General features: G+C 39.7%; 2 protein-coding genes across 2 annotated transcripts; one reads left to right on the forward strand and one right to left on the reverse strand.

Moving 5' to 3' along the window:
- Nucleotides 1–1,828: 1,828 nt before the first annotated feature.
- Nucleotides 1,829–45,557, reverse strand: LOC133458368 (guanine nucleotide-binding protein G(q) subunit alpha-like). Its single transcript, XM_061738178.1, has 7 exons — nucleotides 44,396–45,557; nucleotides 21,649–21,833; nucleotides 19,878–20,032; nucleotides 16,020–16,148; nucleotides 10,648–10,777; nucleotides 6,706–6,859; nucleotides 1,829–6,346 (listed from the first exon to the last, which is right to left on the reverse strand). Exons 1-7 carry the CDS (start codon nucleotides 44,529–44,531, stop codon nucleotides 6,156–6,158), a joined length of 1,080 nt encoding a protein of 359 aa, XP_061594162.1. The 5' UTR covers nucleotides 44,532–45,557; the 3' UTR covers nucleotides 1,829–6,155.
- Nucleotides 45,558–56,902: 11,345 nt separating this feature from the next.
- LOC133458369 (guanine nucleotide-binding protein subunit alpha-11-like) lies at nucleotides 56,903–81,032 on the forward strand. The gene is made up of 8 exons (XM_061738179.1): nucleotides 56,903–57,203; nucleotides 59,245–59,412; nucleotides 67,187–67,371; nucleotides 67,752–67,906; nucleotides 71,534–71,662; nucleotides 72,533–72,662; nucleotides 74,799–74,952; nucleotides 78,572–81,032. Exons 2-8 carry the CDS (start codon nucleotides 59,262–59,264, stop codon nucleotides 78,775–78,777), a joined length of 1,110 nt encoding a protein of 369 aa, XP_061594163.1. The 5' UTR covers nucleotides 56,903–57,203; nucleotides 59,245–59,261; the 3' UTR covers nucleotides 78,778–81,032.
- The last annotated feature ends 63,147 nt before the right edge of the window (nucleotides 81,033–144,179 follow it).

Raw genomic sequence — 144,179 nt, forward strand, 5'->3', positions numbered from 1 at the left:
TTTGTTTGTGGTTTTTTGTTGCAGATTTCCAGTGCTTGACGTGTGTCTCCGTGTGTTCCTGCTTCCTGGATTGGCAGTGGATGTCGTCACCCCCCCCCCCCCCACCCTCTCCCCCCCCCCAAAAAAAAAAAAAAAAAAAAAAAAAAAAAAAACACTGGGTTTGTATGTGTATATTTATGTATGTGTACGCATATGTGTGCGTATATATATGTATATATTACATATAGTAATAATGCACATATATACACTTTTGGTTTCTACCGTCATGGTATCAATCAATAATATGTGTGCAGACAAGGTTAAAAAAAAAAAAAAAAAAAAAAAAAAAGAGAGTCATTATCCGTTAAGTCACATGTTAAAATGTCAAACTTCAGCAAGAATAAACACATTTACAGCCTGCTACAGTGACGGTGGATCAGGATGTGCTAACAGAACATGGATAACTATTAAACATGGAAATATGGCTGTAAATATGTTTATTTCTCCTACATTTTAACAGTAGTAGTCCTTGAAGATCGATTTAGTTTTCAGTGCAGGCCCTATATTCACATACATATATTTATATAGACACACACACACACACAAACATAAATATATATATATATATATATATATATATATATATATATATATATATATATACACACACACGTACCTATTAGGGGTGGGTATTGCAAAGGACGTCACAGTATGATACGATATCCAAATTTTGCGATATATTGTGATGTTATACATAGTTCACTGAAAACTCTTAAAGGCATTATGCATATTAAAACCCGAGTTCCATGTACATTAAATTATAGTAATAATTAATGGGTCAAACTGAGTAAAAAGAGATCCAATTCAAATTATCCATGCTGTTGTATTACAACTATAAAAACTAAAGTTACAACCTATTGCATGTTTTTCATATTAACACAATATGAAATCAACATAATCAACAATTGGGCATATATATATATATATATATATATATATATATATATATGCCCATTCTGAATTTTACCATAGCCATTTTACCAAGTAGTAATTGTTCATTTTTATATTTCTTTTTCCTTCCTTCCTACCCCTTTTCAGACATGTTAAACAGAATTCACATGTGGTGTGTATTGTTATGCATGCACCCATATGTACTGTATGTATGTATAGGTTTGCGCACATTAGGGATAGATTTATTTCATAAATGTATTTATTTTGTACATTCAGTTAAAATAGATTCATTTATATTAATGTATTTACAAGGGATTATATATGTTCAAAATGTGTGTGTATATCTGTATGTATATCTTAGTATATAGATACATAGATTCATACTAGTGTTAATGTTTTTATGCTCGATACAATGGTTTTGATATGTATGGAAGTTATCAATAAATGAAATAAATGTAATTTGTCATCGATGTGGCTTTACAACTGAAGTTCTTTCTCTGTAAATGTCACCCTGCATCATGAGCATTTCAATCAGTAAAGACTAAACCTGTTCCCATCTTTATTTGTAAGGAAAACAATCACTATCTCGACTGATCTCAACATCCGCATTCCCAGTAGCTGGTTAGGTGAACTCAACCAGTGTCATGTACATAGCCTGGCCAGTCCCACCCTTTCACTTTCTATGCATCCATCTTTAAATGTTGTTTTTACAAGTTTTGTGCCTTTATATTGCACATCTGTAGTGTATAGCTTCTGTATTGCATATCAAAAATCCAAATTACAAAAAGAAATACTCTTCAAACTGAAAGAAATGGGCCATGTGCAAAAGTTCAAAATCCTGCCAGTGTGATAGAAAAATGCTTTTACAACCCAGAGGAAATGTACAAGGACACAGAAGAAGAGTATAGGAACGTTTTTATTCCAATTCAAAACATTTAAAGGAGAAGGCTATGTAAAAATCATTTCATGTTTGAATGAGGTTCAGGCAACAGTGGTTGAAATGAAACATACAAAAAGAAGTATGGCTAAAATACTGTAAATCATAACCATTAGGACCCCTCTCTGGAGGGCGTTGCATGAATAGGTATCTCACCCACCCATTCCCTCCCTTTCCTGGCAATCATGCAATCAAAATGACACTTTAAAACAGCAGTTTATCATTAATCTTAAATACAGAATAAAATTGTCTTTTTTGTCAATTAATCCCATAGTTAGTGTTTCTTTTAAAAACAAGACCATACAACTCCATGGTCCTCTGATTTTTCACAACATTGGCACTTATCAAGAGTCTGGATTTACAAAGAAAGAAAGGGGATTGGCACACTCATTGTACAGAATTTACATTTGGTATACTTAAAAAAGAAAAAGAGTGAGAGAAATCAAACAAAAAAAACATTACTTTCAATTTGTACACCACTACACAAAGCTCAACTCTTTTCTTCTTTAAAAAAAAAAGGTCTGTCATCTTAAGTGTTCCTAAATACATGTGTAAAGATGTGTCAACCTTACAAATAATTAAAAAAAAAAAAAAAAAACAAGAACCAGAGATAGCTTTTAATAATCACTGCATGTCCATTCCTCTCACCAGGATGGATCTCAAGCTTAAGCAGTAGTGTACACACACCTCAGAGTACCAACAACACTTGAATGGATCGCTACATTGCAAGAACGCAAGCCCATTGCAGTGGTGCAGTTTCAGTGCCGCCGATCCACCAATCCAATCCACAGTCCAATTATATACATTTAGAAAAAAAGTGTGTGTGTGGGGGGGAGGGGGAAGGGGGTGAACATAGATGCGAGCATATTCATTCACCTCTTAACTTGTTGCTCCTACCATCAAAGTGATTTTGTAAATACATTGACAATGAGGCTTCTCCTGCAGTAAAATGAGCACGGGGTCAAGCTGGGACACCGCTGGGTCTTCACTGCTGGCAGACTATTTTTTTGCTCTGCACAGTGTTTTGTACTGGAAAGTTGTACAAACCTTTAAAATGCATTATATATGTAGTACAGAGCAAACACAGCAGAAATCAATGGAAAAGATTTAAAATCACTGACCCAGCTCTACTGATAGCTCTAATTACTGAAGGTGTAGCCGCGCGACTTATGTCGGCAGCTCTGTGTTAAGACAAGGTGTAAACCTATTGACGTATTGTCAGAAAGTGAAAACTGATGTCACTTGTTTTTTTAAAGAATCAACACCTGGACACCATTCACTGTTTAACTTGGCATACTCACAGAAGTCCACTCAAGTCAAATGGCCGGACCATCACTTTATCTTTAAGAAAATTCATTGTTTAGAGGCCACACAAATGTCAATAAGGTGGTAAGCCATAATTTGGCAGAACACGATGTGCTTCCTGAAAGCCAAGCGGATAATTTTACAACCACAGACATTACTGTGTCATTTCTGTAGTGCAGCACAACGTCATTTTCTTTTCTAAACAAAGCTCAAGTCTGTCAGTTTATTAACGTACACATGAAAATTCACAACTGTAGCATCCACAAAATTAACTTGCTAGCGAGTGTGAAAAGCATCATAAGGGACAAACTAAACGAAGAAGGCATTTAAATGTAAGCTGAAACACCAAAGATAAAACCCTTGACATAACAAGCTGGAAACATGATCACGGCCAAAAACAACTACTTGTTTAAGTCTAAACAAAACAAATCTGCAACATCTTCAGTGTCAAGTCACTCAAAAAATGTGGCATTCTGCAGAAATATGTCTCTCTCCTTCATCAAATGTTTCAGTATGCAGAGAGCGAAAACGTCATGGCTTTGTCAACAATGTGCACATCTGCAATATAAGCGTGCAGGTTGCACTTACTTTCCCTGGCTACGTGCAACTGAAATCAAGGCTGACCAATCCCCCAAAACTGAGCACATCATGCAGATCCCCTGCAGTGAATTTGAAATGTAAAATACAAATACAAAAGAAAAAGAGCTGCATGATGTGTACAGATCACCACCCAGATGTTTAACCTGACCGTGCCAGTACTTCCTTCTCTCATGACTCAGACCACAGCCAGTACCAAAGTCAAACACTACAGACGATGAGGCAAATGTGCACAAATTGGAAAATATAATCAAGCCAAGAAATTCATCAGAAGAGCAAGAGGGTGGTAGGGTGCAAAAGCTAGTGTCACTAAATGTGCAACGGCATCTTGGGAAGACCCTTTTCTTTGAACATTGGCCTTTCTTCTCATCTAAAAGGCAAAAACAAAATAGCTCACAAAGGAATGTCATGTTGGCCAATGTGGACTGCTGCATCCCCCCCACCTCCCTCAGTGAAACCTGCAGACATTACCCTGAACAGAATGTCGACGCAAACCCTACCCCCAAGTAATTGCACCTGTTGCTCTATGCCAACCAGAGTCCTTTCATTTCTACCGAAGCTGCTAGAAGTAGCCCTTGTGATGAAAGAGTTATGAAAACTTACCTGAATTACACTGTGAAGACAAAAATATCATTCACTCAACTCTCAGGTTAATGAAATATCTAAACAGCTGTCAGGCAAGAAGCACGATATGGGATTGGTAATGCATATCCTTAAAAACAAATGCAAGCATTCTTAAACATGTAATATTAAACCACCAAGTATTTTTGTCTGTTTTCATTTTCCTATTTGCATAAAGCACAAATCTGACACGGAAACAAATTTCCTTTGTCAAGTACATCAAAACAGAGCTGCAACAACTAAATATATGAAGTATCATTATAAAGATAGAACACTTGTCAATAAAATAGTTCTGATATTTTACAGCAGTATAAAATCTCCCATCTCAGAAGTTGGAAAAGTTGAGCTGAAATGAGGGCGGAGGTCTCATTTATTGGAACAACACATAGATCTGACTGATAAATTCAACATATAAAAAGACCTATTTTGCCTGCTATCTGACCATTTATCAAATGTTGGCTGATAATACGGTGAAATAAAAGCGACTGTAGAGAGAAGCTGTATGGATGATCACAACCAACTTTTGACTGAAGCTTAAAGTGGCAGCGCAAAAGCATTATTTCATCTACAGCGGGCTACTGCACGGTACTAATCTGGAATCAATCACACCTTGTGCACAGGAAAGTTATTGTCACCACCAAAGGGGGAGGGAAAAAAAATAAAATCACAGTACTATTACACGCGTGATTCAGACAACTGTCGACATATAGAAATGCCACATAAAGTGAGTAATTATGCCATCGACATCTGAATGATTCAACATTAATTTTCATTATTCAAATCTGAACCACTTCAAGGATGATACTGGCAACAGAACTGTATTTACAGAAGATACACAAGCAGATTTGATTTGGCAATGTGATACATTGTAGAGTATGAATACTGGTAGTGTTAACGCTTCAATTTTCTTCACAATGCATATTCACGTATTTAAATGAGGGCCAGTCTAAGAAACACCATGTGAAGTTGTCTTTACACTCCTTGAATAATCTTCTTCAATTCAGGTTTAACAGATCACAAATAGCAGCAATAATGTAACCGAGAAGTTAACCTTGCTGAAAGTATCCAAAGAGAAAACAGAACATTTAGTCATCCTTATGAGCTCTCTCTCTCTCTCTCTGTGTGTGGGCAGCATGAAAATTGTATTTACATTCTTTAGAGCTCCTGTGCTCCGATTTGTGGAAGGATTTGTTTTAGGGGAAAAAAAAAACATTGTACCTCACTGCACCTCATCACTGCCTGACGATATACTGTATATTTGTATGGTTACCCTCTGCAGATGAGTCCAGGGGTCTACAGCCTGGCCTCTGAACTGCATGCTGCGCTCTATAGCATGCACAGGTCACATAAGTATGGGAGACAGCCCTTTGTCCTTAAAAGCTTGCTCTTCCCAGAGAAGGCCCTCAAACACACAAAAACATGTGATAACATAGTGTAGAAGGGGGGAGGGGGGGGGCAAAAGCGGAGCACCAGATCCAAATAAAACCTCTGAAGAGAGAAGGACAAATGAGAGTTTTATATTTAAATGTGTTTCATGTTTTTATGTGTGGCTCTGCTTAGTAAATTATTCTTTACAAACCAACAAATAGAGGATCTGCTGGGAAAGAAAGGGCAGAAGATGGATAGTGTTGCTCTAGTAAAGTATGAAGCGATGCTCGTCTCTTTGAGCAGCAGTGTGTTTCATGCAGATGTTAAGTCTCTGGAAGTGAACTCTGCACTGTGTATGTGAGGAGGGGTGCTGCTGGTGTGTTGCCTGCTCTCTCCATCACACCAGGTTGTATTCTTTGAGGTTAAGCTGCAGGATTGTGTCTTTGACAGCTGCAAAGACGAAGCGGATGTTTTCCGTGTCGGTGGCGCACGTGAAATGTGAGTAGATTATCTTGTCACTGTCTGGGTTCAAGTCCACAAACATCTTCAGGATGAACTCCCGACCTGCCTGAGCATCCCGCTGTGGACCTGGACACAAAACCACAATTCCATTCTTTACGTTAATTCACATATGATTTATGGTCAGCACTTATCAGATTGTGTTTCAGGACAATGTTACCAGCGTTGGTTTCATTTATGTTTGTCCTCTAGTGCAGCATTACAACCACAAGGTGTCACTGTCAAGTAAAAATGCACCAAAAGGTGCCTTGTTCAAGTTTAAAAAAAAGGAGGGGGCAAAGTGAGGACACTTTTGAGTGCAGTCCCTGTCCCTGCTTGAACACTGTCCATCAAATTTGATTTTCACAAAAAGATAAATGACAATATCAATGGTTGCATCATAATTTATCATGATCAAGAATTAAAACAGAGGTCAAATGTAATCATACCGTCAAACTCTGGGAAATAGTCAACCAGGTGAGAGTACATGATCTTCTCCTCCAACAGGTCCTTCTTGTTGAGGAACAGGATTACAGAGGAGTTTTGGAACCAGGGATATGTTATGATGGTCCTGAATAGAGCTTTACTCTCCTCCATACGATTCTAACAAGGGAACATGGATAAGAAATGGATATATGAAGAAGAAGAAAAAACATATCCAGTTAATGATTACTCAAATTTAACCAACACTGATTGTGATTATTAAATAAAAGCTTTGTTTTTAATCTAACCAGAAAAAAATAAAACCTGGGAGATTTAAAATCTATAATGAAAGCATCCTAGCCTCGTCAGGCAGCAGCAGGACACACAGCTTACTCAAAACACACATTATGTTTGTATTACAACAAATCAGATGCACCAGAGTCGAGAGCCTAAAATACTGCTTCATAAATCCCGCTCACTGGGATTAAGCTTGTTTCAGGGGTGATCCCCATCACAGGAAGGCACATAGTTCTGTGGCCTTTTCTCCAAGTCAGTACAGGCTTTAGGGATGGTTTAAATGAATCAGTCTTGGGAGCAAAGACGATAACTTCCAGCGAGTGTCTGACTGATGTAGGTCTGGAGATAATGTAGAGGCAGACCACAACAAGTACACCAGTGTTTGAGCTTGCATAAAGACAGAGCACAAACCCAAGGTTTTAAAGGTTTATGACAAACCTTCTGTCTGATACACTGAATCCAAAACAAGAAATTTCTGTAAAGATTGTATGTATATTTGTATTTGCTTAAAAAAAGTTTTTATTTTAATTATTTTAATTTCTTTTTTTAAGAAAAAAGTGTGACAATAAGCAAAAAAATAAATTTCAATGTCAGAGAAGTTTACTGTTTACTCGTTTTATTTGATATTTTAACAACTAAAACTGTCGTAATTGAAAGCAGCCACTGAAGCTCTAAACTAAACAACCAAAAGCTGCTGTGAAATATCTTTTCCCTATCTCTTTACAGCTTACAGCCACAGTTCAGCAACTCCCTATATGTGAACCCATTGAGACCTGATGTATTTCTATGTTGTAAATATCTCATCAGGCTCTTCCTGGTCCATAGGGTTAAAGACCCTATCATCGCCACAGGATGTGGAGCCTGAACCCCTGTCCTGCTCAGCGAGACTCCACCCAGAGCAGAGCGAGAGCTGACAAAGTAAAAAGAGCATAGCCAGAGGGGATCAATGTGCAGCCCGATAAACTCTTGACCACAGAGCTGTACGGCAGATGTAGTGACTCAGTCAAACTGGCAACTGTGTCTGGTTTATGAAAGCTAGTCATATGACCAGGCAAGACAAAGACGTTTTTGTCTGAAGGAGCAGAGGGCATGCAGGGGCTGATCACATTAGCTTTATTAGTTATAATTCTTCTTGGATGGCCGAGGGAGCAACATGATGGATGACTTGCGTTCAGTTGGCATTAAGAGATTTACCAACAAATTAACAATTAAGGTGAGAAAATATGTGGGAAGTCTAGAACATTCGTTCCCAAAATTGGGTTTCTGTCCCCAAAGGGGGGGAACAAAGAACACCGGGGATATCCAAGATGATGCTTTCGTGTTGGACACAATAAAATGCTGCAAGCTATTTTCTTACACAGAGTTACATTAGCTATCACATGGAAAAGTGTTTGTACATTTAATGAAATTGTGGGAAATCCTTTTTTTCTTCCTTTGAAAGAATGCAGTTAAATTGCAGCCAGTTAAGCTGTTCAAACATTTGATGTACTTGGATTAAATGAACTACCAAACTGACATGTTCACTCTGTACAACAGCTATGTGCAAGCTCAGGGACCTAAAAAGTCATGAAGCACATAGATGATCTTCATGAATAAAGTGGTGTCTAGAGCTTCAGGGAGCCAAAGAAGAAAAACTAAATCCCAGTGAAGATGAGAGTCCAATAGCACTCTTATCAGCAGTGTTTTGCAGAGTTTAACCTGCTACGTGATCGAGATTTGCCAGGAAATCAAGTTTCGTTTTACGGACGTCTACAGGAACTTGTAAAACATGCATGTTGGATCTCTACTTTCAGGCCTCAGGGACACAGAATAGTACACTTATGACAATAATCAGATTCACTTTAAATTTGATTCAGTGCCAGAGAAATATTACCAAAAAAATTTAAATCACATGAAGCGTTTTTGGATAGTCAAAGAACACTATGGGCTCCGTGCTGATCAAACCTGTAGTTTCCTGCCAATCTCCCAGTCAACAAAAACTACATTCTTTAAGATGTTCTTACAAATAAAGCACGAGGTGAAAACAGGTGCAGACCATGAAGGTTTAGCCTTCAATATATACAACTTCTTTAAACGAAAAAAAAAATGGTATACTACATCCAAACACCTGCATAATTTTTGCTGTTATCTGCAGCCAAAGTTAGAGATTCAGCATACTGAACTTTTCAACATTACTCTGACTCCATAAGTCAGCAAGAGTTCCTCTAAGAAGATGCTAAAACAACATATAGGTCTATAAGAATATAACTTATTCAGCTGTTCTGCTTCCTCGTACCATAATGTAGTTAATAATTTCCCCCAAAAAAAAAAATTATAGAAAATTCAGGGAGAGACATTTGTGTTTTACTAACATAGGGAGACAAGAAAGGATAACAAATCCCTCATGTCCTCAGCACCCACACCCTGGGTGGGGTTGGCGAAAGGGCCTTTCTGTGTGGAGTTTGCATGTTCTCCCCGTGTTCCCTTGGGTAGCTAATGTGAGCTACCCTCACAAAAATATGCACACAGTCCTGGGCTACACATGCCCCCTCTGGCCAGCCGGGGCGCCCAAGCGGGTGGGGAGGATCTGGCAGGAATAACGTGATCCTTCCACGCGCTACGTCCGGCCAGAGAAGCCCCACCCTGTTGGGTGAAAAGAAGCGGCCTGCTCACTCCTCAGGTTAAGGAGGAGACCTGAGCTCAGTGCAGGGCCTCCCAGGGTTGGGAGAAGGTGAGCAGTGCCCAGGATTGACTTAGATAGGAGCACTGGGTGATAACAATGGGGAAAAATCTGGAGATAAAAATAATAAAAAAAATAAATTATATATATATATATATATATATATATATATATATATATATATATATATATATATATATATATATATAAATAATATACAATGTATATTAAAATAATAAAATATAAAATGAAACCCAGGCAAATTCTGGAGTCAATCCATTGCAGAAAAAGAAGCTGAAGATGACAAGCACATTAACAGGATGGCTTATAGAATTAGAAAAAAAACAGGGACTTCACACCTATTGGCTTACTATTACTATTGGCTTACTATTTTTGAAGCATCCATCCACAAAATCCACTAAAAGTAACTTTAGATCCCCGTCCTGGGCCTCTCTTGTGAAAACTGCGTATCATTCAGCAAAAGAGAAAACCAGTAAATCTTCGACAGTGTGGTTAAAGTGACTTAACCTCCTAGATAAGAGTTACAAAAGTTCCTTTGTGCTGCTTTAAGATGTGGCTCAAAATCTTTATGTTGAGGGATTCTCTGAGCATCTCTTCATTCTCTCCAAGCTGCTATGTAACAACATTGCAAATCATCAAATCTATGTTGCTCTGTTTTTATTTATACATCTTTCAGCAGATTCTCTACTATTCAAATTAAACGTTTGACTACTCCAGTTCTAATTCTAGTCTCTTCTTGTATCTATCCATTTTCTTCCCGACTTCTGCCAAATGCTTTCCCAAGATAGAAGTGTGCATTTGGGTTCCTATTGCTCTATTTTTCTAAATGTCTGTAACATTATACAAAATTACTAAATTATTGTGAAAAATGTTTACAGAATCTGAGCAACAAAAATCATAAAATACTGATAAAATTTCCAATAAAGGTAATCTTAATTTAGACTACACAGCTTCAAAATGTTCAAATAAAACTCCAGGAATCCCGTCTCACCTCGTTGTCCGACTCAACCAGGACTTGGTCGTACTCGCTGAGCGCCACCAGGAACATGATGGAGGTGACATTCTCAAAGCAGTGGATCCACTTCCTCCTCTCTGACCTCTGACCTCCCACATCCACCATCCTATTAGGAGTGCCATGTGATTAGATAGCGTTTACAGATAATCAGACAAAAGAAAATAAATTACAGTTGGTTCTAAATTGAGTCTTAAAAACTCCATTTAAATATGAAAAAGGACTGGTTAAGCATGCATTTACATCCCATACTCAGATGAAATGTTACTGAAGTGTCTATCAAATAACATTTGAATCAAAGAAACCCAAATAATACAATTAAATCTAATAATGTTATTGCAGTTTTTTTTTTATTATAAAAAAAGACAACCACAATGTGAAAACTGGTGAGTGACTTGAAAGAACATAATTTGGGTAATTTAAGGACAGGGGTGTGATTTTAAGAACTGTTATTTGTTTTAACTGGCAACCACAATCTAATTAATTTTGCAGAGCTCTAGTCAAACATCCCATTTGCTCCATACAAACAGAGAAAATAAGACATGCAAGTGTGGACTACATTTAATGCAAACTTCACACAGAAAAAGTTTAATAAATACAACGAAGTGTAAAGAGCCAAACAGATGAAAGATAGCAAACACAGGGGATATAAATAGAGTCTCAAAGCAAATATTTCCCTGATTAGAAATGCTGATAGGCCAATACATGCACATGAAATGAGAAGCAATAGAGAGGCTGCAGGAGAACAACAAGAAAGAAAATATAGAAGAACTTAGAGATCAGGAAGAAACACGTCAGAGTGTAAAGACACGGGAGACATTCGCAATAAAAGGACTATTGTGGGTTTGATCCCGAGGATGCAGACCTGGATCATAGGTCCATATTTCATGTTTTAAAGGGGACCTATTATGAAAAACAAGCTTTTTCTGGCTTTAACATATATAAAGTGGTCTCCCCCCAGCCTGCCAACACAGAGAAGGAAGAAAGCAACCAAATTCTGCAGTGTCTGTACAGCCGCCCGGATGAGCCATCCAGTGTCATGTGACTTTTACGAGCCGTTCAGATTTGCGTAAGCAAAATGCAAACCACGCCTCGTCGGCCTCCGCTGCGTGAAACCACGCCCACAACTAACTCTGCCGGCCAGAGCTCCGCCATTGTTCTGAAGCGGTGGCTGTTTCAACAACGAAGGACAGTAAAAATTTAAGTTTTGCATCGACACTTAAGCCTGAATTATGGTTCTGCATCAAATCGACGCCGTGCACACGCCGTCGCCGTGACGCCATTGTGAACCCTTCGGACTTCTCCGTCAGTCCATTTCAACCGCGGTGCGGTGCGGCGCTAGGTCGCGATCTTTTCCTGAATGGTTTATCCGACTTTCTCCGGTCACAGGGAATCAAAGAGATAAGGACAACTATTGTGCAAAAACAAAATTAAAAAAAAAAAAAAAAAAAAAATCACACATACACGAAGAAAAGAGCGCTGAAAGTTCACGACCGCTTCAAACCGGAAACCGGAAATGCGTTGCTTCCAAGCGAACCAATCACAGCCCTCTCCGTCTTGCGCGTGGTTACAATTTTTGGGAGGTGCACGTCAGTGACGGCGTCAGTGACGGCGTGTGTTACGCGTCGACGCGTACCCTACACCGTAGGCACAGCATCATTTTGACGCAAAACCATAACTCAGCCTTTACCCTCATAAAAGGATCAGTACCAACAGTACGGACCCGGCAACTGCACACGAGTCAGCGGAAAGTGACGTTAATTTTTTATGTTATCTATATTTGTTTACAAGTATGATCTCTGCATGGGCTAAGTATTTAGCTTAGCTCCGGAGCACCGGGGCTGCTAACCGGACCGGACCGGTGAGCAGCTCCGGTGCTCCAGTGTTACCTAACGGAGACACTCACTCGTTAGGTAACACCGGAGCTCTATTAGTAATACATTTTTCTTCTGTTTATGGTTTCAGATCTTCCAAGCAATGCACCTGAGCTGTTCAACGACACCTTCAGAAGATGCACTGTCCTTCCTTGAGCCAGCAATAGTGCATACATGTTATTTTTATACAACTTATGTTATTTAATTTTTTTTAACAATAAAGTTGCCATTTGCGAACATTCAGTGTTGTGATTTCTTTACAGTTAACATGATTCATCTGTCTTGTAACATAAGAAATGAAATGATGAGGAATCTGAGTAAATAACTGTGGTGTACCTGTTTAGAATTCAATTAAATCTTCCTGTGTGAATTAGTGTGAAGACGAGGTGACCCGTTCCCTCTTCAGGGAACTGAAGGCTGATTTATGGTTCCGCGTTACACCAACGCAGAGCCTACGGCGTAGGGTACGCGTCGATTTAATAGTGTACGCAGCCGCTGCTCTTCTGCCCAGAGGCTTTGAGGTTAGAAGCGGTAAAAATGAAGACATGGCCCAGAGGTTGAATTTCTGATTTATGTAGAAAAAAACAAGCTTTTGATTGTTTTTAAGACATTCAAGGCCTGTTTAAAATATACATTAAATGCCATAATAGGTCCCCTTTAATCTCAATCTTTTTTGTTTTCATGCATCATCTTCTCAGATGAAACCAGAAAGAGAAATATGAGAAACAAAATAAATCAGGCTGTTAATCTGTTCAACTATCAAGCAGTCACCAATAACAAGCTGCAGCTACAGGACAAGACTAGAGCAGCTCATCTTAAACATTGCTTCGTCATAGCTATGCTGCTACAGGCCTACGCTGCAGGGGGACACCAACATGATCCACTGAGTGCTGCCTCTCACCCCTCCTTCTCTTTCCTTTCATCAGATCAACCCTCCATTATTAATTAGAAATATTATCACAACAATAATTGTTGTTATTACTCCATTGTTCTTGTAGGTTGTTCTGTTGGTCTGCCCCCTCTTTTTCTCTTCTGTACATGTTTGCAGGCCAGAGCTTCAGGAGCTGCATGCTGCCCTGCAGTCCCACCTCTGACCATCCCAGTGCTGCTTCCACCTGTCTGTATAGATGTCTCTGTTGGATACCTACTGACATCCCGACCTGCAGTCCCACCCCCCCAACCACCTCAGTGTGTGCTGTTTAAATCTGTTTATATAGTTGTCCCTAGTGCATCAACTAACCATTGTGTCCGTGCCCTTTCCTCTCTCCCTCTCTCTTCATTCTCTACGTCTAGTCTCTCTTTTCCTGCTCTGCCCAGCTGGCCCTCAACAGGAGGGAACCCCCTTATGATCCAGGTCCTGCTTAGATTTCTTCCCCCCTAAAGGGGAGTTTTTCTTGCCACCGTTTGACTTAAAGGTTTTCTCCCACTAGGGGAGTTTCTACCTGCCGTTGTTTATGTAATAATTGCTCTGGGGTCATGTTCTGGGTCTCTGGAAAGCCCCTAGAGACAACTTGCATTGTAATAGATGCTATATAAATAAAATGGTATAATTATGTTTCCTCCTCTAAGCTGTTTCAGCTTAAGTCTCATCAAAAGTTCAAACTAACATTTGATATGACCAATAAGATCAAATCATGGATTCAAGTGAAGGGATGGTGTTGACCAAAATAAAAATAAAATACAATAAAATAAAAAACTCCTTCCTATCATATGCTTTTCCCCCTCTAGCAAGGATGAGTGACCTACTTAGTTCCATAAGCTCTCCAATGTTGCATAAACCAAATTAAATTACATTTTCTGTGACATCAAAACCAATTACAGGAGAGGGAAGCAAGCCTTCTGGAGAAGTTTGCCTGTGAAAGGCTTCCTTGTTGCTGCGTCCCAGTCAACTGAACAGAGGGAGTCTAGTCCCACATGTGGAGTGTCTGTCCACCTTCAACACCTCATTATGCATCAAGTCCGATTCATATTTATCACAAGAATGTGGAAACATATTTTTAACAATAACCAACCTGAGAGCTCAGTCATAACACTGACATCACTCAGTGCTCAGGGGTCCGCCATCAGTTTGGGTCGCTCCATTACGGAACAAATTTGAATTATTGTTCTAGCTAATATTGAAATCCTGTTTATTTATTGGAATCAATTTACATTCACTGAACTTCATTTATTTATTTATTTGTTATGTTTTTAATTGCTATTTTGAAATGCTTTCAAAGGTCCTAAACATGTATTCAACATGTTGCCGTATTATTAGGAGCAAATGTGTATAGGCGGAATATTTGCGGCATGAGTTTAGGTTGTCATAGAGAACACAAGACTGAACATGTGGAAAATAAATGTTCCTTGATTCCACAATTTTTATAAATTGTTGAGAGCCAAAATTGTAATCACGATTTACATTTGATTAATTGCACAGCCCAACCATCAGCAGCCCAGTCAGGCAGAGGAGAGTCTAACAACTAGCTGCAGAGGGCTGATGGGAACCTCTTCAGCACAGCTCCATTTCAAGCGGAGTTATTTCTAGCTCTGCCAAGCGTAGGAGGGTGCTGACATGATGGCTTCCTATCGATTTGCACTTTTCTGTAATCACTCTTGTTCCTTGGGTCCATCTTCATGTCCTCATATTTTTTCAAGGAGGAGGAAGGGAAGCTGTTCATAGATTAGTGGCTGGTCTTAAAACAGTTTGTGCCACCTCCTGCAGCCTGTGTCTCAGGGCTACACAGGTAAGCCATTAAGAAAAATGTTGTAAAAATGTCTGGGCACTGAATTTCAATATATTGCATTTAACAATGAGCTCTCCCATCTGACATTTTCTTTTTTAGATTAATTCAACGGCAACAAAGAATAAATCTTTTAGATCTCTTATATTCTGCTCACTATGGTACTTAAAAAACACAGATGATTATTTTTTCTAGGGAGTAGCAGAACATGATAGGAAAGTGAGCAGTGTGTAATAAACCAAGGAGCTTCACAAGACAGCACTTGTCTATCCTTTTATAACCAAATGTGCCCCTTGTAGTATAGAGTCTGATTATGGTTACAACAACAAAGAAAAGTAAATAATCATTTGCTTGCACTGTATATTGATGTTCAAGTTGCTCTTCTGTTATATTTCTTGACAACACAGCAGCTCTAATTCAACACCCTTTGTAACCGTAATAAAACCAGTTAGCCAAATCAACCATAACTGAAGTTTTTCCATCTAAAACTTTAACTATTGTCAAAGCTGATCAGATAATCAGTTTTGCAATTTGTTCATTAATCATTGAAGATTTATTTTACAAACAAATGTAATGTATTCTTAATACACAGTAAATAACGGAGTTAACCAGGGTTGTAAATGAGACGCTGGGTTTCTAAGCTGTAATGGGAACATTAAACATGTTGTTAGGCATGGTAACAAAGATTTAAGAGGGAATATGGTACAAACTTCAGGTTAAAGTATAAGTCAGAGTATAGTAGGTTTTCTTCTACCTGAAAATGATGCTTTGCAAGTCGAAAGGGTATTCTATGATCCCAGTTGTTGGGATTCGAACCCTAAGCACGTCCTGTTGGGTTGGTAGATAGGACGGTTCAGCAATACGATCCAGATCACTTAGATAGCTAGAGAAAGGAAGAAAAACAAAGAAAAGAGAGAGGGAGGAAAGAGAGGTTGAAGCGTAACGGCAGATAAAGCACAACCCCTCCAAAGGCCAGTGAATCAGTCCAGACGGAACCACAGAAGACAATTCCCAAGAGTTATGAGGGGTTTAAGTGACCTTTTATATCACTACTCCCTCAGATGTTCTCTTAGAAATTCAAGTTAATCCGTGATGGCATCTCCCAAAGACAAAACGATCCTCAGTTTTTATGGTTTTTTGTCAACCCTAACAATAGAAAAAACTGTGATGGTATGCAAAATGCAACCAAAAAAAAAACTAAAAAGCCCACTGATTCTTAAATGTAATTTAATCAACCTTTTATCGTATCCCTAACAGTATGACCCCAATATATTTGATGTTTGGTTTTCCCCGTCAACTTTTTTCTTTTTCCAATATAGACATTCATACATTTTGCCTTTAAGGCTTTCAGTAAATAAAATAGAAAAAAGATTGGTAAAGTCATCAGAACTTGCTTCTTTTATTGTCTAAAGCAGTCTCAGTTTTTAAACAGCGAGTCCCACTGCTCAGCGTGTTTGAGATATTTTCCAGCTCCCACAAAGCAAGTTTAGATTTATGTGTTGATGTGCTGATCCAGTCGTCTAAAGTGGGTGTACTGGATAAGAAAAACTCTTAAAAACGTACAGGACAGTGGTCCCGAGGACCAGGATTAGGAGACATGTATCCCTGATCAGGGAGAGGGTAGGACTACACGCAGTCCAGCCCAGTGTCTGTAGTGCTCTTCCTCTATGCAGGTATAATTAGTGCAAAATGTGTTTTTTTTTTGAGGAAAGAAGTGATATTGGAATCTCATATAGCTAATTTTTTCAAAAATCGATCTGGAATGATGATTCATCTGACCACAATACACTTTGCCCATGAGTGATGGTCAATCATAGATGCTTCTGTGCCTAGATGAGTTGACAGTTCTACTGGACACAGTACAGTAGATGATGCTGGTAGATGGAAAACCGTTTTGTAATGACTGAAAAGCTCCTTTTAGTCAGACTTTATATGCAGTTATATCAGCTATTGATGAATGTGAATTATTGATGCAGTGGTGTCCAAAGAATCACTTATGATATGCCAAGATGAGGTCCACACTCGTGCAATTTATGTACCAAAATAATGCAAATATGTTAGATTATTTAATTACTATTACTGTAAGAGGCAAATGCAACTACCTTCCAATCTGTGGAAAACTGTGTTAAATAGAGATGTGGTCGCACTGTTGGCATGGCTTGTTTGAAATATAACTCATTACTAGCTCTAAATTACCCCCTGCCCCAACTTGTCATGTTTAAATCATCTTGCAAGCCTTAATATATTCTGAACTCAACAAATCAAATAGTTGACAAAGAGGAAGAAACATGAAATATTTTGCGGTCACAATAGCTGGATTGAAAAGCACCTCCAATACTGTCCCAGCTTATTTTAGGGTTGTACATTTTTGCCAGTTCAAGTAGAGGATTCAAGATGACGAAGCATTTGCACGGATATGACAAATGTTCTTGACTGAACGTTTAGGGCCTGCTCTTGTCCTGAGGCTGGTCTTGGAGAGCATACCATCAGAGACCTGTGCAAGTGCCAAGTCTACTGTGCAACAGTGGGGAGGTGAAAGTAGTGGCATCGACAGCTTCTAACTGGCTACTCAGCTGTTTTACAGCAATCCAACCAGTGACAGCAGCAGCACATGGCACCAGTACCTGAAGATAATATTCTCCAGGTCAAATGGGTACTCAATGATGCCGGTGGTGGGCACTCGAACCCGCAGCACGTCCTGCTCAGTGGGCACGTACCCTGGAGATGCTATTCGTTCTAAACTGCTATGGTAACTGTGAGGAAGGTGGGAAACATATGATAAACACGCACATGTAGGTAAACCAACCATCTCAACATTACAAGACCACGAGCACATGAAAGTGCCAAGAACAGATGAGCAATTTCTGATACAGTGGGGCAAAAAAGTATTTAGACACCAGTTGTGCAAATTCTCCCACTTAAAAAGATAAAAGAGGCTTGTAATTTTCATCACAGATATATCTCAACTATGAGAGACAGCATGAAAAAACATTCCAGAAAATCATATTGTCTGATTTTTTAAAGAATATATTTGCAAAATAAGTATTTGGTCAATAACAAAAGTTCATCTTAATACTTAGTTATATACCCTTTGTTGGCAATTACAGAGGTCAAACATTTTCTGTAAGTCTTCATAAGGTTTTCACACACTGTAGCTGGTATTTTGGCCCGTTCCTCCATGCAGATCTCCTCTAGAGCAGGGATGTTTTGGGGCTGTCCCTGGGCAACACGCACTTTCAACTCCCTCCAAAGATTTTCTATGGGGTTGAGATCTGGAGACTGGCTAGGCCACTCCAGGACCATGAAATGTTTCTTACGAAGCCTCTCTTTCGTTGCCCGGGCGATGTGTTTGGGGTCATTGTCATGCTGAAAGACCCAACCACGTTTCATCTTCAATGGCCCCATTCATTCGTTCCGGATCAGCCATCCTGGTCCCTTTGCAGAAAAACATCCCCAAAGCATGATGTTTCCACCCCCATGCTTCACAGTAGGTTTGGTGTTCTTTGGATGCAACTCTTTCTTTCTCCTCCAAACACAACAAGTTGTGTTTCTACCAAAAAGTTATATTTTGGTTTCATCTGGCCATATAACATTCTCCAAATCCTCTTCTGCATCATCCAAATGCTCTCTAGCAAACTTCAGACGGACCAGGACATGTACTGGTTTAAGCAGGGGAAACGTCTGGCACTGCAGTGAGTCCCTGGCAGCGTAGTGTTACTGATGGTTCCTTTGTTACTTTGGTCCCAGCTCTCTGCAGGTCATTCACTAGGTCCCCCGTGTGGTTCTGGGATCTTTACTCACCGTTCTTGTGATCATTTTTACCCCACGTTGTGAGATCTTGCGTGGAGCCTCAGATAGAGGGAGATTATCAGTGGTCTTGTATGTCTTCCATTTTCTAATAATTTTGTTTTTTCACATGCTTTGACAGCTCTTTGGTCTTGGCCATAGTGGAGTTTGGAGTGACACTGTTTGAGGTTGTGGACAGGTGTATTTTATACTGATAACCAGTTAAAACAGGTGCCATTAATACAGTTAATGAGTGGAGGACAGAGGAGCCTCTTAAAGACGAAGTTACAGGTCTGTGAAAGCCAGAAATCTTGCTTGTTTGTATGTGACCAAATACTTATTTTACGGAGGAATTTACCAATTAATTCAGTAAAAATCCTGCTAAGGGATTTCCTGGATTATTTCCCCCCATTCTGTCTCTCATAGTTGAAGTGTACCTATGGTGGAAATTACAGGCCTCTCTCATCTTTTTAAGTGGGAGAACTTGCACAATTGGTGGCTGACTAAATACTTTTTTGCCCAACTGTACAACATGTTCATATATAAAAGCACTTGTGCATTTTGTAGCTATAAATTAAACATTTAAATAATCATGTATTTACATAACTTTGATTTGATTTATTTGCAAGCCTAAACTTTGAGAACACTTTAGCCTGAAATGGATAAAGGTATGACAGTAATAGTCCCGATACTTTCAATGTTGTAATAGCCTTTTCCTCTGGACAATTGCATTTAAGTATTTACCAATACAATTTTTTTTTATAATTCAGTCTGCTTAAACATACTGTACAAGCTATTACAAGAGATAAACGTTTCACACACGTACTATTTGGTTGAGTCAGACAGCTGGTATTCTCTCCTGCGATCATATGCCTCCTGGATTCCAGGGTCGGCCCACAGCAACTTTATCGCACTAATGTACGGCTGCTCAAATGATGAAACCTTTTCCACATCCACCTCCCGCACCACCAGGGCATTATTCTGAAAAAAAAAACAACAAAAAAAAACACATTTATCTGTAGGTCACCAGTCATAGCAGTCCTAAGTGCTTTAACACAACAAGCTCACTTAAATAAGTCAATGTGGGAATGTACCACTGATAGATTATAAACCAGGTGGTCAGAAATTAAGAAACCTTTTGGATGTGAAGGAAACATTGTGAAAAACCAAGGAAAGAAGTCCAGTCCAGTTTAAAATACAAGCAAAATGACATACTTAAAAATAAACATTTCTTAATACCAAGGAAATGTATACCAATTAAATTCAAAGTAATGGCCTATAAATAAAAATAAACTGCTCTAAATAAACAAATAAGGGAGCATTTATATCACGTCTGAAAATGAAAATAGTGTTTTATAATTTGTTGAAAGCAAAATTACAAACATTTAGTCGAGACCAAAAATAATCATTTAATGGATCATAATCAGACTGATATTTTACAAGATTAACTGATCTGATTTCATTTTGTGAAGAGCAAGCACTCCCTTACATGTTTGAGCAGTATAAATCAGGATCTTAAAGTGAATTATCACAAGAAGGACCAATACATTTTTCAGATTATATTGCTGCTCCATTTTCCTTTCTTTTTTTTTTGCTGCTCCATTTTCAAATACTGCTTTTTTTAAATATCTAAACTGTAATTTATAAAATGTAAAAACTTTTTAACATGATTCTGCTATCAGTCCCTGTTGGTGCTTCACTAAAGCACGTGTACGTGTTATAGCATTTTGTTGCCACATGGGGGCAGTCCCAGAAACATCTGGAACAATCTGAGGCGTGGGCTACTCTTGGCTGTGTTGGTGTGTCGCTGTTGGTCCTCCAGCTTTCCTCTGCTTTGGAAAATAAATGTCACAGTAAAAGAAAATCACCTTGTGGTGCAATGAAGCCAAGTGCTACATTTAAGAAGTGTTCACCGCAGCTACTGCTTGTGCTGTTTTGTTGTTATTATTTTTACCACTTACTCCCCTTTGTGTTGGTTGTTGTTGGTCCCCATCACAGCTCAAATAAAGTTTCAAACAAAAACCTAACCTACAAACATACAGCCTTATGTCAGTGTTTTGGTGGGCTGCACTTTAAACTCGTCTGTGTTGGTTGAATACCCAAAATCCTTCACTCTGTGTGGGGTGAGATGAATGCAGACTGATATCTACATGCAACCATAAAAAATATGAATTGATTGATACCTTACAACCAGGATCAAGTACTCGCCCACAACCTGGGACTCAGTCATCGTGGTTTGATTAGATCTGAATGTGACCAAAGTCGTCATCGGCTGACTTTAAATAAAACGTTGCCAAGTCCCTCTTAAATTCACAGAAAAACAGAGCATTCTTGTGCCAAAATAATCCTGCCCACTTGTTAGTAGAGCCAAGAAGAAAAAGAGGAGGGGACAACTACCCTGACTTCGGCAGGAATTAATGCGCTCTTATGGAATCTTCTTAATCATGAAACTGAGCAACTGAGTTTTCTGAGTCTTTTACAGTTCCAGACATTTAGTTTAGTAAATGATAAGGAGTATAGTATTATTTCAGCAATGTGTGTGTGTGTGAACATTATCATAGCACATTAGAAAAATAAATACCCTTTATAGTACGCACCTTGTTCTGTTCATACTTGAAGGGGATCTTGAGGGTCTCAGTTGCTCGGATCATCGCCTGCATTGAGGTGAAGATGTTCTGGTAGACCAGTTTGGTAAAGCCCTTCTTATCCTCATCTGTGTAGCCTGACCCATGGATTATTCTCATCTGTTTGATGAAAGTGCTTTTGCCACTTTCTCCAGTACCTGAAACACAGACGGGACACTGGCAGTCAGCCAACCTCAAGGTCACCAACAGCACTTTTTCACTATGCTTCGCAGGGCCCCAGACACAAAATAGAAAGTTAGTTTCCTGCAGCATGCCTTTACAACTGGACATATCTCTGAAGGAGATACGATTATAATTTTACAGCACACACAAGGAGAGGGAAATGAGAAACCTGCCCAGCAAGTACACTGAATGCAAACATTTGTTTGGAAAGTTTGTCAAAACCATAAGATCCAAAGAACTAAAAACATTATTTATCGACAGCTGTCTATTAACGGACATAGAATAATGTAAATATTCTCCATTTGCTCCTTTCCCTTGTATAAAGACAGCAAATTTACAGGTATGCCAAAAAAGAAATAAACCCTTAATTTATAAAGTTTTATTTATCGGAAAACTGCTACACAAAACAAAGATAAAAGGACCAAGTCGGGATATGTCAATTATCTTGTCAGAACTGCAGCATTGCAGCAACATTGAAGCATGGGTGCAAGTTACAATGGAGATTCCTTCAGCGCGGTTTTCCTAGTCCTGCTGCTCTTTGTTCAGTCAGCTGTCAGCCAAATTGAAAATAAATGTAATTAATAGTTATTCACAATATTCTGTGTGTGTGTGTGACCTAATTTTATCATCATCTTGCATTAGAGCTTTACAGAGAAATTGTAATTCATCAATATGATGATTAGAAATATAGTCCATAAAAGGCTATAATTAGGCTATATGAGTGATGGACTGTATGAAGGCTCGTATTCATGTTGCTGTCAGAAATTTGATCGATAGCCTTCATATTTACTGTACTTGCTGAGATGATTAGAAATAGCTGAGGTTGCAAAAGTGATGTGAATGAAGTAAACGGTGAGGGTAACAGACAAGGCCACAAATGTCCCATTCATGTCATGTGCCTCTTTCAAACAATAGTGTCCAAGTTTTGGATTATAATTTAGCAGATGAAGCTCTTATTCTCCAGAAGGGCTGTCCATTGGGAGAGGGAATGCTTCAGAACAGGTCGGATCTCTTGGTGTTTCCTAATAACTTTTACATAAAGGTTTGGTTTCTCCAGTGATAGCTAATTCTTGTGCAGACTACTTGTTCCCAAAATTCAATACCAAACAATGTAAATCTGTCGACTAACTGTACCTCTGATGATCTGCATTGTTCCATGTTTTTGTGAAAGTAGCTTTTTTGGGTTTTCTTTTATACTTGGTCTAAAATGCAGAAAATCTCAATAAAAGGCAAACACATCTTCATTCCCTACTCACATTACAGGACACTACATTAAAGAGGAGTTTTACGAGTCTCTGAGCAACTTGAATACAGACAGTGAAGAACATGTTCCCTTACAGTCAGAGTCAGATGTGGCGTTACAGGTTTCCCTGGTGTGACTGGTGCACTAGACGGCACACACATCCATGAGGGCAGGGACGCATGAAGAATTTGAGAACAGAGAATCCTTTAGCTATGTGATTTACAGTTAATGTCACAAACACTATGCGAGAAATTACCTTAATAGACGTATTAAAAGGACAGTAAGAAGTTATTTTAGAAATTAGCGCTCCAAGTGTACCCCATATATTTAGACTACTCACACAGTTTTTGTTGTTTGTAAGGAAGACTACATTATTATTCATGAGTCTACATCATTCTCTCTTTTGAAAAAAAATAAAGTATGACCTTTTTATAATTTTTCTTCAAAATAAATCGTAAAAATGTAAACCCCATAACACACATCTCAATCTCATCTATTTAATGGAAAACTAAATCATATGCCAAATGTATAACTACTGTAAAATTAAGTACATCCAATGATTCAGTAGCTCGTGGAATTTTATTTGGTCGTTTTTATAAATTGATAAACAGGACTCAAGTGGAATATAATTGACTGAATTAAACTTGTTTGAGATCAACAGTCTCGTATCATTTTTAATATATAACTTTCACCTAATCTTTTTAACAATGCTTCAGTTCGTGCAGTTTTAAGAACATTTACACACCTCTCTGAAGGTCCTGCTACAACATTTTAACCAGGTCAAGGTCTTTACCTTGGACCATAGCAGCCCTGTGATTTATTTTGTCCCCAGCCATTTTGTTGTGTTTATGTCTCCATTATATACAATATAACACATACTGTATCTATCTATCTATCTATATACACACACACACACACATACAGTACATACACATACATACATATTAGTGATGCACCGAAATGAAAATTTGTGGCTGAAACCGAAAATAATAAACACTTGGTCGAATACCGAATAACATACCGAACAATGGTTCTTCGAATTTTTTCATTGATTTTGCATATATACACATACATACATATACATACACACACACATGTGTGTGTGTGTGTGTGTGTGTGTGTGTGTGTGTGTGTGTGTGTGTGTGTATGTATATATATATATATATATATATATATATATATATATATATATATATTTTGGCCTAAGCTATTTTTTGTCCTAAAATATAAAAGGCAAAAAGTGTACTAACCTATGTATGCTTGTATGTCTGAGACTGTTTAAAAAAATAAAATAAAAAAACAACTTATAAGAGGTCCGTAAAAAGCACATAACTGTGTTCTGCAGTAATAAACACTTGGTTAGCTTTTGCAAAAAGCTGACCTTGTCTGTCTACCCACACCCGAATCAGCACCTTTTACCCCCAGACAACGATCCAGGCCTCAATGACAAGCCAGTCGCTATATGTAATTGTGGTGATCAAAATATGACAAATTTACACTGTGTTGAAAGTAACTACATACAAATTTAAATAAAAAGCCACAATAAATAGGCAAACATTTCTGAGCTTAATTCTGGTCTGGCCATTGTTTTCTTCGCCTTGGTGTCCGGAGATGGGCAATGTAACGATGGGAGCGTTTATTACAGAGGTCTGAGTGACCACATAAAGGCTGAATGGTTCACCAGCTCCGAGATAGAAATACACCAAATCCCATCTATTTTGTGTCAGTCAGTGTGCATTTGCACTCGCTCAGAAATTCAGAAGGACCACGTCACATCAGAAGCAACAAAACTGTAGAAAAAAGAAAAAAAAAAACTCTGCACAACCCTAGCTCTACATAAGTCCACAGCAGTTCTTCACCTTTATATGGTCATATTCTGTGGGAAAACCTCCACTTCAGGCTTAGAAACCAGAGATAGGATGAAGAATCAGAACTTTGTATACTGTGCTCATCAACTCAAGAGGAATGTTAAAAAGATACGGCTGGTAGCAGCCAAATGCAACCTCTGCTTTCACTGTGCTCTCTTCACAGTAATCGTCCTCTCTTCCACCCCCATTTCACCCATTTTCTCTACACTTCTCCCAACAGCGATGTTTGAGTCACCGCAGTTTCAGCTACACGTTTTCTCTAGTACAACTTACAATACTAGGATGAAGGACAGACAAGTTTGACTCTCACCGACTTCAGAGCACGGTAGGCTGTACAGAAAAGAAGTGCCCTGAGCACTGCCAGCCCTCTAACCGGATCTGTGACTGTGGAAAAAAGGTCAAGCAACACTGGAGTTTCCCCTTCAGACAGTGTGTCTTTGAGAAAGGGAGAATAGATATCATTTGACAAGACACACCACTGGAGAACTCACCTCACCATTGAAAAGGCAGCAGGGTAAGAGTGTTTTTACACTGGCACTTTTTAGGTCGGCCTAAAGGAACTCTGGGTGTGAGTGTGGTTCACTTGAGTGAACAAAGCAACCGCCCTCTGGTGCACACCAAGACAGCTGTACCGGGACCCCTCTGAAGAGGTGGCCTCAGTATGAATATCAGCAGTCTGTCTGTAGTGTGAAAGCTCAGTGACCTTGAGCTGACCCAACTATGGGGTTTACTTTACTTCACATGTTTGAGCTAAAAAGGCTTCCGTAGACAGCTGGGTATTGCATTGTGGGTTGTGAAGGCGCACATAAAACAAACAAAGCAAAAGAAAGTAATGCTAACAGCAGAGAAACAACTTCCAGCTGATGCCATGTTTCAATTACCAACAGAATGGAAAAAGAAGAAAAAAAAAAAAAGGGAGCCTACTCTTGGTCAAAATACATAAATCGCAATGTTGATTTTCACAGCATTAAATAGGGAAAATTCCTTGGGGGAAAATGCTGTGAAATTGGACAACACAATGACAAATATGAAGAATTATGAGATTATTGACAAAAATGTCAACTAAAAATAAAAAGCTTATTAATGCTATTAATTTATTTTATGCATATAATTTGATTTATTTGAATATTATTTTATTCTAGGTAGACAGATCTAATAGCCCAGCTAAAGCGTACACATTAATGTGGATTTGTCTTTTCCAAAGAGAAAAGTAGAGGGGAATATCTTTTTGTAGGCATAACTAAAAAAGCCAGCATTTCTCACCAACAAGCCACTGTACACTGATTGGAGCATCTTCTAAGGGGTAATGCTAGTTCCCATGGCAACTACTTCACTGAATTTCTAAAAAAAAAAAAAACGATGGCTGATGGGATTCAGTGTGAATCCTACAGAACCCTGACAAACATGCAACTTTTCAAAGCGTGTTTTTAATCCTAAAACACCCTGAGCCAGTACAAATTATCAAAGCTTATGGCCACAAATCTTGAAATCAAAATAAAAAAAAAAAAATCTTTCAGACATTTAAAAAAAAAGAAAAAAAAAAAAGAGTAGTTAATGGTTAAAGTTTTTTAAGAATTAAGAATTTTTAAAAGTAGTAAATTTATGCAACATATAAATGCCTGAAAGTTGTACACTTTAATGGCAATTGTCTACTTCAATAGAGGGCCAGTTTTGATTTATTTCTAACATTTGTCCTCTAAACTCCTGCTGATCTCTGTTCTGCTAAAAAAACAAAAAAAAAAGGGGGAGAATTTTAAATAAATAAATAAAACTTCATGATTTGATTGGCCTTTGAAAACACTCTTTAAAATTATGTACAAAATAAAACCATCTGACTCTACCTGACCCCGTAACTGTGTCTGGAATTACCAAAGTCTGAAATATGTCATTAAGTGAACCGTTTGAAATTGCACACAAGTGTGACCTCACAGACGGACCCACATCAGACTACAAATATCTGGCTCCGTCATCTTCACCATCTTCCTATCCTGCTGTATTCGTTATGCCGGGACCGAAAACAGTGGCAATGAGCAAAACACAGCAAAGCAAGAGTAATAAAAGGAATACACAGAAGATGTCAAAGGTGTGGGATCATTTTAAATTAAAATTAAGGTCCCGGTCCACAGTGTGTAATACTCTTGTTTAAACGTATTGGTTCTGAATGTGAAGTTTCACAATTTAAAAGGCAGTGTTTAAAAACATTTTGTATTTTTATTTTATTATTGATACTTAAGACAAAAATAAGTGGGAAACTATTTATGTCTCAGGAAATGTTATGTTTGAAGTAATTTTAAGAAAATTTAACAGTTTACTGGTTTGCATAATACGTAAATAAATGTCAATTTTTCTTATAAAGGAAACAAATTGGTTGTTTTTATCAAGTGATCTGTCTTGTTTGGTACTGTATATTTATAATTGGGCTTTAATTAAGCAAAATTAAGTTTTATCCGATTAATCGATGGAATATTCGATAGAATAAATCGATTACCAAAATATTTGATAGCTGCAGCCCTAAGCTGAACATTGTAAAGTTTCTGAACAGTAGTTGCAGCTTACATAATGATACCAGTTAATATAAACAGACAAGACTATAGTACGGCCCCTCTACATTAGAGGTTAGTTAATTCAATATAAAATAAGACTAACAAACAGGATACATATTGTTTAGGCTGTCAATTAAATCCTAATGATACCTTTCCCTTCTCTTAAAATATTTTGGGCAAAAGCAAAAAGACGTGTGGCCTAGTTCATCTCCAGATCTACATCCTTACAGGGGAGTAGGGCTGTAATCTCCCAGTCGACTGGTCGACTCCCAGTCGTCTTATTAGTTGATGTGGCCTGGCTCGACCAAAAGAGCACACCTCTTTCACAAGTAACAGTCTATCTCTGGACACTCCCTTTTTTTTCTATTTTTGATTAGCCCAACCCACTGACTAGAGACGGATAGATTGTAAAATAGAAGGACAAGGTCTGGGGATTTGTTGAACAATGCAGTTGAAATCTGCATTGTGGCAGAATTTCATAAAGATAGACACTGGAAAAAAAGTCAAACACAGCGTATCACTTGAAAACGGTAAGCCCCGTCCGTTTTGACAATATGAACATATCAATTAACATATTTCAACATTTTAGTCAAATAATTGTTTTGTAACTGAAGGTGCACCCACCGCAACAATGGTGGCATTCCTCAGATTCACCCAGACCACGCTGGATGTTAAGTCTCTCTCTCTCTCGTTCTGTCTCTTTATTTTATTAATTTTTTTTAAATTAAAAACATGTATATATTCACATAAAAATAAAATGTATTTGAGCCCCATCAAAATATGGGTTAACCCCACTGTAGTTGAACCAAAAAAAAAATTAAAACATGACAAAAGAATTGTTTTATATTAATAATATTCCTCCTATTCCTATTCCTCCTAGTGTGTTATTTATTCCAGTGCAAAACATTAGATGAAAAACAAGTTAATATATATCAAATTGACGACAACCAGCCCAAAATGTGAGGGCTTCAGTCGATCAAGTATTTCTTTGGTTGATTACAGCCCTACAGGGGGAATGACAGGGGAAACTTGCATTTATTATCCCACTGTTGTAATGAAGAGCTCTATACCTCAGCTGTACAAAATAGAAAGCTGAAAGTTGAGTACACCTTGCCCTAAAGTACTGACCTATCACTGAAGACAGAAAGCTGAAGATCCATGCCAGAGTTGTACCAGTTGCAATACTTGAGGTAACTCTCACAAGCATTTCTAAGAGTTTTATAGTTCATATTTATGCCTGGGCTTCATTTCCTCTACTATATTTTATAAAATGATCCTAGGTGTTTTCATGGATTTATTTGTACATTTTTTTATTTATACATACTTATTGATATGAGAACTCTGTAAAACCACACACACACACGTGCACGCGCACGCGCACACACACACACGCCCCTGCCCAAATGAGCTTAAATGTGACAAAGTAGTAGTAGATTTTTGGCCTTTCAGTAATTCAAAGAACAAAACATAGAAGCCACCTATTTTCCCCCTTTGGCTCATATGTTCAGCTGTGTGTGTGTTTGTGATTTTTTATTTTTTTATTTTTTTTTTTTTAAACAAAAATGTAAAATATGTTTTATGCCCTTCACCCTCTCCTAAATGAACATAGGAAACCAGAAGCACCGTTGACACCTGCTATTTGTGTCTACATAAAGCAAATGAACCATAAAAGCTCATCTACTCTGCTTAGAGGACCAACAAGGAAGAGAAAGAATGAAAGGGGGGGGGGGGGGGTTAGTTTTGACAAACATTCCTTGCATACTTTCCCTTCAAAAGGACCAAGATGTAATTTTAATTATTTTGCCTATTTTGGGTATATTTGTATAGATTTATACATCTAATCAAATTGCTTGTTGTACGGAAACAGTGGTTTTCTTGCTAATTATTTTTTATTCAACTTCCATTCCTCCTGATGTGGCATGCAAAAATGACTTTCTTTTCTGTTGTCATTCATTTATTTTTAATTTATAAAAAGCAACAATACATCTGCCTTTCACCAAATCACACGAACACAGACAATACATAGTACTTTATTGCTATATTCAAATGGCAATTAACATGTTGTGGGCAATGTAGGGGTCCGTTGTCATGCACAAAGTAATGTCAGAACTTGGAGGGTTTGGGAATTGAATCACCAACTTTCATGCTTTTTGTATTATCTTTAAATTTTTTAGATCTTACTGCATCAGTGTCAAAATTACTGTAAGAATCAATGCCGCAACTCTCCATATTCTAACATCACACACAACTTGTTTTTATTGATACAAGTAACAAAAATCAGAAATGTTCATTTATATTTGAGGATCAAAATCTACTTTTAGATAAATTCCCTCCACCCAAAATGTCCTAAGCTGACAAACCTGCAAGTTGTTCTTAAGGAGAGTGGGACTAATTTTTGTTGTTGTTGTTTTGCAATAATAACCAGACAAGCAGTGACATGACAGGGACTGGGCAGTCTTTCACAGGTCGGACTGCCACATAACTGCTGAAACTCTGGGTGTGTCAACATTAGTTTGCTCAACCAACAGAGCTGCCTGGCAAACAGAGAACTAGAAAACACAAATCGGTCTTGCCTTCATACCGCACTGTGAAACTCAACTTTTCATCTACCAAGTACAAGTGTTTCAGATTACATATTTTCAGGTCTGGGACAAAAAAATAAATGAAAAAAAATCTGGCATTGCTTATTCTGTATGAGCATATCTACAGCAAATAATGGTGAATAAAGAAGTTCTTTATGCAATTTTCCATGGTATTAAGTGCAGATTTTATTTGAATTTCAAGAATACTAAAAATCTAAGAATATAAATGTTCAATATAAATTCAATTCAATATAAATGATCAAATTTGTTTTTACACATTTTTACTTAAAAAGAAACCCCTTTCTCATCAGCATCTTTGACAACAGAACTCACAAAAGAGCAGTTTTCTTTAACTGTTCCATCTTTAAGATTATAAATTAATAAAAAAAAAAAAATTGTAAAATGTATTAAAAGCCAACTTCAGTGCATGATACAGTATATAACTTCAAAGATAGCCGATGTTTGGATATAAGGAGTTTAATTATTGATAGAGACTTGGTACTGTATATTACCAATATCAAAATATTGAGATACATATACCAAATCAACATTTTGTTTGAAAAAAATACTAAGATACATCTTTGTTTCCTTTGGGTTTAAACGAATTAGCAAAATAAGTGACAGATAGATGAGGTACGGATGGATAAGTATGGATTAGATAGAAAAAATGAGTTTGTGTGAAGAAAATGTATGAAGTGGAAATATACTATAAATAAAAACAGGCCCTCTGCCCCAGTAAAACTAAGTTTTTGTATTCTCTGCAGAGACACCATTTTATGTTTGGATTTCTTTTGTTTCTTCTGTATTCAGGTGTTTTGGGCTGCAATGCTCGGGTAGAGGGTAAATAGATGCATGCTAACGACAGCATGTGGATGTGAAGATTTTACACAACAAAAATTAGTTTAACCTTCTGTGCCCTCCCTCTACTGCACGGTCATGCCCGCTCAGTGACTGCCATAAAATCAGATGATGGACACCCACAGGGATGAGTGGATGACTTTACATGTTCCTTAGAAAGGAAATGGTGTGAAATACACTGAATTATGTTTTGGTTTGTTTGTTGTTTTTAATTCATTCACAGCAAACTACAATAAACGCACCGTCAGATAGGTATCGGTAATCTGCATCTTACTGGTGGATGAAGTATGCAGCTTCAAAAACGTATTAAAAAAAAAGTCTGATTTGTTTATATTATTAGTGTAATGGAATTGAACGTATTCAGATTGAAATCGGTCAAAATAAACCAATAAGTAGTCGACTAAAATTTCCTGCACTTAGCTTTCAGTGGCACCTGCGTGCCAGGTCAGGCTCACGCGGGTGATCAACCTTGGCAAACAGTCAATACTGTCAGTAACACTTGTGAGAGTAAATATGTGCCAAGGCATCTGCCAACTCTGCCGTCAGAGGGCTGTTTCACAAAAGTAGGATTCAGAAATCCAGGATTAGAGATAAATCCAGGCTTGACATAGTGCCATCAGTTCATCCTGGCTTCATCCGTTTCACAGAGGCCAAACCAGTCTCAGGAGGAGCAGTTTCATCAAGCCAGGTGTAAATAATCCAGGTAAATGCGCGTCCACAGATTTCTTCAAAAGTCCATGAGATTGATTACAGATTCCACAATGGATAACAATGGCAACATCTTTTGATGGAGGCTTATGAAGAAATGAATAACATCACACTAAAGAAAGGAACCACTGTCGCTATTATAAAAGAGCGACAAAGGGCATGGCAAAAAATAGCGGATCACCTAAATGCGTAAAAAGCCTAAAATACACATTTTCTAACCACTACTTTTAATGGAAAAACATTATAGTCATATCATTCAATGAATTACCTGACATTTGCTCAGATTGACAACTTTAAACTCATGAATGAAAAGTGGAGTCTTTATTGTAATGTGTGGCTCTGACAGCGGATTAATCTACGCACTCTGGGCCCTGGATAGCTCAATAGGAAGAGCAGGGACCATTCACAGAGGCTATTGCCCTAATGCAGCCATCGCAGGTTCAAATCCAGGCTGTTGCTTTTTCCTGCGTGTTTTGCCCCCTCCCTATATACCTATTTCCTGTCCACCTAGTTTGAATAAAGACCATTAGTGCAGAAAAAATAAAATCAAATAAAAATTACCTTTAAAAAAAAAGTGTTACTCTTTTTTTTGTTACACATCTTATCAATATTTATACAGTAGGAACATGACTGCACCAAAGAAGACTTGGCAACAGGTCAAGACTAAATATAAGAACACCAACTGGTAAGCATCTGGGAAAAAATGTTGACTAAAATGTACAAATGACTTGTACTGACTTAGATAGCAGAGGTGCCTGCTCACATATTTCATCCCTGTATTTATTTTAGCCGTTTTGGGTTCATGTGTCTGGCACCGGGCGTGGCCCAACATCCCCAGAATCCACCCCAGCAGAAGAGCTAATCCCTTGGTATAAATGAAGGGAGGCCTGCTTTAGAGGGGATCCAGGCAGCCACTGACTGTGATCCATAGAAACTGACCCCTAAATACATGGTACATCACTCCACTACTGAATATGCAACATAACACATTTCTGTAGTATGATATGGACTGACCGACTGGCTAACATTTATCCAGTCAGTATTATTCAAAGGCATAGACTATTGGCACCTGTCTACACTAGGTTAATATGAACTTGGTTAATGGTGGAAATGACTGAAAAATAAAATGTGGGCGGTAGGGCTGGGCGATATATCGAGATTTTAATATATATCGATATATTTTCAAACACGATATGGTACGAGACAATATCGTTTATATCGATTTAAAAAAAAAAAAAAAAAAAAAAATTACATTTTTTTTTTTTTTACATTTTTTTTTTAACGATTTTGATATAGCTTATTTTGTGACAAATTGACTTGAATGTTTTATTTGAGATTTGCACAAATGTTTTGTTATTTGCACAACTGTCAACCTCAGTGGAAAAGTCTGCCTGTTACTGTCTACATTGTATTAATTGCACAGTGTATTTTAATTTAATTGTTATGCAGGAAAGGAATATTTGTTTTATTTTATTCAAGAAGCATTTTTATTCTATATATGCAGGCAGTTTATTTTTATTTAATTTGTTTTATACATTTTGATATTGTGCAGACCTCTGTTAACAAAAGGTACCTGTGTGACATTTGGCACGAGGCTTTGTATTAAAACTGACTGTTTTTTTAAGGGTTTGCCTCAGAAAAAAATGAAGCTAAGAGATGCTATAATGCTTTGGGGGAAACCCCAATTAAGGCACAGAAAAAATATCGAGATATATATCGAGTATCGCCATTTAGCTAGAAAATATCGAGATATGACTTTTGGTCCATATCGCCCAGCCCTAGTGGGCGGGGAAGGTTATGAAGATTTGCATATATTCTTTTAATGCCAAATACACCGTTCTGATGGTATGGAAAATAGTGGCCACCATGCTAAGATTTTCGCCATCCCCGACTGCATATAAGAGCATACCACTTGCAATACATCTGAGCCCAACACAGATCATCTGTGAAACGGTGAGGGCGTGGCTCCAATTTATTTATTTTTTTAAAGTCCAAAACAGACTCACAGACAAAACACATTGGTTTCTGATCGGTGTGGCCGCTGACCAAACAGATAGAGCTCAGGCCTAACTAAGCCTGGCTGTTAGCCTGGTCTGGAGCAGGCTAGCTGCACAGGATATATCACCACGGTAACTTATGTGGTACTGCTTTTGTGAAACCTAATCAAGGCTTAATTCAACCAGGATATCTAGAAAATCCCAGCTTAATCTGCTATCCTGGTTTTGTGAAACAGCCCTCAGAGGTGCCAAATGCCTTTATGGATATTTGGGATACCAGAGAGCATTCCCATGATGGCCAACAATGATATTAAATATACAAACACTCTCCAGAGATTATATAGGTCATTTTAACGTCTGTGTTTGAGTTGTTCATTGTTGTTAATGTCTTAAGGTCTATTAATTCAACAAAAGCCTATCGTTACCTTGGAAGCAGCAAACATGGAAGCAAACAAATATAGAGAATGAAGGGCTTACCTAACTATGCTTACCTAACTGCAAGACATATAAAAGAGAAACCATTACAGGTGTAGGCAAGCTACATGCATGAGACATCCTTGGGAGTTGCCTTAAACAAATACTCATCAACTCAGATGGTACAGTTTTGAGTAGTGTGCAAATTGAGGGACAAAGTATATGCAGTGTCCTGACTCCTGTTTCGATTACGAGCTCAGGTAAATATCTTTCACTGCCTGGGGCCTTGTGTAGTTTCACAGTATGAACTCCTGATGAAGCTCTAAGCATGTCTCTAAGCATCGGTCCAACACACAATTACATTTCTGAGATAGGTAAGAGCCAAGGATCTCAAGCTGCTGGGATGGTTCAACGCAGAAACATGAATCACCATACCGGTGGGGGGAAAAAAAAAAAAAAAGGCATAAAAAAAAAAATCATAATATATTCTTTATTTTAGAGGGGGTGGTCAAAACGATCACAGTATGTTGGGATTACCCACCGATACACAAGGAAGCCATGCAAGCATTGCAACACATGAAACATGGCGATACACATGAAACATCATCTCAGTGTAAGAGGAGAAACGCCTATGAATACACACAAATATGATCTTATTTAATCTAAGAAGAGCCTCAATTTCTAATCTATACTTTTTTAGTAAGCAGGTATCATACATATGTTTGCACTTTTGTTCTACTACACTTTTGATTAGTCCATTGACATTTTTTCTTGAATTAATGTTCTAATTGCACTTTTAACATTTTTTATTCAGAGACTTGAGCTGTTGAAAGTTGTTCCTTGTAGGGATGCCCCGGGGCCGATACTGCTCTCATATACTTGTACTCGCAAAAATTCTCAGATACCACACCCCGATACCACTTCATTGTTGTTGTAGTTACTGGTTAGTGACTCTAGGGGGAGATGTTGAGCCGCCCCGCGGCTCCCCAGGTGAGTGTGCAGCCTGGCGTCGGAGCAGCCGCCGCAGCCGCCGCCAGCGTGGTTATGAGAAGAGAGTGATATCCGTGAGTGAGACTGGCAGCACCATTTCAGGCAAGATGGCGACAATTAATGCAAGCGGGATGTCAGCAGTGTGGACATATTTCAAAATAAGGGACAACGACAGAAGCAAGGCAAACTGCAGGCTGTCGGCGCAGCACGTGGCCGGGGGGGGTGGGTGCTCCCAGCGCGACTGGGCCACGGAGGAAAGCCCGGCCGGCTGAGTTTTGTTTAAAATTGAATTTCTGTTGCAAATAAAACCTGTCTTCCAATTCATTGCATTTTTCATTGCATTTTTAGTGTAGTTATTTTTGTGGTAGTATTGTAGTATTGTATCGGTACTCGGTATCGGCGAGTACACAAATTAAAATACTCGTACTCATAGGCTACTCTGTGTGAAAAAAATGGTATCGGGGCATCACTAGTTCCTTGCTTTAAGTGTTTTTAACTATAAATAGAAGATGGAAAGCAACATATTTCCATCTCATTTTGTATGTGTAAACTACACGATCAAAAAGTAAATAAATAAATATCTGATCTGCAAAATTATTTTAATTACCCTTCCAAAGAAAAACAGAGATATTAACAGTTTTGGGAGTGATGAAGACCTTCTCCCTACCATGTTTGAGTTCACATAAATGTGACGACTGTAGATGAAGACAGTCTTTATCTGGAGTTTTATTGCAAGCAGGCTATATCTTTGTTTTCCTACATTTCATACAAACAGTACGTTGTGCTCAGCAGAGGCAATCTGTCATTCAAAGTAATGAACAAACATATTTTGAAAAAGAGAAAGAGGGCCTTTATATGAAAATGTCAATCTTTAAAGCAGAAAAAATAAATAAATACATATTTACAGCCTGGTTTAAAAAACGGTTTTAGTCTTAAACTAGATTTCAAATCCATACAATCTGTATGCTTTGGGAGAAATTGTTTCTTTTGTATTACATCAGGTAAATTTATATATAAAACAATTTAAAGTGAACAATAAGTGGTACAGACATTTGACTGGCTTAGCTGATAGCTAACCATCATCACTTCCTCATCAGTCTGTGGCTGTGGCACTTTTCTGTACTTGAATTCTTATGAATTATCATCTGCAGACAAAGTACTGTTCCAATTCTCAAATCCACATCTCAAGTCGGTCCAAACCCCCCCCCCCCCATGAGTACTTGATCTGTCCATATTATCGAGAAAGCATGAAGTAAAGACTTGTGTACATCTTGTGAATAGTGGAAATAGCGGAAGAGAAAGGAGAAAAAGATATAGAATAAGTTATAAAGATGAAGGCTATTATAAAATTTCCTTAAACCTTTTCAGAGTTTTTTCTTGTCACCTATTAAAAACACATTCTATAAAAGTAGTGGTTATCAAAACTTTAACTTGCAAAATGGACAGTCCATTCTCAGTTGTATTATTTATTTATGTTTTATTTATTTATTTATTGTTTATTTTTATATTAAAATGCATATGTTTTTCAATACATGTCTGCCTGTTAGCTTAGCTGTGATGTAATCAAGTACACTACTGTTTCAATTGAAGAAAGACAAACATTGGTTCTTGCGTCCTAAGCTACATTTTCCTGAGTGGTACAAGTATGAACTACCCAAGTACACACGTCCAGACTTGGTGTACTTCGAATAGAGAGTGTGGCCATTGTCATGCTATAAAACTTAGCTAAGCAATCAGCAACTGGTCCTAAAGCAGCTTTGGCTAAACGTAACACTGATTTTGCCATTGAAATAACACTTTAAACTGGAGTTGCAAGCATCTACCACCAACTCCACAGCTCCTCCACCGTGAACCAGCAGGAGAGCTGGTAGCCACGGCCAACTTTGATTGACTTAAAGTGGGAGTATTCCAACCAGATTCCTAGGTCTTTTTGTTCCCCCTTTTTGTGTCATGGCACCACACAGTACGAGGAAAACAGGCTTCAAAACTACTCGAGAAAACCTATGAGTGACCTTACAGAGCGATTGTGCAGTAAATTAATAGTCTGAAGAGAACTCAAACACAGACAACTAAGCAACTCTAATGCTGGATTCACACTGTAATCTTGAATCCATCTCCATAGACTGTGATGATCGTAATATCATTCCTTGCCGAAATGAACAGTGTTGTGTTGACAGAGGCCATTGCCTCTGTCAAGAGTGTGTGTGTGTGGTGGTGGGGTTTAACTTTTCCCAGGTCATAGCACCTGTCAACCAATCCAGTTGTGGCAACAAGGGTAGAGCCTAGCTTTTGAAACTGTGCACGGTGGCATGTCAAAAGCGAAAGCTTGCTGTTTTCCAACACACATCAGAGGACAATAGAGGAAAAAAATCGTATCATGCCATCATCAACCGTGAAATTCACCCCTCTCCCTGCACTTCTGATGAACAGAATGCACCCAAAAACAAAGGTTGGCAGATAACTATGAAAAGCCTAAATAATCCCATGCCATGACGACAGCATCAGCCAGGAGGGTCGAACACGCCCTCCATTGTGCGTTGCCACAATGTTGATATGTGAATCCAGCATAAGTACTTGTACCAAAGAAAGACGCAGTCTCCATCATTTGGACACATTGACTTTTCTGAAGACAACACTGAATGAAGAGAAGTGAAATGTAAACACTGCAGAAAACAGTTTCAGTGACCAAATGTTAACACTACCAATGAGTCTCAATACTTACAACACAATTATGCAACTGAAAATGAATAATGTAAGGCTGAAATAGAGAGGAGCTGTGTCTGAAATCAACCCCTACTCACTATGTAGTGCACTACCACTGCTTGGTTGCCATTTTGTAATGCTGTCAAAATATGTAGTGATTGTTATATTTTCCTTTAAGAAAAACAAAACAAAAAAACAAAAAGAAACACACACACAGACACACACACACACAAACTAAAATGTGAACCTTTTCATTTCAAGTGACTTGTGCTTTGGTTTAAGTTGTCTGAAATATTCAATAAATTACAAAATACACAGATGATTTAGATTATTTGTGCCTTTCCCCTCACTCATCTTAAAACCAAAAAGATGAGCTATTACAATAGAAAAATATCCTAGTTTAAAATATCCCAGTTTTAAAAGACAATTATATTCACAGAAAAAACTTGTCAATGCTCTATGAGGACAAAAATTCAGACACACTAAACTGTTTCTCATTAATCAAGTTAAAACAGTCAATTAACCACTGGAGGTCATATCCCCCCACCTTAGAAATAAATAAATAAACTAATAACGCAAAATGAGATGTAACAATCCTATAAAGAGATACATATACAGTCAGTCAGAAATTGACTGTCTTTGCAGCAGCAAATGGTACCAGGGGCTGCCATCAATGCCACAACCATGAAAGAATTTTCACCTATGATGCCCATCCTGATGTTTTAAAATAAACTAAAAAATAAAAACAAAAAAAAGAAACCTTATGGACGATTCAACGGTTGAGTTTCTTGAAGAATAATTTCAGCCCCAGTTGATGTTTCCTCTCCAAGTTCAGGCTGTTGGAGAGTCTCTTCTCAGCTATCTAACCTTAGGCCACTGTGGGGTTTTCTCCTCCTGTGATAAGTCCTTCCAGTAAAAATGGTGATGGATGCCAGATGCAACCGATGAGTCAGAACATGACTCTTCTGCTGCTAAAACAGAGATCTAAACTGGATTATTTAAATAGTCTGACTTAATGGTTCTCAAACCACTTTCTACAAGCAACACTTAAAAACATAAGTTAATTAATATCTCATACTTATAATCCCTGCTGATAAAATAGCACCTAAATAAAAACATGTCAATAGAACAATATCAATTACATGAACTTAAAAATGGCACAATAAGCCAATATACACTTTGTATATAACAAAAAAGAAGTTATCAAAAAGAACATTAAAGCACACGTGTAAGTGTTTATAAACAGCTTATTATGTTTAATTAAGTAATAAAAAAATTAAATGATATGATGATCCAATCCTTATATCAAATGAGAGATTTAAGTTTTTCGTGATGCATCCTTCTATGAACAGGACTGGAGAGTGGAGAAGGGACCATGAGGATGGATCAGAGGAGATGAGGGTTATAGAAGAAAGAAAGAAATGAAGAAGGAGGCTATTAGGTCACAGAATTAAAACAGCTTGTCATTGTTCAAAGTGTTGGCAGCATACAGCGCAGCATAAGACTACTTCAACAATGGAAAAGACAGGAGACGCCCTGCTGAACTGGGTTTCAAATCGGCCATTCATTTTAACATGGAGTTAGTTCAAGCTGGGTGATGTTAAATGTAGATTTATCTGGCACAACAGAAAAATGTACATGTTAAATCAAGTACTGGTGACTTTAATTTGCTACAGAACACTCCTCTGACCCTGGTGCCTGTACCATGTACTAGCTGACCACATGAAAAAAAAAAGGAAGATCATCCTGACAAACACCTGGAATGCACACCACCTTGTAAAATGCCCCCTCCACACACATACTTAAATTGAAAACTGGCATATATGATCACAGATGCCACATTTATGTCCTAACAGCAGAATCTCAAATTATTGAAGCATTCTTACATTTAACAGTAACTTTGAAAAGTCACAACCATCCATACATTTTCCACCGCTTATCTGGAAGTCACAACCATTTGATGTCTAATACATTGGTACTGGTTGAGCTGAGCAGCTGCTTCATATGGCCTAAATACTTTATTGCATCCAGCAAGGGTTAAAAGCCCAGGAAGTTTTATGAAGCAGCAGGCTATACTACTATACCAGGGGTGGCCAACCCTGGTCCTCCAGAGCCACACTCCTGCATGTTTTAGATGTTACCCTACTTCAACACACTTGATTCTGATTAATGGTCCTAATTAGATTGTCATCAAGGTCTGCACAATTCTGGTACTTTCACAGGTACTTGTATCATGGTGTGTTGAAGCAGGGTAACATCTAAAACATGCAGGAATGTGGCTCTCGAGGACCAGGGTTGGCCACCCCTGTACTATACTAATATTATATACTTATTTCGCAAAAATGTAGTACACAGTACACAAACACTTCAGTACAATCTCCAGTATGCAGTTCTGAAAACTAGGGCTGCAGCTATCGAATATTTTAGTAATCGAGTATTCTTCTGAAAATTCCATCGATTATTCGAGTAATCGGATAAAACATATTTTTGTTTAGTTAAAGAGCAATTATAAATATACATAAGATGTTAGACAGTAGTAATTAAAGTCTTAGTAATTGACATTACTAAGACTAAATTATGTAATACAGTAGGTTCATGGCTGTGCATTTAAAAACCCTGAACTTACACCAGTTGACCAAATTCACTGCCTTCACTCAAAAAACTAAGGATCTTACCAAGAAATGTTCTTATTTCTAACCTAAAAATGCCATTACACCTGATATCACACATCACTTAAAAGATTAGGTGTTTTTCCCAAGTGTTTCAATTGAAATTTCATTTGTGTCAAGCTAATTTTAAGTTCTAGTTAAGTTTTCCAGCGTTCAAAATAAAATTATGAGACCTGCTGTATTGGAGCACATTTTCTTTTTGTTAAAACTGTAGCAGGAACAGATATATATATCCTTTATTTAACCAGGTAAAAAACTCATTGAGATTAAAACCTCTTTTTCAAGAGTGACCTGGCCAAAATGGCAGCATAAAAAGAATACAACAATACATACATACAGTACGAACACAGACAGTCAGTCACACATTCCGGGGAAACAATAGAAAAACAATGGTAAAATTTACACAACGGGGCAGTCACAAGAACTGAGAGAGCTAATTTCTCTGTCTTTTAAAATGGATTTGAATTTTTTTTTACCCAGTTCAGTTCAGACTCAGGCTCTCGGGACCTGCATTTGGATAAAGTTCTGTGAGCGCAGGCCATAATGGCTGACGTTTCTACACATGTGCACGCACAAATATGTAGGTAGATGTTTAAAGGAACCTATGTATGTACCGGGTTAGAGGGGGAACATATAGGAGAACGGACCAGAAGAATATAAAGTGGATTAAAAGTTAAGCACTGAGCTACATGTGTCTCCCGTCTGGGCCATTGCAGACTGCCTGAGCATGGCATGTTACAAAAACCAAACATATCCGCCGCCTCTTTCTTCTACCTTTACATGTGTGGCGTCAGCACGTTGTGCCGCATTAAACGGAGTCCGGGCGAAATACCATGCTTTGAGCTGGCAAAATTAAACGATTCCTCGGGGCAGAGAAAATTCCTCGATCATTTTTTGTAATCGAATTAGTCGAATTATTCGAGGAATCATTTCAGCCCCACTGAAAACGCCCCCAGTCTGTTAGAGCTTCAGCCGTTTGCCAGATGTCATCATAAGGCTTTTTACTTGGTAGATTTTTAGCTCTCAACGAACACAAAAGAAATTATGCAATTGTGTAAAAACAATTATTTTGCCACATTTTCATCTCTCATATTGCGAATGACACACCCACTTTAGGCACCGACTACCAGTTGTTCACAGGTGACTCCTTTCTCGTGCAACTACCTCAATATCACAGTCACGCTGCCCTTTCTGGTTAAAAAACATTTAAGGGACTCTTTGGGGAGCACTATCAGCATTTGCTCTGTTGGCCTGAATCAGTTTATTCAGTCGGAAATTTTTATCAGTCTGCAATTCAAGCTTACTATAGAAACATTATGTGAAGTTTCATAAATGCTTCAAAACTCATTGTTTACTTATTTAATAATCATGATTTCAATGTTGACCAAAAAAAATCCTTCCAATTACCGAGCAGCCATATTTTATCCCCCTGCTACAGTTTTTACCTTGCCATTTTACCATTCAGAAGCTGGCTGAATTGCTCAAACTCACAAGCTACCCATTGTACCCAAGTAGTCATATATATAAACTAGGGGTTGCCAATATGACAATATTAGATCGTGAAGGATTACAATGTAAAGACGATCTTTCAAAGTGCAGATCATGGGATTGTCTAGGGCACATTTTACAAATTGCAATTCTATGCTGGATTCACCAACTCACGAGAAGTATTGATGTCGTCAATCTGACCAACCAATCATAGCGAATTACGGCTTTCCTACCCGCCACCTTGTTTGTGTGTGTAGCCGTAGCGCATGGAGAGCGATGACTGAAAGCCAAACAGAGTTGGTCGCAAAAAAATTCCACCTCAATTATATGGAATTGGTTTGGATTTTACGCAAGTGATCAAGCTCAAGCAAATGTGATTTGCAAAGTGTGCACAGAAACCGTTCGCACGTCAGGAACCGTTCGCAGGATATGGTACCCTTAAAGACGGTACAAAAATGAGCGGTTCAAACACCTGCTCAAAAGGAGATGCTCAGCCGTAAATATACTTTTCCAAAAAAAAAGATGTACTGGTAAAAATTCAGCAAAAGGTTTAAAGTTAATTCAGCTATCAGAGTGCAATTACATTTTTCACTTTAATGAGCTTGAAGGAAAGATTTTTTACACAAACCAGCTTTCTAGAAAGTTGGAATACTGAACAGAATGTAAATAAGAATGAAACAACTGGCAAAACATGAAAACTGACAGACAAAACATCAATTATTGAGACAACTACTGTACAATCATTCAAGATTTTTTTTTTCTGGTCTTATTTCTGCATTGAGGACAATGGTGCGCTGCTATCCTAGTTTTTAATGTGTCGGACGGCTCTAAACTCAATTTTAGTAGTCTTTTTAAATTATTATAACCCTTAGCAACATTTATTCTCCGTTTTTATTTTTTCAATTTAAGATCGTGGTAAAATCAAAATCATGTTTTTTTGTTTAATTGTGATATTTTTGACATTTCGCCCATCCCTAATATAAACGAAAGTAAAAGCAATTAAATGCCAGAGGTGATGATGTTGACATTTTGCTCTACCAACTTCAAACTTCTGGTTAACATTTACTCACTATTAAGTCACTTTTAAATGGTATTCTGGTCATATTTTGTTAAAAATGAAAACTATAGATTTACTTGCCAATAAAAATGTAACACCTATGATTTAATATGTTTAAATAAAATCTGAAATGACATCGATGCAAGTGAATTTCCAGCATTTGACAAGTGTTGCCACCCTGAAGATCAAACAAGGATACTACAACCCATGAGTAAGGATTATATGGGACATGAGACAAGGAAACGGTTATTAAAGAGCTGCTTTCCCCACTAGTGTGGGATGTTGACATAGCTATGAGGGAGAACATCCTTACAAGCAGGAAGTGTGTATTCAGTCACCTGTGACAACAAATAAGAGTCGGCGGTATCCTTTAACATGATACCCTGCCAGTTCTTCTGGTGCTGCTCCGTCAGTACACTTAACCTTTGACTTCCGTGCACAGTGCAAAAAACACTTTTTTCTGTCAATGTTACATCACAAGGAATAATGGATTAGCTACTCCACTTTTACACTGCCAACAGTCTGGAGAAGTTATTCCCCAAAGCTTGCTACATCACTGAAGGCCATTTTCAGGCCATGCACTCAGAGAGTGTTGCCTTTTTTTTGCAGCAGCAGACTTAATTAAAAACCATCTCCTCTTGATCATTTCAGTCCCATTTTACAAGCAGTTTAAAACTTAAACAACGTGAAAGATGGCTAAGGACACAGCAGGACAGAACTGCTCAAAATTGTTTGGTAAATGATACTAGACCAACGTTAAATTCAGTATCTACAGCAATCATTATAATAAGCCTCAATGTTTTTGTACACGCCTAAAAATCAATATTAGCATCATTTCTTAAAGAAAATACTTACATTGATTTTTTTATCATCTTTTAATTCTAAACATTTTATTATCAGTAATGGTTACAGCAAAGCACAGACAAAACAAAGACTGAAAAGGCATCAGAACAAGGAAATCAAATGTGAAAGCATAATAAATGAGTAGCACCATCATCACTACCATAGTCACCATTAAAAGGACCTTAATGTTATTCTTTGCAGAGAAAAAAACGATATAAAGTTGTTATAATTATTCATTATCATCATCATCATTATACCAACGTTGTTTCTTCAAATCTCCAGTGACCTCCTGTGGCTGTGGAGCTTTGAAGACGCATAGTAGATATTATGACTGAATGAAATTTCAGTCACCAGATGTATCTTTGAAGCATACTTAAATTCCTAGGTCACTAGCTGTTCTCCCTCACACAGCTCATCTGAAAACCGCATGAGAATGTAATTTTGCATGTCAGGTCGCAAACAAATCCTGTGGTGATATGGGCAATGTGGCTTGAGCAATTGCGGTTTGCAGTGTTTTGCATGTGAAATCTGCACCATACAACCACGTAAAAACGGCTGGATCGTCCAGACCTACCCAACAGAAGAAGCTTCAGCTCCCTCCTCGCGTCTCTCTTGTCACGTCGAAGTTGTTTCTCGATCTCAGCGTTGATCCTTTTGGACTCCTTCGCCTCTTCACTCAGGCAACAAGCCATCATGGAGTCTAAAGTCATCACTGCATGGGCTGAAAAAGGGGCCCGATTCACAAGGGGTCGCAGGACTACACCTCTCACAAAGTATCAAATAAAATACCCTGTTGTTTTTTTTGTTTTGTTTCTTTTTTACGCAAGAGTCTTGTTTCAACAAGTGCAGACACTATCAAGTTGCTCAGTCCAGAACCCTGGCCTTCCCTTCCCTCTGCTTGCTGCTAAAACTGCTGTCAAATGTTAAGATATCGGACAGCTTTTTGCGTGAGTTTGTTTTAATCACAGGGAATAAATATTCACGAACGGGGATCGGGTGATCACAAATAATCCGCAATGCAGCATGTCAGCACACACATTAAAACGGCCTCCAAAGTGGCAAATCACCATTTTAATCACCAGTCTTGCCCGAGTGAGCTGGTGTTTGTTTGGATGATTCGCTGCTTAGCCTGGTAGCTGTTTCTGCTAACGCTGTAACGCTGCAAAAACTCAATAATCCCCCTTTTTAACCGCAGTTATCGCTTTGGTGGGTGAATCCTAGTGCCTGGCTGGCTGGGGTTGGTCCCGGGTGCGGCTGCAGCGAGCAGCGGGTCCCTGGGCTGGTCGGAGTCCGGCCGAGTGCGAGCCTATAGCCGCCCTGAAACCTGCGATCAAGCTCCCCCTGCGCGGTGACGGTCAACCCCCGGAAAAACCGTCCATCCAACACGGCTCCTCGTCCCTTCTCTCCGACCCACGCCAAAGCTCCGGAATGACCCGAGCGGATGTCCTGCTGGAGGATCCCGCAGATCGGGACGGGCTAAAGTGGCGGCTAGCTGGGATAGCTCAGCCAGCCATCCCTGGAACTGCAGCCAACTAGCCCGAAAACTTGACAGCTCTGACTAAAACAGGACACCTTTAGACACTCCTTTAGCCTAAACCCCTAAAGAGAGAAGCTTTGCAACACAAGTCACTCGAATACTACGACAAAAGTCAAATACAGCCTCGCCTTTCGTGCATTATAACGGTTTTTTCGGTGGTTTTTGCTGCTGCTGCTGGTTATCATTTCTCGTCACCCACTCCTCAGCCCCGGTGTGGCGCTGCCGCTGACGTCACTCAGCGGTGATTGACAGCCGCGGAGCCAATCAGAATCGAGCATTTCTGACGTAGGCGGGCCTTTCCTGAAACAGTGAAGCCTTCCCAAGTTTGCTTGAGAGGGAGCTGTCCTTTTGGGGGCGTATCGGTGGAAGTTCCTGACATCTGATTGGACGGGCAACGCCCATCCACCGTCAAAGAGCAGAAACAAACAGTTTGTTTGTTTGTTTGTCGTGATTAGAGTATCATTCATCCATCCATCATCATCAAGCACCTTCTGCACCCTTATTTAGCAAATTTAAATTATTATAAATTTTTTCTATTAACAAGTTTCAAACATGCCTGTTTATGTTTAAGTTCATTCATTTCAAACAAGACATTCCAGGCACTTTTCATAATTTTTTTCTGTTATCATCAGATATTCCTTCTTATTCAGTTAGAGGTGGGAAGAACTTTCATTTACCTCTTTGTCGTACCTCCAGTCACCAATCCTTTATCAAATTCCATGGCCCTCAACTCTGGAACTGTTTAGATAGATCTCTTAAGTTAGTGTCATCCTTAAAAATGTTTAGGACCAACTTAATGGGGTATCTTTTATATAGACAAAATTAACAGGCTATTCGTACTAAAATGAAATTGCCATTTCATGGATATTTTTGTTTGGGTGTTTATTGTATTTTTCTTTGTTTCTTTTACCTTTTCTTTTCTTTCTATTCTTTTTCTATTGATTGATTTGTTTTGGTGATTTTGTATTGAGGGGGAGGATTTTTTATAAGCCCTTCGGGCTTCTTTTCCTCTCCTGCACAAATTATTTGTCCTTGTATGATAAAAAATGTACTATTGTCATTGTATAAATAAAAATAAATAAATAAATAATCCATTTTGTATACCCGCTTTTATGCTTTGCAGGGTCATGAGGGTCTGCTGGAGTCTATCCCAGCTCATCATAGGGGAGAGGCAGGGGTTCACCTGGACAGGTCACCAGTCCATCCCAGGGCCATATAATCAGAATCAGAAATAAGTTTAATGCCAAGTTTGTTAAACCAGTGGTCCTCAACCTTTTTTCAGTGATGTACCCCCTGTGAAATATTTTTTCAGCCAAGTACCCCCTAACCAGTGCAAAGTACTTTGGATTGTAAAAAAAGACCTAAAACAGAGCACTGTGCCATCAGTAACTGATTTATTAAACGTAAAAATATTGCTGCTATGCTTCAACCACGACTCCATCGTTGATCCAAGTGATTGACAGGTGAAGCCTGGTGATTGACAGGTTAGGTGGAACCATCCTGGTGTGGGGGATACGTGAGGTTTTAGGATAATAAGTTGAATAGCCTACTCCTGAAGATAAAATTCATTTTATGAATTTAGGCTTATATTTTCCTCAATTATATATGAAATATTTATTTTTAAAGGATTTTTGCATGGATGCTACTTTTTAAATATATGTATATTTCAAAATCTCACGTACCCCCTGGAGTGCCTTCACGTACCCCCAGGGGTACGCATACCCCCATGTGAGAACCACTGTGTTAAACACACACAAGGAATTTGTTGTGGTGATTGGTGCAATACAAAGAACAAATATATAATGAAAAGAAAAAATGTACAACATGAGAGAAAATGTACAACATGAGGTTTTAAAGTGCCGGATTTGAGTCTGTGCAAAGTTGACCTAGGATGTGCATTAATGTAACGCATGAGGTCAGGATTGGAGTCTTTACGTAAATGTAACATAGAGTGGGGTGGGGGGCAGTCCAGGGTGGTCCGGGGCCTTGTTGATGAGGACAGCTGCAAAAACTGTTTTTGTGGCGTGAGGTTTTGGTCCTGATAGACCACAGGGGGAGAGTGCCAGAGGGAAGAGTCTGAAACAGAGTCCAGAATCCAGAGTGAGGGGTCTGCTGCAATATTTCCTGCACGCGTGCAGGTCCTGGAGAGATGGAAGATTGCAGCCAATCACCTTCTCTGCAGAGCGGATGATACGCTGCAGCCTGCTCCTGTCCTTTACAGTGGCAGCAGCGTACCAGATGGTGATGGAGGAGGTGAGGATGGACTCAATGATGGCCGTGTAGAACTGCAACATCATTTTATTTGGCAGGTTGAACTTCTTCAGCTGCTGCAGGAAGTACATCCTATAGATATACAAACAACCAGACATACTCACACTCACACCTACAGGCAATTTAGAATCATCAGTTAACCTACTACACATGTTTTTGGACTGTGGGAGGAAGCCGGAGTACCCAGACAGAACCCGCACAAGCACGGGGAGAACATGCAAACTCCACACAGAAAGACCCCGCCAGGCCTGGGAGTGGAACCGGGAACCTTCTCGCTGTGAGGCAACAGTGCTAACCACCAAGCCACCGTGCTGCCCTTGATCAGAGTATAAGTGTGTTTAAATATCCTTCTGCAAGCGTTACATTTGCGTACAAATGACCAAGGTGTTTATTTATATAAATATATTTACTCATGATATGTGATTGAAAAGCAGATAATTTTCAGATAGTTTATGGTTAGCCTACTTTCTTCTTGTTAAAGCTACCAACTGCCACTCAGTTTTACAAACCAATAGTCTGAAATATAATATAGTTACAAAAATGCATACTTTACTGATATGTTCTTTTCTTTTTTGCATAAATACACATTTTCAAGGAATTAATAATTGTAGTTGTGCAGATAAAAGTACACACACATATAACCTTACAAAGCACACATATAACCCCACAAAAATGCACTTTTGCTTTCATTTCGGTATTTCTGTCTGAAGTAACACATTGTCAGCACACAAGTGGACTCAATGATGAGGTTTATACCTGACATGGCTGTCCTTCTTTCAGGTCCGAGCATGACTATAAAATTTAAACACAAAGAGCGGCACATTCAACACTTTTTCCTATTGCTCACATGATATGACACAGGGCGGAGTAAAATAAACTTTACAGTGAATCAGTCAAATCAACAATACTATGTCTGAGCTTTTGATAAGCAGAGGAAGCTCATTCTTATATACAAAAGCTTTCTGACAGAAGTGCATGTAGGTTTGAAAGTTGAAGCAAAACATATGTTTGACTCAAGGACCTGATGGCCTTATGTATAAATCTTCATCAAATGACACTTTAGATTTCTAAGACTCTGGGGTGCTGGCGCATTGCTCTAGTGTGCAACTGCACAAATTCCTCTTTCATGGAAGAGTCAGTTGGGAGGAAACCCTTTGTCTGTCCTCACCACAAATACAACTTCAGAAGTTTGCAACAACTTTTATTACACATCTGTGATACCGTTTTTCAATTTTAGGCTCCAATGAGCATGGATATAATTGAAGAGGCAAGGGTACATCTTTACAACTATAAAACACAGGACTCTAATGGTGACCTTAGCTCAGGTCCCTTTTGTGAAAAGTAAAAAAAAAAAATAGATAAAACATCAGTCATCACTGCTACGAGCTTGTGCTGCACGCAGCCTTTTATTGGAGGCAGGAACAATTAAAACATTAAAGGATATGCAGCAGGATCATCTCCTCTACGTGGTTAAAAAAATATAAAGGGCTACCTTTTGTCTTGCTGTGCATTGACATACCTGAGGAGAGCAGTGCTTGCAAAAGCACCCTGTGATACTGAAAGAATAAGCTTTTAAATGGACTAAAATTCTCTGTTCTGGACTAAATTATTATCTTTAATCAAAAGCATATCACCCCTCTTTGAAAGAGAAAAGAAAAACGTGTAGCCTCTAAGCAGAAGAAAAACATGTGCATTTTAGGTCACCTGTGAGAGTGGGATTTTTCTTTTCAAAGGTTGTAATAGATCTTTCTCACCTGTGTGACAGAAATGTGCTGCACATCATTGCAGATGCAGTAAAGTTCACACCACCGGTGGTGGGTTATACCCATATAAAAGCATAAAGAAAAACAGGGGTCGCAACATCTTAGTTTCAGAAGACTGTAAACTGTGTTCACTGCAGCAGAGTTAATAGAGTTCTTGGGGTTTTTTTCCACAAGAAAATACATCTATCCTTTTTCCCCTCTAAGTGTGGTTGTTGTGTGAAGTATTTATGAGTAATTAGTATCATGTTGTTTTAGATCAGGGGTGAGGAATCCAGGTCCTTAAGGGCCACAGTCCTGTGTGTTTTATCTGTCTCCTTGCAGTAACACACCTGATCTTAATTAATGGTCATATTCAGCTTCACCAAGGTCTGTTAATGACAGTCATTTGTATCTGGGTGTGTTGAAACAGAGAAACATCTAAAACATGCAGGAAAGCATCCTTTGAGGACCAGGTTTCCCCATCCCTGTTATAGATGGTAAAAATGTGCTTTTGAATTTATTTCGAGACGCTCTTAGCTTAGCTCCCCATCACAATTACTTCCGAATTAAAGATGATAATAGCAATAATAGTTATAAACTCAAACAGAAAGAAAGAAAGAAATATTCCCTTCAATAGGCCTTCGCCATCCTTCATCACAAGAGCTGCTGGATAGTTGCTAGTTACAGTTTACACTCAAGACAAAAGTACAACAAAGAAAAACCTGTCCTTTCAACTACAGTCCGATACAAAAACCTGAAAAAATGAACAATTTCTCAAAAATCATAATTTCAATGTTATGGTAAAAACAGCTTTTTAAATGTGTTATATGCCATAGCCTGCAGAAAGATACTACAATGCAAATTGATATATAAGGTCCTGGTTCATTTTTGATTACCCAGAGGTCTTTTCAACAGATATACAGTAGATCTGAATACCTTTGGACATAGTTGGATAGATCAACAAAAATGAAATGTGTGACCTACCGCTAACTAATGAAAAAATGTGCAAACACACTGAAGTGTGCAGGGGTGAGCTGTGATGGGGAAGTATCTCTTTGTTATTAAAGGTATTTGCAGTAGAAACTTAATCATTTAAGACAGTTTGATATTAGTTGTAAAAAAAAGACCTCTGTAGGGATCCTATGTGGTGGTATAGTGCCAAAGCATGCGCCAAATTACACGGATGCTCAAGATCAGCCACCTGTAACTATATATTTAAACAGCAGGAATGACTGGTGCATTCTACCAAGAACAAATTAAGCAAGAGCTCCATGATTCATCTGGTTTCCTGATTCATTTTACCACGTATTTTCCCGGGTGTTGAGCTGGAGTCGTTTTCTTTGAAAAGAGTTCTTAGAAGCAAATGCAGAGATTAAAAGATATGCAGTTTCCACCAACAAATCCAGCCAAACTCCACGAGAAACTCGTCTGCCAACTTGTTTTCGGTTAAAAATGAACTGATAAGTGAGACAAGTGTTCATCACTCCCTGCCAGGGCGTCCCTGGTGTTCATCCCTGCAACAATAAAGTGAAAGCTCAGTGTGTAATTGGGCTGTGGGGACATGCTGCTGAGTCAAGGGACATCTGCTGGACATTAGAGGTAGTCACAAGACTCAGATTGAGTTGGAAAAAAAAGTATTCCTTTTCAGTGGAAGACACTGACCAAAAAAAGAAAGCTTCTTGTCTGTGTTCAGTCAGTTCAACTTCCTTCTCTGATTCTTAGAGGACATTTATAACCTTATCAAGCATATTCTCAAAACAAGAAACAAGTCCAAAGAAATGACTCGATTACTTTCAAATATTTATTAATTCCCGTTTATTTAGGGGTGGCTTTATGCATGGGGTGGCAGCAGATGGGATGATGCAACCACTCTTTAATGTTTCCAATGATAAATATACATAGAAAAACCAGCCTACAAGCATGATTTGATAAAACTATTACGTAATATATTTCCAGCATTTTTTGTGCCTCTCACCTGTGATGAGCTGGGATAGGCTCCAGCACACCCCTGTGACCCTGCACAAGATAAGAGGGGAATACAAAATGGATGGATGGATTTCCAGGATTTTTTTTTTTTACGTAATCTCCGCACATGATTAAAGAATGAGATATGGTGGATGTAAAAAGTGTCATGTTTGGTATGCTTGGTATGATCAGGAGGATCTTCCCAGATGACTCATGACAATATAGCCTGTCTTGCTTGTTTGCCCACATCCCACTGGGGCTCCATAAATAAACAGACATTTAATTTAATTTAAAATTCTCTTTAGTAGTTAAACAACCTTTGTAAGATGTGTATTTTTTCAAACCTATTTTCATGTTTCCATTGTACTCCACACTAACATTTACATTTTAAACTGTTTATAAATGCTTGTGTGTAAGGGAGGACTCTTGCTGAACACCATTTCGCATCAGTGACTGAGCTGTTAGGAATGACGCTAATATGAAAGGAAGCTGACTGCATCATCTCCGGTGTGTCACACTGTCGCTGATGGTGGGAGATTAATCATTGATCATCTGTTGTTTCCTCCGGCAGCAGGTGACAAGGCGACAAAGTCTCGGTTGCAAATTCTCTGATGCATGTGTTCAGATAACGCGAGATCAGCCTGATAATACTATCTGTCATAGCTACAAGAGATTTGAAATGCTCATCTGCCCACAAGTGAAAACCATAAATGTTTCATTACTGTAGTGTGAAGCATTGCTTGGACTTTCCCCTGTCTAACGATGCTTTTGATACTTTTCAATCCGGTTTTAGGCCCCACCACAGCACTGAGACAGTTCTGATTAAGGTGATGACCGATATCTGCGTGAACACAGATGCAGGCAAAGTCTCTGTCTTAGTTCTGCTGGACCTGAGCGCAGCGTTTGACACAGCTGATGATGTGATCTCATTACAGAGGTTAGAAGACTGGGTGGGAATCACCGGTACCGCTTTAAACTGGTTCAGGTCTCGAGGACAGGAGGTACTCTGTTGAAATTGGCAACTGCGTCTCAGACCAAATGGCTATGACCTGCGGGGTTCTCGAGGGGCCAGTCCTGGGATTCCTATTGTTCCATTAGGCCAGTTAATACGCAGCTATAATGTGTCCTACCACAACTATGCATATTACACTCAGATCTACGTGTCACTGACGGCAGGAGAACATGGGCCTGTAGATTCATTGGGTCACTGTATCAAACAGATCAGTGTGTGGATGCAAAACAGTTTACTCCAGTTAAACTCAGACAAAACTGAAATAATTGTCAATGGTCCACTGAAACAAACAGAAAGTGTCCAGAGTCAAGACTAAACAAGGTGAAACTGTGTTTCAATTTTATGCTGCTAAAATCTGGGACAGTCTTCCAGAAGATGTGAGACAGGCATCGACTCTGACAATCTTCAAATCCAGACTGAAAACAGTTAGCTGTGTGTATGACAACTGAAAGGATTTTATCTGCACTCATTTTTAAGTTAATTAATCAATTAATGATTGTTTTTAATATACAGTAAGTATTTTATTAGCTTTAGTATTTTATTAGCGTTCTTGTGATTTTATGTAATTCCCTTGTGTATGAATTGTGCTCTACAAATAAAACTGGTCTTGCCTTACTTTCTTCTCTCGGTCTACACCCACTCACCATGTGCAAAGATTGCCCACCGTTCAACTTTTCTCCCTTTCTTTTCCCTTGGTTTCTACCTAGACTTGTCTCATGTTTTTACTTGACTATTACACTCTCTGGATACCCAAGAGGCGTTCTATTTTGATATATACAAAGATTGTATGCAAAAAGCATAGAGAGGGTGAGATGAACTTTTATTCATAGGCTGATGACATTTGCAGATCACAATGGTTTTATGGCACTGTTAATTCATTTTTCCCCTTGCGATTGTCATCTCTTACTTGTTTAAGATGAAAAATTGAACTGAAATGAGGATTCATACTTAGTGTGGCTGTTTTATGAATGAATGTATTAAAGGAATTTTAAATCTGGAATGAATGGAATGAATTGGATTAACATCCACACACAACTGGAGCGAAAGGTAATGAGTGAAGTTAATTTGATTGTCTTTGCTGTAACTGTATTGGACTTTGTTTTCTGTGTAGCAATAACAATAACACTTTCTTTAAAGGTCTAGGTTTACCGTGGGAAAAAAGTAGTATCTGTGTTGGAAGTTTTTACCATCATTCTCACTATACTTTAAAAAATGAGAAGGAGCCATCCAAACACACCTTTCTAGCTCTTTCGCCTCACCCTGTTTCCATGGAAATGGAAAGGGCTCAGGTGATCTCAATATCTGAAACCACGAAAGCCCAGACAAACCGGCTCTACTGGCTTAGACAAAAGACTGGCATCCAAATAACAAGGAGTGAGAAGTGGCAATTTTCTCCTTCGCTCTGAAAGCCTATAGTACAATTAAAGAAACAAATAATTAATGAACTTAGTCTGTCCCCGAAGAATTCTTGACAGTTTGTTACACTTTAAGTGTGTTGTACTGAACTATCTTAGTCTTATTGTGTCTGTGATTAATATAGCTATTAGTATATTTATTTATTATATTTTATTGACAACCAGACACAAGTTGACTACTTTGAATAATAATTAAAAAAAAGGATCCAAAAGTCAACGAAACATTATGTTTTCAAGCTCACATTAAAATAAATGTCATTAGAGGCCCATGTAAGGGCTAACACCTCAACTTTAAGATATTACAACAAATAACGAAACAAAACCTTTTGTCAGTCGTTTGTGACCTAACTTGAGCTGAAACATAAAGCAAACAGGTGATCTTTCCAGCAGCAGAAACTTTATCTACAGAAGCAGCGAACTCAGTCACTGCACCAAGTCCAACACAATTACTCAGAATCCACTTCTGCTTTTACATTTTCAAAATAAATGTGTTTGTTTTTTTTTCTTTGTCAAACCCAAGTGTGTGAAATGGTAAAGATATACTGCACACATGAACTAGATGAAGAGACAATTCATCAGATGTCCTACAATTCTTCTGGATTTTTTTCTGCATAACGAAATATTTCATTCATTGTCTTTCTCTTTTGTCTCCCTGTATGCATGTTCTGTGGTTTTGTGCTGCCACAGACAATGCCATAATACCAAGGAAAATATAATGCTTGTATTTTTCAGTATAGTGTCACAATGCAAAATTACAGCTTGTAATGTCTGTATTTGTCCATGCAGATACTGCAGCTTCGACATCTCTTACAGTGTGGCCTCATCAGTCCCCAACAATGTCATGCTTGAGACTAGTTGCTGGACACATGACTGCCTTATTTACTTAAGAACAATATACCCAAGGAGTGGTCATTATCAAGAATGAATAGCAGGCCCTATGAAAGAAATGTATTGCTACATAGCTCTAAATGGACTCAATGTCTAACACATGTTGTGGCTTTAGCCACAATAAAATGCGATATCACTGTTATTGGGATGTACCAGTAGTATATAAATGAAAAAGAAAATAAAGGAACATCAACCCCCTCCCTTTTCATTCTTGCCTCGATCAATAATTTTGATAATAATAATGATAACGGGTCAAACTTTTCTTGCTTATCATAATAAGTGTACACCTTCTAGTTGAAAATGATAAAACAGGTCACTGTGAAGTCTCTTACAGGAGTTACTTTTCAAAATATTACTGATATAAATTGAAAATTGTAATAATTATGTACAGTAACAGCCTACACATTGCTATTTTATTAATGTGCTGTTCCCTACCTTCACATCAGCTCATTCAGTAGGCCTGTTTGATTGTTTAGTCATATGCTGTAATAGTTTTGCATGTAGTCCTTAGACAGGCCATATATGACGGAAATTATGATAGTTAACACGTGGTGTTACATTGGCATGTGACTTGCATTCTGATTGGAGCATCAGTGTAGTTTGGCATTTGTAGACTCATGTCTATCTGTGGTGTTACTCTTAGTTGGTTGCTTGTCTTACATTTATTTGTAGTATGAGTGTTGAGCATGTACTTCTTCAGCAATACGTTCATGTAAATCTATGGTCTTCATACCCATAGTAAATTTCCCTTTTTTTTACCATAAAATGTGGGAGGAGGGGAGCACTTCAAGGCTGCGTCCGAAATCCCATACTTGTACCCTAATGAGTAGCAAAAACAGTATGTGAGATTTTTTTAGTGTGTCTGAAACATTAGTACGTACTCAATAGTATGCGCTATCCATACTCATTCTGGAGAAATGTATTAGTGTGGATTGATGGACACTAGCTAAGCAGAAACTTCCCACAATGCAATGCAGCGGTGTTTGGTTGCTAAGTGATACGTATGTCATAACTATAATATTACGTATAATAATATTATTATATAATATTAATATTATAATATTCGTATATAATAATATTATATAATGTCATCTTGTTTCGGCCAGGATAAACGGGAAAGAGCGGAGCGGAGCTGCTACTGCTGCTGTGACACGTCACTTGGCAGAGCTCTCCGCTCCCAGGGTGCAGGTTTACTCGTAGTTCCTAGAGTATCTAAATGTAGATTTGGAGGGCGGGCGTTCTGCTATCAGGCACCATTACTTTGGAACCAACTTCCAATCTGGGTTAAGGAGGCTGACACCACCTCCACCTTTAAAATTAAACTTAAAACCTTTCTGTTTAGTAAAGCCTATAGTTAGTGTTTAGTAAACCTCTAGTTGGTGTTGGTAAATCTCTAGGTAGTGTAAACTCTAGTGTGTTAGAGTCAGTAGTCATAGTTGCAGCTATAGAACAAGACAATAATAGTTAGTCTCAAATATAGCTTCGTGGTAGATATGCTGCTATAGGCTTATGCTGCAGGGGGGCACTGACATGATCCGCTGGGCGGTGACTCTCACCCTTCTTCTCCTCTCCTTTTCCCTGCCTCTCTTCTCCATTACCATTTTTATTTATTATAAATATCTCATAGCTATCATTTTTGTCCATCGTTCCTGTAGTTTCTTGTGCCGGCCCCCCTTTTTTCTCTTTTGTGCATGTTTGCAGGCTGGAGCCTCGGGAGCTGCGTTCTGGCCTGTGTTCCGCCATTTTTTCGTAGCGGTGTATCGAGTCATTCAGGCAGCCAATCAGCACAGTGCCTCATTATCATAGCCCCGCCCACTCAGAATCCCACATAGATAATGAGGTTAGAGAATGGGAAGATAAAGACATGGCTCAGAGGCTGAATTTCTAATTTATTTAGCAAAAACAATCAAAAGCTTGTTTTTAAGCCATTCAAGGCCTGTTTAAAATAGGTATTAATTGCCATAATAGGTCCCCTTTAATCCGGGTTGCAAACAAAACATCTTTAGACCAAAACAGTTGAGTAAAATGCGCGTAAAGAGATTAGAAAATGGCAATTGTATATTATTATTGTATAATAAACCGCGAAAGAGGATACTTTAACCTGCATACTCTTATTTTCAAGGCGGTGTCGTTAACATCCGGCGCTGCTGCGGTGCTTGTCTGCGCTCTGCCGCGGCGGCGCCCTGAGCGCATTCCAGCTGAAGGCTGATTTATGGTTCCGCGTTACACCAACGCCTACGCCGTAGGTTACGCCGTAACCCTACGGCGTGGGCTCTGCGTCGATTTAACGCGGAACCATAATTCAGGCTTGAGCGTGCAGCGGGGCGGCAGCGCATTCCTGCTCGCTGCGGTAAACGCTCCCGATCCGCAGGTTGTGCGGGGGGGAGACTGCACTGGACTGGACCGAGTTACCAACTCAAATCAGCGGGCTGAATGACGGCAGCTGTTGGCCGCTAGCCGCAGGTGGACCTGGAGCTCTACGGGAAATGGACCGTGAAAAGCACCAGAGTGTGTACCTGTTCCGTCTTCAGGGAGTTTGACACTGATTGGAGGTAAGGGTCCGTCTCTCTGAGTGTGGAGCCAAAACTCAGTTTAGAGAAAGTTTTCAGCAGCCGGATTTGATGAGAGAATACTCTCCTCCGGAGATAGAGTTGAAGACTTGATACTGAGCTCCTGCTCCTCTGTTAAACTCAAGTTTAAACACGTACTCTCTGTGTGTAGTACAAGCAGGGTTGCCACCTTTCAGAAATAGAAATAAGGGACGCCCTGATTTCAGCAGCGCAGGAGCAAAAAAAAAGCCCCAAAACTTCTAAACTGAATAAAAATGTGTTTATTTTATATGAAAAAACTAAATGCTTTGATTTAAAGTTTAAAGTGCTTTAATAGCATTGAACTTGACTGTACAGACAGACAACCATACTAGCAACTGAAATATCCTCCTATGCTATGTATGTCCACATCAGCCCAGATGTATAATATAGCCTACAGGTGAAGAATATGGTGTAAAAGTTAATTTATTTCAATAATTCAACTAGAATATGGTGTAAAAGTTAATTTATTTCAATAATTCAACTAGAATATGGTGTAAAAGTTAATTTATTTCAATAATTCAACTAGAATATGGTATAAAAGTTAACTTATTTCAATAATTCAACTAGAATATGGTGTAAAAGTTGATTTATTTCAATAATTCAACTAGAATATGGTGTAAAAGTTTAATTTATTTCAATAATTCAACTAGAATATGGTGTAAAAGTTAACTTATTTCAATAATTCAACTAGAATATGGTGTAAAAGTTAACTTATTTCAATAATTCAACTAGAATATGGTGTAAAGGTTCATTTATTTCAATAATTCATATTATTCATATTTCGTATTAGTTCAATACGGGACGCAACATTCTTTTCTCAAATAAAGGACAATTCCGTATTTTACGGGACGGGTGGCAACCCTAAGTACAAGGCAAGGCAAGTTTATTTGTATAGCACAATTCAACACAAGGTTATTCAAAGTGCTTTACATCAACATTAAAAACAACAAGACACAATTAAACAGTAAATAACAAATAAAATGATAAGAAAAGAGATAAAATAATAAAAAGCACAAGTTGTTAAAGAGTAAGGGCAGTAGAGTACCCCAAATAGATGAAATAAAATGATAAGAAAAGAGGTAAAATAATAAAAAGCACAAATTGTTAAAAAATAAGGGCAGTAGAGTACAGCAGGTAAGTATTTAATTTAAAGGAGCATGAGGCAAGAATAAAAAATGAGACTCATTAGCGCCACGACGACTGTCGGGGTTACTGCAGCCAACAGCGAAGCCGGCACGGGAGCGCGTGTGTAATCTCATGTGATTTTCAAATCAAGCACTAAATATGACTTACAATGTTATCTTACTTGGTCAGTAGGAAATGAGCCATGTCAGCATCTGTTTTCAGTTCCAATTCAAGTTGAAGCTGCCTCCATGACTCAAACGCGTATCCAATGTTTACTCGTGCGCCGCCGAGAACGCGCATGCAGCGTCATGTGACGTCACATCCGCAGGACAGCGCCGGAAATTCCGGTCACAATTGCAGCACATTTTGCAGCACACAGCCTGTTCAAGGCAACGGAGAGATACGCTAGAGGGCTCATTCTTTTGGGTTTGGAACGCTTCATCTGACATTATTACTAGAAAACCTAAAAAGTATACACATTTTTTTCATAAATCCTGCCTCATGCTCCTTTAAGAGTACGCTTCAGTAAACAGTAATGTTTTTAGGCCTGATTTAAAGGAGCTGACAGTTGGAGCAGACCTCAGGTCTACAGGAAGTTTGTTCCACCGGTGAGGAGCAGAATAACTGAACACTGCCTCACCTTGCTTGGTTCTGGTTCTTGGGAACCACAACAAACCAGATCCAGATGAACCTCAGGGGTCTGGGAGCTTCATTGGAACTAACAGATCAACATCAATAAATATTTCCAAGTGTGGTAAAATAAATCACGACAGGCCTGAATCATGAAAAGATCGGATGACATTTAAGGGAAACCTGAAACCCAGTTAAGTGCCAGTACTTATTGATCCATTGCAAATGACTATTGTGTTATTAATAGGTCGGTTCCAGCTGTCCATGGCGGGCTGCTGGCAGTGGTGTCGCCGCACCTGCGTGTGCTGTCTGAGCGAAGAGGAGAAGAAGACCATCGCTGTGGACAAGGAGATCAAGAGGATTCTGAAACAACAGAAGAAGAAGGAGAGAAGGGAGATAAAAATCCTCCTGCTGGGTCAGTAACACACACACACACACACACACACACACACACACACACACACACACACACACACACACACACACACACACACACAGTGTATAAAAACTATTACATGTCCATTAATCCACCACACAAGCAATTTATATCGATGGTGGGTCTGGCTGTATCATATGGATGTATGTACAAGGCACACAGTTATTTATGACATTACATTTTTCTTTTGCAGTAAATTGCTGTCTTTGGTTTTCGGACAAAACAAGAGTTTTAGAGAGACGGCGCTGGTCTTTGAGTACTGTGATGGGCCGGATTTATCGACTGAACAAATTTCCGGTGATGGAAAATAATTAAACTAACTTTATTAACATGGGAGGTCAAGAAAGATGCACTTTTCAGTGAAGAAAAAAAACGAATATGAAACCCAGAAAGAATGCACGATTTTACAAAATCATTCAAACGCCTATATTTACTTACAGTAGCACTATGACTAAAATAAATCAAGATGCTGAAACTGGGAAGCATTGTCATCTATTTCTTTTAACAACACACTAGAAAAACATTGAGGTGAAGGGCTTTCCCAGCCCACTTGACATCATATTTCAGTTGCTCAAGAGGTCAGAGCCACCTTTTATTGTTTTGTTTTTCTTTTTGTTGAATAAGGAGACACATGGTTTTAGTAGACTACAGGTCTGCTCTGACGCCAGCTATTTTATATTAAGATCTTGCCTGGAAAAAGATCTCACCTCCAAATCATTAATATCACGTTCAGCATTAATATTGCCTTCATAGATGTGCATATCACTTAATGTAACATGCACTAATGATGGATGTCAGATTCATATTTGTTAAACAGCACAACTTTCCTCTTTGCCTGATTCCATCTTCCCGAGAACGTGTTGTTGTTCCTTCTTTTCTTTCCTTTTCGTCCATGGCCTTTGTGGTTGCTGCATTGAACTGGTGATGGTTTCCCAGATTGTTCCTGAACCCCTTTATTGATTTCCACAACAGGATCATGTCTTTAATTCAGTGTCATTTTAAAGCCCTCATGTCCTTGCCATTCAGTAAAGGTTTTCAGCTTTTTATAGGTTTCTACAGGTTCTCTGAATTCTCTAAATCCTTTAAAGATGTATGTATCATTGTTTATTCTTTTAAAATGTCTGATCTCTGTCCAAGACATTATGTTACAGGATGGTGAACTTTCCCCTATCTTTGCAGAAAGCCTGTCCGGGAAGCTCTTTTCATACCCAGTTGATGACCTACCTGCTCTCAATTAATTGAGTTTGTTCTGACATGTTCCAGCAGCTGTTTTCGTGTAGCACTATGCACATTTTTACCTTGCTGTTGTTTTATTGTGAAAGATTGGCGTCCCTTTCGACAGCATTTGTCAGTCCTGGTCTTCAGATCTCACAGCACTACATGTTTTAGATGTTTTCCTGCTCCAACACCTCTGGATCAAATACACGGGTCACCTCATCAGTTTGTCATCAAGGTCATTTAATGACCCAGTAATTTGTGTGCTGGACCAGGGAGACGTCTAAAAAATGTAGGGCGAAGATCCATGAGAACCAGGAATGACGGACAGTAGTCTAAAATGTAAACTGTGGCTCAATGTTCATGGAAAAAAAAAATATTACTCTATTAGAAGCATCATTTCAACTTATAAGTGATTAATATTTAATGAGTCTGACTTTTGTTTAGTCACATTTCGGGAAACTAAACGGATAACCAGACAATATGTGTCAGGATTAGGGGAAACCCTTAAGTAATACAGATATCTGCCAAACAAAAACATTGAATTATTGCCCAGTCTTATTGCCTGTATCAGTGTATGAAATGACAGAAAACAAATATGTATGAGGACAGGACTCCTCGGGTCAACATCCTCAGCATTTCATACAGCTCTTGTTCGGCCAATTATATAGCTGTTTTAGAAAATAGCTTGGGAAATTCCAGCAAAAATGTTCCACTGACAAGCAAGTTAAAGGAGACCTATTATGAAAAACACGTTTTCTCTTGCTTTAACATGTATAAAGTGGTCTCCCCTCAGCCTGGCAACTCAGAGAAGGAGGAAAGCAACCAAATTCTGCAGGGTCTGTACAGCCGCCCGAATGAGCCGTCCAGTGTGATGTGGCTTCTATGAGCCAATAAGATTCTGCTCCCATCGTTACGTAACGGCAGGAGCGATTTACATAGGTTGGCCTCCACACCCACAAATAACTCCGCTGGCCGGAGCTTCCGCCATTTTTTCGTAGCGGTGTATCGCGTCATTCAGGCAGCCAATCAGCTCATTATCATAGCCCCGCCCACTCAGAATCCTGCATAGATAATGAGGTTAGAGAATGGGATGCTGAAGACATGGCTCAGAGGCTGAATTTCTAATTTATTTAGCAAAGGCCTGTTTAAAATAGGTATTAGATGCCATAATAGGTCCCCTTTAAGAGATTTAGTTGTCTTCTCGCAGGTAGCTGAAGTGGATAAACTGATCCTCTTGATAAGTTTGAGCGTTATTGCAGTGTGTGTTCTTCTCCGTGCTTTGTTAAACAATATACAAACACAAAACCTGGACACATGTGTGTTGCACATTTTCTTTCCCGCTGACTTTAATATCGGAGGCCGAAATATGGCATCTAAACATCTGCAGCATCTGGTTCTCAAGCAACCCTCACTTAGGCCGTTCTTCTGTTGTGGTCTACCAGATTTCCTTCATGGGGATTGTCGTCACATGACTGAAACTGAAAAGGCTGACAAATGATATTGATGTTATCTGCCAATGAGCGGCTAAATCATTTCACAACACTCTCTCAATGGGATGCATTTATTTACAAGATAATCTGATCATATTTTTCACTAACATCAGTTGCAGTTGTTTGAATTATAGACTTTTATTTTAAAATAAAATTAGTGATAGAAGCTGCATAGAATCTGTATGTTATAAATGATGTATTTGATTAAAGTTGACTCTTTTATTTACAGGAAGAATTGAACATGCTCAGAATCAAATTCATTTCTTGTAAACAGAAGAAGATTATTTGTGATTTTAATTTGTCATTATTTGTTAGTTTTCAGGGTTCAGGTTCAGTTTTTTTTTACTTCTTTTTGCTGTCTGTTTTTAGGAGGAAATGAGGTTATCTGGAGAGCTGTGAAACGTATGGAAATTGTGAACCTCTAAAATCATCAGCCAATAGATGCTAAATAGAGTGTTGACTACATGAAAGAAAGATTAATCCAGATATTGTATCTGTATCCATCGTTGACAAATTTCTTGCATACACATTTCTGAAAGAGTTGGGATGATGTATAAAAAGGTAATTAGAAAAAAAACTGAATGGTTTACAAATCATTTACTTGTATGATTCTGTAATAGTCATTATTTAGACACAGGAACATATCTGAAACAGCTGTCAATATTATTTATTTAAAAAACAAAACAAAAAAATGTAATTAATAGCATAGGACAACCAGAGGTGGACAGAGTACTCGACCCCAGTACTTGAGTAAGAGTACAAATACTACTGGTCAAAATTTACTCCGTTACAAGTAAAAGTAGCTCAGTCAAAATATTACTCGAGTAAGAGTAGAAAAGTACTTGCTTTTAAAGGTACTTAAGTATCCAAAAGTAAATGCTTTTAAATTTACTTTAAGTAAAAGTAAGAGTAAGAGTACATTTCTTATTTTTCCACATCAGTAAATTACTATATTTCATTCATTCATTATCTTACCCGCTTTATCCCTTGCGGGGTCACGGGGGTCTGCTGGAGCCTATCCCAGCTCATTTCAGGTGAGAGGCAATGAATAAATTACTATATTTTTTCTAAATTAATTTAAGGATCTTTTAACTCTTGTTTCTGAGAATTAACTCTTTGAAACCAGCTGCACTGATGTGCTGCTTTTAGAACCACAATGTTATATAAAACCTGCAGAAACACCAAAAACAAATCAAATGAATGGGATCATAAGAGGACAGCAGATGATGCAGAGTTTATTAACAATCATGAACTGAAACAAAATGAACCTGCACCATCCAACTAAGTCTGGATCCCCCTCAGGGGGAGGCTTGACGTATTTCCGCTTTACGTACATCCCAGTGGAGAGCGTGCACTGTGATAGGTCTCCTCCTTTGACAAAAACAGCTTGTGTCCAATAGGATTTTAGGGAAGAAGAAAAAAGAGCAGACCTGAAAGTAACGAGTACTTTTCAGCCTTCCTAGAAATTTACTCGAGTAAAAGTAAAAATATTTGTCTTGGAAATGTATTCAAGTAAGAGTAATAAGTACCAAAGAAATCTAATACTCAAGTAAAGTACAAATCCTCTGGATATGTACTTAAGTACAGTACTCAAGTAAATTTACTCCGTTACTGTCCACCACTGAGGACAACTGTGCCTCATCTGTAGTCGAGCTCATTTTCCAAATTCAAATCTCTCTTTGAAAATTGTGGACGCCTCATCCTCCAGGCTGAAGAGAAAAGGGCCCACGTGTCTGGTTATCAGCACGCAGTTAATATGGCAGCTCACCGATGGTATACGTTGCATGCAACTTGAACATTTGTCACGGCACCATTGAGCAGTTGAGCAGTCTGCATGGGAATTGGAGCAACAAATGCTGCGGTGTAACTCATGACTGGTAGAATAGCGTATGAGCACATCTCACCAGTACTTCCTTCCCTTCACTGGCTTCCTGTCAGAGTTCGCATTGATTTCGAAATCTGACTGATGACCTTCAAAGCCTGACGCAGCCTTGGCCCGACTTACATCTCAGAGTTGTTGATCTCGTATGAGCCCTCCCGACCACTAGAGCCACAGATGGTGCTCTTCTACACATCCCCTGATAAGTTTGACTGAAAGAGACATCAGGCTTCTTCTATTAGAAAGTATGCAACTCTTTGCTTTCCTGATAGCTTCAAATCTCTTCTTAAAATGGTACTTCTTTGTAGGGTCGTTGGTATCGTCTGATATTCTATTATGGCCAAGCCTGTCTCCATTGTGTCCTCTTTTTGGGTTAGTCATTTTTGAGTTTGTTGGTAGGGGTGTTGTATACTTGTTCTTTCTGTATTTTTTTTTATCTATTGAAGAGAATTCTCCCCTAGAATTTCTTTGTATTTTATTGTTTTTGCTGCCATTTGAAGTTTCTTCACTGGTTTTAATTCTCCTCTGCCATGTTAAGCACAAGTTTAGAGAAGCACTGTATAAACATAGTTTTATTATTATTACTTATATGCTGACACGTGTTTCATGTTTCAACAACACGATGCAAAATCACACCTTGCATTTACTATGACAGCCCGTCTCTGTAATTCAAGAGTCCATGTGCCATACTGGTCCGGCTGCTGCCCCGACCTGTGCTTTCTGAAAATATTAGCTTCATTAAGTCAAGAAACTTAAAGGATGCCCCACACCAGTTAAGAAGTAATATCCAGGCTAGAATGGGGAAAAAACTGTTGCTCTCTGATTATAAACAACGTTGTTACCAGTGATTACAAAGTGTTGACGGAGAAGCAATGCCATAACAACTGAAGAAAACTGGGCTCCATCCTTGTGAGATGCTGGCAGTGTATTTTAATACACTGTGTCTCTGTGATGTTGTTGTTATGCCGGTGAGATTTTATTAACTATAAAGCTGAGTTTTTAGTAGTCGTGTTGTGTATCCAGTCAGTAACACTGAGATGACTGGACCTGATCTGAAAGCACCTCTAGCCCTGCACGTCAATGATTTCTTTTTCTCAATGTTTATTGAAAACATTCATGAAATTCATTAATATGTCATTCTTGGCACATCTAAAAGTAGCAGTTTTCAGTATTGACACATAATTGTACAATTAACTCTTTTATTTAATAAGCTTCAGAGCTTTAATTGTTTTTAATGTTACTAAGACATTGGTGTTGATACAAGAACAACCGGCAAAATGTGATGTGGTCTTATTCTGTTACTGAAATGCAGACAAAGGAATATAACGGAGAAAGACATTCGTTGGCTGATGATAAATCTTCATTAGATCTTTTGCAGTCAGTTCCTATTTTTAAAGGATTGGGGAAAATTCAGCTTTTATAATTAATCCAAATAGTAGGTGTTTTTGTTTTGTGGGAGGAAATTGGAGCATCCTGGGAAAAACCCACGCAAACACGGGGAGAGAGGCGTTTCTGTGAGCCTGTTCCCTTAAAAGAAGATGAAAAGAAAAAGAAGAGTTAGTTTCTATCCTCATCCAATTTCTCTTTTTTTTCGTTGTGGAGTTTTTTTTCTTCTCATTGATTGTTTTCTCCTCCCCCCTTCAAATTCTTCTACCTCTGCAGTTTATCCATTTATTTCTCAAGTTAAAGCTGTGATTTCAACAATCTAATCTGGCTTCAGTGTTTTACTCACTTTTTTTCTTGTTTTCCTCCATTATTATGTTGGATTGCCCCATTAGAGTTTTCAAGACGTTGTTCTCTCCCAGTTGTTTCTAGTCGGCCTCTTCATTTTTTAGTTGCCACTGCAGTTTCTTCTTGTGTCTTGCTCACCTTGGATTTATCAGTTTCCAAGGTTTCACAATCAGCACGAGGGCCACACAAGTGGTATAGGAACTATCGGAGAGTGCTGAAGCTGTTATGGATGAAAACAGCTGGGAGTGAGCCGCTCGGTGGTGCAGTGGGTTAACCAAGCGGCTCATATACTGAGGCTACAGTCCTCCTGCAGTGGTCGCAGTTTAGAATCCCGGCCTGAGCACCTTTTGCTGCATGTCATCTCTATTCTCTCTCTCTACCCCCTTCCTGTCTGCAACTTGAATAAAGGGCCACTAGAGCCACAAAAAAACCCGAGCTTGGACCAGGCAGAGGACTCACAGTGGCAAAGACCCGTAGCCAGTTTTCATCCTGTAAGAACCAAACCTCCTGGACCATCAGACAGTTTAGGAGCTCAGCCCTTTCAGTCATGGTGAGACGGATGACTTCCTACAATAGCTGCCAGAGGGCTGGGATCTCAGGTTGACCCGGCTGTAGGGAGCCGTCATGATTTAGAGAGTGATTCAGAGTGCTGATCCAGACCTGTGTGTCGAGTGTAGCACTTGCCCAGGAATTCATTTCATTTCATTTCATTGTATTCTTTATTTCATTCAAAAAACAAAACAATTTAATACAAACACAAATACAAATGTTCCTAACTTATGAATGAAAAGGGAGCAGAAAGAAGAAGAATCTTATCTGATCTGCCCCTTTCACAAATAACATAAATTAAAAATAATAATAATAAAAAAAAACAACTAAGTGAATAAAAACAACTAAAATAAAATTAAAATAACATTAAATAAAATTACCACCGCCTACGGGTATGTCAATCAAACTCAACATTTTTCGTTATATTTCCTTAACATACAGGCTTTAATTGTTCTTTTGAATGTAATGTTTGATTTGCATTCTTTGTTTTCTTTGTTCAGATTGTTCCATAAATTGATTCCTTTCACAGAAACACAACGTTCCATCAATTTTGTCCTGCATCTTGGTTTTATAAAAATCTCTGTTCTTTTTAAGTTATACTTGCTTTTTCTTTTTTCAAATCTTTTCTGAATGTTGATTGGTAAAGTTTTTTTATGAGCTTTAAACATAATTTGCAGAATACTATGATTCTTATTCATCCCACACAACATCAGCACCATAGTGGTGAACTGCTTCCAGGACTTGGACACAAGCTCCTCATTTGAATGTTTAAAAGATGTTAACCCCTCAAGCCCTAATTTCTACTTGAATGCAAGCACAGTGAGAATGTATTCAGTGTAACACTGGATATTATGGTCTTTACTATCTCTGTCTTTTGTTTCTTTAGGAACAGGAGAGAGTGGAAAAACCACCTTCATAAGACAGATGAGAATCATCCACGGACGAGGCTTCTCAGAGGACGAAAGAAAGGCTTTTGCCAAATGTATCTTCCAAAACATCTTCACGGCCATTAAGGCCATGACCGGAGCCATGACCACCCTGAGAATCCCCTACGCCAACCCTGAGAATGAGGTAGGCTCATCTACTCTGTAGGCAGAGCTCAGCCAGCAAAAACACAAGCATGTAGTAGCCAGATAAACTGCTCATTCATAAAAATGTCTGTTGTCATCATATCATGGGTACTCAGATTCAGTAAGGAATTACGCCCTTATTTTGAAATCAGACATCAAGCATACTTACAGAAACGCCCTCACGAAACATTGCCGTCCAAGAACAGCTTGCATTGTCAACTTGAGCAGAGAGAGGCGGAGCAAAGTCGCATGAGTAAATAGGCGCAGAAGTTGTAACAGGGTGTGCTCCGTGGAGTTTAACAGACTTGTAACAGTCATTGTTTAGGTAAACATCACATATGCTTCAGTCTGTATCATGTCATTTTATTCTCTATTCTCCAGATGTTTGCCAAGTGGCTGCAGGATGTAAACATGGTGCAGGTCACCCAGTTGGAGAGAGGATACGTCGAAGCGATCCGCCGCCTCTGGGCAGACCCAGGAATACGGATCTGTTACAGCCGCCGTTGCGAGTACCAGCTCCTGGACTCCACCGAGTAGTGAGTAGCTGTGCTCCTCTGGGAGGCAAAGCTGTGCCACACCCTGTAGAGGCTCAGAATCAGAGGGTGTCACATGATGAACCGGTGTCACGACAGCTCTATTAAAATACTCCTGCAGGAAGGTGCTTTTCAGCGTGAAAGAAAAAAAAAGAAGGGTCATACCTTGAAAACAACTCTTTCAGATTATGAGGCCCAAGCCTAATCAACAAAGCATGACGTGTGAAAGCACCTGAATACTTCCCTTGACTAGGTATATACTCCACTTTGTTTACTGGTGCCGGCTCTCTTTGCCTGACAACGCTCTGTCTGAGGACTGTCAGGGCAGCCTCGACAAAGCCCCAAGCTTGTCCCATCTGTCACCTGCTTTGGTGTTTAACTGTAGAAAGGCAGCTAACAATTGTTGTAAACGTGCTGGCAAGGACTTCTGATGCATGGCTTTACCCTTTCATCTGGTATGACCTTAAATTGTCACTTGCCCCCCCCACACACCTTTTTGAAATGTGCCGAAGCAGAGTAAGCAGTAAGTGTGTCCTCGACAGTGGTTCTGCATTAAATAATGACAAATATGAAAAGCATTTATTGCTGTTTTTCTGACATGTACCTCATGGCACTCTGCTGTAGACACTGACACAGATCTCTCAGGCTGTGGTGCCAAAAAGGGGGGGTAGAGGAGACGGATTCTAGTGGCCCATGATTGAGGGGGACCCAGAGAGGATCCTAATGATGATGAAACGATAATTCCGAAAAAATAATGACATTAAAGGGAAAGTTCGGTTTTTTACAACCTGGACCTTATTTCTGGCATGTTTTATGGTTGTATACTCACCCAGAGGTGTTTGGTGTCATTTGGAGTCCTTCGGAAGATATTAGGAGTTTTTTTGCGAGCCTCTTCTCCATATAACGGTAGCGCATGGGGGCACCCGCGGGACACAGACGATGCAGCGTCTAAATAACACATGATTGCCGCGAAACTCGTTCATTTCTTTTATGAATCACTAGATCTGCTTCCAGGACCTGTTGTAACATTGTGGGCCTGTCTGTGTATTAAATAAATCAGTTTGTAAACAAGACCTCTGAACTCATGACGTCATCTCTGTGCGCGCACTCTGTCCTCCGTTCAGTGAGCTCTTCAGCCGTATACTCTGGCTCAAAACGGTAAGGACGTCCATCATATTCAAAGTCGTCGTCCACATACTCAGAATTTGACAAATATGTTTCAAATAACTAACAGTAAACTAACAGTAGCGAACTCCAGCTGTACACAGAGCTGCGTCTGGGACGCGCGCACAGAGATGACGTCATGAGTTCAGAGGTCTTGTTTACAAACGGATTTATTTATTACACAGACAACCCCGGATGTAGACAACAGGTCCTGGAAGCAGATCTAGTGATTCATAAAAGAAATGAAGAGTTTCGCGGCAATCATGTGTTATTTAGACGCTGCATCGTCTGTGTCCCGCGGTGCCCTATGCGCTACCGTTATATGGAGAAGCGGCTCGCAAAAAAACTCCTAATATCTTCCGAAGGACTCCAAATGACACCAAACACCTCTGGGTGAGTATACAACCATAAAAAATGCCAGAAATAAGGTCCAGGTTGTAAAAAACCGAACTTTCCCTTTAAGTTATCAACTAACATATAATCACAAATATTTTATTTTCAATGTCCTGGTAACAATAACTTAACTCGTTTTGGAAACATCAACGCCCCCCGCTCTATTTATGTAAAATGGTTCAGTCAGACTGGATCAGCCACAGGTATCGCACCAGCGGTTTGTCAGACAGTATTCAGAGAGCTCAGTTCTTCCCCTACTGTACATTTCACAAATATGGTAATGATAGTCTATAATACCATTAAAATGCACAATTGTATGTAAAATAGCATCAAAACAATTCGCTGCTGTGTTCGCGCCCTGTAAAGATTATTTTACTGGGGCCCAAAATCCCTAGCGGCGCCACTCCTCTCAGGTAAAGGCATCATCTCGATGGCAAAACTCTTGTGTACGTCTCTGCATCAACGATACCTTCACACACACGTCACCCATGGCATTGGCATTGATGCACAGAGACTGGCTTTTGAACCTTGATGTTTCTCATTTTTTGGCTTGTCTAATGTCTTTTCTTTTTTTCTTAAAAAAAAAAGGATGAAACATAAATTCATCTGACCACAGAAAACATGCCAGTCTACTTCTGTCCATGTGAAATAAGCTCAAGCCCAAAGAAACCCGTCAGAGTGTTTGGGTAGATTGAAGTTTGAATCCTTTCAAGTCAGGTTATTTTCCTGCATGTAGCAGTGAGCTGTGATCAGTCAGGAGGGCTTTCCACGTCTGCTGCCACGGTCGTGATTTATTGGCAGTTTCTAAGGCAGCAATACAGGTTCCTGCCTGGAACTGTTTCATTAGATTCCACCAGGATTCATAAATGTTATTTTATTTTTGTTCATTATTATCCACTGTAGATGATAAAAGACATAGAATTACTAATTTTGAATTAGGATTTCTTTAAATTAATGGTGTTTTCTGGTAGAGTTTGGCAAGAAAAAAAACTCTCTTACACTTACGTCTTCCTTTACCTCTTTTTCTCATTTTTTTTTGAAAGGGCTTGCTAGCATTAAATTCAGGTTTTGTTTAAATTCTCTTGAAATTGCTAAAAAATCCTTTTTGTTGTCCTTTTAACGGTCAAAATAAATGGTCACATTTACTTAGAAGTGGCAGATTTGAGTTTTTAATGCATTTTAAAAATTTCTTATCTGAAAATAATAACTTTCTAACCACTGTTTTAGTTTTCCTGATTTTTGTGGGATGATAGTTTTAAATATGTTTCAGCTCATTTTCATACTTTTTAATTGTATCATCAATTCAGTCACTTTTTTTGTCCCAGCTACACAGACACGTCATTGAATCTGTCTTTTTTTTTATACTATATACTATATTATTTTTGTGCTTAGAATAAACCTGAGAGAGAGACCTCATTTGAACCAACGGGTGTTTTATGGATTAACTGAATATAAACACAAATAGTTTTTTTTGTTTATTTTTGAAAGAATCTTTGTTGATTGTTTTGAGACTAATTACATCATTTGAAATTAAGACAAAGCCTTTAAATGTGACAGTGCAGCGTTACCCTCACATTTGGTTTTGGGGATTTTATTTCTTATTCACCGTGTAACGTACAGCAGGAGTAAGGCTGATGCTGAAGGTGAAGCAGGTATCTGAACAAAGCCGAGGTTCAGTTTGCCTGTGTTGTCTCTCTTCTCTTTGCCGTTCTGTCCCGTGTTTACCCGGCAGCTCAATCATTGCGCTGTGCACATGATAAGGGACGGCCAGTCAACATTAGCTAACAACAGCTTGTATCAACACAGGCCATAAAGCCATCATCTGCCAACAGGCCCATGTGGACTCTGTCCAACTCTTTATACTTTTAATCACAGATTATTTTTTTTGTCATCATTAATTCATCATAGTAATTGTGTCAGTTTAGTTTGTTTTCTTCACCTGAGGCGAGATGTAAAGTAAACAAAGGCAATATGTTTTAATAGAAGTCTCCTTTAGGGTCAGACAATTTTATTATTTTTTTTTTTTTTCACTGTTGTGAAACTTTCTTTTCTTCCCTCCTTTCTCTCTTTCAGCTACATGAGTAATTTGGATCGCGTCTCAGCCCAGGACTACATCCCCACAGAACAGGACGTGCTGCGAGTTCGATTCCCCACTACGGGCATCCACGACTATGCCTTCACCATCAAGACCATCACGTTAAGGTGCCCAATCCTTCCATGATCGACCTCTCCCAGAGATAAATCCAATACAGACTCTGTTCACGCCGCTGTGGAAGAACAGCACTATTGACTCTTGTCTGCTCACAGTACTCTCACATTTCTGACAAAGCTCCTGCTAAGAAAGTGAGTTGTCACTGTGTGTTTTATACTGACCTGCAACTGAATGATTGTGTTCCAAACTGAAAGGACACATTCAGTAAGTCTGGTCATAACCATGCCTGCCATTTTTTTTGTTTTATATTTTTATGACTCACCAAGTTTAGGAACAAGAGGAGGAGGTGTTTTTCTTCCTGCTATGAAAGTGTGTCTCATTTGAGGAGTGACAGGTTGTCAGTGTGCGGAACATCTTCTCTTCACTTCCAGCTTGATAACGCCTGTGGGTCCGGAAAAATGATGATATATGCAAACATTTTTTTATATAGTTTTTCAAAGTTTTGCCTGTCATACAAATGTATTCTGCATTATCTAGCCTAATTTTTTATTTGAGTGTACTTCTATCCATCATGAGTGAACAGTTGATAAACTGAAGTGATGCTACACTTTCAAAAAGTTGTCATTTAACTCATAGTAATCACTTCAATTTGAATGTGATGTAAAAAAAACAAAACAGAAAATGTTTTATTTTCCTCTCGAGTCTCATTTACCGCTTTGTAAATGTTATTTTCTGTATATAGCGCAATTTAACAACAAACAGCTTGTACATACACAAGTCTGTGTACATAAAAAACTTCTTTGCTTCTTTGCTATGAATCAATTCCCTTCAAGGAAGCCCTTTAACGATACATTATTTTCTGTTTCTTTTTTCCCCCCAAAATGTCTTCCCCCTCTCTTACTTCCCTTGGTCCTGAGAAGGATTGTAGATGTCGGCGGTCAGAAGTCGGAACGTCGGAAGTGGATCCACTGCTTTGAAAACGTCACGTCTCTAATCTTCCTGGCCTCCCTGAGCGAGTACGACCAGGTTCTGGAGGAGAGAGAGACCATCGTAAGAGAACTTGTGTTCCCTGTGTTCCTTCACTCTGTCCACTTCTGATGAAAAAAATCAGAGCAATAACAGTAACTATAGGCTAGATACAGCACAGCATGAGAGACAAAATATAACCAATCCAGACAGACCTCTAAAAATCGTTAAAATAACACTAACCACCATCCAAATTCATGTGTACTTAACAGGGGCTAAAAGTATCTGTACAAAGTGACATAATGTAAATATACCACTAATGTTTAATACTTGGATAAAAATCCGTAGAAGTCACGACCTGCCTGGAGTCTTGAGCTCACGGACACGCCCCAACCCTGAGTTTACAACCTGGAGAAGTTTTGTCTTTAGTAACTGAAAATCACACACAATTAGGTTGAGATTCAATAATATTTTCAGCACTGGTCAAGCAGCTGCCAAATGCCAGCTCAGTCCCTGATATCAAGTCCAGACCTTTAATCTTCTTCATTTCTCTTGAAGTATTGGGGGAAGTGGAGCACACTTGGCTTATTTTATTTTTCAGTAAATAATACAAACAGTTTTGAGACCCTGAAACTGTAGGTGCTTTGACTAAAATGGCTGCCTAAATGGTAAATGCCTTATTTTTGTGAAATCTCCTAAATTAAAGTTGAAACTCTAAATTTTGATCACATCTTTTATTGTTTTATTTCAGGTCCCTTTTGGTGGTATATGAAGGCAAAAAAAACAAACAACTCTCATCAATGTCCAGATAGTTCTGCACCTAACTTGACATCACCAAATGATCCGGTCACAGCACAGTAAACACTTGCGTTTTTTCATGTTTTAAAGGTTTACTTTTTATTCTGTTAGGTGGGTTAACTTTAGTGCTAAATTTGAAGCTCTTGCTCGCTGTCTGAAAGAGTTTAGCATCTATCTGCTCAAGTGCAACGGCTGCTGTCAAACAAACGTACTTAAACAACTGTATATTGGCGTTTTTGCATCATGACCATTTTAACTCTTTTGTACTGTTTACTGTATGTTCCTCTGGTTGATTGCAAAAGTAGAAATTTGAGTTGGAAGGACAAAGTCAAGGCACGAGTTCCATGTTTTTAATGGCCAGCTTGTTGGAAGTGGTTCAACGTTACCAAATTTCTGAAAGAAAAAGAAAAGTCAAAGTGGCTCCTCATTATTTTCACACAACATTCCAGTTAAATGCAGTAAAACAGAATAATCTGGCTTGCAACTGAGAGTTGCGACTGAGCACACTGCATGTAACAACAAGAGAGAAAAAGACTTTAGTGTTGTGATTATTTTCACTAAATGGGTCATATAAGTAAACAAAAACTTAAACCCAGACTCAAATGATCAAATTCATGGGAACTTTAAAAATCCCTCTCCAATTTCCTTCATACGTATGAATTTTGAAAGTTTGACCTCAATGTTCCAGTCTCTTTTACATCTGTCATGGGAGTGTGCTTTAATTTCCATGTCCCCTAAATATGATTATTTTTGCATATCTTTCTAAGCCTCCCAGTTTTAGAACATCTTATGAGCTTTGCAGAAGATTTTTTTCCTGAAAATCTGTGACGTGAACTAACTGTGAAAAATTAACTTGAAGTATTTCATTCTGATCTCAATAAGCATAAAAAAAATATCTAAAAATCACGCTATTAAACAATATCTTTTTTCATGTCATAGCTTTCATGAATGAATAATTAAAGATACAAGACACAGACACAGACTGTCTCCAGTAATTTCATCCTTCCACCAGCAGGTCTCACTCTTGTACAAGACATCCTCTCTCCTCCTCCGTCCCCTCAGCCCACATTCGCTCTCTTCTTCCCTCCCATCCTGTCACTAAGCCGTTTATCTCTCCCAGACAGTTTTTGGTCTATCAACCTTGTCAGCGGTCGGCGTGCTACAGGGCTCCCCCATAATCTCCCCTTCATCCCCTCATAAAAAGACATCTTCCACTCGTTTCATCACTAGCTGACCAAAATGCCTCGATATTATAACTCGTGTTTTTTCTACTTTTGAATGAAAATGATCCCTGAAAATTTAACTTGTGTAATATCGTTTATCTCTATTAAGAAAAAAAAAACAACTCGTGTTATCCATGTTGAGGCTGAAAAAAGTGCTGCCGCCTCCAGGAAAAATATTTGACTCTGTCTCTTTTCTCAGAACCGCATGGAAGAGAGTCTGGCTCTGTTCTACACCACCATCCATTCTCCCTGGTTCCTCAACACCTCCATCATCCTCTTCCTCAACAAGACTGATATCCTGGCTGACAAGGTCCAAACATCTGACCTGAAGAAATACTTCCCCGGTTTCACAGGTTCGCTTCTTTTCTTTGTTTTTAAACATGAAAGGCAGGTAATAGCTGGGGAACACTTGCAAGTTTAAACAGTCAGTTTAGTAAATGAGAGTAACATTTTGATGAGTTATTTAGCTGACTGTTTGCAAAAATTGCTAGAATATCGAGTAGAGGTGTCATCATGCCGTCAACAGACCACATTTTTCAATTTCCACTATTTGGAATTTTAATTTGGATGCGGATCTAGAAAGTTTGGGACTGTGACACTAAGTTGACTTGTCTTTTCTAGAGAACAGTTTTAATCCTCAGTGATGAAATGCATTATTATTTTGAAAAATGAAACCAAACATGCCTTTGATCAAAGGAATAGAAAAAGCACCCAAACTATCAGTGCACAACTGTGAGTTAACGTCCGCCAGCTTGTTTTGGTCAAATAAGCATGGTTACATGTCTGGTTGGAGCTGCACTAAACAAGAGTTTAGCTTCTGCAACCTTTTCATTTTACTTTAACTTGCTCCAAATTTCATACACCACTTCGTGGGTACCAGTTAACATCCACTGGCACTCTGTGCTGAATTACCTTCTTGAAGGAGTTTAATGTTCATTTCCATTGTTTCAACTGACAGCTCTTGTCTCAAGGTCATGTTTTCTGTCAGTCAGCGAGGTACAACAGCTTGTAAGAGTCTGGCAGCACTCCTGGCTGTAGACTAATTAAGACTTTTAGATCTGTCAATGTTTTTGTTTTTGAAATATCTTTTTTATGACTGAGTGATCCCATCATATATGTTCTAGAAAAAAGTTCTAAAAGTGCTCTTGATTGCAGAAATTGTATTTTTGGAGCTGTTTTATAAGCTGTTGGCTGACAGCTGTTGACTAAAACTTTTTTTTTGTCATGAAACAAACCTCCAAAAACATCCTCCAACAATTCTAATTGCACATGTTTTGTCTGGGCTTATATAACTGTTCTACTTTAGTACACTTTCATTAACTCGCAGATTTTCGACGGCCAATACAAAGCAGATTCTTTAATTTCTAACTTTTTCAAGCTTTGACTTAACCCAAAAACATAGTTTTTAATCTGAGCTGCATCAGCGTCCAGTAAAAGGTCCACGTTGTTTTGCTGTCTGGTTCCTTGACAGTGGGATTCAATTTCTCTCTTTCTTTTTCTTTATGAGGCTATTTCTCACTCTTTCTTGTGGATTTATATCTCTCCTTGGTAGCAGGCACAGATAACAAGCATTCCCATCCCGATATACAACCTGGCCTGATTTACCTTTGTATTCTCCTGATAAATATAAAACGAAGTCCCAAAATGATGGAAATGAGCAGTGCTGTGAGTGTCTCCTCAGCATGCTGACTGACAGATCAGAGAACTATGAGGCAAACAGAGCTGACTTCAATTTAACCAAACCAAATGGCTTCGATGTGAAAACCCATCACAATAAACGCTAAATATGTCAGCTATATGCCAGCTGTGGAGTAAATTACAGACGAGTTTAAACCCTGCAAGTGAAATTCGCACGCTGGTCAAGAGTGTGTGTCGTCGGCATGCTATGAGAAACAAAAGTTTTAACTATTTTGAGCCAAGATTCAGAACAAAATGTTTTTGAGTTTATTTTGCTTAGCTTGTTTTGGGAAACTATTGCCAAACGGTTTGACGTTGATGAACCAGTGTGCAGCTTTGGCGAAAGCTTTCAGCAGAGGTTCAGACAACAAGCAGATTTTCCTGGTTGATTGTCATCAGCTACCACAGTTGCAGCCAGGTGCACTTGTTAGTGTTTATACATTTTTTTCCTCGTCACAGGCTGTACAGAATCGCACCCAGACACAAGGGTTGTGATATCATTTTGCCTCAGCCAATTTGTTTTTTGGGAATGTGACTTTATTATCACTCCCAGCAGCAGATGGTTTCAGAGTCACTGTGATTCCTGACTCTGAAGTGGAAATGTCCACAGATCAATCCCTCAGTCTTTCCCTCGTTCTTCTTCCCATCTTTCTTCTTTTTTCAGTTGTAAACAAGTTTCTTCAGCTATTCTCTGTGTTTAATGATGAGGCTTGCAGCCTTTATCTCTGCTGGTGTGAGAGACTGTAGTGTTGCCCTGTGCCCCCCACATCTCCACCACCACCACCCTCTCTCCCTCTGTTACCCTTGGCAACTACAGACAGATCATTTGCTTCCTGCAAGCCCCGCACCCCCACCCAAATACCCCCAGGTGTACTTGTGTGAGCTGTACGTATGTGCGGTCGGGGTTTGTTTAGTGGCTGGAAACGAACATTTGCAGATACGCGTGTGTATCTGCAGAGCACCCACCGTGCTTTACCACTGGCATTAGCGGGGAAAAATAATGACTCATACAGGGTCAGGCTCCTTAATGTCAATTTAACCCTAATGACCACTTGGAGTAGCTCTGACGACTGTTATTTGTTGGTAATGCTCCTGTGTGGAAACTGTGTGGTCTTTATTACCGCCACTGCATTTTAAGGACGCTGCTGTGAAGTTCCACTTGCTGTTTTTGAAAAGTGAGGTATGTCTAAAATCATTCAAAACAACGATATCATTTTCAATAAATAAATCCTGTCCGTGCTCAGAGATTTTTTTAAATGTCAGTTTTGCATCTCCACATCCAGAACTAATCTACACTCCTGTGAAATTTATGAGGCTTGAGTTGTTTAAGATGATGAAAATTGGCTTTCATTTGAAGTAGCTATGAGTTATCCCCCTGTGAGAAATCATGTACTGACTGGCTGGTCGGTCACCGTTCGGAGCAGGTCAAGCTGAAAATGACGGATCCTGCTCACCAGCCGAGCAATCAATACATCATGCTCTAGTATTAAAATACATAAAACTTGCCGTGTACATTTATAACTGGCTTTTCTGTCCAAACAAAGCTGTTCAGCTCAGTTTCTGTGCTTTACAAAGAAAAACATCACATCCTGTTCAAAACCTCATTAGTTTTGTGTTTTATAAGAACAGTGACCTGTTTCCCAAATCAAGTCGTTCTTATTCCTAAAACTGAGCAAACAGCAACTAAACAGATTTGTGCAAAAAGTGATGGACAACAAAGACCAGAAAAACGTCTTTGTCCCTCAGAGACAACGTGTAGTCCTCAAAAGCATTTGACAACCTTGGTTGAGAACATTTTTGAAAAGTTTGAGAAATATTTTGTTAATTTATTGCAGATGTAGTTATACATCTGTGGTAGTCAAATAACAAATAACTAGCTGTGCCTTTTTTTCCCAAACCATTGACAAAGTTGAGTCCCCCACCCCCCAATGTGGCAGCATCTTAAGGACGACAATGATGACACATGTCGCATAAAAAGGGGGAAAAAAAGTGTCCTGTCACTTTTGATTTCAATTTAAACTGTAACTTCTGTTTATCTAACAAAATAAACAGCTGGGAAATACTTTTCAGAGGTGGCAGGATTTAATTTCTTGCAAGACTACTTCAAGTGTCCACATCTCTAATTTCCTTGCTTGCTTTGGAGTACCATCCCTTTGAAAATATCTTTAATTTAATCTGATGGTTAATGTAAGACAGACATTTTCATGTTTATATTTTCTCCACCTTCAGTTCCCTTCATGTACATTTCCATCCATTTTCATCCCTCGTGTATCGTTCTTTTCCACCAACTTACAGGTAAGAGGCAAGACTCTGAGGACGCCAAGAATTACATCTTCAAGTTGTACGAGCAGCAGGCCATCAACCGGGACAAGAAGGACGAGTGGAAGACGCTGTACACACACTTCACCTGCGCCACAGACACCAGCAACATCCGCAGGGTCTTCAGCGACGTAAGGGACACGGTGCTGCTCAGGTCTCTCAGGGACTATGGAGTATTCTGAACTTCTGATGAGTTACTGCCAGAGGGAAAGTGATGGCTCTTGTCTCTATCTGGACAATTGACTTTTAAGAGTGAAAGCCACGATGAAGGCTGAGAAACTCTTTCTTTTTCAACCTAAAGAAAAGGACCCCTTTTTAAAATCTCGACACCCAAACCGCCACCTGCAGAACCGACCACCCAGACTTCCTCCTCCTCTGCTTCATTAGGTTTTAATGAAGAAGCAGGTGAAGCTGCAGGGTAATCTTCTCTCCACCATCCTCACTATCACTGCTCCACTCTCCTCCTCTGGAGTAGAAAATGTGATCTGGGGGGAGTGTGGGAGACAGCTTCTGTAGTCATCCACATGTTTCACAGTTGGCAGCATTTCTTCCAATTTGATTTTTTTCTAAGATGAAGAAGTGTTTGGGTCATGCAGTGCGTGCATTGATCCATAATTGAAGCAGAGGTCGAGACGCTGTGAAGTGCTGTGCAGCCATTAACTATGTAATGACTTTTAGAAGTGGAGATGGGGCCACACATGGGTGCTCCGCTGCAGTCAGACACATATTACAAATTTGGGGGTGTTTCCACCAGTTACAGATATTTATCGAAGAAGCTCACACTTTAAGAAAGTTTGAGATGGACGCTGTAATGGGCTGATGCAGTCTCTTTTTCTTTAATTAAGCCTTCTGATTCTTGATTCTCGAGGATATGTTCTTGTCAGCGTGCCGAAGTGTGTCATCCCATGCCAGACTGAAACAATCACAAAAACCCATCAGCAGGAGTCCGGCCACACACGGGCTGTTTCTGAGGAGTGCACATTTATCACAGTACAGGTTATGAGCTTAGCAGAAGTTAAGGGATGTATGGACATGACAAGCTTGTTGTTTGCTGTGCAATTAGTCACCATGTGCACTTATTAGACATAAAATGCTCCTCAGCCCCCAGCAAGCACTTCTGTGCCAGAGAACTGCTCTGTATTCCCACGTTAGCTAAGGAGACAGATGTAGTTGATTAACTAAACGACACAGTCTGTTAGGGAAAACTAACAATTATCCACAAACACATGTTGCTTTTTAGACTGGCTAGCTAATCTTTATTCTACCAGCAACATTTCCAAATATGGACAGAAGAGTTTTTCATGCTACTCCCATTGTCAAAGAAAAGTGCTTTTGAGGGACATCTGAAGCTCATGTGATGAAACTGCATCTACCTTCCATTTCATCTCAACATCTGTCCCATCTGTTGTGAGGAACGTCGTCTGTCATGTTTTGAAGCCAAAGTTGACATTTTGAGTGAAGAACAAGAAGATGTGCCTTTTGAAGCTGCTCAATCAGAGGAGGCCCTAGATGCTACAGTCACCCATCCTGCAAGAACTGAACTGAAGCTGACAAGTATATGATAAAGAGGAACTTGTGAACTGTAAAAGATGCAGAGAAATGAAGAGGAGCGCTGGAATAAAGATGAAGAACTGTGAATGAGCATGACATGTTCACTAAGGTTCTTTTTGGGGGGGGGGGTAATAAACATTCAAAACACAAACTGCCTTCTACACAAAACTGTCAGATAGCTGTAATTAATACTCTTTGTTGAAATCAATACCATGAATCAGACCACAGGTTTAAAGGTCAGCGAGTTAGTGAGGTGTGAGTCGTCATCTGAGACCACTTGGTTCAAACTGTGAGTTCTGCTGAACGTGGATGGTATTTTTTTGTTTGTTTGTTTTTAAAGAAACAGGCTGCTCCTCTCTGTTAAAGAGAAAAGGATCTTAATGTGGTTTCAGCAGGAGCTCGGCTTGCTGGCTGGAGAACGAAGTTTGACTAAAAACACGGACGTGTGCCTTGGTCCTCTGCGTGCGTCATTCAGCGATGAGTGGAAAGTCACATCAAAATTCATGATTGGAACTGGCCGGGACGTGAAGCTGAGGAGCTCACTGTGAGGGTTTGGGCTGCTGTGTTGTTCATACTTGTGTAAAATGGATTTAAACTACTGCTACTTGTTGCAATCAGATGTGGTACTGTAGATGATGCTTTCAAAGACGTGTTGAAGTCTCTATTCGTTTACTGATGACTGCTAGTTTTTATTCTTGTGCAATTACTGATTTAAAAAAAAAAAAAAAAGATTTTTAACTATAATATAGTCCGACAACAGAAAATTGTTGGTGTCAGGAAACTTCTTTCTTTTGGTAACATTGAAATAAATTGTGTAGACCTTGGTGTAGGAAGTGTGTAAAGAAAGAATAATATTTTTTCTAGTTAATAATATTAAAAATACTTGAACACACGCTCATTTGCTTGTTTTTATTTGTTTCATTCTGAATGACAAAGTCTCACAGGCAGCAATCACAGAGTGACTGTTACCCAGAGCTGGCACTCGTTTGCATCGTGTGTGTGTGTGTGTGTGTGTGTGTGTGTGTGTGTGTGTGTGTGTGTGTGTGTGTGTGTGTGTGTGTGTGTGTGTGTGTGTGTGTGTGTGTGTGTGTGTGTGTGTGTGTGTGTGTGTGTGTGTGTGTGTGTGTGTGTGTGTGTGTGTGTGTGTATTTATGTGTACCTATTTATATTTCCTCCTCCTCTGAAGAGTAATCAATTTAAGACGTGGCTTTTTCTTGTTCCAGTATTTCAGTAAACCAGGTATGCTATTATTTCAGCAATAATATACTTTTACTCCACTTTTAATGATGAATAAGAAATGTTGAAGAAAGGAGACAAAATAGCTAGTTCAGGTATTATTTGTTTCCACTGATTGTGGTAATAATGGCTTACTGTATAACAGATGCCAGTATGAATCAACTCTGTCTTTCTTTTTTTTCTATGTGCGTATGAGTCGTGTAGGGGGGGAAGGGGGGAAGGGGGAAGGAGGGGTAGCGGAGGCCGAAGCCAGGAGGCAGGACCAGCGGAGCCGGCCCTGGAAGGACGCCCACGTTCCCCCACCGGCCATCCAAGTTGACGGGGGCGGCCCTCCGAGCCGGGCCAGGGCCCCACGGGCGCCCCGGTGCCGCCGGAGCCCCCAGGTGGAGGGGGAAATGGTCCAACATCCTCCAATTCATACTGACAACATAAGACATGAATCAACTCTGTCTAATGTAAATGGTCAGATTTGGTTTCAAATAAACATCAGAAAAATGTTTCTCTGTGTGGGTTAATTACACTGTGTACATGAACAATCAGGCTCACTTACACCACTTTTCAGATATTCACACCAAAGTAGACCTGTTGCCAGAGACTTCCTTGTGCAAGATAGGATTTTAAAGCGGGATGGGATGTTAAACATGTAGCAGGAGACCACAACTAAACCAGTATGTATAAAAGGCTACTATCAAGAATATATGTACAACTGCAAGCTAAGTATACATAAGACCAGAGCCGTCTGGGAGATTTGCGAGGCCCTGTGCGAAATGGCCAGGGGGGGCCCTCGCGCGTGAGCGTAGCGAGCGCGTGCGAAATTTTTGGGTTTTTTGGGTCGGATCGGGTGTCTATATGCGCAATTTTAACTCTCCAATTAGCAAAATACTGGATACCTTCCCCTGCCTCATCATCATTTGACTTGCCTCGACGGGGGGCCCCACGGCTGCTTGAGACCCGGTCGGATTGGTGATTTTTGTAACAAATTTATCAAACGAGCCTTTCAGAGAGGCATTAAACTCTTCCATTTTCTTTAGTTTTTTTCTTTTTTCATTCCCTGATGGAAATTTCCTGAATCTGTCTCGTTCTCTCGACATTGTGTGACAGTTTGTTCCAACTCCACCCGTCTGGATCAGAGCACCTTGTGTCTGCGCTTGGTCTGATCAGTTGTGTTGAACAACAGACACGCGCATCATTGCACATATATTTTATTGATATGCACAGACTAGTACACATTTAGGTCTGTAATGCAATGTGACTGTTGATATTTATAAGGGAAAAAACGAAAAAAAAAAAAACGAAAAAAAAAAAAATAATAATTTTTTTTTTCTTTTTTTTTTTCAAAAACGGCCCATAGCGCGAGGCCCCTTGGGGCGCGAGGCCCCGTGCGGTCGCACGGTTCGCACACCCCTTGCGGCGGCTCTGCATAAGACACAAATATTTTTATACATTGTCCTACTTAAGTATATTTCACTCAAAAGTTTAAGGATAGACTAAACATATTGAATAAAAGTTTCAGTATAAACTGAGTCTAGGTAACCAATTAACTAATTACTAACAATTACTAATAACTAATTAAGTGCTAGGTATACTAATAGTTGACTGCAACATTGATATTTGTACTTCCTATGAGTAGAAATTCTATTTAGAGACATCTTAAAGTTAGTTTCTACTAATCACAACTCAGTTTAGGATGGAAAATGATCTATATGATGATTGCATGTATTCAAAACATGACTTGTCCCAAGGAAAGAAATTACATAATGTTTAGTCATATGTTTTGGGTTTTAATGACTGACGTTCACTATTAAATTTACAATAACCTGAACTTTGTGCTATTGAGTATAAAAAGTGCTATATAAATAAAGTTTTATTTGATTTGATATAGGTAATGAACGTTCTAAATATCTAGAAAAATGTAATATGAAAAACCCCTGTTTTAGATACAGTATGCACAAACACAATGTTCTTGTCTTGAGTTCCGGTTTTAACATTGAACCAGATACTGGGATCTGAATTCTTCATCATGGGATTGAAGAATGGTTTACAATGTAAGTGAAAATTTCCAGGACTTTAACTGGTCCCATCAATCAACAGTATTAAAAGTAGAGATAAAAAATGTGAAAGAATACGAAGCATATATATTTTAATTATTATTATGCATTATGTATTTACTTTGAACATAAGAAAACCCCTCAGCCATTTATTAAAATACAACATTGGCATTTCCTCATGAACTCCCCACCACCCGGCCCAACCAACAAACACACAGTCACCAAGTTGGACTGAAAATAGATGGACGATTTATTTCATGTTGAATGTCAAGTGTTTAATTAAGACATGAAATAATTTCAGTGCATACAAAAAAAACACAGATTACAAATAAAGTATAATTCACAATTCCATCTTGTGTCTTCTTGATATTATCCTGATCCTGTATCGGCGTCTACTTGCTGGAGTGAGGAATTTTTTCAACAGTCTCTATAAAGATGGCTTCTTTTCTGTTTTGAACTTGTCACTTGAAGTGACTACATCTTCTAGGTTTGGGATCTCCAGTTGTAGAGCCCCCTCATCTGGAATAATGAGGTCCTATTTGATTTCCTGAAGTTGATTATATTCTTCAACGTCCTCACAATGGTTATAATCTGAGATTGCATTTGTCAGTGTTCTTGTTGTTGTAGTTTGGGTAATGATTCTGTTTTGTTGATCTTTACTGGCACAGAAATCACCGAAAAGCACAGAAAGTGGTGAGACTAATGTTTCTTTCTATTTTGTTTTTTTAGTTTTCTTTTGAGTTTTCTGGAAATTACTTCCTCGGATTGAGTAACTTCTTCCAGAACTTCACATTGGTTGATATTCTCTGAGAGTTCTGATATCTTCTTCTCCTGATGTTTGCTCTTTTCTAGTTGTTTCTCAAAGACCTCTTTTACTTTGGAGGCTGACTCTGTTTTGTTGATCTCCACCAGTTCAGAGATCACTTCTGGTTCTGACACTGACACGATTGCAGCGGACTCAACTGGAGTAATCAAGTCTTCTTTTGGATTACTCTCCTGCAGTCGAGGGCGTTCTTCCATAACCCCACAATTGAGGTTCGCTGTGAGTTCTGATGTCCTCTTCTTCTTTTTCTTTTTGTGCTTGATCTGTGTTGATTGTTCCTCAGAGCCTTCTGGCAGTGAAGCTTGTGGTTGTTCAAGATATAATTCTCTGTACCTGACTTGAATGTGCTCCTCTGGGTCAGGAAACCCATCAGGGACATTGAGTTGCAGGTTGGATTCTTGCCTTGGTGCAGAAATCTTTTCTGTCGCAAAATCCTCGGTTTGAGTGGAAAGTGTTGTCTTTCAAGCACTTATCTGTTTTTGAACTTGGTCTTTTGCAGAAAACTCAGGTGCATGTGTACTTCCATCAGGCTTGATTTTTTCACTCACCAAGGCAGACTTGAGCTTCACACTGAGCTCTGCCACCTTTCATTCAAGACCTTCTTTCATCTCTTCCTGTGCTTTAAGTTTATTGACCAATTCAAGATTAGCACTGGCCTTTTCTTTGAGCTGTTTTTTTAAGTTTTCCAGCTCAGTGAGGGCCAGCTTAGGGGTGTCTGCGTGTCTGGAAGCCTGCAAATGCTCAATTGTGTCTTTGCATTGGCGAACTTCGTTTTCAAAAGCTACTCTGTGCTGGCATTCATCCTCTTTTTATTTTTTTTTATTTAACCTTTATTTAACCAGGTAGTAGCCCATTGAGATCAAGGATCTCTTTCACAAGGGTGACCTGGCCAAGAAGGCAGCAGTGCACGTCAAAACAAATAAAATCACAAGGTTAAAAGACAGAATACAAAACAATAACAGAGGAACAAAGCAATAAAATGATAAAACCACATCTTATAAAGTGCAGATGCATAGGAGGTCACAGCCAATTAACAGTAGGTAATCACATCAACCATATAAAGTGCAGATGTGAAACTCTAACTCATATATATATATATATATATATATATATATATATATATATATACATATATATATATATATATATATATATATATATATATATATATATATATATATAAATAAATATCAATAATTGCTAAGATATATATGTGTGTGTGTGTGTGTGAGTGCGTGCGTGTGTGTGTGTGTGTGTGTGTGTGTGGAGCACGAGTGACACATCCTGTTGACAGCTGAAAATCCGGGTGTGAAACAGATGGGAAGAGCCTTCTTATTCTTCCATCCAGCTGACAGATGCAAAGTAGATCCTCATTGGAAAGTGGCAAACCCCTTTTCCAAACACAAGTCAAACCCAATGACATGTTTGTACATAACAAATATTTTCGAGGACATGACATGAAGGAAACACATGACATTTTACTGCAACACAAACAAACACAAGAGGAATGATGCGCAGAGACAAAAGGGGACACACTGTGGGTGACGGTGGCTGTCACAGCCCCCACGGGAGCGTGAGATTGGGATCCTGCACCCTCAGTGACTGTCAAGATGACTTGATATTCTCAAGTGTGTGAGACAGGTATGTCTCTGGATAGACTTGCATTGTGCACCTGTCATGCAAGAGTCCGCACATCTTCAAGCTGCTGTGTGAGCCACCGACTGCGTGTTCAGACATTGTTGCTCTGTTTCACTGCTTTATTAGCAGTAAACGTGCATTTTAATTGTAATTTTAATAAGTGCTGTACAACAGTTGTTCCATAAAGGTGGGTATGTTAAACTGAGTACGTTACCATGGGAACTGCCTATGAACCTAACCTGCTCGCTGACATGTTTTCCTGGAAGGTATTTATTTCTGACTCCTCCCCTTCACTTACTGTTTCATGTATTTATTCACACCATCAGTGTCGAAGCACATACCAGGGCTCTTTAGTATTTTCATAATCACATCTATGACCAAGGCCTGGAAGTACAAACCCTGTTACCAGAAAAAAATATATATATATTTTTTTTTAATGCAGCTAAAACTCAATCCTGAATGTATTGCTGTGAGCATTTTAACAGACACAAATACAAATGAATTGCTTTTCAATGTCTTCACTTTTTTTTTCTTTCTTTTTTTTTTTTTTTTAAATTTAGGGGATCTAGAGAAATGTCAGCGTGTTAAAGCCAAGGCCTCTTTTGAGTTCTATGGCAAGATTGCATAAGAATATGTCAGGCAACGTTACAGCCTCAAAGGGTTTGGGAATGTCTATGAAAACAGTTTTAACCCCTCTGCGTATAGAACTGTAACCTGAGGAAAAATGATCCAGTTATAATGTGTGGGAAAAGTATGTGAAACTTCCCTCTCAGTATCTGATAGAACATTTTATGCAGCAATAACTATCAAAACTACACATCCTGTTGACAGGGTTTTAACTTATTCTTACATACAGAACTTGATTTTGGTTTACATTCAGGGCTTTGACTTGGTCATTCCTAAACATTAACATCCATAGCCACAATTCACTTTGTTATTAGACGTTCAAATACTATTTTAAAACTACTCCAGCTACTCAGTCCAGGTGCTGAAAAAAAGAATTATCTTGTGCTGAAACTCTTGAGTTATAGTTTTTCCAAACATATTGTTTCTTACTTAACCAAAAAGTTCAGTTTTGGTCTTATTCGTCAACAGAGCTTGTTCCATCTGCTTTCCAGAATATTTCTCCTTACAGCTCTGCATACTGTTTTTCAGAGCTCTGCTGATAGTGGACACATGAACATTGTTATAACTGAATGTGAAAGATACTGTACCTTAAGTTTCTGAGAAGTTTCCCCGGAGTCCTTTTCTGACGTCACAGATTACGGCACACCATCCCCCCTAAATTACCTTTCTTTTACTCTACCACTTCTCAAGGGTAATATTCTTTAATTTTCCCAATTTTAATTTTCTATTACTATTCAGCTCTTTGTGAAGTGCTCAAAATCAGCTTTTTGCCACCTGCATAAGTACATTTGCATTTGCTATAATTCTAACTATCCCTTTGCTAGTCCATTTGCTGTCAGAGACTACTGTATCATTTTTCACCACTCCCTGCCTCCTGTGTCTCAGTTCTTCTTCAGCAATAACCTCCTGACATGTAAATAGCTGCAGAACAAACTGAAGCCAGGCAGCAAAATTAAGCGTGTAACATTTAAGAAGAAGCAACTTTGTCTGTGTGGTGATTGCTGTGACCGTAGTTCGTGTTGTTGACCTGTGTCACTGCTGCACACTGTGAGATATTGCTTTTGTTGTGTATCCAACCCGTTCCGTTTCTCTGTGGCAAGAGAGACATGTTTTTTTCAGCGGCTCTTTTGAAAGCCATTGCAGCATAAAGGTACAAAGAGAAAAGGTGCTTATCAGCAGAAGAAATGAATCAATTTGCCAGCATGAATCACCACTCAGTGTCCTAAAACAGCTTCAGCAGCAGCAGCAACGGCAGCAGCCGCAGCGACTGGCCCTTTGTAACGTACATCCATCTCACCGCGTTCTGTTTTACACTCATTGACACATTGAGGTGTATTTGAGTACTGTGCATCGATCTAAATGCAGCAAAAGCTTAACTAAAGATTGTTGGTCTGAAGAACATGAGGAAAACACATTTACACAGCAAACCTATATGGTGATTATACTGTATTTGTCATTTTTAAATGTGGATGTACATAAGCAGCATTGTCAAAAGATGGTAGCATTGAGGGCAATGGTGAAAACACAAGGATGAAAAGACTGAGAAGAAGAAAAAAGAGGAGAATACATACTCTCCAGGAACTCCTCTGTTGGAGAAAAAAGTGCTCTGGATGATAGTGGAGAAGCTGCTGTAGGCGTTGGTCTATTAAAGGGAGGCTAAACAGTTGTAATAACTTGGAACATTTATTATTATCTCCTCAGCATGCACTACCTGCCCACCTCAGGAGTACGTTATAAGAAAAACATTTTAATCTAGTCATCACACACAGCTCTGGCCCCATGCATGAAGGAAAGCGGGGGAGTTCATCATGGGTTATGTGGTCTCAGGGAGCACTAGAGGCAACAGGGGGGCAGCAAAAACAGACCAGATGGCAGAATAAAAACCTACCGCAGAAATGCAAGTGTATGAGAAAGAGTTTCAGTGCAGAGTAGAGAAAGTCAAAGAGGTGCTGACATGAGTGTTGAAATGAGGGTGATCCAGAGTTTGGAGCTTCCAGACCATGAGGACTATTCTTCCATCCCAGTTGATGCCACAGATTAGGTTTTGAATCATGTTGGGGTAAGAGTGGGAAAAAAGATATCTGCTGAAGGCAAACTGTGAGGTCCTTTAAGTATCTAAAACTGAATGAACCCAACTCTGACTAACTCTGCTGTGATATCTTTGTGGTCATAAAAGTCGATCTCTTTTTTTTTTTTTTATTCCTTTGTCTACCCAAGACGCCTTTCTTTTCCTTGACACTATAACATGAAGTATCAAAGGGAGAGAGACAGCAAATCTTCTGCTCTCATCTCCCCTGTGGCAGAGCATGACACACACAAACCAACACTCATGCAAACACATACAGTTATCAATGATCTGCACACTGAAATGAAGCTGAAATACTCCTTGCATCCTCCTTACATAAAAAAAATCTTCACATCAAAGTTTCAAAAAGTTTGGGTTTTTTTCCAGCTCAGCCCAACTCGGCGAGCCAAGCTGTTTACCCATTATCATCCCCGACCAATGACACCAAATCAAATGGAAAAGTACAAGCACATATATTTGTAGCCGGAGGAGGGATGCAGGCTAGATATGAGATCCACATCAGGTTAGCAGTTCGGTGCTTCTAAATGGAGAGGTTGTCTCAGCAGCCCACTCCTCTCCCCGAGGGAAAGGCATTGTCTGCTCCGGTCTGGTTTAAAGCAACATCTCAGTCTGTGAAATACTTTAAAAGCTCCCAGTTAGAGTAATCACAAGAAGAAACCTGGGTCTTTTGGAATAGTGGAAGAGGTGACTTGATATGTGCACACAGCAGAGAACGTGGGCACTTATGCAGGCCTGAAGTTATCATTACAGCTTCTAGATGTTATGAAATTGAGAGTCAACCGTCATCAGGTTAGAGGTGACGTACACCCTGGAAAGGTCTATCACAGAACTTTATCATTCAACTGCAAGCCCACTGGGGTCATTATTCTTCCTATTTTACTGGCAATTTAATGTTGCAGTATCACCCATCTACAGCAGACAGCATTTGTGGATTTAAAAATCACCTTCTGAAACTGCTTTTATAAATGTATGTGATGATAAAACCAGGCTGTATGTATGTTTCAAACATCTAGTCTTCATATGTGTCAACTTGTATTTGCAATAGTGTATGAAAATACAGACTGACTATGTTAAAACTCTTAGTTGCGATTCAAGAATCTTCTCAGTCATATAAAATTAATCTTACTTATTTAGTGCAAATTCCTAGTAAAGTAATCTCAGGATGCTTTAGGTGGATAAACCCAACCATTCCTTCTGAGCAAGAGTCTGTCGAAGGTATAGAGTTAAACAAAAAGATGTAAAAAAAAACAAAAAAAAAACAAACATCCATCCCTGACCAATAAACATAAAGAAAAAACCAGAGTCAAAAGTGAAGGGAAAATAAAAATAAACAAAATAAATAGGGTATTGTACTACACAGTATGTTGTTAGGGTCAGTAACTGCCAGAGATACCCACAAAAAGAAACACAAGCACTTGGAGTGGGAGATGAGAGTAGGAGTAAACCAGAAGAAAATCTCAATCCCACATCTTGTACTGTGAATTAGAAAACCCAAACAGGAGCTGGTTTCAAAGTGACTCACAAGTGACAAGTGAGAAGTGAGAAGTGAGTACAAAGACCACAAGTATAGAAATGCAGGTTAGGCATATTGGTATGCAGTGGTTTTAGGAAAGAATGTGTTTTAAGAAGAGATAAGTCTTTGTTTCCTCAATGTAAGTGGGCAGCTCTGATAGTATCTGGCACTTGTGCCACCGTCATGGGACTACAAACAAGAACAGGTTGGACTGAGACTGCATTATGTGTGAGGAAGGAAGTACCTGGCATCCCTCCTGAGAGGAGTGTGGAAGTCATTAGGCTATTAGTGGACTCTGAGGTCTTAACACATGAGAGTCGCTCAGAGGCTTTCTCATCAGGAGTGTAGGAGATGGACCTAAATGCAGGAGATGGAGGAGTAACCATACATAGTCCTTTAGTTGATAACAAAAAAGATGCTAATGCAGGGTATTAAAAACCAAATAACAGCGAAGAAATAAATGGCTACAGGGGAAGAATGGATGAAGTGACGCCAGGAACAGAACTGATAAACAACAAAACAGTACAAGAGGAAGGATAGACAAGACGACCAGATGACCAGAGATGGGAGTAAACAATTACAAGAGAGGAGAACAGTGAAAGCAACACACCAGGGAACATGTTTTCAAAATCAAAGACCGAATCAAACTTTTGGGGTACAATGTGGTTAGGTGTGAGTTTTTCAGAGAGCTGTTGGGACTACGAAGCTTACCGTTCAGTTGGCAGGGGTTCACAAAAGGTTAGCTTATTACGTTCAGTTCATAAAGCTTGCACATTTGCCCAGAAATATATTTGAAGTTTCTGCTTTCTTAGGATACAAATTGGGTCTTTGAAGCAGCCTCCACTGATTAATTATCGTACCATAATGGTGGCTGTCAGGAAACATGAGCCTTTATGCAGCGTTTTTGTTACAGAGAGGCAAGGAACATGATGCTGCGTAGCTGACATTGAATTCGAATTGCAGTACACAGACTAGACTGTGCATAGGCACATATACATTCTGTAACGCATATGTCTGGTAATATTTGTTTACAGTAACTTGCACGTCTGATGCATATGTGTGAGATCAAGCAGCAAAGCTATTGAGAAGGAGTGATAGCGCTCCTTGCATGCTTCTGTGCAGGCTCCTGAAATGCCGTAAAAGTAATTATGGCGTTCAGCAGAGCATGTATAAAATGTAGATAACACCTGCTTTTCTGGGAGAACTCTTCAACAACCATTTTGCTCATCTGTCCTGGACAATTAGAGGCTGAGGAGAATGACACCTCTCGAGTGAGCACTTCATTGCAAAAGCAGGCTATACCTGGCTCTTCACAGATGCATGTTGTACCTCGGCTTTAAACACATAAAAAGATAAGAAAAAGGCATCATTTTAGGAGATGTGTGTGAGTTAAGCTTTGTGGAACCAGTATCTGTAGTTTCACATTTTATGTCCACTTTTAATGTTTTCAGTTATTTTTATAACCTAATTAGTTGTCAAGCCTTTGTAAATCTGCAATTTTCATAATTTTGTCCTTGCTCAGATGGTTTGTATCCTTTTTGTAAATACATGGAATTATATTCTGAATTATACTCATTTGTGGTTATTAGCACAATTAAGCTACTGCCGTGGGGCTTTTAGCTGATGTTCTCTTCCAGCAGTTGTGTAGGCTTAAATTATTACATTACCAACAGGAAAAGTACTCAGAACAGTCATTTTATTTTGTTTGTGAATTGGGAGGGTTTTTTTTAGATTGTAATGCACTTGTTTGATAGAAGAGTCAGGCTGCTCCTTGTCTCAACATCTCACAGTTTCGTCCTATATACATTTGTACAATATATTATAATTCAACTGCCCATTAAGGTTATCTCGTGTTTTCGGGGGCTATAAGTGAAATTATTTATAGGCCGTGCTCAGCCTGGGCACCAATCAATTTTTTTTTCTTTCTTTTACTTACAATAAATTCATGTGGTTCTTCTAGATTCGACTTTGATTTTCTGGGGACGGTAGCAACAAATCAAAAAAAAAATGCTTCTGCATTGGAGAGACATGCAGCCAATCATCGAAACAAAGCAAAAGATGCACGCAGCCAGACTAGTAACAATAAAAGACATAAACAATGGCGTGGAGTAAAAAAAAAAACAACGACTTGTCAGTTCTAAGATGTTTTTTCAATCCTGCTACCAACTTTTTTTTTAATCTTATAATCTTGGACACTTGTATGTGAGTCATTACATAAGGATTGCCCCCACCCCGTTGTGATTGGTTTGGTCCTAGCTGTACCGGGGAAAGTGCATGGGTATGGCTGGCCAAGTACATCGTAAATATCTCTTCAAGCCTCTTCTTCTCATACCTCATGATGCATACACCGGGAAACCTTTGGCTGTCGTAGATGAAAGAAACATCACAATATAATTTGTTGTAGTTCCAAATCGCTGGTCCTATAACGACGATCTTGCGAGCCAAAATTACCTGAGATATTTTTTGAAAGTGTCAGAAATCCTAAGACTTAATCTTTTACTGATTAGCCAAATAAAAAGCAGCATGAAATAACATGAGTTAAAGTATCTCGCCTCTTTTCCTTTATTCAAACTTTAAAATAAAATGCAGAAACCCAACACTGTACACAATTGGAGAAGGAAAAGGGAAGGGGTGCAACAAGTATTGTGAATCATATTGCAGAACCGAGGTATTCGAGGCTTCCAGGTCGTCACTGATTTTCAACAGCAAATTAAGAATAGCGTATCCACTCAGCGTTATTTGTGCATACCTGCAGTGTGTGACAGACTATTTACTCGTAAAGCTGCAGGGCGTTTGCAGGACGTCTATGGTTCCTTTTTTCAAGAGTAATAAGAAGAAGTGTCGACATATTTTACCACCTGGGAGCTGAATACAGCCCGAGTACCACAAGCTTTAGATCCCAAAGCAACAATGTTCCTGAGCATCACGTTATTGCACTGCGACAAGACACAAAGCTCAGCGCCACATGCAGAAGACATTAAGGAGGATAATTGAAGTCTCTTGAATGTACACCCAGAGCCTCGTGCAACACTGAAGGTTTTAAATTTTAAAGGGAACCAGATGTTCTGAGTTTTAACATTTTGTACTACTTTTGACTTTCACTTCTTTCTGCTTTCCTTGTCTCTTCAATTTCAAATTGTATTTTTCCCTTTCATAACAATAAAAGGCAGACAATCTTTCCTTGGTGAAGGCAGATAACGTTTTTATTCTCACTGGCTACAGTATCTGTCTGGTTTAACTGGTAATCATATGTTTGAATGGACAGAATTTAAATTCAGTGTTGTTTCATAGTTTGTGGTCTTATATTTCTGTGCTGTCATAAACACTATTGCTGTTCACTGTTCTTCAGAGGGCAGTAGCTGTTCTTGGAGGGATTTTTATGATTGACCAAGTGCTCTACATTTGTAACAATTTGTCTGATTGAGGATTGATGGAGTTCTGTAACCTTTTCCAGCCTGATGAGCATCAACAATTGTGCCTTGCTGCCTGTGAAGAGATAATTAAGTCCTGCAACAAAGGCATGATTGTCTTCATCTGCTATGAAAAGAATAGGATTTTGCTTCATGATGCAAACGGAAAGCATATTTCATACATAAGGCATCCTTTGTTTGATTCAGGTTTAAAAAAAGCAATAATCACATTTTCATGGAAGTAAAAATGAATACTCTTTTTTTCCCTCCAAATAATAGGTTTGTCTTGTCTTTAGACTCCGGTTTCGCTTCTGTGACTATGTTTAACACACAATGTTAAATGTAACCCTGCATTTAACATTTGACTTGTGTTTTTAGACCTATATTAGAGAGATCCATTTGCAAAACTGGAGGTAAAATAATCAGTCCAACATCAACGTTTTTACTTGGCTTGAGGGCAGGCTCCCAATCTTAGCTGCAGGTCGGCCTTTAGAATAATAAGCAGCACCCACACACAACCCACGTTTTTGTCCTTTGTCTGGGGCCAACGCTGCAGGGGGAAGTGGGGATAATGGTGCGCTGCACTGGTGAGACTTTACCAGCGAGTGCAGAATACAGCAAACTAAATGATGCATCATTATAGCGATTTCATAATGGCGTTCTAATTGGGCCCAGGCAGCACCACTACAGCATTTTATGCCAATCATTGCTCTTACTGCCATTCTCTGTCCTTCCTATCCTCTCTTTACTTTCGTCCTTTCAATACCTGTTTATCTCCTACATGTCCCTCCTCCTATTTTTATGTTTCCTTTTCTGCTTTAATTCTGTAAGAGAGAAACAAAAAAGTCCCAAAACAACAAGATGCCATATTTCTCAGCACAGAAGACTCACGCAAATGATCACTGAATCTGCTACAGAAAATATTGGGAAACAGACTTGTTGGAGTTTAGAATAAGTGCACAGACACAGATTAAAAAGGTTTGACTTACAACGGGCAGTTAAACAGCTTAGGAAGCTAAGATCAGACAGCAGTGCTAAGGTACAAAGACATCCCAGCACTGAGGTGAGCCTTTTCCCCACTATATTTACATTTTCTATATTGTACCATAAAAACGTTTATGTTAAAATTGAAATGAATTATTGGTGATGTATTTTTTTCTTTTTGAGGTTTTTTGGTATACACAAAGGAGAAGGAAACATTCCTTACAACTGAGTTCAAAAAGTGACACGTAACTTAAGTTATATCTTATAATTTGATAACCAATCAGGTCTTTCTCCTTGTAAAGAAGGAGATATGCAGATATGAAGGAATTATAACACCATGCCCACTTGAAAAACATTCTCCAATCTTCGATTGGCCTTTGCTTGAGTCGTCCTCATTAAAGTTTTCTGACAAGAATGTGCAGGATTTTTTATTCACTACAAAACAGTTCATGGAAACGAACCTCTTTTGCTTCACATTTGCTAGACAATTACATGAAAAACACGAGACCCATCTATTATATATATATGTATATACAGTATATATATATATATATATATATATATATATATATATATATATATATATATATTTATATTTATATTTATTTATTTATTTATTTATCTCAAGTACGTAGGTGAGGGAGCAAGAAAACCAAAGGAAATGCTTTATTTTAAAGGACACATTTTGAGAGATACTCCTCTAAATATCATAGTATTACAATCATAGACTTTATACACTACAGTTATGTATAAAAAGAACTGGAAAATTCCCGGTGATGTCACCCACAGAATTTGTGAAGAGTGCTTTTGAAGCCTCTTTCGTCTTAGTGCACTGCTTCCACCTGGTTACTCCACAACTGGGGAAACGAGCAAGCCCGGTCAGCTTTTGTGCTTGTAAATATGTTTATGTCTGCTGCAAAGTTGGACATTTTAACAAGATGGCAGCACTCATGTACGCAGCGGCTCTCAGCTCTTCTTTCCAGTTCTTCTTTTGTAGAAAAATATATAGAATATATATGTATACGCTTTCTTGTTTTTTTCTCATTGTCTGTAGGCTGAAAGAGAAGAAACTACAATCTCCAGCCTCCATCTTGTTTCACTTGGTCTCCTGCTTGTTCTTTTGTTCCAAACACGTGGTCGACTAGGCGCAACTAAACAACTTATTAGCTACATTTGTGATATAAAATGAAGATAAAACTACACTAATAAATGCCGATATTGATGAATGAAGAATCAATATACAATTGTAAAATAACAAAAAAGAAGTAACATAAGGCAATAAACAAAAACAATATTTGACATGAATAATAAAATCTAGTGAACAATTACAAAATGATAAACAAAAGAAAATAGTTAGCATGGAAAGTTAGAAAGTCTTAGCCCTAACAGTGTCCCTACAGCTGCTGAGGCCTGGTCTGCAAAGCGAGACAACTGAGTTTCTTCACTTCACTTTCTTCACCGCGATATACCGGCAGAGATAGCAAGGATACCGTGCTCTCGGTGGATCACTGTCTTGAAGAGCAGAAGGAGGAAGTGGTGCAGGGACACAAAACAGAAGCAAGGCTGCCAGGCGGGAGAAGCTACGGAGGAACCTTCACAAACCGCCGCCTTTCAGCCTGTTCCTCACCAACATAAGATTCATCACCAACTAAATTGACAAGCTGAGGCTACAGCTGAGAGGCAACAAATTCACTAGGGATTGCTGTGTTGTGCTTATTACAAAATTCTGGCTTAACCCAACAATACCTAACGAGCTAGCAGGCAGCATCATTCATCAACAAGACAGAAACAGAGAATCAGGGAGGAAAGGGTAGGGGGTTTGATACCAAAACCGCTCCACAGAATTGGTGTATCTGATTGTTTAATGCAGGTCTTTTTACCTCCCGTGACGATTTTCTGCTGTTTTGATCCCTACAGTATACATATAGCATTAGCATCATACCTGATGCTAATGCGAACCCCGGCCCCCCGGTCCGGGCCGGACATGTGGCCAAGAGGCCCTCACCCCCCAGGCCAACGACCCCCACCCGGCGAGGGGCCAGCCTGCGCGGAGAGACAGAGCCGCCCTGGCCACCGACGCGGGCAGGTGCACCTGCCCCCACGAAAGTGGCCCTCCAAGACCAGAGGAGCCCCCCGCCGCGGAGGCAGCGGGGGGGACCGGAGACGGGCCCGGAGAGAGGGAACCCCCCAACAGGGCGACACCCGCGCGGGCCCGACAACGGAGGGCCCCAGACCCAGGCATCCCATTCATCCATCCATTCATCTATCCGGTTTCTATAATAATGATAATATAATATACTAACAACAATAATGATGATTCTCTGCAATAATAAACAACAAGATAAGTTACCATAACTACGCAGATGAAACACGACTTTACGTTACAGTGTCACCAGGATACAATGACCCCTTACAAGCATTTGCCTACAACAAATCAATGATTGGATGTGAACAAAACTGAAATAGATGTTTTTTGACCAAAAGAAGAATGGTTAAGGGTCAGCAAACAGCTTCAGCTATTACAGCTACAAACCACTGACAAGGCCAGAAATCTGGTTGTAGTCACGGACTGAGAGCTGAACCTTCAGAAACACATTAAAACAATTACAAATTTGGCCTCCTATCACCTGAAAAACATCTCCAGGATCAAAGGACTAATGTCTCAGCAGGACCTTGAAAAACTCATCCATACTTTTGTCTTCAGTCGAATTGATTACCGCAACAGTGTTTTCATAGGTCTGCCTAAAAATTCAGTCAGACAGCTGCAGCTAATCCCGAGTTCTCACCAGAACTAAGAAAGTGGACCACGTCACTCCAGTTCTGAGATCTTTACACGGGCTCCCTGTACCCCAGAGAATAGACTTTTAAACACTTCTGTTCTTTTATAAATCACTGAATGGTTTAGGACCAAAATACATCAGAGACAGAGCAGCATTCAGCTTCTATGCTCCACAGATCTGGAACAAACTTGCTGAAACCCTCAGTTCTTTTAAACCTAGGTTAAAAACTCATCTGTTTACAGCTGCCTTTGATGGAAATATTTAAACTATTCTTAATTTAACTTTTAATTTTTGAACTAAATTCTAACTGTAATTTACACATAAGTCTAACTCTTCTTTATTCTGCCACTGAACTGTGACTTTTTTTCCCTCCCAATTCACTTTTCATATATTCATTATGTAAATCACCTTGAACTGCCTTGTTGCTAATAATGTGCCATATAAATAAACGTGTCTTGCCTTGCCTAGGTATAATATCAGGGGTCTGTATATTACTTTGGGCACAGTGAAGAACATTTGTATATAAAACAGATTATGTTAAATGTTCTTATGAGAGTCAGAATTAATTTGTGATATTTTCTCTTGTGGTACCTTAAAAAAGAAAGAAGATCACTGCTCTACAGGAGAAGTGCAAACATTTGATTCTCTAATTCATTCGTTCTCTGCTCAGTGGTACAATGTGAAGTGACTGCTAAGAGTATAATTATAGAGATAGATGAATATAAGGGTGTAATTACTAAAGTTCAGTGCATCAGCAGCCCAACAAGTGTTTGTATCATGTCTATACGGCAGAATTAAAATGTCTGTGTATGCATCGATGTTCATGCAGAGCTGGGTGGCTAATTTAAATATTGCACACTAGATGGTGTTTGATTAGATGAGGGAAATGAACCTGACCTTTATTTTTCCTTTGTATGAGCGCTATGATGAGGCTGTTACCATAGTCAGGAGAGACTGAACTATGAATGCTCTCAGATACACAAACACATAAAGGCACAATTAAAAGTTAATCTCAGTGCAGAACTTCACATTAAAGGAAAGAGACAGATGATTGAAACCACTCAAGAAAAAGTACAGACAAACCAGCAGGGAGAAAGGGAAAGCCAAAACAATATGACATGAGAGGAAGAGACACAGGTGTAAACAATCAAGGAAGACTGGGCAAGGAAAATCAAACTAGAACCAAAAAACACTGGGAACCAGACTTTCAAAATAAAACAGGAAACAAGTAAAACACAGGATCAAAGAAAAGACAAGAATAAAAAACCAAAACATAAAGAACTAAACTAACCTAAACCTAAACTTCAAAACTGAGGTGGGTTTATTCTGATGTTAAAGAAGAAAAATAAAATTAAAGCTGCAAGCAGCAATGAACGGATCATCGCACCCTTGTGCACGTTCAGGCATGCTGCAGTGGAAGCGCTTGTATGATTTGCATGTAGATTCTTCAGGCCCGGACATTTAGCGGATGACACCAGCCACGACTCTCTATATCAAACCATTCAAAAGTTATGGCAGAAAGTAGGAACTATCAGATATCGACCAATCAGATGAAGGGGCGGGGCTAATTTGCAGCAATTATGTTCAATGACTCAAAACCGAGTTCGATGACACCACCCACAACTCTCTATGTCAAACCATTCAAAAGTTATAACAGAAAATAGGGACAACCAATCAGAAGAAAGGCCGGGGCTAATTCAAGCCAATGAAGGTCAAGGACTCAATACCGAGTTCGATGACACCACCCACATGTCTTTATCACAACCCGTTCAAAAGTTATGGCAGAGAAAAGTTTTCTAGGGGCGCTGTTGAGCTGTTAGGCCACGCTGATTAATGCAAACCATGAAATATCAAATTTATCACCAGGCCTGGCTTGCATGCAAAATTTGGTGACTTTTGGGGAACTAATCAGATGAAAGGGGGGCGCGCTTTTTGGCATCTAGCGTCGCCACGGTAAGGCTTTTGACTGAGAAAAGTAATGCGCGTCGTCGCAAGATGGAGACGCACATTTTGATGTATAACACACCTTGGTGCACGTTACGGTTCGGGCTCTGAAGCGGCTGAAGAAATGGCATAAATTTCGCCAAAATTACACGATTAATTCAAAATGGCCGACTTCCTGTTCGGTTTCGGCCATGGCGCCAAGAGACTCAATAAAAAAAACGGCTGCGCAAGAGGTTTTCTTGCTCTGTTCTTTTTATTTTTGTTGCCATGTTGCTTTATGTTATACTGTATGTTGTCTCTATTGAATGTTGTACAGTGCTACCCTTAATTTTGCAAGTTTCCCTTCATCACAATGACCTCACCCAATGCATTTTTCTCTAACTAGCTATAATGTAGTTGAGATGTAGAGACACCAACAGCGATGGCTATCAAATGTGTCGGCTAGCCTCCTTGAGTAGTTCACTGACAATATTTAGTACTAAGTGGGGAGGAACAGGACTGGCACCCTGTCCAGGGATTACCCTGCAGTGAGCTGGGATGGGTCCACCAACCCCCGTGACCATGCATTGGGTTAGGCGGGTATAGAAAATGGATGGATGGATGGTGAGGAACAGATGTTTTCAAACATCATCTCCGACAAGTTCAGTGGTCAAAATTAGGAAATCGTAAATATGACTTACAGTTATACAAGGAAAAGTCAGCTTTACAATGTGAGTTTATGTGCCACAACTTAACCCAGAGTTTCCCTTTTTTATTTCATGTAAAAGACACCCTCCATTGAAGAGCAAACTTTTAACCTTATTTTCCATCTTAACTTCACTGATATAATTGATTTGTTTTGCAGTACAACTCCCTGATTAAGAATTAGTACTTCTTGGTTAGGTTTAGGAACAGATCATTATTTTGATCAAGTTATACATCTTCACCACCTTCTGCACTGATTTGTGACACCCAAGGTCCTGGGAAAATGACAGACTGCCACATCGGGAATGATCTGAAAAACCTCTGGCTCTTTTATAGGTAAAGAAGAGAAATATAAAAACATAGCTTGCTTATTCATCTGAGTCACAAACCGACAAACAAAAACTTAGTTTGTGCATTTTTGACTCAACAAAGTTAATAAACCTTTCTGTTATTCACTACTTGCAGCTGTCCATAAAATATCTAATTTGTATGTTTCTGTTTCCTTAAGAGCAAATCAGATTACCGGTAGATAGATTTTAGTGAGATGACGGTAATGTTCAAAAAGAATATGAAGCAGATGCTCAATATGATGTGAGTGCACATGAAAGTAAATTAAGTCACAACTTGATGCAAATTTGCTCAGTGCTCAGAAGCTTTTACACGTTTTCATGCAAAAGCTTTCACCTTGGCAAATTCACCATTATCAAGAGAAAGAACAGAGAAAAACTTGTGGGATGAAAAAACAAGTGATGACCTGTGGGGAAGAAACACTCCTGTACACATGGAACAATGGCCAAAAGCCCAATTAATGCACATTACAAGAAGCAAAACCTGCTTTGCACTGAATTAAATCAGGCTAGAGTTGTTGACTTCCAGCCTTCAATTTAATCCATGCTGAATCCCTTCTAGCTTAATGCTTGATGCCAGGAGACTCTTATCTTATCTGACTCTTAGTAAGAAAGTTGATAAGTACGAGCCTTGGGGAAATGTTCGTCAGTGAGCCTAGCTTCAGAGAACAGCGGCATCTCACCACTTGATGGGCATGACTGTGAAAACAAACAGGAGAGAGCCTCTAAAAGACAGATAAATGAAAAAAGGGTTGTACCTGATGAACACTGAGATTTACAATAAGTGGGGAGAGGAGAGGGTGGAGCTGGGGGCTGAGTGTTTGAATGCACTTTCAACCTTTTGCAACAAAACATTAGAGTGCACTTACCAGTGCCAAACAACACTGTAATAACATTTGCAGGCGACTCTAGGTGACCTGCAGGGATATGCTTGCTGCCTTGTTGTATATTTAATTTGTGTAAGCTTATGGCAAGGGAAAGTCCACCTAATCAAATCGTAGCAAACTTTAACAAAATAACAGTTTCCATATAGACAAGTGCAATATATTTAAAAAGATCTACAGATCAGTGCAGATGTAGGTTATTGCTTGTGTCATTATTGTGTTCATATAGTTTTGACTCACAAATTATCCTCTCATGCCTTCTCTGGGCTGCAAACTAACAGAGGCAGATTTTAATTAACTGAGCACAAACCTGGTCCTTGGTTGATAAATTGTGACACTGTGGAACCTCTTTATTTATTAAATGTTGGATAATGAGCCTCCGGTCATGTTTCTGCTCCCACACAGCAGCATATAGAGTGTTTTGAGGCTACAGCTGTCAGCTCACCTGTGATACAAATTCCTGTTGCAATTAAAAGGAAAAATTCTAACCTAGAGTACTAGCAATGAAGGTAGACATTAAAAAAAAAACAAAGGTTAACGCTAAAGTGCATATATACTTTAGGGTAAGATTTTATCCTACAAGAGCCTTGCTGTAACAGTTTCTTCTACCTTTGGTAGAGATATACTGTAGGACTTACCATGTTCACCTGGCAGCAGAACATCCGGTGAGCTCCTCCATTTCCTGTCTTGCTCTACATGGGGAACAAACCTCTGTGGCCTAATTAAGGCAGATATTGCGTCGGTGAATGGATGACTGAGCTCTAACATGACAAGAGCCAGCGCATGTCAAATGCATTCTTGTGGGAAATACATTTTTTCAAAGTTAAAGTAAAGTAATACTTTTCCAGAATTACATTTCACAGAGACTTGTGATTAATTCCAAACTGGTGTTGTAAAGATAGAAAGTTTTGATTGAGTCTGTCCACGGGAAACTTCTCACCTTAATTCACCTTAATTATTCACACAGTTGTGCAATGTAACCAGCACACTTGATACATTTAAATGATGAGCTTTTGTAATGTGGTGAAAGGCTTGAGACTTGTGCGGATGCACAAATTGTGACCACCGTAGACTGTATAAAAAGAACTGGAAAAGCCCCCTATGACTTCACCCGCAGGTTTCCTGAAGAGTGCTTTTAAAATCTCTTTTTTCCAAATACTGCATGACGTTGTTGTACAAACTGGTCAAACGAGAAGTCCTGGAAGCCAGTCGGATCACGCTCATTGAAGATGAAACATGGCTGGGTCTTTCAGCATGACAGTGATCCCAAACACACCGCCCGGTCAACGAAGGAGCGGCTTTGTAAGAAACATTTCAAGGTCCTGGAGTGGCCTAGCCAGTCTCCAGATCTCAACCCCATAGAAAATCTTTGGAGGGAGTTGTAAGTCCGTGTTGTCCAGCGACAGCCCCAAAACATCACTGCCCTAGAGGAGATCTGCATGGAGAAACGGGCCAAAATACCAACAACAGTGTGTGAAAACCTTGTGAAGACTTACAGAAAACATTTGACCTCTGTCATTGCCAAGAAACTTTATATAACAAAATATTGAGATGAACTTTTGTTATTGACTAAATACTTATTTTCCACTATAATTTGCAAATACATTCTTTGAAAATCAGACAATGTGATTTTCTGGGTTTTTTTTTTTTTTCATTTTGTCTCTCATAGTTGAGATATACCTGTAAAGAAAATTACAGGCCGCTTTAATCTTTTTAAGTGGGAGAATTTGCACAACTGGTGTCTGACTAAATACTTTTTCGTCTCACTGTAGATCAGATATTATCAATTTATTGTTGACCATGAGAGGAAAAGATATAGATTATTAGAGAGCAATATTAATTGGATGTCCTAAGTAATGAATGTAATTGTGCAAGCTTTGAATTCCTTAGATATAGAAATGTAGTTCAATGTGAAGTAGACGACACGCAGATGATCATCAACAGTCAACAGTAAGAGACCTGATACTTGGTTTGGAATTACCACTCAAACACATACTTGATTAAACACTATTATCTTAAAGATTATGTTTTATTTTCTCATTATTTCTTAAAATATAGTCGTACCAGTGAAAACTAAAGCTTTCCTGCTCTCCTGCCCGACATCATCAGCTGCATCTCTGAACCAGAGTCACAGAAGGCTTTTAGAGATAACGAAATTTCCCCTGTTCTCCTCCATCATCATCATCAGGTATAATTAGACAGGTAATGGAGAGTAGAGAAGCTCAGAGCCCATCATTCTTAATCAAATGAACTATAACAATACAAGTGCTGTCTCTTTGTTGACTCAGATGCCAAAAAGACTGATATGGTTTTTTTTTTACTTCTAAAAAGCATAAGACACCAGAGCCGGCAGATCTAGTGGATTCAGATGATTAGATTCTGTTCCTATTTCACAGGAGGGAATGTATGAGTCCCCCAGATGAATAAAATGGGTAATAAAATTGGGAATGAGGGCATGATGAGCCTCTGGCCTCTCTCCCCTCCATCCTCAACCCACCATCTTCGAAGCCCATCCACCCACACCTTCTCTCTCTATCAGAATGACACTGTCTTGCCTTCTTTGTCTTGTCCATTGTAACATCTATGTCTCTTTCATTTTCTTTCACAAAGTCTCTGCCTCTCAGCTCATCTTTTTCCTACTCTGTGCTCCTCCTACCTGTCTCTGTCAGCTGCACTCTCTCATCAGACAAGCAGTGGGGCATGGGGAAGCTGTCTGCAGCTAGGGCAACAGCAGGAGAGCCCAGAGCTGTGAAATGCAGGTAAATGAGACTTAAGACGCTGCATAGCTGAGGCTCACCGACTGCATCAAGGGCTGCAGGCTGTAATAAAAGGAATACAAAGCAAAAGCAGGGCTACTTGTTTTCTTGTAGAAGTTTAAAAATCAATTTTAAGAGGTCTGGTGGTGAAAGAAAAACATAAGTGAGGCTGAATTAAGAAATAGCAGTGCTGAAATGAACCAGGACTGAACTGTTGAATGTGAGTGGGACTGTTGTTGGATGAAAAGAGGAGAGGAGCACAGTTTGAAAATGAAAATGGAAAAACGAATGATGAGGTTCAAGAAGACATTTAAACAGCCATTAGACCTTTACAGTCAGTGCTAATGAACAAGAAACAGTGTCCATACTGTGCCAGTTTGACAGCCAGGCCATGAGATACGGTAGCATCAAAACAAAACAATTAAAGTACAAATAAGAAACTTCATGGCTCAAAGTCAAACTAAGGTTCAGTGTTATTTTTAATATTAGAATAGAAAAAAAATAGAAAAAACAAGCCAATATAGAGGAGTAGTCACGAGGATGGATGCCACTGCCACATGGAGTTAAATTACTCAAACAGAGAAACGTTTACTTCTACCAAAAAGCAGGCGGTCAGTCAAGCATAATGTTCTCTTAAAACCAACAGAATAACAGACAACAAAAGGTCAGGACGACACAACAAACAATGTAAACGTTCCAAACCATGTAACGACAATAAGGCTGGCTGTGAATTATTTCCAATGAGGTGCCCCTTCACCCTCATATTTAAGTGGTTTCCTGATGTTAATTTATCTCACTTGCACATTCAAACTGGCTTATTAATTACATTTCTTTTCAATTATTGCATATATAACATAATGTAACCTTGCAATACCATAAAACCATAATACTAAATACATAATACTGAAGTGAACTGACCGGTTCTGGCTTTGCTTATCATTTACATTTTTATTTTCTTTTTTTAACCACAGGAAACACATGAAATATAATGTAAAGCTTTCTTTTTATGTATACATGTTGTATATGCATTCACAATGTAACATGTAGTGCAGGTTTCTACAGTCACACATATCCTATAACCATAGCCTTTGTAATTTTACTATAATCATGTGACATGTAAGGGTCTTTAAGTTTAGTAATGACACATGAACAGATTCTACTTCTCTTAATGGACATTTGTTATTTATTTTATAATTGAGAACAATAGCAGTCATTTCATACAGAAATTTTGCAGCCTGTGATTCCCCCAACCGTCACAGGAAGAATTGTTCACAGTTAGGCACCTATAGACAGTTTGTTGTTTGGAAAATAAGCTATTCTTTCTGCTTTAACTCTTTTTCTGCTTTGACAAATATGCTGAACTGTGACTCAAACACACAGAATCATAGTGAAATATGAATTTTGTTGGATTCCAGTGTGATGTTAACTCAAGCAGAGGATGGGGTTGAAACAGGTGAGATGTTTTAGATCTGCACCCAGAAGGTTGAAGGATTAACTGGGATGAAACGTCAGATAAGACGGATAGATATGAGGTAAATATGAAGATATGAAGTCAGCCTGGAACAACAACATGACCTTATAGCCATTACAGATTTCTCATCAAATTATTTGAATTGACAAGCAGGTGCAAGCTAACAAAAAAAAGCCCTTAGTTAAAGATCAATACCTGAGAAAGCACAGGCTTAATTTTGGTGGAATAGCACATGTAAGTAATGGTTTACTTGTCTTAAATATGATATTTTAGAAGTCTTGGTAGTATTTAAAGTGAGAGCAGGCAGAGGCGCAGTTTGTTAATATACCCCTTGACTTCATTTGCGGTATTAATTCAGCCTTGAAAGAGTCCCATAATGTAACCTTTTTAAAGATGATTCAAATATGTGTGGGGGACTCCATTTCATTTATTCAGTTCATTATCTGTTTCCCAACAGTTGCAGTCATTAATACCCTTCAGTATTAAGGAAGGAAGTGCACATAATCCATTGTTTTGTTAATTGTAAGATTTGAAAAGTTGCTGTTATATGGAGGAATGTGGGTCCAGAGCAAAACAAACCATGAACCAGGATTGCAAGAGAAAGTTATACTCCTTTGATTCAGAAACACCAGAGGCCCTCAACCTTGAGGTGAAAAAGTCCCTCAGATATAAAGTTGATCCTTCATCACTCTCCTAAATCTACGTCAACCCTCATTTGTGCTCAGATGAGTTTGGTGAAGAATTAAGTTCTGAGTTGAAGTATGAGAACATTCACATTCAGCATCAAGTGGTATCTGTGTGCAGCACTAACTTCGAATGAAAACATTGTTGTTGAACATTCCTGCATGTCTGTTTGGAGTCATTTAGTTTACCTAGTATAAAAATTTCAAATAAAGACCCCCTGTGGCATTCTTTAGCCCCACAGAAAAGATTAACACATGTCTCATCTGGTATCCTCTGAGAAAACAGATGAACCTGGATGAGCCTATGATTTGTCTCCACATGAGTCCATGATTTTTGTTGACATCAACCTGCAGTGAATCTCTTTTTTATCATCCGACCATCTCCTTCACATGCTGTTGGGAGAGTAATTAAGTTTCTCACTGTTCTCCATGTCTTTGTGTTTCCTTCCATCCTTCAGGTTAATTTCTTGCCACCTGGTGTGATGAGGGCACATGACAGAATAACCGCAGCAGACAATTAAACTGTCTCAGAATAAACTAAAACCTGCAGCAAGCATATACAAAAATAAATAAAACATGATCTATTTGTGTAGTGATTCCCTGCCTCAGTCAGTAATGCAACTCAAAAACAGATGCAAGATGACCAAAATACATTTAACACAATGTTGGGATATTTTGATAAGATACATAGAAAAATATATACACTCACCTGAGAATTAGACAGGGAGAGCAGAGACCATCCTTATCATCTCAATCACATCCAATCCCCAAATGCAGCTGGAATTAAGATTCCTATCTGTACCTCTCTCAACTGTGTGACCAATCAATACATTTAAGCAGTTTCCTTCTCAGCCCAGTATGGATGAATGAACAACAGGGCTGCTCATTTTCCTGCTGAAAGTCGTGAAATTCTTCATCCTGACGGACTGGGTAGATCCGCGTCCATCTCACAGCAAAACACGGTCTGCACTAACGTGCAACACAGTTGGTAAATGTCTAAAGCAGGAGATATGTGAAGTAACTCAAATTAAGATGAAACTGAAAAGGTTTTTATTATCTAAATGGTGAAAACGGCATCCTGCATACTGTGTGTTAAAGGCAATGCATGCCCTGGCTGCTACGATGCACAGCAATATAACACACGATATAACGAGTGTAAGCTTATCTTCTGAATTTACTGTTTCCATCCAGGTATTATTCCTAAAAAGAGCTCTCGGTTACACGTCGACACAAATTAGTTGTTACCAGACATGTTATACTTTGAGATATTTCTCTCCAGCTGCAGTAATATTTTACCAATGTAGAGAAATCAGCTTTTTTCCCATATCAAACCATTTTCACTGACAGAAGACACGTTACCTACACAAGCCACCTTTCCAGGTCTTTGTCACACTTGAACTGACGAAACAAGAATGTTTTTTCTTTACCCCACTTCAGTTAAATGTACTTCTGTTTCTTCATCTGTTTTTTCATCCTCTCTCTCTCTCTTTCAACACAGGCCATGTCCTCCAGCTAGGGTTAGGGTTAAGACACACCTCCTTATCCGGTGCTTGGGTGAGAATTTGTGGTAATTAATGAGCACCGGGAGTGTGCTTTCCCTTTGTGATTGATTAGTAATTATGAAAGTGTACACTCTTTTACAATCAAATCTTAAATATGGAATATAAACCAAATGTTGCCTCAGGGTATGGTCCTCAGCTGTTTGTATAGTATTTCAACAAATGAACTTTTGTGTTCACCAGCGGTCTTTAATGCATTTCAACTTCAAACAAACGTTTGATAATCCAGTCAACATGTTGGTCTTTTGTCCGTGTGCAAATCTAATTTTCACAGCCTTTGTGCTGTGAAAATCTCCTGAGATCCTTGGACCTCAAGGTGGCAACCAGCTGCTCTGCAAGAAAGCACCTTAGCTGGCTAGATGTCCTCTCTGTAAACCCACACGACCTGCTCAGCTCTCACACACTCAGGCTGTGAAGAGGCGTGCTTAAGTTCAGACACCATATTAACTGTATCCTGTGCAAATAACAGTCGTGCTGCACAGGTCGGATCAGGCGTATTGTTTTCAGGTCCTCAATTAATCTAAATGAGCCCTTTGATTTCCTTCTTAATGCCAGAATTTGCTCTTAGAATCCATTTAAGGCAACAGATATAGATTTCTTCAATGTTTCTACTGAAAACAGCAGACTCATATTGTCTAGATGGCTTTAATTAAAAGAACACAAATAAATTACTTTAACAGGCACAATATAAAGTCTTAAATAATTGCTCCTTATAAAGATAATTTACTCTCTTGGGAACTGGTACATGTCAACAGAGGAGAGGCTGTTTGGTCGGCCTGATGATGACTGCCTAACTGATCACAGCTCAGAGACAACAAGCACGCAGAGAAGACAGGAGACATTAGACAGCCAGGAAACGGATGCAGACTGTTTCAGCCGGTTTGGTCAGCTTTTGTTTCTGTGTCACACTGGGTGGGACAAACAAGCGCAAACAATTGCCAACACCAAACATTTCATTTCTTTCCTCTTGAGTGCTTGCAGCGCCTGTCCTCAATTTAAGTCTCAAAACTGATGCCTGTATTTATGTATTTTCCCCTTAATGTCAAGAACATGAACAACACAAGAATGGGGTATCACAGATTTTCTGAAACATGTATTCATTATTGCTCCCTCAATTAGGGTCTTTGTTGTGGTAATTACACTCACGACATCTGGGTTTTGTATTATAATCACTGATTTATTTATAACATCTCTTCATCTTTTAAGCTCATTTCAGCTCGGTCCTAGCACAGAAATATCAACCAAGGAGGAAGGCCATTGCCCTGCACACATCGCTATATATGAGCACAAAATTAGTAAAATTTGAAAACTGCAATCGGACAGCTGAAGCTGATCTCAGAATGAAGAGCACATTAATTTATTCTGATTACAGCTTCCTTCCGAATCCAAATTATTTTTATTGTCATTGTCCCAGAAGCACAACAAAATTAAAAGAAAATATAGCACCTCTCATAAAAAAACAGTGCAAAAGAACAGAGAAAAAATAGTGCAAAGACTTAAAATGTACACATACACATATATGAACATATAAACATACTAAAACAGGAATATTGCACTTGATATGTAAGAAACAGAGTATTAATTGCATCGTGTAGATTGAAAGTTGACAGCAGTTCAGAGTTTGGTTGAGTTTGAGGCGTTCAGGGCAACAACAGCTCTGAAGCCATTTTTTTTAGTCTGTTGGTTTTTGTCTTCATTGCCCTGAAACACTTCCCTGAGTGTAGAAGTTCAAAAAGGTGGTGACCGGGGAGTAAGGAGTCCCTGATGATGTTGCAGGCTCTCCTGAGGCAACCAGTGTTATAAATGTCCTCCAGAGATGGGAGAGGGCAGCCAGTGAGTCTCTGAGTGGTGTTAATGCTTCCTCTTTGCTGCAGTGCAGCTGGAGAACGACAGCGAGATGCTGCAGCTCAGCACCGTATCCACCGAGCAGCGGTAGAAGTACAATAAGAGCTCGGTTTTTACGTTTTTCTTCCTGAGAATCCTCCAGGGAGAGACTCAGATCCCCCAGCTTGCTCACCAGTCTGCTCGGGATGATGTTATTGAAAGGCGAGCTGAAGTCCAGGAAGAGCAGGCAGGCATAGCTCAGCGTGGAGTGCAGACTGGTGGCGATGGAGTCCTCCATCGACCGGTTGGCTTTGTAGTCAAACTGGTGGGGGTTGAGTGTGGGAGGCAGGCTTGAGATGATGTGATACTGTACCAGTTTCTCAAACCACTTCATAATGATCGTGGAGTTCCACTGTTTGGTAGTCGTCCAGGGTGGTTAATAAAAAACACTGTCGGGCCAAGACGTCACAGTCCATGTTGTGAGGGGTGTCTGCTTCTTCAGTGGTTTGGATGCCGGAGCGAGGAGCAGCGACATGTGATCAGAAGAGCCCAGGTTGGGCAGTTGGGTGGCCCTGTAACCAAGTTTGATATTGGAGTAGGCTTTGTCCAGGGTCTTAGCTCCTCTGGTGGTACATTTAATGTGCTAGTGGAATTAAGGAAGCATTTTCCATTTTGCTCTATGCTTTTTAAAAGAGGACGATCAGTTATATGGAGAAAGCAGAGCACTGTTTTAGGGCGTCAAGAAGGGTCAGTGTCTGAATCCCCATCTTGGTGCTTCTCTGTAATGTTCTACAATAGTAAGAACAAAAGAACGAAAGAAAAAGAAAAGTGAGGCCCCAGTTGCGTAGAATTAGCTTCAGACATGCTGGAAATTGATTAATTTAATTTGGCTGAATGAAGATAAAGCAATTTCACAGAATTTGAAAGTCAATACTTTAAGTTTGACGTGTTTTGATTGCTTCTTCTTATCTTGTATGTTCATTGTTGTCACTATGTATTATTGTGATTGCAAAGTACTGCTCCTATTTTGGCCAGAAATTCAAATTTGCTGGTTAAATTAAGGTTTATTTATAATACTAATATACGAAAAAGGGGCCAAAGACAGGCAATGATAATATATGAAGAATGTAAAACTGGCAAGACAAGGAGAAGCATGAATAATAATTGCAACAAAACATTTGTCTACCTGGAGGAAAGCAGCCTGTAATTTATATACTGATTAAACAAGGGTGGTTAAGGAAAACTAAACAAAGTAAGTAAAACTAAGCACAATTCAAATATAACACTTCAAAGTACTAAATCCAGTCATATGGGCAAATAACAGAGTATAATTGTATGGCTGCAGCCTTGTCCAGGAAGTCAAAAATGTAATATACGAAAATGAGCATCAGTCTCATGAGAGTTAGTTGAACTCTAGCAGAAAGAAATCATCACACGAATGACAAAACTGTAATTCTGATGGTAAGTAGTTTGATTAGTGTTTGGTGTGTATTTTAAAGTAATTCATGTTTTTATTTCTGCTGCTAATTGCTATTGTCTTATTTATGACACGATTCTTACCCAATTCACACGATTTGTCTCTTAGTTGCTCTTTTACCACCTTTGAGAGTGCAAACCAGTTTTCCAAGTCTTTCCTCTTTTGTGATCTCTGAAAGCATCACTCACCTGCATCGACACACCCAGTCACACTGTAGGTATGAATGTCTTTGTGTTCAAATGACACCAGGCCACATGTTCCTCGCTTTGAGCGGGACACAGTACCGTTTCCACCACCAACAGGCATGCTTAAGGGAAAAAAGCAAAGACAAATTTTTTTTGTAACTATTTTCTTATTGATGTTTTCAAGATTGTTTTAAACAAAAATAAAGGAAAGGTAGAAAAAAGAAACAAAGCGATGAATAAACACAGATCATAAGACAACAGACAGTATGACATGGGCCAAACATGAGTGCAAAAATAATCTTTTGTTCACCCAGATGATGAGTTACATGTCATAGAATAAGAAGTCCACCTTTCCCAGTATTTGGTATATTTTGTCGGACTGTAATCTCAAGGTGAAGGTCAATTTTTCCGTAATTTGTATTTCGTACAACTGAGATCCAATTTTCCCTCGATCCCGTCTTCTTGCTCAAACGTTATGAGGACACTTGTCCCGGGCTTCAAGTTCAGCTATGATTTTACTCATGTAACAAAATAAAAAAAAATCTTCCAGTCAGGAAAATGTTTGTAATTCTTTAGCAAATTCTGTCCAATCATCAGGGCAGGCCCAGAATATTTAAAAACGATCTGCGCATGACTTTCCACACCACCACCAGCATTTATCCTCTTCCATGAAACTCTTGCTGTTTAAATTTTAATTTGGTGCAACTAGACACATCAGACTCTGGAGTCGGTGGTCCTAACCTGACCCTCCAAAAATATCTCTCCAGTCATCCTCAGATGTCTCCACTCCAGACCAGATTATTTCTTCCATTTCTGTTTAACCTGGGAAAGGGAATGATTTATGTTAATTTGTTATCTTTCATAAATGTTTAATATTAGACTTTAACTGTGTTTGGTCTATAACATGTCTGTAAATATACTGATTGAGAGCAAAGACAACTCCAATGTTGAATAGTCTAATAAAGTGGATGCTCTGTTTTTCTGTTTTAATAAAAATAAAAGTTCTGGTTTGATTGCTCATATTGGAAATGCATCATCTGACTAAGTCAGATAATATCTCTATTAGTAAAAATATAAGAATTATAGTTATACATAGTATTTGTGCATCATTTGTTGCTGCTGAAGTCTTTCTAAAGTTGATTCATCATGATGTTACTGTGTAGCAACCCCAATGATCACAGATGGAAACATTGAGCAAAAAAAACAAAAGCCTGAATTATGGTTCTGCGTCAAACCAACGCAGAGCACACGCCGTCGCCGTGACGCCGTCGTGAACCCTTTGGACTCCGTCACTCCATTTTGCCGCGGTGCAGTGCCCCCCGTGACCGCTAGTTTGCGATCTTTTCCTGAATGGTTTATCCAACTTTTTCCGGTCACAGTGAATCAAAGAGATAAGGATAAGATATAAGATAAGATATATAAGATAAGATATTGTGCAAAAAAACAAAATAAAAAAAATCACACATACACGAAGAAAAGAGTGCTGAAAGTTCACGACTGCTTCAAACCGGAAACCGGAAATGCGTTGCTACCAAGCGAACCAATCACAGCCCTCTCCGTCTGCGTGTGGTCTGAGTCGACGCGTACCACACGCCGTAGGCACGGCATCGTTTTGACGCAGAACCATAACTCAAGCTTTAGTCAGACAACATAATTACCATCTGAATTAAACCGAAAAGATCTACCACGCCACATTTCCGGGAAATCCGCTTTACATTTTAAGAATTTCAAGATTAAAACTCCTTTAATTAAAAAGATTTCTGAGAAAAAGATTGTAATTCACTTTAAGTATTGAAAAAACAATAACACTGCAATCCACTCTCAATGTAACACAAACCGTTAATAAGCAACCTGCAGAGTTTCCATGAAAATCCTCTCTGCAGGAGCTTTTGTGCCAAATAAAAACCCTCCTTTACTGACTCATTAGAAGAGGTGACATGCAGAATAAGGGGCAGCAATCTGACATTTCCGGCAACGCAAGTAATTAACATGTAATAATAAGAATTTACTGGGCAAATAAATTCAAAAATCAAGAGCAAACAATAACTTAAGTACCGCTGCAATGCATTTTTCAGTGACTAAAAGTGAATCTAGCTATATTAGATTACTTATTGGCATACATGGGGTGGGTTACGGTCAGGAAATATGTCAGATGCATTTCCGAAGGATGACTGCTTTTGTCAGAAACAGGAATTACAGAAGATTTCAAAGCTCTGCAATCAAAGTGAGAACCAGCAGGACTCAAATAAATGTACAAATCAGTAATTCATGACATGAATCAGTGAAAAAAAAATAAGAAAGCGAAACAATGAGGCGAATTCCACAAAAAGCGATTGTGCAGTAACCCATCAGCAAGGAGGAATTAGTTTTTTACCTGAATGAGATGGATAGAAATGAGACATTTTCAGGGGTTTAATAAAACTCTGTGTTACATTATTTGACGAGTTTAGTCACACAGGAGTTTCATGAAAAGAAATGAGACATTATTGAAGCATATGAAATTGTATTGTGTTCGATCAATAAATTAAACCTCTGGGTGAAGATCGGCAATCAATGCTGATCTTTGAAGCATGACATGAACGGTGAGAGTAGAAGTTATTTAAAACTTAAATTTGATACAGAAATGAACTTTCTCTAAGCAAAGTTAGGACTGAACATGAGCAATTTTCCTGCTAGTTAATGTGTGGATAATGCCCTTCAGGATATAGAAGCGTCCATAAGTAAAATAAATAATAAATAAAGTTTAAGTATATTGGACTTAAGACTCTTCTATACTGGGATGGACTGGTGACCTGTCCAGGTGGAACCCTGCCTCTCGCCTGTGATCAGCTGGGATAGGCTCCAGCAGACCCCCGTGACCCTGCGAAGGATAAAAGCGGGTATAGAAAATGGATGGATGGATGGACTCTTCTATACAAAGTGATTTAGAAGTGAAAAAGAAGTTAAGGGGAAACATGGGGTTCAGTATCTTGTACAAGGATTAATATTAATTCTAGAAACTGGAGATTGAATAAGGGATCTTCCAAACCACTCCCGAACTACAGCTGCCTCGAATTATGTGTTATTATTCCACCTTGCCAGTGTTCATTTGCTTTGTAAAAGCTGTTCAAAAATAATTTGTCAACAATGGCCAGCTAAATCAGTGCTCAAATCCTGCAGACCACCACTTTAAAATAATGTTTAGATGTACTCATGCAAAAAAATAACAACATGAATTCAGAATTATATTAGGCTACACAGTATTGTTTTATTCCCACTCACAATGTGGTTCAGGGCACTGGACAAATACAGCAAATCCCATTTTAGGAATTTTGACAGAAAACATTGTTTTTTTTTGTCTTTGTCAGTCTTTACAGTCTTTACATCTCCATCTCACTCTGTTTGCACCAATATTACGTGGCAAATTCACCCCTAGCTTACAATATTGGATAGAAGCATAATTTCTTTCAATAAAGTTTCACTTATGAGCTTGCTGCTCGTGTGTGAATTTGACACATTAATGGAGACATCTGGGAGTGATTGATGGGCCGTCACTCAGGGCCTCAACACTGGATTGATCAGTGTCTCTCAACAAAATGATTAAAGTACAAACAACAATGATTATAAAGATTCTTGTGATGCTGTGTGACATAAAGTTGATTTTGTACATAAAAAAGTAAAGTGCTGCTGGCCAGGAAGCAGACATGAAAGCAAATGCAAGGCAACATTCTGTATCATCTGGGCCCCATATATACGGGTCCCATACGGGCCACATGTGGGCCCCATGTGGGCACACATAGGGGTCTATAATACTAAAATCTTTTGGGACTCGTGTGACATTACTTGGCCTGGCTTTAAGTTGTACATAGAGGGTTCATTCATACTGTTTTAACAAAAATGCAATATTTTATGGCAATTTTGAATACACAAAACCACTATATAACATTTTGCTTATGGTAAGTTATGAACGCATAAATTAAACATGGAAAATAGTTAGAATTTACCCAGAATTTTTCATTTGTTCCTCTATTTGAAAACTTCTGATTAGTTAGAACGCTGTTTCATCCTGCAGCTGATGACACATCTTCTGAGGTATGATTCATTAGCTTCTCCGGGAGTCAACACGTAGTTAAATGTCCTTTAGAGGTAACCATGACATCAGAGAGATTCTAATTTTGTCACTGGCTTCATGTTTTTTGGGGGGTGGGGGAATTTGGGGGGGTTGCTTTCTCAGCAGAAATGAAAATAAAACAGGTATGGTTTTGCCAGGTATGATCCCAGTAAACATGAAAAATTAATTATTTGCAAAGAAACTTGGATTGTCCATTTTGAAAGCTGCAAACCTTCTCAGTATGCTTAAAATATCCTGACCCAGGTTACATTTGAACTAACCAGGGTGTGAATCTAAAAGTCCTTCTCACTCATTCATTTCATTCCTCTCATGCAGTTTCTTTATTCCGACACCTGCTCATTTGAAAGGAAATTCTCTTTTGATTTTTTTTTGCGAGCAGCGTGTTGATAAAGGGCCAGGGTAACATGCTGAATTGCTTGGCCATCCTGCTCTTTCCCTCCGTCTCTAATTAAGATCCTGGTGCTGCAGAACTAATGTTAATTCACAGGTGTCTGCTGCCTGCCAGTCACCATGGTAACCTGAAGGCATGCCGTCTAATCCATAACACACACACACACACACACACACACACATTTTTTATTCCAGCTCTTATCAGGGCTGATTAATCTGGACAACAAACATGTCTTGCTGTGGCGTGGGCAACTGCCGCTGATTTCGCCTGAACAGGAAATTGAGGCCGTCTGATAAAAGTCAGGCCTTAAAGTGCATTCTGGTTAGTAAACAAACATTTGAGTTTTCTTCATGAAAAATCACTCCGGCTCCCTCTGTGGCAGCGCAGCTATATATTATGTGATCTGATCTTCATCTAAGTCACAAGAATAGACTAAAACAATGTGCTAAAGCCTATAACAGACATTTGTAATTTTGTGGTTTAAAGAGGTTTTACCCTTTAATAAATACGTCCTGATACAGATTGATCAGTCAGTTACTGTCTACTAGCAATGTGTCACAGAGTTTTGAGGTTGGTGTAATTAAAAATTTACTTAAAGGTATAGTCCTTGATTTTGGAGAGCTAGCAAGATTTGAAAGTGGCACCTCCTCTAAGCCCCGCCCCCTCCTCCCCCTCCCGTCAGCGCTCCGTCCAAAGCCACGCCCCCACAAACTTTGGGGAACGCGCATTTGCAGGAGTCGAGTTTCCCTGGACATTTTGGACAGCACATTTTCAACAAAACTACCCCATGTCTCATTCACCTGTAAGCGAGGCCGGTTTTAGGGGAGGGCAGGGGTGGGCTGTGCCCACCCAAACGTGCGTCCTGCCCACCCAATCAAAGTTATGGGGATCTTTTTTTTTTTTTTTTTTTATAAATATAAAAAAATATCACAGAATATCTGTAACTGTTTCTGATTGGGTGGGCACTGCACATCATTTTTAGACACAACAATGAATGCATACCGCAAAAGTTGTGTCTTGGCGGAGGGACCCGACGTCCCAGCAAAATGAGCACACCAGAGAAGTGTTCAGAACAGCACACAGAGCACACACTGAAGGCTGATTTATGGTTCCGCGTTACACGCACAACGCAGAATGGTGCGCGTCGCCGCGTACCCTACGCCGTAGGCTACGGCGTACCCTACGGCATAGCCGTGGCAACAGAGCCTGCACGGCAGCGCAGCGCACCGCCAGCCGCACCGGCGCTCTACGCCCTCGCCGGGATGGAGACGCCTCCATCCCGTATACACACACATACACAGCCACACAAACATATACATACACACACACACACACACACACACACACACACACACACACACACACACACACACACACACACGCACACACACGCATGATCATATACACTGGCTTGTTCACCTGCATGCTTGCTCTGTAGTTTTGGGGTTAGTTAGTCGCGGTAGCTTAGCTCAGACTGTGATTGGATCTCGAGATTTGGGCCGATTGCTGCTCGTGTTTTGGTCGGCTTCGTGTCGGTTTTGTGTTTCGTTTGTGGTTTTTGTTGCAGGTTTCTTGACGTGCGCCTCCGTGTGCTCTTGCTTCCTGGATTGGCAGTGGATGTTAGGGCCCGAGCACTTACAGTGCGAAGGCCCTATTGTATCTGTAGGAATTCTTTCTTTCTTTCTTTCTTTCTTTCTTTCTTTCTTTCTTTCTTTCTTTCTTTCTTTCTTTCTTTCTTTCTTTCTTTCTTTCTTTCTTTCTTTCTTTCTTTCTTTCTTTCTTTCTTTCTTTCTTTCTTTCTTTCTTTCTTTCTTTCTTTCTTTCTTTCCCTTCTGACGAAAGGAGGGCCTTTTTGCCCCCCTAAACGTGTCCCAAAAGTCACCAAATTTTGCACGCAAGCCAGGCCTGGCAAAAAATTTGATTTAATGGTTTGCATTAATGAGCGTGGCAAAATGGCTCAACAGCGCCCCCTAGAAAACTTTGTGCCTCAAGCCCCATAATACGGTTTGACGTACATGCACGTAAATTGGTACACACCTGTATCATGTCGCAACTTAAAGAAAAGTCTCTTGACGCCATGGCCGAAACCGAACAGGAAGTCGGCCATTTGAATTAATCGTGTAATTTTGGCGCAATTTTTGCCATTCCTTCGGCAGTTAATACGGCCCAAACCGTAACGTGCACCTAGGTGTTGTTGAGGAATTTATCAAACCAGTTCAGAAGTCCGCTTTGTGGTGAGAGATTTTATTTAGCCGGCGTTCAGCAGACCGACACAGATGCAGTGTCTCGGGCGGTGAGCTGACATCGAGTGGTTTTGCAACAAGCTTTTTTATACAAGAACAAACAACAGAATTAAACAAGTCAGTGTGACAGTCAGAGGCGTGAATCTTTAGCTTTGGGACCACCCCTGAGGGATCAGGAAGTCCGTATATGGTCTTTGTCTCTGTGGGGGCTGGAAGTCTCGGCAGGGATGCAAGACGCCGGACCTTGCGTGACAATGTCCCGGCAGGGGTCTTCAGGAACTGGAACCTGCATGTCTATGTCTTAAGGAACACAAAGGTGTTGGGTCCTAGTTCAAAGCCCTGCAGGAGGCAGGACTGGGGCAACCCGCCCCTGCAGGGGGGCAAAGCCGTCACAACTCTTCATCAGTGTGTTACATCAAAATGTGCGTCTCCATCCTGCGACAACGCACATTACTTTTCTCAGTCAAAAGCGTTACCGTGGCGATGCTAGACGCCAAAAAGCGTGCCCCCCCTTCATCTGATTGGTCCGTATTTGATAGTTCCTACTTTCTGCCATAACTTTTGAATGGTTTGATATAAAGAGTCGTGGGTGGTGTCATCGGACTAGGTTTTGACTCCTTCACCTTAATTGGTGCAAATTAGCCCCGCCCCTTCATCTGATTGGTTGATATCTGATAGTTCCTACTTTCTGCTATAATTTTTTAATGGTTTGACATAAAGAGTCGTGGGTGGTTTCATCCGCTAAATGTCCAGGCCTGAAAACATCTACATGCAAGTCATACAAGCGCTTCCACTGCAGCACGCCTGAACGTGCACAAGGGTGCGAGGGCCCGTTCATCGCTGCTTGCAGCTTTAATTAGGGCCCGAGCACCTTCAGTGCGAAGGCCCTATTGTATCTGTAGGAATTCTTCGCGTTATTATTATTATTTTTCTGACAAAAGGAGGGCCTTTTTGCCCCCCTAAACGTGCCCAAAAAGTCACCAAATTTTGCATGCAAGTCAGGCCTGGTGAAAAATTTGATATTTCATGGTTTGCATTAATGGGTGTGGCAAAATGGCTCAACAGCGCCCCCTTGAAAACTTTGTGCCTCAAGCCCCACAATGCGGTTTGTCGTACATGCACGAAAATCGGTACACACCTGTATCATGGCGCAACTTAAAGAAAAGTCTCTGGGCGTCATGTCGAGAAACCGAACAGGAAGTCGGCCATTTTGAATTAGTCGTGTCATTTTGGCGAAATGTATGCCTTCCTTCGGCAGTTAATACGGCCCGAACCGTAACGTGCACCCAGGTGTGTTATACATCAAAATGTGCGTCTCCATCCTCTAACACCACGCATTACTTTTCTCTTTCAAAAGCGTTACCGTGGCGACGCTAGACGCCAAAAAGCGCGCCCACCCTTCATCTGATTGGTTCAAACAGAAAAAACTTTGAGCCTCAAGCCCCACAATACGGTTTGATGTACATGAACGAAAATCGGTACACACCTGTATCATGTCGCAACTTAAAGAAAAGTCTCTTGGCGCCATGGCCGAATCCGAACAGGAAGTCGGCCATTTTGAACATTCTGAATTAATCGCGTAATTTTGGAGCAATATATGCCATTCCTTCGAGAATTAATACGGCCCGAACCGTATCATGAACCCAGATGTGTTATACATCAAAATGTGCGTCTCCATCCTGCGACTACGCGCATTACTTTTCTCTTTCAAAAGTGTTACCGTGGCGACGCTAGACGCCAACAAGCGCACCCCCCCTTCATCTGATTGGTCCATATTTGATAGTTCCCCAAAAGGCACCAAGTTTGGCATGCAAGGCAGGCCTGGCGATACATTTGATATTTAATGGTTTGCATTAATGGGCGTGGCAAAATGGCTCAACAGCGCCCCCCGGAAAACTTTGTGCCTCAAGCCCCACAATACGGTTTGACGTACATGCATGAAAATCGGTACACACCTGTATCATGGCACAACTTAAAGAAAAGTCTCTTGGAGCCATGGCCGAAACCCAACAGGAAGTCGGCCATTTTGAAATCTGATTGGTCCATATTTGATAGTTCTCCAAAAGTCACCAAATTTTGCATGCAAGACAGGCTTGGCGATAAATTTGATATTTCATGGTTTGCATTAATGGGCGTGGCCTAACGGCTCAACAGCGCCCCCTAGAATACTTTTCTCTGCCATAACTTTTGAATGGTTTGACATAGGAAGTTGTGGGTGGTGTCATGGGACACTGTAATGAGTCCTTAAGATTCGTTGGCCTTAATTAGCCCCGCCCCTTCTTCTGATTGGTTGTCCCGATTTTCTGCTATAACTTTGGAATGATTTGACATAGGGAGTCGTGGGTGGTGTCATCAAATTCTTTATAAAGTCCTTGACCTTCATTGGCCTGAATTAGCTCCGCCCCTTCTTCTGATTGGTTGTCCCTTTTTTCTGCTATAACTTTTGAATGGTTTGACATAGGAAGTCGTGGGTGGTGTCATGGGACTCTGTAATGAGTCCTTAAGCTTCGTTGGTCTTAATTAGCCCCGCCCCTTCTTCTGATTGGTTGTCCCGATTTTCTGCTATAACTTTGGAATGGTTTGACATAGAGAGTCCTGGGTGGTGTCATCAGACTCTGTATGGAGTCCTTGACATTCATTGGCCTGAATTAGCCCCGCCCCTTCTTCTGATTGGTTGTCCCTTATTTCTGCTATAACTTTTGAATGGGTTGACATAAGAAGTCGTGGGTGGTGTCATTACTGATATGCTCATGGGGGGCGGTGGCCGTGAGTGCGAGGGCCCGTTCATCGCTGCTTGCAGCTTTAATTATTATTATTATTATTATTATTATTATTTTCCTGACAAAGTGAAGGCCTTTTTGCCCCCCTTAACATGCCCAAAAAGTCACCAAATTTTGCATGCAAGCCAGGCCTGGCGAAAAATTTGATATTTAATGGTTTGCATTAATGGGCGTGGCAAAATGGCTCAACAGCGCCCCCTTGAAAACTTTGTGCCTCAAGCCCCACGATACGGTTTGACGTACATGCACGAAAGTCGGTACACACCTGTATCATGGGACAACTTAAAGAAAAGTCTCTTGGCGTCATGCCCGAAACCGAACAGGAAGTCGGCCATTTTGAATTAGTCGCGTCATTTTGGCGAAATTTATGCCATTCCTTCGAAAGTTAATTCAGCCCGAACCGTAACGTGCACCCAGGTGTGTTATACATCAAAATGTGCGTCTCCCTCCTGCGACCACCCGCATTACTTTTCTCTTTCAAAAGCGTTACCGTGGCGACGCTAGACGCCAAAAAGCGCGCCCACCCTTCATCTGGTTGGTTCAGACAGAAAAAACTTTGCGCCTCAAGCCCCATAATACGGTTTGACGTACATGAACGAAAGTTGGCACACTCCTGTATCATGTCGCAACTAAAAGAAAAGTCTCTTGGCGCCATGGCCGAAACCGAACAGGAAGTCGGCCTTTATGAACATTCTGAATTAATTGCGTAATTTTGGAGCAATATATGCCATTCCTTCGAGAGTTAATTCAGCTCGAACCGTATCGTGAACCCAGATGTGTTATACATCAAAATGTGCGTCTCCATCCTGCGACTACACGCATTACTTTTCTCTTTCCAAAGTGTTACCGTGGCGACGCTAGACGCCAACAAGCGCACCCCCCCTTCATCTGATTGGTCCATATTTGATAGTTCCCCAAAAGGCACCAAATTTGGCATGCAAGCCAGGCCTGGCGATAAATTTGATATTTCATGGTTTGCATTAATGGGCGTGGCAAAATGGCTCAACAGCGCCCCCCGGAAAACTTTGTGCCTCAAGCCCCACAATACGGTTTGACGTACATGCACGAAAATCGGTACACACCTGTATCATGTCGCAACTTAAAGAAAAGTCTCTTGGAGCCATGGCCGAAACCGAACAGGAAGTCAGCCATTTTGAATTAATTGTGTAATTTTGGCACAATTTATGCCATTCCTTCGGCAGTTAATTCAGCCCGAACCGTAACGTGCACCCAGGTGTGTTATACACCAAAATGTGCGTCTCCATCGTGCGACACCACGCATTACTTTTCTCTTTCAAAAGTGTTACCGTGGCGACGCTAGACGCGAAAAAGCGCACCCACCCTTCATCTGATTGGTCCATATTTGATAGTTCTCCAAAAGTCACCAAAATTTGCATGCAAGCCAGGCCTGGCGATAAATGTGATATTTCATGGTTTGCATTAATGGGCGTGGCCTAACGGCTCAACAGCGCCCCCTAGAATACTTTTCTCTGCCATAACTTTTGAATGGTTTCACATAGAGAGTCGTGGGTGGTGTCATGGGACTCTGTAATGAGTCCTTAAGCTTCGTTGGCCTTAATTAGCCCCGCCCCTTCTTCTGATTGGTTGTCCCGGTTTTCTGCGATAACTTTGGAATGGTTTGACATAGAGAGTCGTGGGTGGTGTCATCAGATTCTTTATGGAGTCCTTGAACTTCATTGGCCTGAATTAGCCCCGCCCCTTCTTCTGATTGGTTGTCCTTTTTTTATAATAAAATTGCCGCGAGCCGCCAGTCGCTCTCGCGCTGACTCCCGCTTCCTGATTCAAACGTCTGCCGGCCCCGCCCCCTGACCAATCAGTGGCGAGTAGGGTGATGGCGGCCCCGCCCCCCGACCAATCAGTGGCGAGTAGGGTGATGACGGCCCCGCCCCCCGACCAATCAGTGGCGAGTAGGGTGATGACGGCCCCGCCCCCCGACCAATCAGCTCCCTGTAATGTGGTGACTTCAGAAATATTCCCGGCTCAGCCCGGTTACAACCTTGGCAGAATGGTTACAGAAAAAGTAATAATTTAAATAGTAGGGTTTTACTAATATTTATAACTTACAAATATTTAAAAAATTAGGAAAAAAAAGTTCCAGACATTTTATCGCTATGTTGGTCTGTCCTAAGCCAGTAGGTCAAATAAGAGGAATAGCTGAGACTTAGCTCAGCCAGATTATTGCGGTCTTTGCTGCCAGAGGTCGAGAGTTCAAGCCTGGCTTGATATGCCAAAATTTTTGTCAGCAATTTTTGTGTTTTTTTTACATCAAAATGTTCGTCTCTGTCCTGTGACGACGCACATTACTTTTCTCTTTCCCCTTCTTCTGATTGGTTGTCCCGATTTTCTGCCATAACTTTTGAATTTGAGTGGAGTTTGCGCGCGCAGCTCCCGCGGGGGGAGGGGCTGATGTTCAGCGCGGCCGCCATCTTGGTCGAGGCGCCGCATTGACTGCCTGAGAACGTCGGGCGTGGCCGCCATCTTGGATCGGTATCGCTTTAACTCTGGAGCGTTCACTTCTATTGTGGAAGGAGGTGTCTGCATAAGTAAAATAACTATAACTCACTTGATTTTCAACCGATTTTCACGCGGTTTGCTTTGTTACAAACGGCAGACATGTAGCTATGATACAGGATGCTTGATGTACGTTAAATATGCAAGCTTTCATGCTAAAATACGTTCTGCAGGTAGTCACACTTCAGGTATACACACACACACACACACACACACACACACACACACAATGTACACAATACAAAATACAGTATAGCATATTAATGAATGTATTAATATATTTGAATAACAGACATAACAAGCTTAAAAACAAAAAACATAACGGATGACAGCATAGAATTGTCATAATGGAGAAAAAAAAAGAAACATTTGGAAGGAGTGTGTGTGTGAGGAATTGTATATTAGTGTTATAAATTGAAATTATATAATAATGCAATCGCTATGATATATAATTTTACAATATAATACAGTCAAAAATATATGAAATGAAGCAACATACAATGCAATAATACAATATGCTATATTACTGGGTACGCTAATATGAAATAACAACATGTAATATAATATGGTATAATAGATTAATATAATATCATACATTCTGGACCATGAGATACAGCTGTACTGTATGATCGTTGTTCATTTGAGTGATCTGATTTTTTTTTTCATGGTTTGCATTAATGGGCGTGTCCTCACGGCTCAACAGCGCCCCCTAGAATACTTTTTTCTGCCATAACTTTTGAAAGGTTTGACATAGAGAGTCGTGGGTGGTGTCATGGGACTCGGCATTGAGTCCTTGACCATAATTGGTGACAATTAGCCCAGTCCCTTTTTCTGATTGGTTGTCCCTATTTTCTGCTATAACTTTTGAATGTTTTGACATAGAGAGTCGTGGGTGGTGTCATGGGACTCTGTAATGAGTCCTTGATCTTCTTTGCCCTGAATTAGCCCCGCCCCTTCTTCTGACTGGTCGTCCCTTTTTTCTGCTATAACTTTTGAAGGGTTTGACATAGGAAGTCGTGGGTGGTGTCATTTCTGATATGCTTATGGGGGGCGGTTGACGTGAGTGCGAGGGCCCGTTCATTGCTGCTTGCAGCTTTAATTATTATTGTCATTGTATTGGCTTTGTATTAATTTGACTTTGGAACAAGTTTAACTGTATTGTTGAAGTGCCTTGAGTAAGTATAAGTAAGTAAGATTTATTTATAGAGCATCTTTCACAGATACCAGTCACAAAGTGCTTTACAAAACATAGTAATAAAAACATGATGGTGATAGATAAAAACAAAGAAACTACAACGTAAAATAACATAAAACATCACTTAAAAGCCTGTCTGACATTTGAGATGACATTTGTCCTGATTTTGCACTATAAAGCTGAATCTGGCTGCGCTCGATTCGACTCGGCCAGAGCCGTGTTGAATTTAATTGAATTTCCATACTTGACTGTTCTATTTCCTGTGTTAAGTGACCCAAAAAGTCTTCACAGCAGCTTATCTATGTCTAGGTGCGTGCAGCTGGAGTGCACATAATCTTTTTATATGACTTATTTGACAACACGCAGAACCTGAATGTTTAATTTACTGAACCAACATCACAGCAAATAATAGTTCCCACAATGTTTAAACATTAGTCATACTTTTCAGCATTGTACTGAGAATTTCCAAATAGATAACTCAATGGCTTCTTGCTGACTCTGTGAGACTTTTTTATTAGGGCCCGAGCACTTGCAGTGCGAAGGCCCTATTGTAATTGCAGGAATTATTCTTCTTCTTCTTCTTCTTATTGTTCTGACAAAAGGAAGGCCTTTTTGCCCCCCTAAACGTGCCCAAAAAGTCACCAAATTTTGCATGCAAGTCAGGCCTGGCGAAAAATTTGATATTTAATGGTTTGCATTAATGGGCGTGGCAAAACGGCTCAACAGCGCCCCCTTGAAAACTTTGTGCCTCAAGCCCCACAATGCGGTTTGTCATACATGCACGAAAATCGGTACAGACCTGTATCATGGCGCAACTTAAAGAAAAGTCTCTGGGCGTCATGTCGAGAAACCGAACAGGAAGTCGGCCATTTTGAATTAATCGTGTCATTTTGGCGAAATTTATGCCTTCCTTCGGCAGTTAATACGGCCCGAACCGTAACGTGCACCGAGGTGTGTTATACATCAAAATGTGCGTCTCCGTCCTCCGACACCACGCATTACTTTTCTCTTTCAAAAGCGTTACCGTGGCGACGCTAGACACCAAAAAGCGTGCCCACCCTTCATCTGATTGGTTCAGACAGAAAAAACTTTGCGCCTCAAGCCCCATAATACGGTTAGACGTACATGAACGAAAATCGCTACACACCTGTATCAGTACACAACTTAAAGAAAAGTCTCTTGGCGCCGTGGCCGAAACCGAACAGGAAGTCGGCCATTTTGAACATTCTGAATTAATCGCGTAATTTTGGAGCAATTTATGCCATTCCTTCGAGAATTAATACGGCCCGAACCGTATCGTGGACCCAGATGTGTTATACATCAAAATGTGCGTCTCCATCCTGCGACTACACGCATTACTTTTCTCTTTCAAAAGTGTTACCGTGGCGACGCTAGACGCCAACAAGCGCACCCCCCCTTCATCTGATTGGTCCATATTTGATAGTTCCCCAAAAGGCACCAAATTTGGCACGCAAGCCAGGCCTGGTGATAAATTTGATATTTCATGGTTTGCATTAATGGGCGTGGCAAAATGGCTCAACAGCGCCCCCCGGAAAACTTTGTGCCTCAAGCCCCACAATACGGTTTGATGTACATGCACGAAAATCGCTACACACCTGTATCATGGCACAGCTTAAAGAAAAGTCTTTTGGAGCCATAGCCGAAACCGAACAGGAAGTCGGCCATTTTGAAATCTGATTGGTCCATATTTGATAGTTCTCCAAAAGTCACCAAATTTTGCATGCAAGACAGACTTGGCGACAAATTTGATATTTCATGTTTTGCATTAATGGGCGTGGCCTAACGGCTCAACAGCGCCCCCTAGAAAACTTTTCTCTGCCATAACTTTTGAATGGTTGGACATAGGAAGTTGTGGGTGGTGTCATGGGACTCTGTATGGAGTCCTTGAGCTTCGTCTGCCTTAATAAGCCCCGCCCCTTCTTCTGATTGGTTGTCCCGATTTTCTGCTATAACTTTTGAATGGTTTGACATAGAGAGTCGTGGGTGGTATCATCAGATTCTGTATGGAGTCCTTGACCTTCATTGGCCTGAATTAGCCCCGCCCCTTCTTCTGATTGGTTGTCCCGATTTTCTGCTATAACTTTGGAATGGTTTGACATAGAGAGTCGTGGGTGGTGGCATCAGATTCTGTATGGAGTCCTTGACCTTCATTGGCCTGAATTAGCCCCGCCCCTTCTTCTGATTGGTTGTCCCTTTTTTCTGCTATATCTTTTGAATGGTTTGACATAGGAAGTCGTGGGTGGTGTCATTTCTGATATGCTTATGGGGGGCGGTGGCCTTGAGTGCGAGGGCCCGTTCATCGCTGCTTGCAGCTTTAATTATTATTATTATCTTTTGTATCATTGTAAGTATTTGGCCTGTGCTGCAGCTTTGGTCTCAAACCAAATCAAATGAACACAGTTTCTTTCATCTCAGCTTGTGATAAAATATAGATGATTCATGTTTCAGATTCAAAGTGTCAATCAAAAAGCCACACACGATGTTTTAACCTGTGATGCTGTGACAGAGGCAGATAGAGAATTAAAGAGCAGTGAGATGTTCATGGGGAGAACTGAGATGGAAGGGAGAGTAAAGGAGATGAAATCACGTCAGGTTCTTTAACTGACGAGGACATCATGTCAGGATCCTGTCACATCAATGAAAGAGATGAATAAGTTGTCGCTTGGTGAGAGAACAAACAGTACAGCGCTTCCCTCAATACCATCATAATATGACGATTGAGCAGGGAGGAAAATAGCCCTTTCCTTGTCTACAGACCACTGATTACTGGTCAATTTAACTGCTTTCATTTCCTGTCACCCACTTTATGGTTTCCTTTTATTTTTTTGGTTGTTGTTAATTTGATTTGATTTGTTTATTTGCACAACATAAAAAAAAAAACGGTACAAAAGTTTAAATAAACATAAAAAAAAAACATGAAAATATGTGCAGGTGAGAAAGGAAGCCCTAAATGGGCTTATTCAAAGTTCTCACCAGGAAAAATAGATTGTATTGAACTAATAGCAAGAACAAAAAAAACAAACAAAAAAAAAAACAGCATTCAAAAAAGATGGATATAAACAGACAATTTCTCGGTGTGCACGTGCAGAAGTGAGTCCACATTAAGTGGAAGCACTTCTAGACGCTTGATCAATAAGGCTGGTCTTCAATCTCTGTTTAAAACTATTAATAGACAGTGAAGATTTTGCGATAAGTATATGAGAGTTCCAGAGTGAGGCACCTCTGTCTTTGATGGAGAACTGAGTGCAATTGGTACGACTGAATGAAGAATGGAGATCCTCAAATTGTCTGGTATTATAGTTATGAATTTGCGAATTGGTCTTAAAAAAATCTTTGAAAGTACTTGGAAGCCTATTTGCAAGATAAGTGCATTTGTAAATGAAAGCACATGATTGAAGTATGTTAATATCATAGATGGATAATAAATTTAATTTTTTAAACAAAGGGGCAGATGGGGCCAAATAGGAGGCAGAAGTAGCTATTCTTACAAATTTCTTTTGAGTAATGAGTAATTTGTGTAGATTTGATGAATATGTGCTTGCCCAAACAATGTTGCCATAAATGAGATAAGGATAAATTAAACTGTAATACAGAGTAACGAGACAAGCCTGATGGACCAAACCTCTGATTCTTCTGATGATACCAAGGGATCTAGAGATTTTGTTAGTTACAGAATGTATATGCTCTTTCCAGGACAAATTCTCATCCACAAAGACACCTAGAAATTTGGTGGATGAAACCTGATTGATTGCAATACCACCAATAGAAATCTTAGCTTTTTGCGGACAATATTTTTTGTTTTTACTTGCAAATACAATAAAATTAGATTTGTTAACATTTAACGACAACTTGTTTGCAAGGAACCATTTTGAAAGCATTGCTATACCAGAATTAGCTTGCTCAATAAGTGAATCAAAATTTCTGTGAGTTAGTATCAAATTGGTATCATCAGCAAATAAGATTGGTGTAAAGGATGAAGATACAGTAGCCAGGTCATTTACATAAATGAGAAATAAAAGGGGTCCTAGTATTGATCCCTGAGGGACTCCACACGACATCTTAACATTGGACCAAAAACAACCGTTGGCATGCACATATTGTTCACGGTTATGAACATAACTAGACAACCATTTCAAAGTAATATCATGGAAACCATAATGATGTAATTTGTCAAGTAAAATAGTATAATCCACAGTATCAAAGGCTTTGGAAAGATCTATGAAAATGCCGAGAGCAAATTCTTTATTATTAATAGCAGTATAGATTCTTTCCACCAGTTGTAAAAGGGCCATATCTGTGGAGTGATTTTTTCTAAAACCATATTGATGCTCGTATAAGATATTGTGTTTGTTTAGATGGTGCAACATTCTGTTGTAAACCAGTTTTTCCAATATTTTTGAGAAACATGGTAAAATTGATATGGGGCGATAATTATTAAAGATTCTTGGATCTCCAGATTTGTGCAGGGGAATAACTTTGGCAATTTTTAAGTCTTGAGGAACCTCCCCAAATTGCAGAGATAAATTGAAAATATGCATAAGGGGTTTACTAATTGAGAAAGACACTGATTTAACCAATGAAGCAGCAATATCATCGTGACCAGCTGCTGATATCTTCAAATTAGAAATTAAATCTAAGACCTCTGTTTCGTTAGTATCTTCAAACTGTAAAATAGTAGGGAAATTGCCCTTAATGTAATCTAAATGATTACTACTTGAAACTCCCATATCCTTTGAGAGAGAAGAACCCACATTTGCAAAGAAACTGTTAAATTCATTTGCTATATCGGTAGGGTTATCATGTATCTTTTTACCATTCTTAAACTGAGATGGGAGAGGGGCAGTACACTTTTTTTTGTTGAGAAGTTCGTTGACAACCTTCCAGGTGGACCTAATGTCTGACGATTCTCTGAATTTATTTGAAAAGTACAGTTTCTTAGACATCCGCAATAGATGGATGTATTTATTTTTATATTTTTTATAGATTGCAGAATTCAGTGGAGTAGGATTAGTAAGACATTTTTTATACAATTTGTTTTTTATCATAGAGGATCTTTTGAGACCTGTTGTAAACCAGGGCTTCCGAAGACCTTCACCAGTTTTCTTCCTGGGTTTAACCAGGGGAAAACAATGATTAAAGGCAGAATTAAAATAACTCATAAATGACTGATAAGCAAGTTGGACAGAAGAATGTTCATAAACATCGTCCCAGGTAATGTTGTCAACCAACCTCTGAAACTTCTCTGTATTTCTTTTGTTAAAGATTCTAAATTTAAAGTTGTAGTTATTTTCCACATGTTCACTTTTAATTGGCAAAGAAATATGGAATACAGGAAAGTGATCCGATATATCTGTTATCAGAATACCTGAATGGGCAACATTATTCAAAGAATTTGTGAAGATATTGTCAATAAGAGTGGCAGAATAAGTGGTCACTCTTGTTGGTCTATAAATCACAGGAAAAAAACAGTTAGAGTACATGGTATTAAGGAATTCAGTAATTGCTGCATGTTTCTTAAATAAGTCAATGTTCCAGTCCCCTAATAAATAACATAATTTGTTTTCTTTATTGATTATGTCTAATGTTAATGCAATATTATCACAAAAGATGTTTAGATCTGAATCCGGGGGTCGATAGACACATCCCACTATAATATTTTTGCCATCAAAAAGTGAACATGAAGGTATTTCGACAAAGAGAGACTCCATCTCAGCTGCTTGATGCTTGAAAGCAAGATCATCCCTAATAAAAAATTGAAACTTGTTGTGAACGTAAATTGACACACCACCACCCACTCTCTCTGATCTGTAGGAGTGAACAGCATTATATAGTGACAAATCATACTGAGATTTAGTAGCTTCTGAGAGCCATGTTTCTGAGAGAGCAATGATAGAAAATTCATGATTCAGTGAGAATAAATAATTAACAAAATTGTCATACTTATCATGACTATTAAGGCTTTGTACATTTAGGTGAAAAGTAGAAAACATAGAGTGAGAGTTGATACTCACTTTAAATGTATTAAATGTTTTAATATTATAATATTCACTTGTAATAGATCTGTTTGCATATTTAAGACAATTCAGATCAAACAGAATGAAAAGCTTTGGTAATTTTTATTTCCATGATTAGAATCAAAAAGTATCTTGTTTTGCAGAGATAAATAAAAGGTACAAAAATAAGTGAATGAAATACAAGAAAATGCTCACATTTTTTTCATAATTGAACATTTTATATCACCACAGACATGTTTTTGATAAATCAAAGGAGTCACGTCTTACAAGGGTGCATCGAGAGCACAGTGATCACTGTTAGATTAATAAAAATAGTTTTATACAACAATGTACTCAATAAAGGATGGAGTGAGGCTGTGGTTCAGCATGAACAGTAGATATATTGCTTTGCAACACACAGTCATGTCAGGTTATGAAACTATCACAAGATATAATCTGTAGATTTTTGTCATTGAACTCATGTTTATTTTGTATTTGTTTTTGATGTACTTAGGTGGAGAGTTGAAAATATATCTGATAAAAGCAGAGAAAAAAATAAAAGAAGGGTTTTGTTTCCTTCCACAGGTGTGAAAGTCTGTAAATAAAGAAGCTGTGCGTGATTGTAATCTCGGAAATATCAAATTATCTCCCATCTGGCTGTGCTCTTTTAATACTTGCCATTTGTTTAACAATGTTCCAGCTTCTGTAAAGGCAATCACAGAGCAAAGGAGATACTCGCACTCAGCAAAAGATACAGATTCTGTGGTGTCACCTGTAAAATCAAAAGATGAATGAACATCCATATATCCATCCATCTCTGGAGGATCACAGGGATCGGCTGGAGCCTATCCAAAATATCTTAAAGCAAAAAGGCAGAGGTTGCACCCTCGACATGTCCATCACAGGGCCACAAACTGCATATATTCACACTCGCTCTTACAATTTAGACTCACCACATTGCCTAAGATATTTGTCTTTGAAGGCTGGGAGGAAACGAGTGCACCTGGAGAAAACCCACGGTCCCTCTGGGAACACATGCTAACAGAAAGGACACAGCTGGGATTCAACCCAGCAACCTTCTAGCTGTGAGGCAACAGTGCTAACCACCAAACCACCATGCTGTCCAGACCAGATTTTAGATGCATTTAATGAGGAATTGTCAACAGGAAAAAAAAGTACTTTTAGAGCAAGAAGGAAGAGCATGGAGCTCCATGTGTACAGAAGTACAGAAATGCCTCAAGCTCCGGTTCACATTTAAAGGTAATAGTTCTTGTTCAACAGCACTTGGATCGGTTTGATTATCAGTCCCGTCAAGGATTACACAGAGAGAAAAAAAATAGATAAATAAAACAAATTACAAAAAGAAACATTTAAACAAATTCTTCTTGCTAGTGTGAAAGTTGGTAAAAAAAAATACACTTCCTCAATCATAGGGGGAAAAAATTATTTAAAAAAAATACTATCTGGATGCAACCTAAAAGCCGACCACTGACAGAAAACATCAGTGATTGACGTGTTTCAGGTGGGCAACCAGTTATTTAACCTGACTGATGCAGTTGCAGCCATCAGAAGACACAGCCTGTCATAAAAAAGACATTCCTCTGTTATGGGGGGGTAAAATTATTGTTCTCCAACAAGTGAGCAACACAACTAAGGAGATTGGTGAAACTACTAAAACTGGATTAAGAACTGTCAACAATTATTATTAATAATTATTTTTTTGGCTATATGTTGCCCTGCAAATGGATTGAAAATCTGTCCAGGGTGTAGCCCTGCCTTTTGCCTGAAAACAGCTGGATGGATGGATGGATGGATGGATGGATAATTACAGCAAAGTACAGCAATAAGATATGTTTCCATAGACACAATCCAAATAGAAATTAAGGTATGTGTGCTAAACAGCTGTTTAACCTAAGGAAATAACTTAACTTTAACTTTAAAAAAAATAATCCAAAGAAATCAACTGAAATACTTAACTTTAAAAAAAATAATCCAAAGAAATCAACTGAAATACTGAGCAACGGATAAAGGTTTTGTTGTCTGATGAGTTGAGATTGATGGTAGCATCAGGGGAAGAGGAGGGGGAAGTGATCCCCCACCACGTCTAGTGTCTACTGTGCCTGTAGGTGCAGTAGTATGATCAGGAGTTGCTTCAGCTGGACACATTCAGATCAAGCAATGATATGTGCCCAAAAAGAATGAGCTTCATTTTCTGCCTAAATGTCCTGAATGGCCATGTTTTACATCAAGAAATCAGGATTTTTTTAAAGTGCTTATGCAAGGTACTCCTTTCATTCATTTGCACGTGGCACAAAATGTCGTGCAAAATGACATAGTCGTAGTGGGTGTGTATTAAAAGAAGACAAAAATGTTTCCATTCTGTTTCCATTCTGTTTCATTATGAACTGTATCCAAAATTCACCATGAGACCGGGTTTCAACTTGAAGTGATCTGCTTATTTAGTCTTTTATAATGTGGCCTTAGCTGGTGGATTCTTTAAAGGAGCTTGAGGCAGGATTGAGGCAGGATTTATGAAAAAAAATTCGTATACGTTTTAAGTTTTCTAGTAATAATGTCAGATGAAGCGTTCCAAACCAAAAAGAATGAGCCCTTTAGTGTATCTCTCCGTTACCTTGAACAGGCTGTGTGCTGCAAAATGTGCTGCAATTCGGAGGCCGAATTTCCCGCGCTGTCCTGCAGATGTGACGTCACATGACGCTGCATGCGCGTTCTCCCCGTTCTCCCGTGCCGGCTTCGCTGTTGGCTGCAGTACCCGCGACGGCCGTCGTGGTGAAGGGTGGCGCTAGAGAGTCTCATTTCTTAAAAGGAGCCTCATGCTCCTTTAAAGAATTGATCAGCAGAAAATTTGATAGTCAATCAACTTTTCTCTGAAAAAAATGAGCAATTCATTAGTGAAAGCTGGTTAAGCGAAGATATTATTTAACTTGTGGAACATGTGTTTCAAAATTTGCTTAGAATATACAGATCAAGTTTATGTATTTAAAACAGAGGTAGAAAAAGTACAAAAATATTGTACTTAAGTAAAAGTACAAATTTTCTGCTTGAAAATTACTTAAGTAAAAGTAAAAAGTACCCATTAAGAAAATTACTTAAGTAAAAGTATAAAAGTACCTCAAATTAAATATAATAAAGTACCAAAAGTACATGGTGTAAAATGTACTTAAGTACAAAAGTAAAAAGTAAAAAGTACAAAGTACAAAATTCAAAGTACAAAATTATTTTCAAAAGGATTGCAAAGAAATGAAGAATCCAAGAATTTGCTTACAACTCTAAATAATGGTGATATTATTCTGACCCCTTTAGCGTTTGTTTCCATTAACCCAATTTAATTTCGTCGGCTTGAGCGTCGGCTGCCGCTCAAGGCTGATTTATGGTTCCGCGTTACACCAACGCAGAGCCTACGGCGTAGGGTACGCGGCGACACGCACCGTACGGTGCGCTTCGCCGCGTACCCTACGCCGTACCTTACGGCGTCGATTTAACGCGGACCGATAATTCAGGCTTCAGTCCTCATCGGTACTCGACGCGACGGCGGTTCCTCCGGCCTTTCCGGCCCGCCTCTGCGGCGCAACTCTCCCGGGGGCTGCGGCTCCTTCTCGGGGAGGCCGAGTCTCCCCGTCTGCCCCAGGTGTCTCGCATGGATCTATAATATTAACGGTATTAAAGGTGTGTCGTCACGGACCCGCCGCGGGGCAATCACGGGCAATTCACTCGCCCCCCTTCCTTCCCGTCCGCCTTAAATCGACGCACACCTACGCCGTAGGCTACGGCGTAGGGTGTGCGTCGCCGCGTACCCCACGCCGTAGCTCTGCGCCCAACGCAGAGCCTACGGCGTAGGGTACGCGGCGACACGCACCGTACGGTGCGCTTCGCCGCGTACCCCACGCCGTAGCTCTGCGCCGGTGTGACGCGGAACCATAAATCGGCCCCCCGCTGTGCTGTTTTCATGGCTTTAATTTGTAGCGAGTAACGACGTGTCCAATTTTAAATGTAGCGGATTAAAAGTACGATTTTTTCCTTGAAAATGTAACGAAGTAAAAGTAAAAGTACAGAAAAATGAAAGTATCAATAAAAGTACAAATTCTCAAAAATCTTACTTAAGTACAATAACGAAGTACTTGTACTTCGTTACTTTACACCACTGATTTAAAATAAAATAAAAAACAATTAACAATCTCTTGTTCAAGTCTGGTTTTCAGATTTATATTTAGTAAAGCGATGCGATGGTCAGACCTTCTTGAGAGATGTGTCATTTGACCTTTACAAGCTAATAACTCAACGTCTAGCACGCTGCAGCTGATATCAGATTATTTTTTACAACACTGACCACCCAATGTGGAAAAAAAAAATCCTTCAAACCTGATTTTTTTTCTTACCTGTGAGAAATGGCCCCTGGGTTTCCATGGTAACAGGGGCATGGTGAGATACTGATTAGCTTGAGTATTCACCCCAACGGAGCTCAAAGCCAAAGCATCTGTAGTGATCACGGCAGCCGAGGGTATAGGGAGTTGCAGATCTCAGGAGTTAGGGTCACAAGGAGCAGATGGGGACACAGGCACAGCAGGCTTGGCCAACAGAGGAGCATCACCTGATCATTAGTTGTGCTGGGTGCCAGCTGACAAACATGACACAAATGCTCCTGGTTTGTGGGAAACTTGTAGGCCTCACTTAATCCTTTGAACAGGTCTGTATTAATGGAAATACTTGTCATTTTTGGTTTGACAGGCTCAGCAGATTGTTTTTGTTTATGTATATTTTCATGGTACCCCATGATTCAGTTACTTTTAGGAAAGCACTGTTTGGACAGACGTCTCCTTCTGGTCGTCAGCATCCTGTTACAAGTCTGTTGCCCCTATGTCACACAAACTCCAGTTACAAGATGCAAGAGGAGGAGAGTTTGTTGTCTACTGATGTACTGATGCAGTTGGACCCAAAGACCGAGTACAAGGGATTAAAATAATCCCCAAACCAATAGGATTAATTACTTGTTTTAAATAAGAACAACCAGGTTTGTTTTTGAAACCCAGTAAGAACCAGATGGGTTTCTATGTGATGATATATTAACCCTTAGAACTGGAAGATGTGGACTTGGTCTCAGAAGTTGCAATGTTGGTAGACTTGTGTGGTACCCTTGGTACCACACAAAAATACATTCTTGACAGAACAGCCACCTTGAAGACATTTTGAGTAACACTAGGTAAAGATTTGACCAAATCATTGCTGATGTCCAAACCGAGAGCTGCATTTATAGTGCAACATGAACACACCAACCCTCTCCCGTCTCATTCCTTCACTCAGAGAGCGTTCCTCTCCTTGGTTGCCATAGTAATTCCAAAGCCAATAACAGCTCTAAACCTTTCCTCTCTCGAGCCAAGAAAGGCACAGATGAAAATTGCCCCAATCAAATTTGCCCCAGACAGTATAGGTTATCACTTGTGGAGCCACGTCACGCCCAGAAGTGTTGCACACACTCCCTGCCTCCAGTTGCGTTTCTGCCATCTTCCCCTCTACTCTGGAGAAGACCGCATTATAAATCAATTTAGAAGCTGTGAGAAATATTCAGCAGCAGGTGGAAATGAACAATGGCAGATGGAAGATAGTGGGAAACATTTTCTTTACCCTCACATGCAACAGCAGCATCTCATGTGCAGCTGGCACAGAAAACCTAATAGTATATTTGTGTGTGGATACATGTGTGGCTAATGAATCAGTGACGGTGGAAAAACAGAGAGGAAGCAGGTTTGTTAGCCTGATCGTGTTGCATTCTGAATAATAAAGAATGGATATATACATGCTAAATCAGGAAATGTGCTAGAGGTAACACACCTGAGGCGGTGGAGGAGGAAACAACGTGCACTCTGAATTTCCATCGTTCACGTCAATACCAGCCCGTGACTGGATATAGTGATTTGTTGTGAATATGCAGAGTTGACTGGTTGTGAAAACACCTCATCATGGATTTCTCCAAGGAAAAAAGGCTTGTTTCTATCAGGGAGGTCTCACATATTCAGAACAGTAACCACCGACACATTTAATTACTTACTGACAAACTGTCAAAATAATAGAAATTAAAAATGTAAATAATACCAGTTGTAGGGGCACGGTGGCGCAGCTGGTAGTGCAGCCGTCTCACAGCAAGGTCCTGGGTTCAATTCCTGTCGGGCGCTGAATGCTTGTTAAGTTTCCCCATGACTTTGGCGCCCACACCCTGGGTGGGGTTGGCAAAAGGGCCTTTCTGTGTGGAGTTTGCATGTTCTCCCCGTGTTCCCTTGGGTAGCTAATGTGAGCTACCATCACAAAAACATGCACACAGTCCTGGGCTATACATGCCCCCTCTGGCCAACCGGGGCGCCAGATGGGGTGGGGAGGATCTGGCCGGAATAACGTGATCCTTCCACACGCTACGTCTGGCCGGAGAAACCCCACCCTGTCTGGTGAAAAGAAGCGGCCTGCTCACTCCTCAGGTTAAGGAGGAGACCTGAGCTCAGTACAGGGCCCTCCTGGAGTTGGCAGAGGGAGACCAATGCCCAGGACTGTTACTTAGGTATGAGCACTGGGTGATGAAATGGGTAAAAAAATCTGGGATAAAAAAATAAATAAATAAAAAAAATAATACCAGTTGTATCATATTTGATAATTGATACATGAATTTCTGAGACCTTTGTAGCATCATCTTCATCAAAAAAGGAAAAAAAAAGTTTCAAACAAACCAAAAAATGATAAAAGATAAAAAAATAACCCAACCTTTATCCATCCATCCATCGTCCGCCGCTTATCCGTTCCCGGGTTGCGGGGGCAGCAGCCTCAGCAGGGATGCCCAGACTTCCTTCACCCCAGACACTTCCTCCAGCTCCTCCAGGGGGAGTCCGAGGCGTTCCCAGGCCAGCCGAGAGACATAGTCTCTCCAGCGTGTCCTGGGTCTTCCCCGGGGTCTACTCCGGGTGGGACATGCCTGGAACACCTCCCTAGGGAGGATCCAGGAGGCATCCGGTACAGATGCCCAAGCCACCTCAGCTGACTCCTCTCAATGTGAAGGAGCAGCGGCTCGACTCCGAGCTCCTCCTGGGTGACTGAACTCCTCACCCTATCTCTAAGGGACCGTCCAGCCACCCTGCGGAAGAAACTCGTCTCGGCCGCTTGTATCCGCGATCTTGTCCTTTCGGTCACTACCCAAAGTTCATGACCATAGGTGAGGGTAGGTGCGTAGATTGACAGGTAAATCGAGAGCTTCGCCTTTCGACTCAGCTCCCTCTTTACCACGACGGTCCGGTACATCGACCGCATAACTGCGGACGCTGCACCGATCCGTCTGTCAATCTCACGCTCCATCGTTCCCTCACTCGTGAATAAGACCCCGAGATACTTGAACTCCTCCACCTGAGGCAGGACTTCTCCACCCACCCGGAGAAGGCACGCCACCCTTTCCCGGTGGAGAACCATGGCCTCGGATTTGGAGGTGCTGATTCTCTTCCCCGCCGCGTCGCACTCGGCCTCAAACTGCCCCAGCACCTGCCGAAGGTCCCGGTCCGATGAAGCCAACAGGACAACGTCATCTGCAAAAAGCAGAGATGAAATCCTGTGGTTCCCAAACCCTCCGGCCCCTGGCTGCGCCTAGAAATCCTGTCCATAAAAATTATGAACAGGACCGGTGACAAAGGGCAGCCCTGCCGGAGTCCAACATGCACCGGGAACAAGTCTGACTTACTGCCGGCAATGCGAACCATTCTCCTGCTCCGATCATACAGAGACCGGACAGCCCTTAATAGAGGGGCCCGGACTCCATATTCACTCAGCACCCCCCACAGAAGGACACGGTCAAATGCCTTCTCCAGATCCACAAAGCACATGTAGACTGGTTGGGCAAATTCCCACGAACCCTCTAGCACCCTGCGAAAAAAAGTAATTAGTATTAGTAAATTAGTAAACCTAACCAACCTAGCAACCTAACCTTTATAATAATGATAAATAAAATAGTTATTTAGAAAATTGTTGTACTACAAAATTTGAAGCATTTTTGATTCCAATATAGTTAACACTTCAAATAAAAAGAAATGTGGCATTTTTGGGGGTTATTTCATGTCAGGCTTTAAAGGGTTAATAATGTATTTTTAGAAATAACACAAATAGTAACACATGGATAGCAGTAAGCATTTTCAGGTTTATCACTCTTGTGGTGATCTAACTCATTTAACACATTGAGGGCCCGATTTACTAAGATCCTAAATAAAGAGTACTAAATTGCGTGTGCACTGAAAAAGTTTGCGTGTGCTGTTTGCGTGTGGTTTGCGGGTGATCAACTAAGATTGCGTGCGCAATTGATAACAGGTGCAAACAGCAGTATTTAAATGAGGTGTTGCGCGTCTTACGGTTTGCGAGCGCAAACTCTGCGCCATGGAGTCTGGATGGAATGCACAGTCACAAGTCACAAGCGCAAAATGAAATTTGACGAGTTGGAGTTAGAGATATTAGTGGAAGAGGCAAATAAACACATTCATGAACTACAGCAAAGAAATTTAAACATTACCAAAAGAAACGCAATATCGGAGAAAACCTGCGATAGAATAAATGCAGTTGGTAACACAAAAAACGGAAAAACGTCTGGTTTTTCATATTTCAATTTTAGGCACAGATCAAAAATACGAAATAGAAAAACGGGCCACAGGACTGAATTTGATTTTAATATTGAATTGGTCGGGTTTGCGTGACCCGGCGGTGCTCGACATGATCTGAGGAGAAAAAGGCAATCAGACACAGAGCTGGAGAGCGCTTTGATTCATCTATTTATGAGTTAAGTTTTTATTCAGATGTCCACAGTATATTGCAAATATTATATATTATATAGCAAACACTGACAGTAAATGTGTGACAGACGGGACCATCATATGGCCGTCGATTTAACGCAGAACCATAATTCAGGCGAAGCTGCAGTCTCTGCGCTGATCCTGACACAGCGGGTCGGAGCGGATTTGGTCATGATGTTTAACCTGTGTTTTGTGATTAATAAGCACGGGTTTTAATTAAATGTAATTTACGAAGGATGATTTCACGTTCAATAAGATAAGTAATCAATAAAATACAAAGCTTTGGCACAAAGGCTTGGCCTGCTTGTGGGCGAGTGGAGGGGGGCACATTAAAAGAAGGTGGCAAGATATAAGGCGGAGAACTAAAGAAAAAGTGGCCTTTAATAAAACTTGTGCAACCATTTTTAAAATAGCATGCAGCAGAATAAAGACTCTCTCTCTGCGTATTCTTTGATTTTGGATGTCGCCTCCTTGCCACAATAACAGCAGCAGCAGATTAGCACCTTCCTTTCGAACGTATTAAATACAGACGCAATCACAATACGCACAATTACTTTCAGGCTTGGTAAATCTCATTGCGCGTGGTAAATGGAGCAATTTGCATCTTCCCCTCCCAGTATTTAGGATTTCTGCGGGGGTACGCCCCATATTGATTATTCATCAGGGCAAAAGTACTAACTGAATTGCGTGTGCAATTTTGCGCATTTCAGAGACGCAGTCGTCTTTGCACGCTGTTAGTAGATCAGCTGGCACTTTGGTTTGCGGGTGCTGTCAAGTTTGCACACGTTTTAACACACGCAAACCTTTAGTAAATCGGGCCCTGACAGTACTTTCTATGACCCATCAGGTTTAGGGGCTTGTATGGGAATTTCAGCGTAATGCACTTCATGGCATATTTACTCTTTTGGTAGGCTCTTATAGTCTTTAGACATTGTCCTAAATTTAAAGACTGCTACCTTTCAGATCTACCTATTTAATATTTGATTTGTTTTTTCTTCACAGCTGCAGCCACTACATACAGTTCTTTCTGTAATATTATTGTTATTATTTTAAATAATCATATTATTAAAAGGAAATTGGACTTGCACTTTCATGAGTTAATGTATTATTGAAATATCAACATTTATTATGATTTATTAAACAAAAATAACTAGTTTTATATAATATAATTTTGGTAAGTGATTATTTCCATTGTAATCTCACAGTGAGAAGGTTTCTGGTTTGAATCTCAGTCAGAAACATCTGGATTTTGTCCAGAAACAGGTACCATAGGTCATGGATTCTGAACTGTAGGAGTGAATGTAAACATACACAGTAGACTGTTTAAGGAAAGGCAAGGCAAGTTTATTTGTATAGCACAATTCAACACAAGTTAATTCAAAGTGCTTTACATCAACATTAAAAGCAGCAAGACACAATTAAACAGTAAATAACATATAAAATGAAATAAAATGATAAGAAAAGAGGTAAAATAATAAAAAGCACAAGCTGTTAAAAAGTATGGGCAGTAGAGTACAGCAGGTAAGTATTTAAATAAAGTATACGCTTCAGTAAACAGTAATGTTTAAAAAGAACTGGACAAACCCTGATGTCATCTATCAGGTTTCTGGAGAGTTTGCTTTGTTGGAGCTTCTTGTTGGAGATTAGTCCACCTAACCTTGGTTCATCCAAAAAATGAATCAATGCACTTCCCTAACCTCATTCACCACAAACTTGACGTCTTAGCTTGGCTTAGCTCATGTTAAGCTACAATACAAACTAACTATACCCTAGTCACTCTGATCCAACCTCTTTATCTGCTCTTAATTCAGATTACACTAGAGAAAGGACATCCTGGCAGCCTCGCAGCAACAGAGCAAAATCCTTACCTGTTGGATAGCACTCCAGTTACTATATGCCCCTGTCCTTCACAGGATAAGTAAAATGGATCACTGCAAAAACTCAAAATCTTATCAAGAATATTTGTCTCATTTCTAGTTAAAATGTCTCATTTTAGTAAAAAAATCTCATTACACTTAAAACAAGACTCATCACTGGAAAAAACAACAATTTTCCCCTGTTTCAAGTAGATTTTCACTTGAAATAAGTAGAAAAATCTGCCAGTGGAACAAGATTTTTTTGCTTGTAATGAGAAGATAAATCTTGTCCCAATGGCAGATTTTCCTACTTATTTCAAGTGAAAATTTACTTGAAACAGGTGAAAATTGTCAAATAAATTATTTTTCTGGTGTTATTTTTCTGGTGATGACTCTAAATGTTGAAATAGCAGTAAAACCACATTCATTGATGAAATGACATAAGGGATGGAAAGGAGGGATGGCAGTTTTACAGGGGGGATGATTTTGACCGTTTTTATTTCAGGGGGGATACCATCCCCCCTCATCCCCCTCAACTCCAGTACTGAGTATAGGCGATGCGAAGTTTGCAACCTGGAAAAGATGCAAACGTAGGACCTCGTGATGACGCCTTTATCCAATAAACACGCAAAAAATAAAAAATATTTAATTCCTTTCAAATATTTGTTATGTATTCTTCATTTCAATAAGGATAATTCAATAATGTTGAACATGATTTCTCCATGTACATGACCAGTTTTTAGAAAAATAATTTAAAAAAAAAGCCACAATAGGGCAGATAATTTGTACATATCACTTTCCCACCAATCGAGAATCACAGTATGATGAAAAGATTGATGTTAAAAAAACCTTTCGATTTTAACTCCTTTTATTTATTCTTTACTAGGAATGGACTGATTTCTTGAAGTAAAAGTTAATAATGGGAGGAAACCCAAAACTTTTACTGAAAGTGAACATAAACCTCTGCGATGCTCTTCATCTATAATAATAATACATTGTAATATATGTGTATATTTGTAAAGCACTTTTCATAAAATAATCTCAAAGTGCTACAGATACCAGCAAACAAAATAAACAAAAAGGAATAAAATCAAGACACAAAAAAACAAAAGTAAAAGCATAAAAGCACAGAGACAATAGAAACATCTATAAAAGACCAGGGAAAGATTTAAATTCAATTGAATTCAATTTTATTTATATAAATCATATAAATTATATATATCTAATACAACAAAAGTTGTCTCTAGGATCTTTCCAGAGACCCAGAATATGAACATAAACCCCCGAGCAATTATTACATAAAAAATGGCAGGTAAAAACTCCCCTAGTGGGAGAAAAACCTTAAGCCAAACAGTGGCAAGGAAAAACTCCCCTTTACCCTGCATTCACACTGAAAGCGTCAAAAATCTCCTGACACCAGCATCGCGCTGCTTGGTGGATTCACACTGAAAGCATGTACTGTCGACACCTGCAGTGAGCGGGACTAAAGCTGCACTGCAGAACTGGAGGGAACAAAGTGTATATAGTCTACACATATTAATATATGTCTGCACATCTTCAGTTTCCTATTTCAACATAGATCACACTTTGGGAGCCTTCTTTATATTTTGTCATTATTTCGGCATAAATAAGAGTGAGTTTGATGCTCCTTAACAAGGTTTGTCCTGGATCAACAGCAACCATCATTGGTCCCGGTGAAGCTGCATTCTGTCTGCGGTGAACACTGACACACCGGGTCGGAGCGGATTTGGTCATGATGTTTAAACTGTGTTTTGTGATTAATAAGCACGTTTTTAATTATTCTGCGTTGGATCGATGTAGCAAATAAAATGGTTCGGACCATACAGCTCCTCAACCATCGTGTTTCACATGAGCAGTTCAGGTAAAAGCGTCTAGAGACAACATCTGTTGTATTAGACGCTATACAAATAAAATTGAATTGAGGGGGCCCGCGGAAAGTGGCCCTCCAAGACCAGAGGGGCGCCCCGCCGCGGAGGCAGCGGGGGGGACCGGAGACGGGCCCGGAGAGAGGGAACCCCCCAACAGGGCGATACCCGCGCGGGCCCGACAACGGAGGGCCCCAGACCCAGGCATCCCATTCATTCATCCATTCACCTATCCGATGCCTATACTAATAATAAGATATACTATACATAATAATAATAGTAGTAATAATAATAATAATAATAATAATAATAATAATAATAACCATCTTTGTATAATATAATAATGATAAATTATTAAGTTTTGATGTCCTGCCAATGGAGGCTTAAATCCTCCATGGCAGGACACTTCCACACCGCATTCTCACCGACACAGACACACAGTCACACACCGTTTCCCCCTCCCCGGGGGGGTCCAGCACCGCCAGAAGGCACCCCAGGCTGCACGGCGAGCCCCGCCATGCCCGGGCATCACGACCCACCTATCCCAGGCCGGCGAGGGAACGCGGGTGATGTGGGACCCCCTCCCGCCCCTGGTGTTGAGTGCATGTGATTAATGCCATAAAAACAGGGAGGGGGAGGGCCAAGTATCGATTTGACACCGACCCCCCCCCCCGAACTACGTGTCCTTGTCAAATGTATTTATTAAGTGTTGAATGTGCAGTGTCTACATTGCTGTCAAAACCGTGAGGCGTTGAGTGCCGGGCCACGCGGGACAATGCCCCCCACGACCCGGACCCCCCGCCCCTTCGCCTATGTGCGTATGAATCGTGTAGGGGGGGAAGGAGGGGGAGAAGAGGCCGAAGCCAGGAGGCAGGACCAGCAGAGCCGGCCCCGGTAAGACACCCACGTTCCCCCACCGGCCATCCAGTAGACGGGGGCCGGCCCTCCAAGCCGGGCCAGGGCCCCACCGTACCTCCACGGGCGCCCCCGGCGCCGCCGGAGCCCCCAGACGGAGGGGGAAACGGTCCAACATCCCCCCATTCATACTGACAACATAAGACATAGACACCTGGGAATGGTGCCACCCCGCCGCCGCGCCCGCCCGTGCACCCCCCGGCCAGGGGAGGCCCCCGGTCTGTGATTGGACGCTGCCTCGGCAGCGCAGCTGCTCATTTGCATAAAGTTCAGATTTTTCAACTTCAAATTGACGCGCTGCTCCCACTGCCACTCGACGCGCGTTTTCA

This window comes from Cololabis saira, chromosome 13 (assembly GCF_033807715.1).
Source record: "Cololabis saira isolate AMF1-May2022 chromosome 13, fColSai1.1, whole genome shotgun sequence".
Classification (NCBI taxonomy): domain Eukaryota; kingdom Metazoa; phylum Chordata; class Actinopteri; order Beloniformes; family Belonidae; genus Cololabis; species Cololabis saira.

What these genes read in the sequence shown, in the direction of transcription:
- LOC133458368 (XM_061738178.1), bottom strand. Translation starts at nt 44,531, where the DNA reads ATGACTTTAGACTCCATGATGGCTTGTTGCCTGAGTGAAGAGGCGAAG. An exon ending in TTGCAAAGCATCATTTTCAG is followed by an intron (nt 10,778 to 16,019) that starts GTAGAAGAAAAC and finishes CACTCCTAATAG; the next exon opens with GATGGTGGATGTGGGAGGTC. An exon ending in CTATTTCCCAGAGTTTGACG is followed by an intron (nt 6,347 to 6,705) that starts GTATGATTACAT and finishes TTTTGTGTCCAG; the next exon opens with GTCCACAGCGGGATGCTCAG.
- LOC133458369 (XM_061738179.1), top strand. Translation starts at nt 59,262, where the DNA reads ATGGCGGGCTGCTGGCAGTGGTGTCGCCGCACCTGCGTGTGCTGTCTG. An exon ending in ACGCCAACCCTGAGAATGAG is followed by an intron (nt 67,372 to 67,751) that starts GTAGGCTCATCT and finishes TCTATTCTCCAG; the next exon opens with ATGTTTGCCAAGTGGCTGCA. An exon ending in TGGAGGAGAGAGAGACCATC is followed by an intron (nt 72,663 to 74,798) that starts GTAAGAGAACTT and finishes CTCTTTTCTCAG; the next exon opens with AACCGCATGGAAGAGAGTCT.